The following is a 105,646-nucleotide window of genomic DNA, read 5'->3' as shown; positions in this document are numbered from 1 at the left end:
GATAGCCTGCCCTTTATTGACCATACTTATTAAACTTTAGTAGGGCTAAATGTAGGTCATCATTCTAGATCCCACTCCTGTACCACTGAGACGGAGATCGACATAGCTGAGGTTCAAAAATATACCTTCACATTCTAAAATTATGAATTGAATCCAGGTGTGTAACGTTATCATTAGTGATCCATCACTCTATCAAATCTCAAAGGAATCCAAGCAGGTATAAAGCATCATTAGTATTAAAAAGCCACCAGAAGGTTTTGAAAGGTAAGGGGAAATAGGAAATTTCAATTATGCTCAGGAAACTCCATCCTTGGGCCCTGTAAAGTGGCCCTTGCCTAGTTAAGGACATGGATGAACCTCCCACCCCTTTTCTTAGATTAGGTTAGGCAGATTTCCAGAAATGACTGAATAAAAAAAAGTGTCTTCCTTACCTCAAAACGCCAAACACTCCCCTCAACCCGAGACTCTAACCTTAAAATAAATGACTAACCTAATTAGCTTATCACAAAAATTAGACCAGTGTAAATAACAAACATTTATTGGTGTCACTTATGGTAGAAAAAAGTTCCTACACCAGATGCACATGACCCAATTGTTAAATAGAACATTTTCAAGGTGAACACACATCCTTAACCCAGCTTTTTTACCCACTTTTGATGATAGCCAATTCTTCCTTGCCCCCCACCCCGAGACATGTGAGCAACTGCTAATGAAAAGCAGTAAACAGCCACTTGGGCTATATAGCATTTTCAACTCCACTCCAAGGTGAAGATTCCAATTACATTCGAGACTTAAGTTCTCTCAATTTTCTCCTAACGAAAGTTCCTGAGTCCAGTTATTTACAATATTACAGCACTAGCAGAGCAGTGTCTACAACTCGTCTTTGTCTGCTGGTTCCTCATCACCAGTTGGGGGAGGGCCTGCACTTCCATAGAGTTTGCTGATAATTGGCTGAACAATTTCTTCCAGCTCCTTCTTTTTAGCTTTGAAATCTTCAATGTCAGCATCTTGGTGACTTTCTAGCCACTCAATCTTTTCTTCTACAGCTTTTTCCATGGTCTCCTTATCTTCAGAGGAAAGTTTACCTCCCAGCTTTTCTTTATCTCCAATCTGATTCTTTAGAGAGTAGGCATAGCTTTCCAACTCATTTCTGGTGTCAATGCGCTCCTTGAGCTTTTTGTCTTCCTCAGCGAACTTCTCAGCATCATTGACCATCCTTTCAATTTCTTCAGGTGTCAGGCGATTTTGGTCATTTGTAATTGTGATTTTATTTTTGTTGCCTGTACCTTTGTCTTCAGCTGTCACTCGAAGAATGCCATTCACATCTATCTCAAAGGTGACTTCAATCTGTGGAACCCCACGGGGAGCAGGAGGAATTCCAGTCAGATCAAAAGTTCCCAGAAGGTGATTGTCTTTCGTCAGGGGTCGTTCACCTAGAAGTCACACACAAAAAACTTTGTTAGCTGTTACCGACAAACTTTAGTACATCTGGATCCCTACGTTTCATTCTGTTAGAGCCTGTAGTGTCAAGGGCACTCTATCAGCCAAGAAGTGGGTCAGTGTTGGGAAAGGAACAGTGAGTTAAGCTACTAGTAACTCTTAATTGAATTTCATCTACTTTATAGCAGTATGAACCCTTTACTTGTTCTTGTATTTTTTTTTTTTTTTTGCGGTACGCGGGCCTCTCACTGTTGTGGCCTCTCCCGTTGCGGAGCACAGGCTCCAGACACACAGGCTCAGCGGCCATGGCTCACGGGCCCAGCAGCTCCGCGGCATGTGGGATCCTCCCAGACCGGGGCACGAACCCGTGTCCCCTGCATCAGGAGGCAGACTCTCAACCACTGCGCCACCAGGGAAGCCCTGGTCTTGTATTTTAATATTTATCTTTTTAATTTATTTGGCTGTACCAGCTCTTAGCTGTGGCATGAGGGATCTTTTAGTTGTGGCATGAGAACTCTTAGTTTCAGCATGAGGGATCTAGTTCCCCGACCAGGGATTGAAACCAGGACCCCTGCACTGGGAGTGCAGAGTCTTAGCCACTGGACAACCAGGGAAGTCCTTCTTCTTGTATTTTTGAATTTACTTATTTTGGCCATACCGCGCAGCATGTGGGATCTTAGTTCCCCGACCAGGGATCGAATCTGTGCCCCCTGCAGTAGAAGCGTGGAGTCCTAACCATTGGACAGCCAGGGAATTCCCCCAGAAGGTATTTTTAATGGGAAAGAGTGCTAGATAGCTAGATAAGAAATAGATTTTAGTACTGGCTCTACCAAACTCAACGCTAGTTAAATTAGGGCCCTCCCACCTGAAAATAGCAGATATTTCTTTCCCTAGACATTTCAATAGAGTATGTTAAAAGAAGTCAAGCTCTTCAAAAACATACCATGGTATTAACAAATGTAAGCAATTACCTTCATAGACCTTGATGGTAACAGTTGGCTGATTATCAGAGGCTGTAGAAAAGATCTGAGACTTCTTGGTGGGCACCACAGTGTTCCTTGGAATCAGTTTGGTCATGACACCTCCCACGGTTTCAATACCAAGTGTAAGGGGACATACATCAAGCAATACCAGATCACCTGAAAAGGTAAGTTAATCAAGCTAAGTTCTAATTCAGGAGTCACAGGAGCAATTCCAAGCAGACCCCACAAACAATACAACTTCATCTTCTCCATCTTGCCACTTGATTCGGTTCCATCATTTCAGAAGCAATGAATTAAATATAGTTGCTAAGGATCTTGAGACTGTGCCAGGTCTTGACCTCACTGTACCCTTTACTAGTTGTGTGAGCTTGCTGCTCATAATCTATTGCTTTCTAAAGCAACAGCTAATTATACTCTGAAGCACTATGGAAGATGCTGTGACACTGGCTTACCTGTATCTTGATCCCCAGAGAGTACACCAGCCTGGACAGCAGCACCATACGCTACAGCCTCATCTGGGTTTATGCCACGGGATGGCTCCTTGCCATTGAAAAACTCTTTAACCAGTTGTTGAATCTTTGGGATTCTAGTAGAGCCACCAACAAGAACAATTTCATCAATATCAGACTTCTTTAAATCAGAATCTTCCAGCACTTTCTGGACAGGCTTCATGGTAGAACGGAACAGGTCCTAGAATAAGTGACAAATTACTGTGATGATGCCTGTCGTACCCAGGTATAGTCAAAATACCTAAATGCATTGTCCCAAACTCAGACAGTCTAACTAGATCTCATTAGCAAAGCAAAAAACAGGAACATACCATGTTTAGCTCTTCAAATTTGGCCCGAGTCAGGGTCTCAGAGAAGTCTTCTCCTTCATAGAAGGACTCAATTTCAATTCTTGCTTGATGTTGAGAAGACAGGGCCCGTTTGGCCTTTTCAACCTCACGCCGGAGTTTCTGCACAGCTCTGTTGTCTTTCCGAACATCTTTGCCAGTTTTCTTTTTGTAGAGCTTGATGAAGTGTTCCATGACACGCTGGTCAAAGTCTTCTCCACCCAAATGAGTATCTCCATTAGTGGCCACGACTTCAAAGACACCATTATCAATGGTGAGAAGAGACACATCAAAGGTTCCACCACCCAAGTCAAACACCAGGATGTTCTTCTCCCCTTCCCTCTTATCCAGGCCATAAGCAATAGCAGCTGCTGTACTGTTAGGAGAATGAGAAAGAAAAAAAATAAATGACTTAGTTAAGTCTACCTTTCCCCATTTGGCAAATATGCCATATTTTTTAATTTAACACTTACGGCTCATTGATGATCCTCATAACATTCAACCCAGCAATAGTTCCAGCATCTTTGGTTGCCTGGCGTTGGGCATCATTGAAATAGGCTGGTACAGTAACAACTGCATGAGTAACCTAAAATGATAACAAAAGATAATTAAACATATTTTATCACACGGCTTAACCTTTATTTAAGTTACAGCCAAACCATCGCTTTATTAAGATGGGTATAATATATAATTTTATACCCATGGATTTGCAAGCATTAAGTGATAACACATGAAAGGCGCTAGTATTTTGTTTGGCCTACAGTAAGGCACACAAGTAATTAAAACTGATGCATGGATGTCATTCAGATTTTTAAAACGATGAAAGCATCAACACAACACAATCAATTAAGAATAGTAATAATAAAACTGCTCGACATTGTTCTAGAAATACTTACCTTCTTTCCCAAATAAGCCTCGGCAGTTTCCTTCATTTTAGTGAGAACCATGGCAGAAATTTCTTCAGGAGCAAATGTCTTTGTTTGCCCACCTCCAACATCAACTTGAATGTACGGTTTAGTTTTCTTTTCAACCACCTATTATAAAGAATAACTATTTTCAGACGTAGAAGCAATGACATTTTAAACTTTAAAAAGAGGAATGTCTGAGACCCACTTCTTCCCCCACAGTTTGGTTTACTTTGGTCCTTTGGAGCTGAATATTGAACAGAAATACTTTAAGGAGTAGAGGTGCCTGATAATTACAAGCCTCTTCAGTTTTAACCAGTCTCTTAATGCTAAACTATTGCGGACAGAGTAGTTACGCATGAAATTTCTTTGCCAACCTAACTTTCGTAAGTTCTGTAACACACTGAAACTATTAAATAAAAATTATAGATACACCATGTCTGTATCCTTTTTGCTCGTCTCTGCACTGTTTTTCGGTAACTTCTTAATCCTAAATACTCCCACCACCACCCCCACTTTCTTTTTTTTTTTTCTCTCCCTTTCTATTTAGAAGTGAAAAACCAGGTCGAACCTTGAAAGGCAAGAACTTGATGTCCTGCTGCACAGACGGATCGTTCCATGTACGGCCGATGAGCCGCTTGGCGTCGAAGACCGTGTTCTCAGGATTGGAGGTGAGCTGGTTCTTGGCTGCATCGCCGATCAGACGCTCCCCTTCAGGAGTGAAGGCCACATAAGACGGCGTGATGCGGTTGCCCTGATCGTTGGCGATGATCTCCACGCGGCCGTTCTTGAACACCCCGACGCTGACGGAAAAACCGAACAGAAGAAATCAGCGACGCTCACGGCAGCCCAGGAAGCCACTCCCCATTCTCCCCTTTTCTACAAACCCCACTTACCAGGAGTACGTGGTGCCCAGGTCGATACCGACCACCGTGCCCACGTCCTCCTTCTTGTCCTCCTCCTCCGGCCGCGCCGCGCCGAGCATCAGCAGCAGCACCGCAGCCACCAGGGAGGGCTTCATCTTGCCGGCACCGTCGTCCACTCACTCAGCAGGCAGGCAGGGCTTCGCAGGCAAACCAGCCACAGGCCGCAACACAAGAGCGCACCGAGGTGCCCGAGCTGAGGACGACACAGCCCGGGGTCAGGAGGAGCAGCGTACAAGGCGAAGGGCAGGTACGGAACTGCAGGCCGCGGCACCTACCTCTCACACGCACGAAAACCCCAATTCGACGCGCCTGTGAGAGCTCAGTCAGCGTCGACCGCGCCGTTGCCTACTCCGCTTATATAACCTCCCTCCAGCCCCGTCGTGGAGGCTGCCGATTGGCGAAGGCCCTGCTCGTTGGAGGCCGCTGATTGGTCCAGGCCACCAAGCTGGCCGCTGCGGATTCGAAGCGGCCTCCTCCGCAGCTAACGTCACCGCGACGCCCCCTGGGCTGACTCATTGGCTGCTGGGCGCGCCCAACAGCCACCAATGGGAGGCAACATCCGCCCCATGCTCCGGCTCCATTGGTTTAGCAGCTGCCTGTCCGTGACGCGACCTCCCACTCCGAGGCGGTTTCCGTCGGTAACCGCTGAGGTCCCGCCTCCACGCTGGGCCCTAAGGATGCCGGAGCCAGTCCAGCGTGCCTGATTCCCCCGAGGCAGTGGGACCTGGGTCCCTTGCTTCTCCACTGCCCGCCCGCCTGCCCTTCCTCCATCCCTCCCGATGGAAGCGGCTCTTCTTCCTCCTCGCCTCCATCCCGTCCCAGGCAGGCAGGTATCAGCGTAGATGCTGTGATCACCTCAGAACAAATTTCTCTGCCCTTCATAGCTACTACAGGTACTAGAGTGTACAAGCCCCAGGGCCTTCTGTTGCTCACCGGGCTGCAGCCCTCGACTGGGGCCTGGTCTGGGCACTGCCCGGTCGCGAGTCATGGCTCCTACTAGCCAGTTATTTTTCCCCGGCACCCCCTGCCCCGCTATCTTTGTCTATACCAGGCCTCTCCACATTGCCTTGCCCCACGGTAAGTTCCAGGGCTGGCCTGGCCAAAGTAATTGACTCCGCAGTCCCCTCCCCATGTGGCAGCTCTCCCCTGAAGAGCTTACTAATGCCATCACTCCCACCCTGGGATGTATCATTTTCCTAGCTTGTCACCCCCTGTCTTTCCTCTTCCTGCCCATCATTTCCCATTGTGGATCAGATTATCATTTACAAGGCCTTCCTCATCCTTTTTGGATATGTTTTTACCTTCACTCCTGGAAAAGGTCTGATCTGTGCTTAAACGCATTTGATAGACAAAGACGTCTTGATAAAGCCTTACTCTTGTAGCAAAAAGTATAAAGGCTGCTATTTACTTCAGGCTTACTATGTGCCAAGCATTAATCTGTCTCCTGTGCCTTTTGGTCCTTACAGTTCAATACTTGGCATTTCACATTTTACAGATGAGAAAATTGAAACCAAAAGAGATTAGTTAACTAGCTTGAAGTCATAGGGCTGATAAGTGATGGAGTTAGGATATCCAAGTCAGCTTGACTCTGTAGCCAATGCTCTTAACAATTTTTAAAAATGAAGTTCATTTATTCAACAAATCTTTTTGGGGGACCTACTAGAGACGGGCCAGAGGCCTGACAAAATATTTTTGAGATGATTACAGAAAATTCATGGGACTTATCATAGTCAGGAGCTAATGACTCTAGTATTTTTTGCACTAAATGTTTTCTTGAGATTCACTTGTATGAACAATACTGTGTCCAAATAGCACTGAAACGTCTTACACACAGTTGACTAAGATGCTGAGCCTAGGAGTCAGTACTCAAGAATTTTCCTATCTCCTTTAGTGCTCCTCAAGGTTATACTGGTGACTCAGAGTTGACTGCATTCTTACTACAGAAGTTGCATCATCCATCTCTTTCAACGGATTGTATACAAGGATTGTATTGTATACAGTATACAAGGATTTGTATACTGCTGTAACACTGACCCTTCTTTAGGTTACCTTAGTCCATTATAAAGATAGAAATCACCTTTCCACCACATTACAGCTATGTGTAATTTCAAGCAAATTTTCTGTATATACCATTGTCCATATCCATTAAAAACAGAGCTCTTAGCTTCAGCCTCACCCTTGATTGATGGAGTAATCTTTGCAACTCTACTTTTTCGGAGATTTAGAAAAGTGATATCTGGCTAACTGCTAAAGGGAATTGAGTATATTGGTGGTTGTAGTATCTTTTAAACATCAAGTATATTAGGTATGTTATATATTACAATATATTGCAAAGTGCAGTCATTTATGGATTGAATAGGAAAGTGCATAGATAAATCTAGTTTGCTGAATCGTAAATGCCAATAATAGTGTCAGTGCCAAGTTATCAATATTTAAATAAGTGCTAGACACTATGCTAAATGTTTTAAGTGCATTATCTCTTTTAATCCTTATGAAAACATTTTTTTAAACCCCTAATTTTAGGGCTAAGGAATCCAAACCTCCAAGAGGCAAAGAAACTTGCCCAGGAGATCACACAGCTGAGAAGATAGGGAGCCAGGATTTGAGCTTTGGCAGTTTAATTTTTAATTTCTATAGTCTAGGTTGTCATCCTGAGCTTCAGGTTTAGAACACTTACATATCGTTTTTAGGATATATAGTTACATAGTTTACAAGTATTTTGATACTGGGCGATAGACAAATGTAGAGTTTATCCAGTAATTTAAACCAGCTCATTTCACTTGTGCTCTTATGGGTAAGAAAATAGATTTCTATTTCCCATCTGATCTCAGAAAACTAAGCAGAGTCAGGACTGATTAGGATTGAATATTATTTAGTCCCCAAATCTTCCTTTCTGAAAGGGCATTAAAGGCATAGAGCAAGAAGGAAAAGGAAAAGTCCTATGTAATTGACAAGTTGAATGTTGACTGACAAGTTGAAGTTCTGATAATTAAGAATTTTTCACATGCTTTGTTGGAGAAAATATTCAACTAAGAGATAGGACACATGACCGTAGGAAAAAACAACCTCCCAGAGCCTCAGTTTCTTCATCTATTGAATGTCAGGGATTTCTGTCCCTGCCTGTCTTAGTGGCTTGTTTCAAGGATCAAATGAGATACTGTATGGGAAAGTTGTAGAATAGTGGTAATGCTATTATTTATCATGTAAATATACTATGAGAATAAATTTTAGAAGCTCTTCAAGAAAACCACTTCTTGAGAGTGAATTTTCAAGATTACTTTCAATGGGAAATAATAAGTTTGGTGATTACACTGAATTTGACAAAGATTTTTGGAAATGCTTTGAAAAGTGCTACATCTAATTACTCTCTTGGGGACTTCCCTGGTGGTCCAGTGGGTGAGACTTTGCGCTCCCAATGCAAGGGGCCTGGGTTCCATCCCTGGTCAGAGAACTAGATCCCACATGCATGTCTCAACTAAAGATCCCGCGGCGAATATCCCACGGTGTAGATCCTGAATGCCGCAGCTAAGACCCAGTGCAGCCAAACTTTAAAAAAAAAAAAAAACTCTCTTATATTGGCCACAAAGATGTCTTTTTTATTAAGAGACTGGGAATAATTCCTTAGCCTTCATTAAATAGGGGAGTGAAAGAAAAGTATCTCCCTAATACCTGAGCTGGGAGTAATAGGAGGTATGAATCATGTTAAGACTTTTTAGTACTTCTGAAGGTGCAATGTGCTATTCAATAAGTTTTGTCTTTACTTTTAGAAAATGAATTTAATCATTAATAGAGAAACTTTCCCGCCCTTCCCCACACACAAAAGTAACAAACAGGGCTTCCGTGGTGGCGCAATGGTTAAGAATCCGCCTGCCAATGCAGGGGACACGGGTTCGAGCCCTAGTCCGGGAAGATCCCACATGCCGCAGAGCAAGTAAGCCCGTGTGCCACAACTACTGAGCCCACGTGCTGCAGCTGCTGAAGCCCGCACACCTAGAGCCCGTGCTCCACAACAAGAGAGGCCACCACAATGAGAAGCCTGCGCACCGCAACGAGGAGTAAGCCCCACTCGCTGCAACTAGAGAAAGCCTGCGCGCAGCAACAAAGACCCAGTGCAGCCAAAAATAAATAAATTAAATAAATAAATTTTTAAAAGTAACAAAGCATTTTCTGTTTGTTATTCACGTGTTTTTTTGGAGAAAGGTATTTAGGAGGGCATGTTGTGTCAGTGTGATGGGAAAGATCATAGGGTTTGCAAGCATTAAAAACTGAGTTCCAGTTCTGGCACTAACTAGCTGTGTGACTTAGGGCAAGTCACTGAATCTCTCTGAGGCTCTGTTTACTAGTATGTAAAATGGATATAATTCTGCCTCCTCACAAAACTATTTATGATTAAGGTACTTGATTAATTGTAAAGCATTTTAATTTTATACATAAAATGTTAGTTTTAATTTTCTTCTATCTTAAGTTTTCCTTTGAAGTAAAATAAGCTACTGAGGATAAAGAGCTACCTCTGTAGCTTCTGAGTGATAATATTTGATATATGTCTTAAATTTCTAAATTTTTAAAATAGGAAATATATATACATGGTGTAAAATTCAATGGGTGCAATATACAATATACAGTGAAAATAAGTTGGCCTGCCACCCAGTCCCCAGCCCTGTTACCCTACACTAATGAAGGTTACCACTGTCACTATGTTGCCTTCTAGAGATGTTTTCTTCATATGCAATGTGTATGTGTGTATCGCTGTTTTATTTTTTAATTTTTTTATAGCCTCCCTGCTTATTTTAATTAATTAATTAATTAATATATTTTTGGCTGTGTTGGGTCTTTGTCGCTGTGCGGGCTTTCTCTAGTTGAGGTGAGCGGGAGCTACTCTTCATTGCCGTGTGTGGGCTTCTCATTGCGGTGGCTTCTCTTGTTGCAGAGCACGGGCTCTAGGCCCGGGGGCTTCAGTAGCTGTGGCTTGCGGGCTCTAGGGCACGGGCTCAGTAGTTGTGGCACACGGGCTTAGTTGCTCCGCGGCATGTGGGATCTTCCCGGATCAGGGCTCGAACCCGTGGTCCCCTGCATTGGCAGGTGGATTCTTAACCACCGCACCACCAGGGAAGTCCAAGAAGACATTGTTCTTAATTATCTGCTAAAAATTTATTTTTTAAAACCTGTCTCTTTTATATCTATATAATTCAATTGGATTTATTTATTTATTTATTTATTTTGCGGTATGCGGGCCTCTCACTGCTGTGGCCTCTCCCATTGCGGAGCACAGGCTCCAGACGCGCAGTCTCAGCGGCCATGGCTCACGGGCCCAGCCGCTCCGCGGCATGTAGGATCTTCCCGGACCGGGGCACGAACCCGTGTCCCCTGCATCGGCAGGCGGACTCTCAACTACTGCGCCACCAGGGAAGCCCTGGAATTTATTTTTTTTAATGTGTGAGTTGTATATATCGTGAGTACAATTAATTTTTTTTCCACATGGATACGCAAATATCCCAGCACCATTTTTCATAGTATTTTGTTAGCCTCTGTCTTAATTTCTATAGCTATAGAGAGCTGGCCCTTGAACAACACAGGTTTGAACTGCATGGGTCCACACATGTTTTCAATAGGAAATACTACAGTACTACACAATCTGAGGTTGGTTGAATCTGTGGATGCAGAACTGTGGATACAGAGGAACAACTGTAAGTTACATTCAGATTTTCTGCTATGCAGAGGGTTGGTGCCCCTAACCCCACACACTGGTCAAGGGTCAACTGTAATAAATTTTGATACCTGGTAGGACAAGTCCTTCCTTCCACACTACTCTTCTTCAGGAGTGTTGTTGGCTAATCTTGGTGCTTTGTATTTCCATATAAATTTTAGAATTAGCTTATAAAGTTAGCAAAACAAATTTTATTAAGTAAAAAAAGCAGGTTACTCAATAGTATGAGAGTATTACACCATTTACTTTTAAAATAAGCTTTACAAAGTATTAAGTTTCTATTTAACTTATTTCTGTATTCTAGAATTTCTTTAATTTGCATGAATTTGGCATTTAAAAATTTGTTATCAGGAGTAAACAATTTCCATTTTGAAATGACAATTTATGATTTGTCAGTATGATGAAATATGTTGCCATTAAAATTGTTGATATCTGATTTTCAAAGAGTATATAAATTGTAAGCATGTTACTTTTTTGTCTATACTTTTTGTTATTAAAAAAAATCTCTGTTTATCAGGAGCTTAACAAGCTTGAGAAACTTTGAGAACTTAACTAAATAATACAAGACTTGTCCCTGGCCTGGGTAGAGTGGCGCCTGGTTGGTGGTGCCTGTCTTATATCAGCCAGGGACAAAGTAACTCCTTGTTTATATCCCAGCTTGGCTTTTGGTTTGTGCCCATGTCTGGTTCATGCCCTGGAAACATGGAAAAAAAAAAAAAAAAAATACAAGACAATGAAAAAAATTGTCAGTGAAAGATGTAAAATGTGATTACATTAAAGATATTTCATATAATTAGTCATGGGTTAAATTCAAATACAGATAATACACAAAAGCTTTATGATCCATTAACATTACAGCTCCTATCAGTCTGGACATCCCTTGCACTGGTAGAAAAATAAGTTTTATAGTAGATTTCATTGGGCTGAAGTGTGAGTAGCATGATTTATGATCCTGTTCTACAGGAAATGATCCTCATTTCCAGTATTCTCAAGTTTTAGGCTTTTATCTGTTGTCCTCGATTTAGCCAATAATTTAAAATTCCTTGGCAAGTGTTACAAAACCATATGACTATGTGAATACACTGCCTTAAATCATAAGCTCCATCAGCTTCATAGTAAATCGACCTCTGAGTATCACTATTTCTGAACCTGCCAGTGGGGGCCAGTGCAGGACAACCAAGGGCCCAGAGCATGGAGTAGGGCTGTGACTGGAATCTTGTCCTTTACTTTCAATTGGATAGTTTAAGCGCAAAAAGGACTTTATGAAGGATATTTTGTGCCACCTGTGTATAGGACAGCTTTCATGTCTGTCTCTCTGGATTTTCCAGAGATTTAGAAAAATTTTCCCATTAAGAAATAACATATAGGGGCTTCCCTGGTGGCGCAGTGGTTGAGAGTCCGCCTGCCGATGCAGGGGTCACGGGTTCGTGTCCTGGTCCGGGAAGATCCCACATGCCGCAGAGCGGCTGGGCCCGTGAGTCATGGCCGCTGAGCCTGTGCGTCCGGAGCCTGTGCTCCACAACGGGAGAGGCCACAACAGTGAGAGGCCCGCGTAAAGCAAAAAAAAAAAAAAAAAGAAATAACATATAGTTAATTCACATGTATTTTTTGTTATTCAAAATGTGATGAGTCAACCTAAATGTCCATCAACAGGGGATGCTAAATTAACTAGGGTAGATTGTACTATGGAAATATTGTGCAAGGTTCAAAACAATGAGGTAGATTTTTATGTATCTATATGGAAAGATGCCAGGATTTACTCTTACATGAAAAAAGCGTTATAGAACATGGAACAGTATGTACAGTGTGATTCTATTTGGGTTAAACAACCCACCACCAAATCTGGGCAGATACCTATCAAATTGACAAGAGTAGCTACTGGATGGAATTGGGGGGGAATCAAGAGGAACTTTTGACTTATTTGTATTGTATACATTTTTTAAACTTTATTATTTATTTATTTTTTCTTAAAATTTTTGTATTGGAGTATAGTTGATTTACAATATTGTGTTAGACTCAGATGTACAGCAAAGTGATTTTGTTATATGTATACATACATCTATTTTTTTTCAGATTCTTTTCCCATATAGGTTATTACAGAGTATTGAATAGAGTTCCCTGTGCTATACAGTAGGTCCTTGTTGATTATCTGTTTTATATATAACACTGTGTATATGTTAATCCCCACCTCCTAGTTTATCCCTCCCCCCACCTTTCCCCTTTGGTAACTGTATGTTTTCTAAGTCTGTTTCTGTTTTGTAAATAAGTTCATTTGTATCATTTTTTAGATTCCACATTAAGTGATATCATGATATTTGTCTTTCTCTGTATGACTTACTTCACTTTGTATGACATCTCTAGGTCCATCCATGTTGTGTATTGTATACATTTTCAAGAACAAGAATTAATATATTACTTGTCAGATTGAAAATAAATTTTATAAAAGAAATTAAGAAACAAAAAACGACTAAGTTAGCCTTTAGCATTGAATGTTTGCCTGCTGTTTGAGTTTGAACTATGTCAAAGCATAACACTTGTGTTTTGCTTTATGGTAAAAAGCTTTGACCTACGGGATAGATAGGGTTGGTGACGTTTCTGTTTTACAGTTGAAAATATAGTCTCAGGGACTTCCCTGGTGGTCCAGTAGGTAAGACTCCGAGCTCCCAGTGCAGGGGGCCCAGGTTCCATCCCTGGTTGGGGAACTAGATCCTGCATGCATGCCGCAGCTAAAGAGCCAGATGCACCATGTGCCGCAGCTAAGACCCGGCGCAGCCAAAACAAACAAATAATTATTTTTTAAATTTTAAAAAATAAAAAAGAAAATACAGTCTCAGAGTTCATTCTCTGCTGTATTGGTTTCTATCCATGTTATTGCTATATTTACATATCACCTAGTTTATAATTTAATTGACTCAGATTAGACACTAAGATTAATCTTTGCACAAGCTGTAGCTATCTACACCTAAGTATGTACTGGTTCAAATTAATTCATTTCCCAAACTGTGTGCCAAATAGATTAAAAAAATTGCACATAGATGAAGTCCTTGTTTTTCTCCCTTTCATCTTGCTCTCCCTCTTCCTAATCTTTATTTTTTTCTGGATATGGCCCTGCTTTTCTTTCTGGTATGGTTTGCTCTCAATTAACTGTCATATTTCTTTCCTAAGTATAGATGCATAATAACTTAAATGTTACTTTTCCCAGGGGCATGTGCTTTTTAATTAGGATCTCTTGAGGACAGGCTCCAAATTCAAACGAATGCAGGTATTGGACTAGATGATCTCTGATACTCAGCTCTAACATCCAGGATTCAATGTTTCTAACACTAAGGATGACATTTCAGGGGGCTTTCATGGATGTGAGGAAAAAATATTTTTGTCCAGAAATACTTGCCAAAGACCCCGAAATCACTTGGCATAGCACCTGCTTTCTTTTCTTACCTCCAAGACTGGCTGTGCACAAATGAAGGAAAGAACATTAAAAAAAATTCTGAGTATGTCACTGCTCTCTGCTTCTGTGGCAGAGTGGTCTGCAGAGTATGAGGTTGAGCGTGTGAAGAACTGAGCTCTGATCAAGATCTGGTACGAATTCTGTGACTATGGACAAGCAATTTCATATCCCTGTATGTCAAGGAAGGCTGAATGATATAGTGGAAGGAAAAAGGCTTTGGCCATGGTTTACTGTTTATTCATCCCATTCATTTTTTTTTAAAGAAGATATATATTACATCCTAGGTAGTATGGCAGGTTCCAGAGAGACAGTGGTGAATAAGACAGGGTTCTCTGCCCTCAAGGAGTACTATTTATTGAGTGTCCTTTCACCTCTTGAGTTCACTTTCCCCTGTGTAAAAGGCGTTGAGAAAAATACTTCATATTCTACAAGATTTACTGTTGTTGTGATCATTGTTCTAATGTGCAGGTTGTGTTCCTTGGATGCGCTGGCTGGAAAAAAAGATTGAGAACAACTTACCTAGTTCAAGCTCTTCATTTGTAGGTTGACAGAGAAGGGCTCAGAACAACTAATTGACCATCCCAGTGCCCTTTTTACTTACTACATACAGTGCGGTTTTTTCACAACCCTCAAGAGCTTTTTGCAACTTTGGGGGCCCTTTCCTTTCCCCTTAACCTGGCCTGTGTGGTCCAGCCCATTTATAGTACTGTACTCAGTGTTAAGTGAGAGCAAACTGCTCAGGCTGGGTTCTTCCTTAGCAATCGTCACATGCCATTTCTTTCTTCAAATCCAACCATTCAGTAACTCCCAAGTGTTAACTTCCTTCTTAAAGTCTTGGCCACTCAATTTGATGAAGACTTTCGCCAGGAATCTGGAGTACTTTGCACCTTAGCTTATTATTATGATCCTTAATCTGTGTTAATTATCCTTTTACCCTAAATTGTAAACCATATCCTGTTGCTTTTTTCATTCCCTTGTTGCTTTGGACAATGTTTTATAACAGAGCTGAGGAATAATCTTTGATCTGGTGGAATTCTTGATTCAGTTGAATGGCAATATGATAGCAATAATACCTGACCAGTTTACCATAGAATGCTCTTGTGGTAATAAAACAAGGCTATAAATCTGAGGCAAATTTTGACAATTTTTAAAGATAATACATCAAGGAGGATGACTGAATGGAAAGCAGTCTGGGAGCTGAATCAAATCTGAACTTGTTGCAAAACTGACGCCTTTTTTTTTTTTTTTTTTGGTCTGGAGACTCCTAGTGTTGGACGATATAATCATTGTGTTCAATTTTTTGAAAGACTATCAAGTGCAAAACATTCTATATTGCTCCAGGCAGCATAACAACTAGCAATGGAAGAAAGTAAAAGGGAAGTAGATTTTGTTCAGCAGAAGAACTTTCTAACATTTAATGCTGCCCAACAGTTGACCAGGCCTCCTTATTTAAGGAAGTGAGCACCCTGAAATTTGAACTGTTTGAAAGAGAAGTTGGATGACTATCTGGCTGGAGTTCCTGCCTGGGCCGGAGGTGGACTAATGACCTTTAAGCTGTCTTCCAATTCTAAGGTTTCTAGGACTGTTCAGCTCAGTTAACTTTATATTTGAATATATATGAATTGTTTTTATAAAAAATTTTGTATTAGATAAATTGTCAATCGACCTAAAAAACTGTATGGTCAAGTAAAATTTGATAAAAGGAGTGGGAAATCAGATTTAAGACTGAAAATCCAGATAACACAAAGGCAATTAATGACCCTTTTGACAGAAAGGAAGAAGAGTGGTGTATGGGTGTGTGTGTTTCAAATGATGTGTTCTGGCCAAGTGACACTTGTTATCTAAAACATAAATGCTCTAAATTGTTTTACTTTACACATACTTGCTCAGCCGGATTATTCACATCCAGCAGTACCGTACGCGGAAGCAAGGGCGAGTGTTTGGTGAACAATTTTCCGGAAGCCGTTTCGCGGTACCCCAGTAGCTCAAGACGGCTCCAGCCTGCAGCGGACTTGGGTGGTAAAAGCGGAAGAGGCACCGCTGGCTGCCGGCCTGAACTACTAGTCCCAGGGGCCCCCGCGGCGCCGCGCCGCGCACGCGCCATGGCGTGGCGGCAGCGCCGCCGCAGGACGCAGGGAAGCCAACTAGCGAGTGGCGGCGGTGGTGGCGGTGGCGGCGGCGGCGGCGGCGGCGGCGGTGGCGGTGGCAGTTCGCCGCGAGGGCAACGGCTCCGAGGCCAAGTGGCGGTCCTGCGCAGACATCGGTGCCCTCCTCCGCATGATCTTGGTGAGTGCACGTCCCCGATCCAGCTGCGCGGAGTGCGCGGCTCCTTGCCTGGCGGCCGTGCTGCTTCGGCCTAGGGCCGCAGCCTGCGCTGACGGTGGGCCGCCGGGTCCAGCTGACCCCTGGGCCCTTCTCTGCAGTGAGGGGAGAAGTGGGGGTGGGGGCACACGGTTAGGTCCAGGGAGAGATGTGGCGGCGCTCAGGGGCCAGGGCAGCCTGGGGCGGACTGGAGGGAGGGACGCGTGGGGGATGGGATGGGAAGGGACAGGAGGACCGCGGGGTGGCTTCGGGTGAGAGCCAGAGGCGAGCGACCTGGCAGCCAGGGAACTGAGTATGGGAGGCGAGGAGGAGGTGGAATGTCTTCTGAGTGCCGCTGGTGAAGATGTCTTGCTTCGGAGACTCTTGACAAGCTGGACTCACGGGTCGGGCAGCCCACCTACCAAAAACGTACACACCATACTTGGCATCTTTATACTTCCTGTTGGAGGTCTGTAAGTGAGGAGCTGTTGGTTGCTTCCATCTCCTTTCCTTCAATTTCGCCTTTTATTGACTGGCAAAATTTAAATGGGTGCTGGATAGGCAAGTCATAGAAATAAACAGGGTTCTGTGTATACATCTGCGTGAAAACAGGGAGGCATGGTGGTATGTTCAGATGAGAGCTAGATCAAAGGAGAAATCAGTGTTTTTATTTTAAAATTTGTGGCAAAAATCAGTTTGAGCAAGGTTTTGAACTAGAAAGGATTTTTAACCTGGGATTCACCAGTCGGTGGATAGAAATCAGGGGCTCCTTGAACTAGAATGGGGATAAAATCATGTTTTTATTTTTATTATCTGATAACTGTATTATCATTTCCTTCAATAATGAATGTAAGCAACAAACCGCAGTAGAATTAGCAATGCCTGTGACTTTGTCACCAATAAAAATTACAGATATTTTTGTGTCATGTTTACAGTTGTTGCAGATATCTTAAAATATCATTTGTGATACACTCCAATAAACATTTTAAAAATATCATTTATGCTTATAATTTTTTTGAATTATGGTATTACTGAATCCACTGTTAGATCTTGTTACTTAATGTGATAATAAAGGTGTACATATATTGCAATATCAGGGTTTTTTCATTGTTTTGCTAATATTCAGTATAATTAGTTGTTTTTGTAATCGCATATATTTAATTATGCATTTAAAAGCAATCTGAGAAGGGGTCCATAGGCTTTACCAGACCACCAAAGAAACCCATGGCACAAAAAGATTAAGAATTCCTGAAGTAGAAATAAGTTTTGGGGATCTGTACGCCTGCCTGGAAGAATATGTTTCTCATTAGATAAGAAAAAAGTCAAGGCAGATAGGACGATAGTGTCGATGAAAGAGGGAATTTTGTAATCAGGGAAGTAAGAGAAAAGATTTGACTGGGATCAGAGTAATAGTTTTCAAAGATAGAATAGACCACAGATATTTCTTTCAGGGTACTGGGGAATCAGCAAAATAATCTGAGGAAGAAAGGGAAGTGAGTACTTTGGCCCTTAGACTTTTGTGTTAAGGCATCTCCTAGTTCCAAGTGATTGAAGGGGTTGAGCCCTCCAAGCTCTTGTATAAGCCTGTGAAAGAAAATTTTAGCATGTGCTGGTTTTCTTTAAGTCATGTAGATAGTGTGGCTTTTAAAGGGGTGAGGATATTCTAATTTTTCTGTCTTTTTTTTTTTTTGGCTGTGCCGTGTGTGGATTGTGGGATCTTAGTTCCCCAACTAGGGATCGAACCCCCGGCCTTGGCAATGAAAGCTCTGGACTGTCAGGGAAATCCCCATCTATCCTTTAGTGAAAAACTGCAGGATCTCTCTTCAAGTATATTTTCCTGTTGCCATTCTTCTTTTCATATATGATAGAAAGTAAACTTGCAGATTATAGAGTTGAAGAGTTGATACGTCATTTTCTTGAAATTCCATTTTAAATTCTTGTAGTTCAGCTTCATTTTGGCATCAGACTTCTCACTGACAAATCACTTTTAACATTTTTTCAGAATATTCGTGATTTGAAATTTGCACCTGTTTGTAAAGCACCTGTCAACATCTTGTGTGAGATTTTTTTTTCCTCTAAAAGAATAGCAGTAATGAAAAACCACTACGGCAGACTATTTGTGGAAAAGATTAAGGGGAGGGTATGGAGAATTGAAGAAGAGTATTTTGTGAAACAAATATTGGTGCCGAAATAGTTTGTGTTGAATTAAACACACCGTATTACAAATCACTGCCTTGGAGAGGTCTTGCCTGATAAACCTTCTGGGTCCTTACACTGCCCCCTTGGCCATTCTTTCTCCCCTGCCCCTTTATTTTATTTATAGCATATATCTATCTGGCATCATATTATTTGTATATTTATTTTATACATAAAGGGTCAGGAAAATTTAGATTGGAGATACTACTACTGAATGAGAGAGTGGGAGACTGGGGAGTGCTGTGTGGAGATGGCATTTGAACTGGACCTTCAGTCATAGATGTGGTTAGCTATAGGGATATTGGAGAAGGGCTTCAGGTGCAGGGAACAACTTGAACAAAGACAAGGATAGAGGAGTTTGTAAATCAAATAAACATCTAAGTCAGCTTGCCTCCCTCCCTCCATCCCTCCCTTCCTCTCTCCTTCCATCCATCCATCCAGTGTGTTAGGGCTGTAAAAGGGAAAACGGGAGAAAAGATTATGTATAAAGGTGGCTTGGGACGAACAAAGGCTGAAAACTCTAGGCTCCCCAGGTGATAGCATGTGACCGTTTGCCTCCAGGTGGATCTCTCCCTCCTAGAGCCCACAACAGTGCTCACAGGGAGCCTGAATTCTATATACTGAAGAACCAGAGAGGCAGCCTGGGGAAATGAAGAGAGTCTGGGCTCTGGAGTCAAATAAATCTAGTTTTGAATTCCTTGTTTGCTTCATGATAGGTGAATGATTATGCAGTAAGTTATTTGACTTTTCTAATCCTGTTTCCTCAGCTGTAAAATGGAGGTGATAAATAGCTATCACACAGGATTAACTTCAAAAATAATAATGTATGTAAAACCTCAGGAACATGGCTTTCACTCAGTAATTGGTAGTTACCTTTTGGTGTTCCAGCTTTCAACCTGGTTTCGTCCTTTTCTACCTTCATACCACATCCCTGACTTTAAAACAAGTGCTACTCTTCTGGTGCCTTCCTGGCCACTGTCACAGCGTTGTCACTTCCCACTTCACCCAGTTGGCTCCACTGTGAGTTTGTGAGCAGCTTTCCAGTGATGGCACTTAGCAATTTACCAGGTGATGCTGCCTGATAATGGTATTCTGGAAACAGCAACAATATGTATTAACTCTTATTTGGTGAAACTAACAATACAAAATTTGCCACTCTTTAAACATGATGCGCTTTAGTTTAAATTGGTTTATTTGGGAAAAGTACCCCTGATATTTGCAGAAAACTGAAGCAGGGAAGTGGATATATTCCCAATTGTAAGATGTTTCACTTTTATTTATTATTATTTTTTTTTAGGAGTGAGAGTATTGGGGAGTTGGTTATACATTACAGTTCTCCAAGATAAAGTATGATTTTTTTGGGGGGGGGTGGCGGGTAAAAGTCTGATGTAAGTAGAATCCTTCTTACTTGCTTTGGAAAGACCAAAAAAAATTGAAAAAAATTTTTTCTTAAATGATTAAATTTTCCCCTTCAACTTTATGGTTTTTTCACCCACACATTTCCTTCTCTGGAGTTAATTTTCTCTTAGGTAAGAAGGATTTCAGTTATGTGTTTTTTTACATTTGAACTACCTAAACTTGTGTTTGTATAGAATTATTTGTGGCCTAAACTCTTTAATCCTAATCAAGATATTTTCATTTGTAAAGGAACTAGGATCAATACTTTCTGTATTGTGTACACATTTTAGATGAAGCTTTAGACACTAAATTGTTTGATTTCTGGTTTTTAGAACTATAGATAATTAACGTTTCCTTCTTTATGGTTACCTATATTTCTTTATTTTTTTAAGTATGTTTCAATATGTATTATGATTTTTTTTTTTTTTTTTTCCCGGTACGCGGGCCTCTCACTGTTGTGGCCTCTCCCATTGCGGAGCACAGGCTCCGGACGCGCAGGCTCCGCGGCCATGGCTCACGGGCCCAGCCGCTCCGCGGCATGTGGGATCTTCCCAGACTGGGGCACGAACCCGTATCCCCTGCATCGGCAGGCGGACTCTCAACCACTGCGCCACCAGGGAAGCCCTGTATTACGATTTTGTAAAAACATTTTCAGAAGGGAAGTTCTTCATTGCTTCTAAGCTGAAACCCAGTTTTGAACTCTGCAATGCAAAGATCAGAAGAAGTGGTGAACATCTGTTGATACTTAAAGTTCTCATATTTAATATATATAAATGAACAGTTGAGCAAATGTTTTAAAAAAAAATACAGACTTCTGAAGGGTCTCTATAATGTATATTTTCTTTTTTTTTAAGTTTGAAGATGAACCAGGTAATTGATAAGTATTTATACCTGAAAGGAAAATATAACTTAATACTAACGCTGTAATTAAATTATGTATATTAAGCCAAAATTATCTTCATATTCACCTTTTTTGTCAGCCATTTTAAAAAGATAAGGTTCTACATAAAACAAATGAAATATTGTCATTTGTACCAGCATGAGTGGACATAGAGAATATTGTACTTAGTGAAGTAAGTCAGAGAAAGACAAATATATCACTTATATGTGGAATCTAAAAATAATGCAAATGACTCTATTTTCAAAACAGAAGCAGACTTACAAATATAGAAAACAAACCTATGCTGACCAAAGGGGAAAGGGGGTGGGGGGATAAATTAGGAGTATGGGATTAACAGATACAAACTACTATACATAAAATAGATAAGCAACAAGGATTTACTGTATAGCACAGGGAATTATAGTCAATATCTTATAATAACCTATAAGGGAAAATAATCTGAAAAAAAGATCTGTATATCTAAATCACTTTGCTGTACACCTGAAACTAACACAATATTGTAAATCAACTATACTTCAATAAAAAGAAAAGAAAAAAATATAAGGCTTTAAGCATACTTTAACTGTAAAAACAGGCAAGATGTCTGTTCATTAATCTAAGATGTCTGTCTGAAAAGATGCTTGCTTGGGCTTGCACCCATGTAATGCCTGTACACCCACGCTGGAGACTAGTGGGAAGCGTGTCATCAAACATGTTCAGTTCTTCTTTTTTTTTCCCTTACCTAATTGATGTTTTTAGTTTATTTTCTATGAATTTTTGAAAGGATTAATATTGGAAAATTTAAAAGACAGAAATTTAGTTGGGATATTAGCCTGTTTCCTTTTTTTCAGAATCAGAACCAAATTATCTTCCCAAGCAATCTAAATTTTATCCAAATACATCTATTTTAAAAGTTTTTAGGACTTAGGCTAAAGTCATCTATTTTCAACCCACTCTGAGCTGTGTCCTTTCATTTTCGGATGCAGAACTCTGACCCATTTCTTGATTTTACTTTCACTGTTTATAAATCCTGACTACCTGACAAAAATACATTAGGCCTAAAAGTCATAGCACTTAAGGCGGAAATGCAAAAAGTTTACAAATGTGGATTTCTATGTCAGAAAAGCTTAGGAAAGAATAGATTAATTCTTTTCACAGACTTTATTTCATCTTTACCTCCTTTAGAACCAAGGAATCTAACTTCGATTTCTCTAAAATAAAGTGCCTTTTAATATCTAATTATTCAGGGGTGTGGTGGGCCAACTTGGATTCTGATGGACCGTAACTTATTAAGTAAGTCTCCCTCTGAGTAAGTTTCTATTCCATCATTCCAAAACATCATAATAACAGTAATGACAGTAATTGCTAACATTTATTGACTTCTATTTATTTACTTTTTATTTATTTTTATTTTTATTTTTTTTGCGGTACGCGGGCCTCTCACTGCTGTGGCCTCTCCCGTTGCGAAGCACAGGCTCCGGACGCGCAGGCTCAGCGGCCATGGCTCACGGGCCCAGCCGCTCCGCGGCATGTGGGATCTTCCCAGACCGGGTCACGAACCTGTGTCCCCTGCATCAGCAGGCGGACTCCCAACCACTGCGCCACCAGGGAAGCCCAGACTTCTATTTATTTTTGAAAAGCTGTTTAACTAACAAGATTTTCTTCCTTTTTTTTTTGTTCTGGAAGTTTCCTTGTAGGTAGAACACAGTGATAATAATGCTATTTGAAGTTCGATAATAAATAGTTGTAATTTTATGAAGTACCATTCTGGTAAATGTGATGACATAGACATGTCAGTCTGCTGTTTACATGCTTTCCTTAAATTTGAGGGTGTACCCTTGGATCTTGAAACAGGCTTTACCAGTATTACAGCTCAGCAAAAATGCAGCTGAAGCTCAAAGTCCTCTTTCTGCTCTTATGTTTGGTAGTTTTGTACACCCACTGTATTTATGGAAGAAGCTAAGTTTATGCTGGGGACCAAAGCTTCCCCAAAGCATGTGGGTGGTGAAATCTTCCTCTCAAGAGTTCTAAGGGTTTTAGGTTTTTTTTTAACTATTTGGTTTATCTTGATCTCCAGATTTATATATGTCTTAGTGAGATGTCATTAGAGATTGTTGAATAAGAGGGAATTAGATTTGGTGGTATATAACTTCAGACTAATAAAACTAATGAAGGTTTAAATAATTGTGAAAGTTCCTGATATGCATTCCAGATTAGGTGGATATTTTTGTGTTACTTATTGCCTTTGGGGAAAAAAAAGGGATATAATTTTAATACCATTGCAGTTCTCCTTGTTGGTGTGTAGCATGTTATTGTTGAATTATACCGAGAGATTAAGTATTGTGTCCTTTTTGTTGGACTGGAAAATTTCACATTTTTTATCATTCACAGAATTTGTCTGGTCTTGAGTGTTTAAGTAATTGTACTAGCAGATCTTTCATCAGGGGAGCTCTTAGTGCCAAATTTTTATTATGTTTTCCTTTTTTAAAAAATTTAAATTACTACAGTAATAAATGTTCTTTGTTAAAAAAAAAAAAGAACAACTAAAAGCAATGCAAAAATGAAAGCTTTTTTCCCCTGCATGTATATGCATATGCTATATGATTTGGATTTTTTTCTTTTTTCCCCCCCAAATTATAGTTAACACTTGTTCTTGCTAAGTGTTTCACATATGTTAACCTGTTAAACCCTCACAAACTTATGAACATACCCTACGAAGTAAGCTTCAATTTTACATCCATTTGCAGATGAAGAAACCGAGGCAAGGAGAAGTAATTAGCCAAAGGTTGCTTAGCTAGTGAGCAGCAAAACCGAGATTTGAGCTCAAGTAGTCTTACTGTGGGGTTTGTGGGTTTTTTTTGGGGGGGAGGGGTTTTGTGTTTTAACGCCTGTACTGCCTCTGGGATCTTACCATGCATATCGTTCTGAAGTTTGCTTTCTTCACTTAGTGGTACGTGATAGATACCTTTCCATGTACCTCTACCTCCTTCTTAATAATTATGTAGTATTCCATGGTAGGGGTGTACCATAACTTACTTAATGTCTTTCAAACTTAATCTTGTTTAAGAGTCCCATTAGTAATGATTTCAAGTAATATTTTAAAAAGCCAAGGTTTTATAATGGAATAGTGAGGATGCATTAGTATTTACTAAGTAATGCATATTAGCTGTCCAAGTGTTTTGATATTCTGTCAGTTGTGTGGTCTAATAAAATCTGAGCTTAATCCACAAGCCATTTATTATGCATGAATTTCATTATTTTTGTGGTTTGTCTTTTTTAGTTCTGGAAAATTAATTAATGTATTGGGGGTAAAATTGACATCTGTGTTTTATTCACTTTTGGTAGGGTCTGGAGTTTTCTGTAATAACAAGAAGTCTTATACTGTTAATTTGAATTTTGGATACTATCTAGCTTTATATTATATACTTATAATCTTCAAAGTAGTGTGCCTTTCAGTTCCCTGTACTTGTGCCAGGAATAGTTGATACTAAGTCCATTCTTTTTTCTACAATGTTTTACTTTTGTTTCAAAAATACCAACTAAAGATATTAAAGTATCACTTGTTTCCATTTTTTTCCCCCTCTCATGATACACGTTTCTTGATTGTGAGGAAATATCTTTTTGGTACATTAATAATTATTTCAAACATGCTCATTGGGAAGTTAGTAGATGTTTTCAACTTAAATTTAGTTACTGTTCTTCAGTCATTTTGCAGCTGAGTTAGCAGCAGCTTGGCTGATTCCTAACTGGAGTATTGCTCTTCATCATTCAGTCACTTATTAATTTTTTAATAAATTCAGACATTGATTCAGCACCTGCTAAATGCCAGTTCCTCTGCCAAGTAATGGGGATACCAAGATGACTATGTCCCTACTTTAGGGAACTTGGAGTTTTGTTGAGAAAACAACATTTTGTTGCAAATAGTCTATGAGAAAGTATCTGAGTCAAGAGATTGGTAAAGGCTCCTCAGTTTGAGCTGGGCCCTGCTGCCTACCTGGGACTCAACTGACCACTAAAAGGAGTAGGCAAAGGATTCTAAATAGAGGGTATGCAGAAATCCAGTCTGTGACAACGACTCAAAAGTGTCATTAGAATGTCATGTATCCCTATGAGAATGTGGGTCCCTCAAGAGCAGACCTTAAACTGTCCTGTTCATCAGTGCCTAGCACTTTGTAGGTGTTTAATAAACATTTTTTGAATGCATGAGTGAAGGATGTATGTTAAATAAAGCTTACTGTGCTTGTCTGTCCATTTTTTGGAAAAAGATGAGTTCATTATTTTTAATACCTAATGATTTTTAGAGTATGTAATTTAGCAAAACATAAAATGAATAAGAAACTATTCCTGCATTGGAGGAGGTAAGTCTTGTAAGGGGAAACACATTTAGACAAACCATTGTAATTCAACATGATTATATTTATAAAAAAATATTTGCAAAGGACACCCATCTCTGGTATGAATTGGTTAGGTCCCTTAAAAGTGGTGGGTAATTAAAATAAATCTTCAAATTATTTGATTGATAAAATACAGCTAACATTGTAGTATGTCATTAAAAAATGGCAGTTAGGTCCTTTTTTGCCCTATCACGTTAGTATAAATAGTACATAAATACTATGATGAAATGTACCTGTTTAATGAACAAAAAAAGTAACTGACAGTTCTGTCAAGGTGTAGGCATCAGTATATAACAATGTTAACCATGCTTAATCCTTGAGTAACATCATGATTTTTCCCAAATCTGCAAACTACTTATACTATTGTTTATTTAAAATGTCTTTTTTTTAAAATTTGGACACCTTTAAAAATTTTTTTAAAGAAGCTTTATGTTATTACCATAATGAAAGGCTACCATCTCTTGCCCTAAATAGAAAGCAACTTGAATATAATAAAAACAAAGCAATGTTATAAAACCTAGCTTGCTACTGTTTGCAGAAGGTGCTGAGTTTGAGACCTCTGTCTTTAATTAAAAGAAGAGTTTAGCAAGTGTTAGGGAAGTGTTGAAGACAAATTGGCACCTTGCTTGGATTTTCTGCATGATGTAAACAGAAAAACTGAAAGAGACTTTAAAATGGGGTAACTTTCCCACTCAGTGTCATAAGGGAGGAAGGATGCGCCCTGTTTGTTGTCAGGAGCAGTTCTCCTAGAGCTTCACAGAGGGAAGAGATTTGGGGGCTGGGCCTTAAAGGAAAAATCTGAGTTCACTTGAAGATAAGGAAGATTTGATCCCTTTAAGCCTAGATAATAGCATCTGCAAATGTTGGAGACTTTAGGATATAGTATGGCAGCAAAATCCGATTTTGGGGAAGTGGAGAGATGGTGGGAGATGAGATAGGAGTTATAAAAAGGGGGATTTATGGTTGAGAGCTTGATACCCTGTAGCATATTGTAGACATTATCCTGTAAGCAGTGGAGAGTAGCATGACAAGGTTTGTGCTTTAGGAAGATTGCTTCAACAGTAGGAAGGAGAGACCAGGAAGGAAACTATTGAGATGATGAGACTCTAAATAGTTTGAAGGATTGGGAGGAAGATGATAATCTTGAATTTTCCGAACCTTTTCCAATAAAGGGCCATTTTGATCTTATGCGCTCCCACATTGGAAGAAGGCAGATGATACGCTAAGAGTATAGATCACTTTGACAATATTGGTTACTATCTGAGGTTACCTGCTCACAGAAAATCCCTGTTAGCTCATAGAGAAAGAGAGTGAGGTGACCAAGAAGTTCTGGAACCAGTTAGGGAACTTGGATCTATTTGGAGATTCGTAGAGTGTAAATTATGGGAAAGGAATGGTACCCATAATTCCTTGTTTTTCCATTGAAAAACTGAATTCCAGAAAGATTATATTAATCACTAGAGATTATATAGCTAGTTTTGAGCTCATTGTATTTTACTTTAGAGTGCTATACCCAGAACTGTTAGTACATTTACATATTTTTTAAAATGTGTATTTATTTATATATATATATATATATATATATATATGTATTTTTTTTTGGCTGCGTTGCGTTGGGTCTTCGTTGCTGTGTGCGGGCTTTCTCTAGTTGTGGCGAGCAGGGGCTCCTCTTTGTCGCGGTGCGCAGGCTTCTCGTTGCAGTGGCTTCTGTGTTGTTGTGGAGCACGGGCTCTAGGTGCACAGGCTTCAGTAGCTGTGGCTCACAGGCTCTAGAGCACAGGCTCAGTAGTTGTGGCGCACGGGCTTAGTTGCTATGTGGCATGTGGGATCTTCCTGGACCAGGGCTGGAACCCGTGTCCCCTGCATTGTCAGGCAGATTCTTAACCACTGCACCACCAGGGAAATCCCACATTTAAGTCTTAAAAGATACTTTAGATAGGAACTTCCCTCCTGGTCGGGGAACTAGATTCCGCACGCATGCCACAACAAAGACCCAGTGCAGCCAAAATAAATAAATAAATACTAAAAAAAATTTTTAAAAAAAGATACTTTAGATAGCACCTGCTATGTGTGTGTGTGTTTAATTATCAGGGTAATAATCTAGATTAGTCCCTAGTAACTTTTTCTAAACTTTCATATACCATTTCTTTAGTAGAATTTAGGTTATTTAGTCCTGAAGTCCAACTAAACCTGATTTTGCCAGGCAGTTTGAAACTTTCCAAGAAAGGGGGAGTTGTTCAGCTACTGACTGACATATTAATAGTTGTTGAAAGAGTGGGGTGATTAGAAGAAGTAACCTTGACTGTAAATTAAAGCACTCACTCTTGGGAGGCAAGTGGCTTGGTGGGTAAAAGCTGGGTGAACCAGATACACCTGGATTCTAGTCGCAGCTTTGCTAGTTATTAACTTGACCTTGGGAAAATAATTTAATTTCCTCAGTTTCCTCATCTGTAAAAAGTGGCTAAGAATACTTACCTTTCACGAGTGTTACACAGGTTAATGAGAACGTCCATGTAAAGCACCTGGTTGGTGCCTAGTACATGACGAGCCTGAAATGCATGGTAGTTATTATTGTTTTTATTTCCTAAGCACCTGTATGCTTTACTACCACCAGTCAAAACTCTCGTCTTCAGGCTCAACCATTACTGCTTATAATGGCTTTTTTAAAAGTTTGATATTAAACGGAAATTAATATAAAAACTGGCTTTTCTTAAACAATTCTGGCTAGGAAATATATTTGCCTTGCTTCAGTTGACAAGGATTTAGTGCAAAATGTAACATAGCTGTGGAAATTTTGTGTTAGGAAGTTTCTGTATTTCGTTTCTGATCACAGTGAACTGAAAGATAAAATATTCTTAGTGTGATAGTTTAAACATCGCAATGTGTTACCAGATGTAAATGGGTTCTGGGACATCATGGGATACCTGCTAATCCTTCTAGATGGTGGTTGTTGGAGACTGCTAAATTACAGTGTTCACATGCATTTCTCAAATTTGTATATCTTTTTCATACTGAAAAAAGTTGCTAAATTGGATGCTTGGTTTTAGAATTATGTTATTTATGTAATTTATTTATTTATTTTTTGGCTGTGTTGGGTCTTCATTGCTGTGCGAGCGGGGGCTACTCTTTGTTGCGGTGCATGAGCTTTTCATTGCAGTGGCTTCTCTTGTTGTGGAGCACAGGCTCTAGACGTGCAGGCTTCAGTAGTTGTGGCACATGGGCTCAGTATTTGTGGCTCGTGGGCTCTAGTGTTGGGGTGCACGAGCTTAGTTGCTCTGCGGCATGTGGGATCTTCCTGGACTAGGGATCAAACCTGTGTCCCCCGCATTGGCAGGCAGATTCTTAACCACTGCGCCACCAGGGAAGTCCCTGTTTATGTAATTTTTTAAAAAAATATTTATTTATTTTTGGCTGTGTTGGGTCTTCGTTTCTGTGCGAGGGCTTTCTCCAGTTGCGACGAGAGGGGGCCACTCTTCATCGCGGTGGGCGGGCCTCTCACTATCGTGGCCTCTCTTGTTGTGGAGCACAGGCTCCAGACGCGCAGGCTCAGTAGTTGTGGCTCACGGGGCTAGTTACTCGGCGGCATGTGGTATCCTCCCAGAGCCGGGCTCGAACCCATGTCCCCTGCATTAGCAGGCAGATTCTCAACCACTGTGCCACCAGGGAAGCCCCTGTGTATGTAATTTAAAAAATTTAAATAGACTTTACTTTTTAGAACAGTTTAAATTACAGAAAAACTGAGATGATAGAACAGGGAGTTACCGTATACCCAGAATCAAGTTCCTGTTATTATTAACATCTCATATTAATGGTGCATTTGCTACAATTAGTGAGCCAGTATTGATAATTATTATTAACTAAAGTTCATGCTTTATTCAGGTTTCCTTAGGGTTTTTTTTAATGTTTTTATTTTATTTTTTAATTTATTTTTGTCTGCGTTGGGTCTTTGGTGCTGCGTGCGGGCTTTCTTCTAGTACAGCGAGTGGGGGCAACTCTTCATTGCGGTGCGTGGGCTTCTCATTGCGGTGGCTTCTCTTGTTGTGGAGCATGGGCTTTAGGAGCGTGGGCTTCAGTAGTTGTGGCGCGCAGGCTCAGTAGTTTTGGCTCACAGGCCTAGTTGCTCTGCGGCATGTGGGATTTTCCCGGCCCAGGGCTTGAACCCGTGTCCCCTGCATTGGCAGGTGGATTCTTAACCACTGCACCACCAGGGAAGCCCTCAGATTTCCTTAGTTTTTACCTGATGTCCTTTTTCTGTTCCAGGACCTCATTCAGGATACCACGTTACATTTAGTTGTCATCATCTCTGTAATTTTTAACTGGATCATCTTACACACATTAATTTATTTGCAAAGCATGCTTTATTCTCACATTTCAAAGCCATACCTGTGTGTGGCATATTATGTTACTAAAAACGCTCTTCGATTGAAGATAGTTGGCCTTTAATTTCACTTTTAATAAGCCTTTTACAAGTGTAGGTTTCATCATGTTAGCAAGTTGTCTGTCTCACCTCTTTAGTTATGACTCTGATATTTACCACTTATTTTCATGGGAAAGTTCGTTTTGGTCACTTCTGTCATGTGATGGACGTGGAGTATGTCTCATTGTGTCCTAGTGAAATGATAAAAATTACCCCACCTCTTTTTTTGGGTGGGTGGTGCCTGCGCCGCACAGCTTGTGGGATCTTAGTTCCCCGATCAGGGATTGAAGCTCGGCCCTCTGCAGTGAAAGAACCGAGTCCTAACCACTGGACTGCCAGGGAATTCCCTACCTTACTTCTTTTAAAAAAAAAAAAATTATTTATTTTTATTTTATCTTTGGCTGCGTCGGGTCTTAGTTGCGGCACGTGAGATCTTTTTTTAAAAATTAACTAATTAATTAATTAATTCTTGGCTGCTTTGGGTCTTCATTGCTGCGTGTGGGCTTTCTCTAGTTGCAGCGAGCAGGGTCTACTCTTCGTTGCAGTGCACGGGCTTCTCATTGCGGTGGCTTCTTTTGTTGTGGAGCTCGGGCTCTGGGCACGAGGGCTTCAGTAGTTGTGGCTTGCAGGCTGTAGAGCGCAGGCTCAGTAGTTGTGGCGCATGGGGTTAGTTGCTCCACAGCATGTGGGATCTTCCCGGACCAGGGATCAAACCCATGTCCCCAGCATTGGCAGGCGGATTCTTAACCACTGCCCAGGGAAGTCCCTTGGGATGCTTTTAATTAGAAATTTTCATCAAAGAAAATATGAAACATGATTCTCATTCCATAAAACATTTGAAATAATTTCCCCCTACTTTAGAGTCCTTCTTTTGAGTCACAGGGGTTGGTTCAGGCATAGTTGCTAACATTTATAATATGTGCATCCTCCTTGGAACTTTTAATGTACTTTCTAATTCACGCATTTCACCTTATCAGGTTGTGCCTCCTCTCCATGCTCTGTATTACCGTAGGTATGCTTGCTTATCAGCACTTGACAGGCTTTTTCTGTAAAAGGCCAGCTAGTAAATATGTTAGGCTTTGGGGGCCATATGGACTCTGGAGGACGATGGCGACTATCTAGCCATGCAGCATGAGAACAGCCACAGATAATACATAAACAAAGAGGCATGACTGTGTTCCAGTAAAACTTTATTTATACACGTAGGCAACTGGTCAAGTTTGGCCCACAGGCTGTAGTTTTCCAGCCTCTATACTGGTGTTGGAAGGATACAAAAACTCCATGCGCTTCACTACTTCAACTAAAATATCCCTGCTGGGCTCTCAGTGATAAGTCTTCATGAGTTGAAAAGCTTAAAATCTGACTTGACATGTATGGGTATAATTGCTTTTATTTTTGTAGAAAATGTGGCAAGTGCAAGTGAGCTTTTATAGAATTTCAAAGTCCAATTTTTGACCACTCCAAAAAGAAATTATCTAACTTGGAAAATGCTGGCAAATTTCAGGGAAAAAAAAATTCTATTATTGTGAAATGTGCCTAATGTTAATTTAAAAATCCTTTGATTTTACTTATGTTCTTTTTCTCAGAGCACCTTGTGACAATGCAGTTAGCAAAGATATGTGAGAACTTCTTGTGTTTGGCCATGGTATTGGGGGTTGGGGATGCATAGGTCTAAGAGATGTTCTCATCCTTTGAGGGGACCCTTCATTCTTGCTGGAAGGACAAGATATAGACACTAAAAATGAAAATAGGGAATTCCCTGGCGGTCCAGTGGTTAGGACTCGGTGCTTTCACTGCTGAGGGCCTGGGTTCAGTCTCTGGTTGGGGAACTAAGATCCTGCAAGCCGAACACCTCGGCCAAAAAAAAAAAAAAGATGAAAATAAAAATTAACAGTTGCAATTTAATGGTATGGATAAGCACTGCTTTAAGAGTTCAGAGTTGGGATTTATCACAGGGGCAGACTATATGGTTGGGAAGGAAGGTTTTATTGAGCCAGGCCTTGGAAATTAGAAGGAGCAAATAAGGTGATGTAAATGTAAACATGAAGGTCAATTAAAAATAAAAATGAAAAGGCAGATTTGCTGGGACAGGAGGGTTCATATAGGGAAATAGTGTGAGATAGGACTGGAGGTGAGGGTTAAGGCAAGGCTGGCCCTTAAACATTAGGTTAAGGAGTTTGGAAATTATCCGCTAAGAAGTAAGGAATAAATGTAAATTTTGAGCACTTTTGTTTTTCCTTTAAGTCTTTCATGAAACTTCCACATAGTATATTTAATGTTTTCAGTATGGTGTGCTTATTTTATTTAGCATCTATTGATAATTTCATAGTGTTTACCTCTTCTTTTCCTGTCCATCAAAGACTACACCTCTGTTCCTCCTGTGTTATTTCTACCTCTGCTTATGATGTTTCTAACGTGAATAGGTTATTGAAATACCTCTTTTTCGTTCATATATTTATTCAGCAAATGTGTACTACTGAATGCTCATGATGTGACGGGTTCTATTCTAGTCAGTGTGAATAGAGCAGGGAAGAAATTAGGCAAATATCCCTCTTCTTAGGGAGTTTACATTTTCTTGGGGAGATGGACAGTACACAAGATAAATAAGTGAAATGTATAAGAAAAACTAAAGCAGGGAGAGGTAGTATGTGTGTGTGGCAGGGCAGGGGTTGGAATTTTAGGTAGGGTGACCAAGAAAGACCTCACTGAAGAAGATGACTCTTGATAAGACCCAAAGGAAGTGAGAGACCTGGGTGGTGAGCAAGTACAAGGGTACTAGGGTGCAAGTATACCTGGCATGTTGGAGAATATGGCTGGAGCAGAGTGAATGAGGGATCTGGTAAGAGAGTGGTCGTATGTCCTTGTTTATGTCTCTTGTCTCAATGAAATTATTAATAGTGTCCACTTTCACTCCCAGTAGTGTCCTAGTTTGGATGGTAAGTTGTATGGTCTTCTGGTAATAGGAGGTGAGGTCAGAGAGGTGGGGGGGATGGAGGCAGACCATGGAAAGCCAAGAAAAGAAGATTTTGGAGGATTTTGAGCACAGGAGTGATGTGATTTGACTTAGGATTTCACAGGCTCACTCTGGCTGCTGTGTTGAGAGTAGGCTGAGAGCAAAGACTGAAGCAGGGAGCCTGAGGAAAATCTCTTCTGATGCTTCAATTTCCTCAGTGAAGTAGGAAGCAAGGAGCTGAGAATAAGGAGAGGGGAAGAGGCTGGAGATTTGAGGAGAGATGGTGGTATGAATTAGTTGCCTGGGAGAGTGGGGGAGTGATGGATGGACGGGGGAAGTAATAGTGTGCGTGTCATGCATCAGTAAGGGCTTGTATAGGGTTTGTGATCATGAGTTTAAAGTGATATTTAGCATGGTTGTGTGTGTTGGTTTTCTCATACACGGGTATAAATTAGGAGTAGGCAGAACATTTTCTTTTTTCTTTAAGATTTTTGGATATGGACCATTTTTTTTTAAGTCTTTATTGAATTTGTTACAATATTGCTTCTGTTTTATGTTTTGGTTCTTTGGCCCTGATGCCTGTGGGATTTAGGTTCCCTGACCAGGGATCGAACCCACACCCCCTGCATTGGAAGGCAAAGTTAACCACTGGATCGCCAGGGAAGTCCCGCGTTGGATTTAACTGGGATTGAGGTTTAGACGAGTGAGGGGGCAAATTGAGAGTACATTCAGCCAGTGATCATAATGATTGACCATGGGGTTTATGCTATCTGGGTAAGGAGGGAAGCAGAGACAGGAGGAGAGTGAAGGTTAGCAAAAAAGGTGGTAGGATTAATGGCTTGAAAGTCTTGGTAGGGTCAAATGATCTTTGGAGTTTGGGGGTATTGAAGGAAGGAGAGAGACTACAGTATATGATGGCAACAGGGGTGGGTAGTAGGTCATATAGTCTGATGAACTTGATTAAAGAAAGAAAATTTAGCAAGTTATCTAGTGTTCTGGGTTTATTTAAAATATCTTTTTTAAAAAATATTTATTTATTTTGGCTGTGCCGGGCCTCAGTTGTAGCACATGGGATCTTCATTGCGGCATTTGGACTTCTTAGTTGTGGCATGCATGCGGGATCTAGTTCCCCCACCAGGGATCAAACCCAGGCCCCCTGCAGTGAGAGTGCAGAGTCTTACCCACTGGACCACTAGGGAAGTCCCCTTATGTAAAACATCTTTATGAAAATGTCTTTGAAGACATTTGGGACCACTGAAGGGTTTAGAAGGTGAGTTCTTATGAAGATCAGGTGGAGCATTGCTTTCATGTGTTAATTTTTTAAAGTGAAGCTATATTTGAAGATTTTACTTTCTGAATTGCATAAATTGATTCATATTTTGCTATGTCATTGGAAACATTTTATGCATCCTATCTTGAACAGCATTTTGGTTGTAATTAGACTGTGAACTCCTTGAGATTAGGGGACCTGGCTAGGTTCCAACAAGTTAATAACGTATTTGTTGAATTAAATTGTATTAAGGTAGCAAGAAGGATATGGCTTGAGAATTTCTAAAGGATTTTCCTCTATCATTTTATAATGAAAAAATTCTAACCTACAGAAACTGTTGAAGGGTGGCACCATGATCACCATATACCCACCAACCAGATTCAACAGTGCTTTACATTTTGCTGCATTTAAAAAATCTTTTAGTTTTTTTGAGCCATGTACAAGTGAGTTCCAGACATCCTAACAATTTACTTCTATGTACTTGAATGTGCATCTCTCAAAAATAATTCACCTGTGTAACCACACGATTTCTGAGTCATTCTTGTAGAGATCAGGACTATAATAATAGTGTACTGGCTCTATCACCTCTCACCCCTGTGGCCTTATGTAAGTTACGTAATATCCCTGAGCCTCAGTTTCTTTTGTGGCAAAGTACCTGTCTCAGAGGGATGTTATGAAGATTAAGTGTGTAAAGTTCTTAGAACCATACCAGGCACAATTTTCAGTTTATAAAGTGTTTTCTCATATGATACGAAATTGTGGTGAATAACACCACCCCCAACCCTTGTCACCAGAGTTGGAAACTTCTACCTCGCCTTCTCCTAGTGTAGGTGTCAGCAAGTCTATTTTCTATCTCCAGTATCTCTCAGATTTGTCCTGTTCTTTCCATTGCCACTGCAACATTTCTTTTTTTGTTTGTTGGTTGGTTTTTAACACCTTTATTGGAGTATAATTGCTTTACAATGGTGTGTTAGTTTCTGCTTTATAACAAAGTGAATCAGTTATACATATACATATATCCCCATATTTCTTCCCTCTTGCGTCTCCCTCCCTCCCACCCTCCCTATCCCACCCCTCCAGGCGGTCACAAAGCACGGAGCTGATCTCCCTGTGCTATGCGGCTGCTTCCCACTAGCTATCTGTTTTACATTTGGTAGTGTATATATGTCCATGCCACTCTCTCACTTTGTCCCAGCTTACCCTTCCCCCTCCCCGTGTCCTCAAGTCCATTCTCTAGTAGATCTGCGTCTTTATTCCCATCTTGTCCCTAGGTTCTTCATGACCTTCTTTTTTTCTTTTTAGATTCCATATATATGTGTTAGCATACGGTATTTGTTTTTCTCTTTCTGACTTACTTCACTCTGTATGACAGACTCATAGTGGCCTTACATTTAGGTCTTTTTTGTGTGTGTGTGGTACGCGGGCCTCTCACTGTTGTGGCCTCTCCCGTTGCGGAGCACAGGCTCTGGACACGCAGGCTCAGCGGCCATGGCTCACGGGCCCAGCCACTCCGCGGCGTGTGGGATCTTCCCGGTCCGGGGCACGAACGCGTGTCCCCTGCATTGGCAGGCGGACTCTCAACCACTGCGCCACCAGGGAAGCCCCCAGATCTTTTTTTAAAAGATTTTTGATGTGGACCATTTTTAAAGTCTTTATTGAATTTGTTACAGTATTGCTTCTGTTTTATGTTTTGGGGTTTTGGCTGTGAGGCATGAGATCTTAGCTCCCTGACCAGGGATCGAACCTGCACGCCCTGCACTGGACCACCAGGGAAGTCCCCAAAGCATACAGATCTTTAAGAGCCCATTTCAGTACTATTTTCATTAACTATAATATTTCTCATAGTTACAACCATTTGTTCAGTAATTCTGTTCTTAGTCTGTGGATTTAGAGCCCCCTAGAGGATGTTAGAATTCCCTCATGAAAGTCTGCAAAGTCATGTGTTTTCTTTCGGCTGAGTTAGTGAGATTATATATGTATGTATGGCACGAATTTTTTTGAATGTACTCGGATGCTTTTGTGAGTTAATAGTGAATCATCTTGGTGAAGTAGACATATTTAAACCTTTTGAGAGGAAAGCACTCTGAGGGTTTTAATACAGGAGACTTGGAATAATAGCTTTGTATAGTTTGCTAGGGAATTGATAAGGTACAAGAAAGTTTTTAAAGCAGTTAAATTCAAGTTAGATGATAATATCTGAAACTTTTCCAGTCATCAGTAGTTCATTAAAATAATTTCTGTAATCAAACTTAATTAAAAATTGTTGAATCTATTTCTTTAAATAAGGTGGCTTTAAATATATTTCCATCTGCTACCATATGCTTAACTCTTTCTTTTAGTCTTAGCACCAAAAAAATTTATTTCATATATATGAACATATTTTCATTGGATCTGTAAATATATTGAGAGTTCTGTGAGCTAGGTTGTCACCTCTTTCAGAATCTGAATTCACTGCAAATTGTATTTTATCAATTCCAAATAAATCCACTATGAATCCGATTGGCTGGGACAACTTCTTTTTTTTCTAACTTTATTGAACTATAATTGACATATAACATTGTGTAAGTTTAAGTCATATAATAATGATTTGGTACACATATTGCAAAATGTTTACCACAATAAGGTTTGTTAACACATCCTTCACCTCATGTAATTACCATTTTCTTGTTACTATGGTGAGAACACTTAAAGCTTTACTCTCATAGCAGTTTTTAAGTATATAATCGTGTTTAATTCTTTTTAAAAAATTTTTATTGAAGTATAGTTGATTTACAATGTTGTGTTTAATTTCTGCTGTACAGCAAAGTGACTCAGTTATACATATATATATCCCTTTTCATATTCTTTTCCATTATGGTTTATCACAGGATATTGAATATGGTTCCCTGTGCTATACAGTAGGACCTGTTTATCCATCCTATATGTAATAGTTTGCATCTGCTAATCCCAAACTCCCAGTCCTTTCCTTCTCCACCCCTAATGTTTAATTCTTAATGAGAAGCATTTTTCTAACTTAGTGACTGCTGCCTCGACACAATGTTGTATTCTGCTCTTTGGCCCACAAGCACTTCTGTTGCTGAGATAAAATGTTTGTGGTCTGGCAGGCATTCTAGCTTCAAGGGTATAGCTTAAATAATAATGCTTTAAAATATGTGTGCTATTTTTATCAGTTTGTTTAGCTACTAGATAAACGAGAATTGTGTGATTTCATTCATTCATTTGGCAAATACTTATTCAACTCCTGCTGTGAACCAAGCCCTCTCCTCAGCCCTGAAATTACAGCAGTAAGTCGACAAAACAGACAAATCTTGGCCTTGGCGGCCCTTGCCTTTCAGTGGGGCAGCCATACTCTAAGCATGATGAACATGCATGTAACAACAACCCATGCTGGGTTGGGGCAAGTGCTTTTTTTAAAAAAAAAAGGCCAGAAGAGGGAATAGAAAGTGATATTTTCTGTTTTAGAATGATTTGTCTCAGAAGGCCTTTCTAAATAGACATTTGAGCAGAGACCTGAATGAATTAAAGGCACCAGCCTTGCAAAGCCATCTGGAGGAATAGCCTTCCAGGGAGAGGGTTCAGCAAATGCAGAGGCTTTGAGGAAGGGGCATGCTTGATCTGTTCAAGAGGAGGCCAGCGTGTCTGGAGCTGTGTGAGCAGGAGTTAGAATGGCAGGAGATGAGGTTGGAGGAATAGCAGTGTTAGATCATGTGGGACTTTCAGATTTCATTCTAAGTGTAAAATAAGCCTTTGGACAGCTTCTAGTGGGGGAATGAAGTGGTCTGACTTAAATTTAAAGGATGTTCTATGCTATGTAGATACTCCAGTAGTACAAGAAATGAAGCAGGAGTTCAGTTAGGAAGTGGTGGTTAGAGACCTTTGGGTGAGAGATGATGATGGAGGTGGTGAGATGTGTTTTGAAGAAAGAGTCAACAGGCTATGTTGATTGATTGCAGTGTGAAAGAGAGCAGGCAAGGAAAGTCCAGTGTTGATAAATAGACACGGGACTTTTTTTTCTTTTTTTTTTGCAATTGACAAGGAAATTTAGTTATTTCTGAGATATACATTTTAAAGTAATAACTAGAATTATGACTTATAACATTATACCAGAACATATAAGATTTTTAGAAATTTCATGTAATGTCTGAAACATTTATATTAACATATTTCCATACAAATAACCCAAAGAAGGGTTAGTATTAGTTTTTGTTTGATTTTTTTTTTATACTGCAGGTTCTTATTAGTCATCAATTTCATACACATCAGTGTATACATGTCAATCCCAATCGCCCAATTCAGCACACCACCATCCCCACCCCACCGCGGTTTTACCCCCTTGGCATCCACACGTTTGTTCTCTACATCTGTGTCTCAACTTCTGCCCTGCAAACATTCATCTGTACCATTTTTCTAGGTTCCACATACATGCGTTAATATACGATATTTGTTTTTCTCTTTCTGACTTACTTCACTCTGTATGACAGTCTTTAGATCCATCCATGTCTCAACAAATGACGCAATTTCGTTCCTTTTTATGGCTGAGTAATATTCCATTGTATATATGTACCACAACTTCTTTATCCGTTCGTCTGTCAATGGGCATTTAGGTTGCTTCCATGACCTGGCTGTTGTAAATAGTGCTGCAGTGAACATTGTGGTGCATGTGTCTTTTTGAATTATGGTTTTCTCTGGGTATATGCACAGTAGTGGGATTGCTGGATCATATGGTAATTCTATTTTTAGTTTTTTAAGGAATGTCCATACTGGTCTCCATAGTGGCTGTATCAATTTACATTCCCACCAACAGTGCAAGAGGGTTCCCTTTTCTCCACACCCTCTCCAGCATTTGTTGTTTGTAGATTTTCTGATGATGCCCATTCTAACTGGTGCGAGGTGATACCTCATTGTAGTTTTGATTTGCATTTCTCTAATAATTAGTGATGTTGAGCAGCTTTTCATTGCTTCTTGGCCATCTGTATGTCTTCTTTGGAGAAATGTCTATTTAGGTCTTCTGCCCATTTTTGGATTGGGTTGTTTGTTTCTTTAATATTGAGCTGCCTGAGCTCGTTGTATATTTTGGAGATTAATCCTTTGTCCATTGATTCGTTTGCAAATATTTTCTCCCATTCTGAGGGCTGTCTTTTTGTCTTGTTTACGGTTTCCTTTGCTGTGCAAAAGCTTTGAAATTTCATTAGGTCCCATTTGTTTATTTTTGTTTTTATTTCCATTACTCTAGCAGGTGGATCAAAAAAGATCTTGCTGTGATTTATGTCAGAGTGTTCTTCCTGTGTTTTCCTCTAAGAGTTTTATAGTATCCAGTCTTACATTTAGGTCTCGAATCCATTTTGAGTTTATTTTTGTGTATGGTATTAGGGAGTGTTCTAATTTCATTCTTTTACGTGTAGCTGTCCAGTTTTCCCAGCACCACTTATCGAAGAGACTGTCTTTTCTCCATTGTATATCCTTGCCTCCTTTGTCATAGATTAGTTGACCATAGGTGCGTGGGTTTATCTCTGGGCTTTCTATCTTGTTCCATTGATCTATGTTTCTGTTTTTGTAGACACGGGACTTGAAGGATACATGCAAGGTATTTACAGTGGCTGCCTCTGAGCACTGGCCTTATTAAGAGCTTTTCTCTTTTTCTTCCTTTTTTTTTTTTTTTTTTTTTGCTTATCTGTATTTACCAGTTTTTCTGTACTGAACCTATAATGATTCTGTTGTAAAATATATAGAGAGATAGATTATTTTAAAACTAGAGCTAACCATGATACTAAATGTAGCCTAATATTTAATGTGTTCTCCTACCCTGTTTGGTTTTTGGAAAACAATTTAAGTGACATAAAAATTTTTTCTTTTTACTCTTAGTGATCAGCCTTTGTACCTTCTCCACATTTGAAGATGGTGAAGCTAGATATTCATACTCTGGCCCATCACCTCAAGCAGGAACGCTTATATGTAAACTCTGAGAAACAGCTCATTCAGAGGCTCAATGCAGATGTACTTAAGACAGCTGAAAAGTTGTATCGCACAGCATGGATCGCTAAGCAGCAGAGAATTAATTTGGATCGGCTTATTATAACCAGGTAAAGAAAAGGTTTTGAGGTCTTAATTGTTACAAACCACCATAATTCTGCTTATAGCATTTAATAATTGCTAACTGCAAATAAACAAATCTATTTCCAACAAAGTGCATGGTTTAAGATATTTTAAATCAGCATCTCAATGGTGAGTCTTTGCTTATTTTGCTTAATTAACCTATTAACCTAAGCACAGTTGTAGAGAATTATAACTTAAGCATTAATATTTTATACCCTACCAGTTAATTTTGTATCTTGGCATTATATAAAATTTTATTATTGTAGAGAGTAAATTATCTTGTGTCTGCTTTTCTCCTAATATTATTTAATATATACATTTGCATGTTTTGCTATCGTATATCTACTTTTCAGTTTTAGAAACCTCATTTTTCACTGTGTTAATACCTGATTGTTCTGTTGTTCCAAGAAGCAGTTTTTAAGTCTAGAAATAGTGGTGCTGTGGTATACTGTCAAGAAAAGAAGTCAGACATAGAAGAGTACATACTGTATGAGTCCATGTATATGAAGTTCAAAAAGAGGCAGGACTGATCTTCAATGATACAAGTCAGAATAATGGTTATTTCTCAACACTTTTCATTGAACCTGACTTAATATGAAGAATTTGTCCTACTTTTTGGTTATGACTTTCTTTACACATTTAGATGCTGGTGGTCTAAAAGATTTTAGCAATTCTGAGTGATCTCATTGCCATGACTATCATCAACTCACATTTCCATGTTTTAGTATAGTATATTATTATTGTTGTTGACTTTATTATTTTGCTTCTTTGCTTGTTTTTTAGTGCTGAAGCTTCCCCTGCTGAATGTTGCCAACATGCCAAGATATTGGAAGATACACAGTTTGTTGATGGGTATAAGCAGTTGGGATTTCAGGAGACTGCTTATGGAGAATTCTTAAGTCGATTAAGGGAAAATCCTCGTCTTATTGCCTCCTCTTTGGTTGCCGGAGAGAAACTTAATCAGGAGAACACACAAAGTGTTATTTACACAGTTTTTACCTCTCTCTATGGCAACTGCATTATGCAAGAAGATGAAAGCTACCTCCTTCAGGTGTTGAGATACTTGATTGAATTTGAACTTAAAGAAAGTGACAACCCCAGGCGACTTTTGAGGAGAGGAACTTGTGCCTTCAGCATCTTATTTAAACTTTTTTCTGAAGGACTGTTTTCTGCCAAACTTTTCCTCACAGCAACTTTACATGAGCCAATCATGCAGCTGCTTGTTGAAGATGAGGATCACCTGGAAACAGACCCAAACAAGCTAATTGAGAGGTTCTCCCCGTCTCAACAGGAAAAACTCTTTGGAGAGAAGGGCTCAGATAGATTCAGGCAAAAGGTTCAAGAGATGGTGGATTCGAACGAGGCCAAACTAGTGGCTTTGGTGAACAAATTTATTGGTTATCTCAAACAGAACACATACTGCTTTCCACATAGTTTGAGATGGATTGTGTCACAGATGTACAAAACTCTCTCCTGTGTAGATAGACTGGAAGTTGGGGAGGTCAGAGCAATGTGTACTGACCTCCTGTTGGCCTGCTTCATTTGTCCTGCGGTTGTCAATCCAGAACAGTATGGAATAATTTCTGATGCTCCAATTAATGAGGTGGCAAGATTTAATCTGATGCAGGTATGCCTTTGCTAGGCATTCAGTTTAAAGTCAGTCGATTGGGCAGTGGGAGTGGGAACAGAAAATATGATGACATTATTCATATATTCTTACCATTCCTTTTCCCCAAACTGTCCTAAATATTTGCTTCTTACATTGTGTTGGTTTTTAAAGGGAGTCCTCATACACTTGAATGCATAGTTGAATTTGATTATCTAGAACAAGCCCTTACCCCTTTCCCATGATTTCAAACTCCAGAATGATTGAAAATTGAGTGTCTTTTATACTTCACTTGGTAACAAAACCTAACCTGAACTAATATGAGGCTATTTATAATTGTTAGTTATTCCATTTCATGTTCATGAATATTCATGTTTTGCTGAAGGAATGTTAATATATCTGATTATAGGAAGCCAGCCTAAGTACTAGACATGTTACATGTATGCAGTAACCAACCTTTCTAAAATCTCCAAATTTTGAAATCTGAAACTCCTCTGGAACTAAAAGTTTCAGAAAGAGGATTTTTGGATCTATGTTAGTGCTTTTTTCCCTAATCATCTGAACTACTGAAATCATGTTATTATTTCTTAAGGGATTCTTTTAATTATATCTTATCCCTAGAAATACTGTGAGGAAGAGACAGTTTATTTGGAATAGAATATGTCTTGTCTTTGGATGACTTTTTTTTTTAATGATAAGCTTTTTTTCATGATCAGTTCTGTCATATTGGGGTGTTTAGAAATTAACTATATAGACATCCCTGAAATAAAATTTTTTTATCATCTCTGAAACACTAAATTTATTCTTATGATAATGTTGTTATAGTTTTATTTTTGTCATTCCATTGGAGGTTGAATCACATCTTTTCAAAATGAGTGAAAGGGGGATTGTCCTAGGTATGAAGATGATGCTGTATGATAATAACTTTCAGCAAAGTGTCTTTAGAGAGAGTGGATTAACAGTTCACTTTTGGCAGTAAGGAACTGGCTCTGTAAATTAATATTTACTTTCAAAACAGCTTATGTTCTGAAGGAATTCTTTGCTTTTAAGTCTAGAAAAAAAATTTGCCTTGAGTACTTTATGAACTATAGGGAAAAGTACTTAATAACTTGAGATAGTTTGAGTCAGCTTTTACAAATTAATTAAATTTCTAAACACATGAAAAGTACAGCAGCAGAAACAAAGGTGTGTACCTTCATTTCCTAATGTTGTAATAATATGAATTAAAGACAAAGCAAAATTTTCTACTTATTCTTTATAACTCAGTCTAAATGTAATAAAATATAGTAAAAGCTGACATAGACAAGATGCACATTTTTTTTGGGATCCTATTTTGTATGCCTGGTCAGGTGGTGTGAATATTCTTTTTTTTTTAATTTAATTTAATTTATTTTTTTTATACAGCAGGTTCTTATTAGTTACCCATTTAGTGTGTTAATATTCTTATGAAATAGATTTATAGAATGGAATGGAAGTGCTTTCACAGTGAGGACTGTGTAAGTGTCTACAGCCTATGTCTTCCCACCTCTGCTCTGGGTTGCAGGTTGGCCGCCTTTTGCAGCAATTAGCAATGACTGGCTCTGAAGAGGGAGATCCCCGGACAAAGAGCAGCCTTGGAAAATTTGACAAAGTAAGAGTGAATACTATGTCGTGTGAAGTACTGTTTATAGAAGATTCTGCTGAAGTATCAGTGAACCTAACTATTCTCCTTATTAAATCTTGTCCCTAGGTGATGTGTAAACTAAATATTCTTTTCAATTACCCTTGGTTTGGCTATAGAGGATACAGTGTTGGATCAGCAGCATTTAAAGGAAGATGTCATCTGTATAGCAGATTCACTTTGCTGTACAGCAGAAACTAACAAAGCATTGTAAAGCAACTATACTCCAATAAAAATTAATTAAGAAAATAAAGGAAGATGTCATCAAAGATTACTAATTCTCAAAATATATATATATAAATACCAATTATACTTCAATTAAAAAAAAAAGATTACTAATTCTCACTTATAGAAATGTTGAGGAGATGCCGTTGTAATGAGAGCCAAAGAGCTATTAAGATTATTTTTAAAAGTTTGATTTAGGGCCTTCCCTGGTGTTGCAGTGGTTAAGAATCCACCTGCCAATGCAGGGGACATGGGTTCGAGCCCTGGTCCGGGAAGATCCCACATGCTGCGGAGCAACTAAGCCCGTGCGCCACACCTACTGAAGCCTGCGCACCTGGAGCCCATGCTCCACAGCAGGGGAAGCCACCGCAATGAGAAGCCTGCGCACTGCAACGAAGAGTAGCCCCCGCTCACCGCAACTAGAGAAAGCCTGCGCGCAGCAACGAAGACCCAACGTAGCCAAAAAATAAATAAAATTAAAAAAAAAAGTTTGATTTAAAAAAATTGTCCCTAAATCAAGTCTGTGAATATATGAATCAGCAATAAATGTATAATTTTAAGTGTATTTCATAAGTTAACATAGCACTGTTCAGTTGGTATAACTGCATAAAAATTTAAGGGACTTCCCTGGTGGTCCGGTGGTTAAGACTCCACGCTCCCAATGCAGGGGGCCTGGGTTTGATCCCTGGTGGGGGAACTAGATCCTGCATGCATGCCACAACTAAAGATCTCACATGCTGCAACTAAAAGATCCCACACGCCACAGTGAAGATTCTGCGTGCCGCAACTAAAGACCTGGCGCAGCCAAATAAATAAATATTTAAAAAAATAAAAAAATTTAATTTATCACACATTGAGTAGGCTGTACATTCAACCTAAAATTCAAAGGTTAGATAGTGAAGTTTCCCTTCCACCTCTGATCTCTAACCTTCATTTCCTCCCTAAATGTTCTTCATGTTATCAATCTTTTGTCTGTCCTTCAAGAAGTCTGTATGTATACGGGCAAATTCCTAATATATTTTCCTAATTACGAATGGTAGGACTGTGTGCACTGTCTGCCTCGTGTTTGTTTCATATACCAGAATATCTTGGAGATTATTTTACATCAGTTCATAGAGAGTTTAATTTTTTTAAATGTTGGGTTTAATATAATTTTCAAGAAGAAAAACTTTCTACATGCTTGTCCACCTCAATCAGAAATTTTATTCCCTTTATTTATTTATTTTTAATAAATTTATTTATTTATTTATTTTTGGCTGCGTTGGGTCTTGGTTGCTGCTCCCGGGCTTTCTCTAGTTGTGGCGAGCAGGGGCTACTCTTCATTGTGGTGCGTGGGCTTCTCATTGTGGTGGCTTCTCTTGTTGCGGAGCATGGGCTCTAGGCACACGGGCTTCAGTAGTTGTGACACGTGGGCTCAGTAGTTGTGGCCTGCAGGCTCTAGAGCGCAGGCTCAGTAGTTGTGGCGCACGGGCTTAGTTGCTCCATGGCGTGTGGGACCTTCCCAGACCAGGGCTCAAACCCATGTCCCCTGCATTGGCAGGTGGATTCTTAACCACTGCGCCACCAGGGAAGTCCCTGTTCCCTTACTTTAAAGAGGAAGTATTTCACTGTGATTTTTTTCTCCTGTTTGGACAGAGCTGTGTTGCTGCTTTCCTTGATGTGGTGATTGGAGGCCGTGCAGTGGAGACCCCGCCAATGTCCTCTGTTAATCTTCTGGAAGGGTTGAGCAGAACTGTAGTTTATATAACCTACAGTCAGCTTATTACTCTGGTAATGGCTTTATTCTTTAATAGGACTTTCTCAAAAGTCATTTATCTGAACATGGGCAGAGTCCTAGATGAGTACATTGTGTGAGAAATATATATTGTGTTTGAAAAATTGATTTCATAAGCTAAATGCCCTTTTACTTTTGCCAGGTGAATTTTATGAAGAGTGTGATGTCTGGAGATCAACTGAGAGAAGATAGAATGGCTCTTGACAATTTATTGGCAAACCTACCCCAGGCAAAGCCAGGAAAAAGCAGCAGTTTGGAAATGACTCCCTACAGTACTCCTCAGCTGTCTCCAGCAACCACTCCAGCAAATAAAAAGAATCGATTGCCTATAGGTAAAGAGAATTTCTCATATTGAGGCTTTCCTTTAAATTTAATATTTCTTTCTTAGCCTTTGTTATTGCTTAGCATTTGGGAATATAGTTTTAAATAATTTGGAGAAGTTCTTCTCTTCATTTTTACTGGTGGTATTTCAATTTTATTTTGGCTGCCTCGGGTCTTTGTTGCTGCGTGAGGGCTTTCTCTAGTTGCGGTGAGCGGGGGCCGCTCTTCAATGGGGTGGCTTCTTTTGTTGCGGAGCACGGGCTCTAGGTGCGTGGGCTTCAGTAGTTGTGCTATGCAGGCTCAGTAGTTGTGGCTCGCAGGCCCTAGAGCGCAGGCTCAGTAGTTGTGGCGCACAGGCTTAGTTGCTCTGCGGCATGTGGGATCTTCCCGGACTAGGGCTTGAACCCGTGTCCCCTCTATTGGCAGGTGGATTCTTAACCACTGTGCTACCCTGGAAGCCCTAATTCAACTTTTAAAATTAAAAAAAAAAAAATTGCACCAGATTAGTTAAGGTTCATCCGTAGGCTTAAGCTTTTTTTTTTTTTTTTTAAATAAATTGATTTTTGGCTGAGTTGGGTCTCCGTTGCTGCACGCAGGCTTTCTCTATTTGCAGCGAGTGGGGGCTATTCTTCGTTGCGGTGCGCGGGCTTCTAATTGCGGTGGCTTCTCGTTGTGGAGCACGGGCTCTAGGCACGTGGGCTTCAGTAGTTGTGGCTCGCGGGCTCTAGAGCGCAGGCTCAGTAGTTGTGGCGCGTGGGCTTAGTTGCTCCACGGCATGTGGGAGCTTCCCAGACCAGGGATCGAACCTGTGTCCCCTGCGTTGGCAGGTGGATTCTTAACCACTGTGCCACCAGGGAAGCCCAGGCTTTAGCTTTATCTAGACATACTTGTCATAATTAATTGGAATCATGCCACTTGCAGTATACTTTGTTTACTTTAAGTCATCATTTGAATTATGTACTGTCATCATTTGAATTATGTAGCCCTGTTCTTTCCACAGAGTTCTAAATAATATAATAAAATAATAATATTTTAGAAATTTCTATCAGTAAAGTTGAAAATATATAGTTACTATTTTTTCATTATTATTAATAGCCAGTCTTTTATTGACTGAGTTAAGATCTTTGTTATTTTATAAAATAAGGCAAAACTTCTGTTTTATCAACTTTAAGAAATAGGTTTAATTAAGCCTTATTTCCTTAGTAAACATTTATCCATAATAAATCTATATAATCTGTAATAATATCTATTAAATCCACAAACAAATTGAGCATATGTATACTATGTACCAGGCACAGGGTAAGCATTTTCTAAATGTTCTTTCACATTTAATTCATGCAAAAAATCGACACAAAAAGTGGTCTGATCACTGTCCTGCAGGCGGGGCACTGTGTTCAACACTGGTGATACAAAGACCCGTAAGTCAGGCCCTTACACTTAGGTTAGTTGCTGATAGTCCAGTTGGGGAGAATGAGAAGAGACCAGTACCCTTCAGTGTACTGAGTGTCTGATGGAGATAAGCATAGAGGGTTATGGGGACACCTAACTTAGTGGTGTGGTGATGCTGTCAGGAGAAGATCCGGGAGCAGGTGAAGGCTGCACTTTCTCTTGGAGGATGAATGGAAGTTAGACAAAGTAAACAAGACACAGAGAGAGTGTTTAGACCAAGGGAGCAGAGTATTTTAGTGCCAACTTTTTAACGGTCATGAGGAGCTCAGCAGCAGTTAGTGAGCGTGAATAGTTATTATATTTTATACATTCTTTTTTTTTTTTTTTTTTTTGCTGTATGCGGGCCTCTCACTGTTGTGGCCTATCCCGTTGTGGAGCACAGGCTCCGGACGCGCAGGCTCAGCGGCCATGGCTCACGGGCCTAGCCGCTCCACAGCATGTGGGATCCTCCCGGACCAGGGCATGAACCCGTGTCCCCTGCATCGGCAGGTGGACTCTCAACCACTGCGCCACCAGGGAAAGCCCTATATTTTATACATTCTGAATAATGGGATTTCATTTTTAAACTCCCATGACCTGATTTGTTAAGAATTGTCAGTTTCTTAAAATTAATCTACCTTACTTTTGACATAATATGGAATAATATTATCAACAGGAATGTGGCATCATATTCTTCAAGTCTTTGGCTTTCATCATCTCAAAACATCAATTTTCAGAATTATAAATAGAAAAAAAAATAAACTTGACATTGAATGATTTTTAATATTATAGGCTATTAGCACTTTTTTAACATGAAGAAATAAATGATTTTTGGTAAACCAGAGATTCTTTTTTCCATGATTCACTCGTGTTCTTTCGTTTCTTTTCATCCAGAGTGTCATTCATTAAATAAGAGTATAATGCAAAGTAAATTTCAAATGTTTGCCCAGTATTATTTTGTATAGTCATGTGACCAGGTCATTGAACTTATTTCATATTTTAAAAGATGTGTCCATTATTCAGAGGGTTGATTTTCTTTCTGTTTAATGCTTTCACAACCCAGGACAACAGTTCGCAGCCATAACTGTCTGGGATTCCTTAGCCACCAATCTTACTGCTCATATTATTACTCTAGTAACCCCTTTTGGTGGGTAATAGGCTGTTCCTTTTCTTATGTAACTTTTATTTAAGAAATAGTTTATGAACTTTTGCTCCATGTGCATGTTGCTTTTGCTTTATGTAAACTGGTACATAAATTTTGATTACTTGCATTTTTATAAATTATGAAGTTTGTTCTTTTAGATTCACGTAGTTGTTCATAAAGTTGAAGTTAAGTTTACAATTCAAGAGAAGACAGTGAGGGTCAGCAAAGAAAGGTGTAGGTGAACCTATTTTAGACTTTTGGAAGTTGATGTGTGCTTTGAGTTTTGAAAGTAAGAGTGATTGATGAACTGATCTACAGCATTGTGGAGAGAACATGATTGTTTATAGCTCTGTCTTCAAGTAGGTCAGCTTTCACCGAAACTGAAGTTGAAAGACTTTTATTATAATTGAGTGTTTGTGCTTGATGTCTGCACTTTTGTTTGCCCTGAAGGAGTATCTGTTTAGTATTCTGGTTGTACTGAATCTTATTGTCCTCTGAAAACAACCTGACACTTATCACAGAAGACTAAAGTTCATAGAGAAATTGTCACAAACTATCTAAATCTTTCAGTTTCCAAAAGTTCTTGTAAGGGAATTCCCTGGCAGTCTAGTGGTTGGGACTCTGTGCTTTTACTACCGAGGGCCCGGGTTCGATCCTTGGTTGGGAAACTAAGATCCCACAGGCCGCTCAGTGCAGCCAGAAAACAAAACAAACAAACAAACAAACACAAAAACCCACCAAAAACAAAAGTTCTTGTAAGATCTATAGGATGGATTACTTTAGAAAAAGGTATTACTTCTTTACTTATAAGTAGGGGAAAAACACCCCAAAGTAATTAGATCCTTCATTAATTTAGCATGTTCCCATAAAGCAGAAAGGAAACTTATATTCAAACAAAGAGAACTCTTCTGCATCATTAGGAAGAGGTTAATACATTTCAGGAAAAACTGTGTTTTCAAAAACTGATTCTGGTTTTGTCAGCAGTTGCCGATGTGTATAACTTTTTATGGCTATCAGATTTCTATATGAAATTTTCTAATGCTTTTAAGTTTAGTTATTAGTAAGGGAGACCTGTGGCAGCTAAATCATTTTGTTGAGAGATAGTTGAAGTTATTATACCTTGAAAAGATAAGGAATAAAGTAATGCTTTTCTTGTCACTCCCGAGTCTTAAGTTGATTGGGACGTGTTTGCTGTTCTGCACGTGTAAACTGTGTCACTCCCTGTCAGGTGAACATGGATCATTGTTTCTGTTGATCAGTTTTGAAGGAGAATTTATATTAGTCATTAGTAGAGTAGCTGGGAAGATTTGGGTTTTTTTTTTTTTTTTTAAATTCATATTCTCACCACTCTTTGTGCATGTGCAAATGTTCTACATTAATAGAAAATATATTTTTGTATTAATGTGCCATTTTCTTCATTTTGTCTTTTTCTCTAAATTATCTTACTTGAAATTGTTTTATTAGCAACTCGGAGCAGAAGCCGCACCAATGTTCTGATGGACTTACATATGGACCATGAAGGATCAGCTCAAGAAACCATCCAGGAAGTGCAGCCAGAAGAGGTGTTGGTCATTTCCTTAGGAACAGGTCCCCAGCTTACTCCAGGGATGATGTCAGAAAATGAGGTATGACTGTACTGTTACCCTTAACTTGTAGCTATTAATGTTAAGAACTTCAGATTCTTTTCTTCTCAGTAAAGGTCACTTGCTTCTATAAATCAGTATACATTTAACAAATATTTTTCATTATCTTCAGTGGGTCTGCCATGATACCCCATCAAATGCTCAACTCCCTGTGAACAGTTCTGGAGGTCCTTCACATTAATAAACCTGTGGCACTGTAGTTGATAACCAGGTCCATACCAAAAGGAATTTTCCTAATAGTAGTAGAAGAGGCAGGAAGCCAGGAAATTGTGTTATGGAAATTGAAGAGACTTTTCTAGTGACCTGTAGGAAATATTTTATGTTTCTTTTCTTTTTAATGATATAGTAGTGGTATTCCTGCTTTAAAGAGCCAAACAGTATATAGAAATAATTTCTGTTCTTTGGCTGGTTGGGAAGAAATGGAAGAGATAATTGAAAGGAAAACTAAGTAAAATATTTTAAGGAAATGGGGGTGGGGGTATGAGAATCAGTTTTAAGATATTTGTAAACAGAAGAACTTGGGACAGAAGCAAGAGGAAAGAAGTCTTGACTCTCTAAACATAGGAGCCTCTTGTCATAGATTGTGACCTCTTGAGAAAGAAGCATTTTCTTACCTTCAGCAGTGCCTGCTTATTATTCAACAAAGCCTATTCCTGGCCTGGGAAGAAGGGACCAGTTATAGTGGTTGATACAGTGATGATGGTGGTTGATTAAGTGGCGTGACTTGTAGGAAAGAGGACCATCAAAATCCACAACCCTGTCCCCCCACACACATTCAAAGTGAATAAGCTGGCAAAAACTGTCAGAATCAACTTTTTGGGAACTCTAGAATGTAATAAACTTGTGGCAACCAGGGGAAATGCTTAATGAAGAAAAGAACTGCTGCGTTTCAGGAAGAGAGTCTGTGGCATTTTACTCCCCCTGTTACCGTCCCCCGACCCCCCCACCCCAATGGCAGCCTTGAAGACAGCCGCCAGCATTCCTGTGCAGGGAAATATCTAGATTGTGGTATGATCCTTTTGTTTTTCGTTAATTCATACCACTCTCAAGGCCTTTAGATGGATTTTTCCTGAAGATTCATTGCACATTGCTCACTCTGATGAGTGGGAAGGCTCAAGTTATTTTACAAATACAAAATGTAAAATCTTTATGTCTGCATTTAATTTCAAGCAAACAGGGAAAAGATTCTATTTTTAAATGACCTTTTAAAAGCATCACATGAATAAATAGATGGAACCATTAGAAAACCTTTAATTTACTGATTTAAATGCAGGGTCAAAACAGCGACTTAAGGGTTTTCTTTCTTTTTTTTTGGCTTTGTGTTGTTTTTTCTTTTTAATTGAGGACACTCTTCTTCACATTCCAGCAGCAGCCTAGGAACCCAGTGGTTGTGAGTTCAAGTTCCAGGTGTGCTTAATACATGCTGTGACATCCAGCAAAGCACACAGTTCTTCATTAAGTTGGAGATACACATACAGAGCTGAGTTATGAGGTTTGTGGGGAGTGAGAAGTAATTGTTATTCGGAAATCATCTAACAGATAGAAAGCTCTGTAAAAAGGCAATCAGCTCTAAGCTAGATGTGGCATAGAAGTCATACTTCGGCTTCTGGTATGGACTTTGTGGCCGTGTGTATGGTGATCAAGTGGAGGTTCTAACTAGACTGATTAATTCTGGTGCCTACAAAATAATTTGTTTACATGTTTTTTTCCTATTAATTAGTTTATTAACTTTTAGAAAAATGCACACAAAATTAATATGTCACTTTACTGTGCCAAATGCTTTATGTGCATCTTTTTATTTAATCCTCAACAACTCCATGGCATATATACTGTTACTATCACCATTTTATAGATGAAGAAGATGAGGCTCAGAGAGCTTAAAATACTTATCCAAGTTTACATAGTTGGCCCATGGCAGAACTGGGAGGGCCGGACTGCTGAGTCTGAAGCCTCTGACACCTGCAAACCTAATCACTGCTCATCGATGTCCAGTTGCCTGTTCAGTTGCTGAAACTGGTAGGGTGATGGAAAGACATAGGCTCAGTTCTTCTAACTGGTACACTTTTATCCCAGGGGTACTTAAAAACTTGATTGGAGCCCTATAAATGGGTTTTCAGTTAAAAATGATAATTTAATATTAAGACGAACTTAAACATGCATTTGCCATGGTTTGTTTTCTTATCAGTAATCTCTCAGTTGTGATAAACTAATGGCATTTTATTTTTTAGGTCCTAAACATGCAGCTTTCGGATGGAGGACAAGGAGATGTCCCTGTCGATGAAAACAAACTCCACGGTAAACCTGATAAAACCTTGCGCTTTTCCCTCTGCAGTGATAATCTGGAAGGAATATCTGAAGGTGAAGGGTTACTTCATTCAAGGAGTTGTGTGATTCAAGTAATATTTTGTTTTGTGTTCTTTAAAGGAGCCTTAAAAATTACAATTATGCCACCTGTGCCTCTCACTGAGGAGCGTAATGAAGTTTTCCTCTAATGATCTTGAACAGTTGGCTGTAAAGATTGTTTCTTTGAATAAAATTGACATTGCAAGAGACCTTTGGTCATATAAAATGGAGACGATCTAAGTCTGCTTTGAGACTTGAATAATACCAAGTTTTATTTCACTAGTATTAACATATACCAAAGCTTGTAGAGCTCCTTTAGAGGGATATAATGCATGTCTAAATGGAAAAAAATTGACTCACTAGTATTTCAGGGTGTTGTGTATACTGCTAATGTGTTAATGAAGCAGAAAGATACAATGGAAGTAGGATAGGAATATAAAAAATTAAAAGGCAAGATTGTAAAGTGAGAATATGTCACTCCATGCGCTAGAACAAGCTTTTTTAATGAAAAAGTTTCAATTTGACTAACATTTTAAAATAAACATAGATGGTAATAACTTTTCCTTTTTTTCTCACTTTTGAAAACATAAGTGGTGTACATTCATTCTAGAAAATGAAGGAAAAATTGAACCATCTGTGGCCCTACCATTCTGTTAATAGCAGTTAACATTTTGGTTTATTTATAGCAAAATTAGGCTTAGGCTGTTTTGTAACCTTTTTTTGTTTAACAATATAACAGTAACATTTCCCTTTGTAATTTAGCGTTCTTAAATAACATGGTTTTTAATGTCTGTTTTCTTTAACTTCAGTTGGGCATTTATCATAATTTAAACATTCTTCTGTGATTACACGTGTAGATTGCTTTCACTTTTCAGACATTGTAAGAAGCACTGCAACAAGCGACCTTAGGTGAATTTTTGATTAGTTCCTTAGGATAAATTTCTAAAAGCAGAAATTCTGGCTTAAAGGGCGTGTTTATTTACAGGGCTTAACAGTATTAAAAGCACTTTAATCAGTCTTTTTAGTCTCTTATCAAGGCATGAAAAATTACATGGTGGCTCATGACTGTCAAAAAAAGCTCACTCACAGTATAAACGTTTCTCTAGGTCCTTCAAATCGTTCTAATTCAGTATCCTCACTAGACCTGGAAGGGGAATCTGTATCAGAACTTGGAGCAGGACCTTCTGGGAGTAATGGAGTTGAAGCTCTACAGCTGTTAGAGCATGAGCAAGGTAAAGTGAGGTTGAATTCAGCTGTTCAAGCAGCAAAAGAATTTACCTGGTTGCAGAATAAACAATCTGTTTCCATGTAAGTTGGCTGTGTTCAGTTGATTATATAATGACCATTAAACTTGCATTTACTCATAGTTCCTTCAGGTCTTAAAAATGTGTTTAGTTGGCAATTCCCTGGCGATCCAGTGGTTAGGACTCAGCAGTTTCACTGCGGTGGCCCAGCATCAGTCCCTGGTTGGGGAACTAAGATCCTGCAAGCCTCGCGGCTTGGCCAAAAAAAAAAAAAAAAAAGTGTGTTTAGTTGCTAAGTGGATTATTCAGGCTAAAATTACATAGAATAATTAAAATGAATTGCTTGAATTCTGTAATATTTGGTGTTTCAATTCTGTAATATTAAATTTTTAAGGGATACTAAGATAAATACGCAGAGCTCAAGGAACTTAGAATAGGGAGAGAATGGTACACAAATGATTAAAATTATCATAAAAGTGCTTTGGCAGTTCTGAGTGAGAAATACATGTGGTTGAAAGTGTAGGGAAAAGCTTATTGGGAGAAAATAATAACCTCAAAGCCTGGCTGGCATTGCATTGGCTGAAACTAGAGATATTCTAGGTGAAGGAATAGTAGTATAAGCAAGTCAGGGAGGTGGGAAGCCATAGTACTTACTCAGGAACTGTCAAGTAGGGTAATAGGGTGAGGTAAGGCTGAAAAGTAGATGGATCCCTTTTGTGCTTTAGGAAGATTAACATGAAAAAGTCCTTTGGATTTGTCCATTTACAGATCAGTGGTGGCTTTCAGAGGAATGTTGAGGGCAGATGCCCTCAACTGGATTTGAGGCAGTGACTTTAGTGTGTGTAAAAATCACCTGGGGAGTTAGGGGGGAAAAAAAGGCATTTCCCATGTCTCATTTCTAGAAATCCTGGATCAGTCTATTTTTGGAAAGGAAAAGAGTATTGCCAACTGGGTTATGTGTGGGGTGAATAAAAGTAATGCTATGTTTTTGCTGGATCAGTTTGTCACTGTATTATTTAGGATTAAAATTTCTGCAGATAACAGAAACCTAAAATAATATTAGCTTAAGATAGAGAGAATATCACCTCTTTAACAAGCCGTCTAGGTGATTCTGATATGGGTGGTTGGCAGTTTACACTCGTGAATACTAGGTTAAGAAGTGAGTGGGGACTTCCCTGGTGGTCCAGTGGTTAAGGCTTCACGTTTTTTTTTGTTTTTTTTGTTTTGGTGTGGGTTTATCTGTTAATTATTGCCACAATAATGCTGCATAACAAAGCACCCCAAAACTTGGTGCCTTAAAACAATAAACACTTACTTTTGCTCTCAAGTCTGTGGGTCTGCCAGGTGGTGGTTCTGATTTGGACCGGGCTCATTCATGCATCTCTCGTCGTCATGGTTGAGTAGGGAGCTCTGCTAATCTTAGCTGGGGGTCCGTTGGTCACTGGGGAGCTGGCTCATCTAGGATGACCTTTGCTTTGTTCCATGTGGTTCCTCATCCTCCAGCAGACTGGTTTCAGCTTGTCCTCATGAGAGAACAAGGATGAGAAAGAGCAGAGGTTTCTAAGTTCTCTCTTGAGGCCTAAACTCACAACTGGCACACTTCCTCCTTACCTTTTGGACAAAGCAAGGAACCAGGCCTGTGCAAATTCAGAGAAAGGGGAATATATCCCAATTCTTGACCAAAGTCACACTCTAGAGGACAGGGAGACAACTGATTGCATGGATGGCCCCAGTTAATTTACTGGAAGGGGGAGGACATATGCAGAACTCAATTCAGAGAGGGAAAGAGTACATCCGTGAGGGAATAATTCAGTGTTTTAGTACTATGTGCTGAGTGTTAATGTTAAAATATGTAACTTGAAGTTCAAAGACAAAAAGGTCTTTAAAGTTGATATAAAAAATGATAGCTGTGCTACCATTTTTTAAGTGCTTAATTTTGTTTTTGATAGCTACAACCCAGGATAATCTCGATGATAAGCTAAGGAAGTTTGAAATTCGTGACATGATGGGACTGACAGATGATAGGGATATATCAGAAACAGTGAGTGAGACGTGGAGTACAGATGTCTTGGGAAGTGATTTTGACCCTAACATTGATGAAGATCGCTTGCAAGAAATCGCAGGTAACTGCTATTTAATGTCTCTGGAAGATTGCTGTTTATTCATATCCACCCACCCCTCATGGGAGGGAACTTCAGTGCTCTGACAAACATGGTGTGTATGTTAGCAGTAACTGGGAAACTGAGGTAATTGTATGTGACAAGGCATTTGTGTATTTCTTTTTTCTTTACTTAAATATAGGTAGTATTTTCCCCTGTCTACATTTAAGTGCCCCTCCCCCTGCAAAAAAAGAAAAAACAGTCTTTTGAATCAACTTCTTGTCAATTCTTGTTTGCAGGGCATAGTATATGTTCTTAGTCTATGATTAACATATTCTTCTTTTGAGACTAAACACCTTGCCCTAACATGAAAATTCTTAACAGGTTATAGCCATAAAATCTTTCAGAATAATATGATACTGAGATTCTCTAAAAACCGGATTTACTTCTGGAAGGTTTAATTCAGTTCCAAAGAATGACCAGTGTTTTCTTTTTTTCTTTTTTTTATATCAAGTTTATCGAGGTACAATTTACATACGTTAAAAGTTACCCTTTTTAGGATATTGTTCTGTCTGTTCTGAAAGATTCATACAGTCTTGTAATCACCATCTTTATTTTCTTTTTAAATCATGGAACATTTCAAACAAATACAAGAGAGAGCAGTATAATGAACACCATGTACCCATCACTCAGCTTCACCAATTACACATACATACATGGCCAGTTTTGTTTCATCTCTTCTCCCACCTTGTTATCCCCTCCCCCGATTATGTAATCACAGGTTAATCAGGCAGGTTCCAGACATTATTTTATTTGTAATTATTTCATGATGCATCTTTATTTTCTAAATTTTTAAATTTAACTTTTATTTTATATTGGAGTATAGTTGATTTATCAATACAGTGTTGTCTTAGTTGCAGGGGTATAGCAAAGCGATTCAGTTATATATATATCCATTCTTTTTCAGATTCGTTACCCATATAGGTTATTACAGAGCATTGAGCAGAGTTTCCTCTGCCGTACAGTAGGTCCCTGTTGACCATCTATTCCATATATGGCAGTGTGCATATGCCAATCCCAAACTCCTAATTTATCCCTCCCCCCATCTTTCCCCCTTGGTAACCATGACGTATCTTTAAAAGGTACCTTTTACCAGTTTTTCCAAAGGTTCTTCATCTACTGAAATAAGATTGTTCTTTTATTAGGTTTAATCAGAAGTAGTGGAGCATTCTGAACTTGAGTATTTTTAACACAGGTTTACAATAGTGTTTAATCTTTCTATTTGTATTTTTAAGCAGTGTAAATAGATTTCTCAATTGGTTTTGCATTATTTTGTTCCAGGTGTCAAAGTACAATAGTATTTTTCCTGGCAGTGAGCTGTATTTGGGCAATAAGCTGTATTTGCAGTTGAATGAGTGCTACAGAGGAGATGTGTGTTTTCCTGCAAATATATTTTATTGCTCTGAATATGTGGCTAATGTGCCAGAAGAAAACATATTTGGCCAGTATAACTTTCTATGGTTAAAAGTCTCTGTTTGAGTGTTTTTAATCCCTGAAGGACTAAAATATTAGAGAGATGTTAGGGACACATAAAATTTGCTAAAAAATCAAGGTGAAAACTAGTTGAAATGACTTGTCCTAATGATCTGTGTTTTCTCGATGGAGACTAAGGTGAACAGTAGGAAACTGATGAAAAGGAGCTTGTGTTATTGTGACCAAAGTGGGAAATTTATGTTTTTAGTGGTATTATTGATTGAAATTACTCTTTCCTTGGCTTCTTTCTTGTGAGTAGAGAGAACGTCCCTGAGGACGTTTGTTAACCCTTTACTCCCCACTGGTTATACAGGTGCAGCAGCAGAGAACATGTTAGGCAGTTTACTGTGCCTGCCAGGTTCAGGGTCAGTGCTTCTTGACCCCTGCACTGGTTCTACCATATCAGAGACAACAAGCGAAGCTTGGAGTGTAGAGGTATTGCCAAGTGACTCAGGTTAGTATGCTGTCATTGTTTGCTTTTTGATTTGCACAGAAGTTTTAAATGTAAGGTATCCTAACTTCTATATTATGTACATTTTGTCAGATATACATTTGACAAGTATGAGGCCATCACATTGCTAAGAATTTCAAATGGAAAATTAGTTTAGGGTATTTTCTGTCCATCAAGAAAAAATGCAGTGTTGGATGGCATAGGCTAAGATGGCAGGTGCTTTCTGACTCTGTTCAGTTATCTTGGAAGCAATCGTTAGTAACTCATCAGGATTCTATGTGGGACATTGAGTTCAGTATCTCCCACTAACTTATCACAACCACTCTGAGTGGTTGGATGCCTGGTAAGCATGTTTAGATTTGGAGAACTTGACCCAAAGATACCTAATGTATTTTTGAAATGCATTGACATTGAGGCTCTGGAATCCTGAGAATTATTTTGTGCAAGATTATTATAAACATATATAAAGTATTTTGTACTTTCTCTTATGTATTGCATTTCTGCTTTTTTTCTGATTATGAATATAAATCCTTGTCTTCAACTAAATGTCAACTACCAGAATGCAAATATAAGTAACTATATATCTGAACTACCTTCTTTTTGATCGCTTGGCTCAAGAATAATGAAGCAACCTTGATATGTGTTTTTTAATGTTACCACATTCAGACATGCTAACCTTTACATAAGGAGACAGTAGGATTAGCTCAGTATTGAACATCCATAGGAGTTATTTTTTAGAAAGTGGTTGATTTAATGCTAAGCTGTTCTGTATTCTCTTGTTTAGTTTACTTGTTAACCAATAGAATACTGTATGAGATTAGTGATCTGGAAGCAGAGTTTTCATCTGCGCACAGTGAACTGGCCTGTATTAGGATGAAAATCACAACCTAGACCTCTTTAACACTTGATCTAACTAACTTTGCTAACTGGCCCAGACTTAAAAGTCTGTTTACACTGATTTCATTCATGCCCTTGGTAGCTTTCTTCATCTGGGTTGCAAAAGTTGAAACTGTGATGTGCTAGTAGAATCACTAATGTGATACCTCACTTTTTCTGTTTAGAGGCCCCAGATCTAAAGCAGGAGGAGCGACTGCAAGAACTGGAGAGCTGTTCAGGACTGGGTAGCACATCTGATGATACGGATGTCAGGGAGGTCAGTTCCCGCCCCAGCACACCAGGCCTCAGTGTTGTGTCGGGTATGTCTGGCTTGTTTTAAGGAATAAGGATTTGAAGGTGTGTTCCCACCTCCCCATTTATAAAGTTGATAGCAAAGAGATGTATTTTATTTAAGATCTGAGTAATTTCCAGTAAACTTATTACTGTGGGACCTGACATCTATGAGAAGTTCATGTGTGCCGTTATAGAGCCTGTCAAAGTAGTTGACAAATGGTCTGTGTGTGTTCCCTCTATAACTCTATCTGTTCTTGGCAATCTCTGCTACTGTATTTAGACATCACATGATAATTCTGATTATGTTGTACAAATCAAGGTAAATATATTTAAGCAATTGTACAATGAAGGATATAATACCAAACAACTCACATGTAAAGAACTGAGATACAAAAAATGTGAGAATGTATACATTTCTCCAAACTTCGTATACTTTTTGTGTGGTTATTTTGTTCTTGCTGTTTATTTTTTACCATTTTTTTTTAAAGGCATAAGTGCAACCTCTGAGGATATTCCCAATAAGATTGAAGACCTGAGATCTGAGTGCAGCTCTGATTTTGGGGGTAAAGATTCTGTCACTAGTCCAGACATGGATGAAGTAACTCATGGTAAGAAGGGGAAATGAGAATGACTTTTAGAAATGATCACATCCATGGCTGAAACTGGCAGCCTTTGACACATTGCTGGTGATAGTATCAACTGTTGCAGCACTTCAGGGTGTAGTTTGGCAATATGTGTGTAAGGCCTTAAAATAAGGTTCACATGCTAACTTTGGTTCAGTTAGCCCACTTCAGGAATCAGTCATAAGGAAACAGTTCATGTGTGGAGAAAGTCTTATGCACAAAGATGTTCTTCATAATATTTATATTGGCAGAAAATTAGAACCAACCTAAGAACTGAAAAATAGAATGGCTAAGTGCATTTTGATGTAACCACTTATTTGAACTTATACAGCTATTTTTAAAATGCTTTAAAGAATATGAAATAATTTGGAGAAATACCTAGAACATAATACCACTTGGAAATTTTATTTTTAAAGAATTTTATATATAAGATAATAAAATGTTAAAAAAACCTATCCTAAAGAAAGCACTGGGAAGAAATACCAGAGTGCTAGTAAGTAGTGGTTTTATATACTGGGCACTGGGTTTGAAGTACTTTTTTTGTTTTGTTTCGTTTTTTACATTTTTGTTTATTCTAAACCAAAGTTTTTTATCCTCAACACTATGGACATTTTGGACCAGGTAATTCTTTGTTGTGGGGGCCTGTCCTGTGCATTGTAGGATGTTTAGCAGCCTCTCTGGCCTCTGTCAGAAGCACACCATCACCCTCCCTCTCGTGCAGTGATGAAAACTAAAAATGTCCCCAGACATTGCCAAATGATCCCTTAGGGGGCAAAACAGCCCCAGCTGAGAACCATTGTTCTAAACCAGCAGTTTTCAAGTGTAGTGTCCATGGACCACTGAGGGCCCTTAAGACATTTCTGGGGGCTGGGGAGGTATGAGGTCAAAACTGTTTTCACGGTAATAAAAGGTTATTGTCCCTTCTACCATATTGACGTTGCAAAGGTGGGTAAATTTGCTGAGACCTTAGCATGAAGCAAGGCAATGGCACCAGACCAGACTAGCAGTCACTGTATTCTTCTCTCACAGTTTAAAAAAGAAAAACGAACTTTACTTACGAATGTCTTTGATGAAGCGGTAAAAATTATTTAATGCTATATCTCAACCCTTGAGTACACATCTATCTAATATTGTGAAGGAATAGGAAGTACCCCTAATGCATTTCTGCTGCATTCTGAAATACGATGAAGTGTCTCAAGGAAAAGCACTTATCTGATTGAGTTGAGAGCTAACTAAGTAGCTGCCTTTTTTTCTTGTTTGTTTTTCATGAAATACCATTTTTACTTGAAAGAATGACAAACTGTAGTTATTCATACTTGGATATTTGGCAGGCATTTCTTGAAAATTAACAAAATGAGCCTGTCATTTCAAGGAAGACAACTGACAGGACAGAGTTTGATGCCAATGATAAAATCCAAGCTTACAGGTAAAAATTAGAATTTTGGAAAACTCGTGTCTACCTCCACGAGCTTGACAACTTCCTGCTAGTTAAAAACTTTTCTGGTGAGATGGGTGGTGATATCAAGAATGTCATTTTTTTTGATGTTATATGATGAAATGTGTCAACATTTGGAAGATCTGCATATCTAATGGAGCCAGTATTTTCCAGATGATCAATGTATGATGTTACAGAATCACGCTTGGGTAAAAGATCCATTCAAAGTGCAAGACAGACCAATTAAATTTTAATGTAACAGAGTACATTAGAGTGATTTGGTTTCAGATTCCAAATGGTAGCTAATCTTTAAAAAACTACTACTTAGCAAGATTTGGTAGAGTAGGAAAGAATAATATCCACAGTTTTCTGAAAAGGCTGTTAAAATATTGTCTCTTTTCTACCTGCATGTCTTTGTGAGATCAGCTTTTCTTTATATATACTTTAACCAAAACAACATGTGCAACAGATTGAAAGCAGAAGCAGGTATGAGAATCTAGCTGTGTTCTATAAAGTTATACATAGAAGGAACTTGCAAGAATGTAGAAGTGTCACTCTTCTGGTTTATTATTTTGGAAAATATAATTATTTTTCATTTAAAAGGGTTATTTGTGTTACCATTTAATAAGTATATTTAAATGAATTAACATAAAATTTTAATATAAAATTTATTTAAAGTTTAAAATTTTTATTTATATATTCTTTGCAGTTTTAATTTCTAATATGGTAATTATCATTAGATATAACCAACATAAGTAAGCTTTTAGGGTCAACAAATTTTAAGAATGTAAAAGTGTCCTAAGACCAAAATTTTGAGCACTGATATTCTAAGCTATCTTTCATAATGATACACTATTTCTAATTTTTTAAAATGAAGGTAATTATAAGACACAGAACAAAAGGAAAATCAAATGGCAAAATAGTACTATTATTCATTATCAAAAAAGAGCTCAGACTCAAAAAGTTTAGAGGAATGGTTTCTTTTATATATTTGTAAGTTTCAGTCTCTGCATATTTTAATATCTCTGATTTTGGTTGTTTATAGACATATGCTTAGAGGAGTCATCTTTTACTCTGTAGTTTTAAAATATTGTACTTTAGAAGTTCAAGTTTGTTTTGTAGTATAATGTAGTATTACTCATTTTTTAAATAAATTTATTTATTAATTAATTTATTTATTGGCTGCGTTGGGTCTTCGTTGCTGCGCGAGGGCTTTCTCTAGTTGCGGCGAGCAGGGGCTACTCTTCGATGCGTTGTGCGGGCTTCTCGTTGCGGTGGCTTCTCTTGTTGCAGAACACAGGCTCTAGGCGCGCAGGCTTCAGTACTTGTGGCACGCGGGCTCAGTAGTTGTGGCACATGGGCTTAGTTGCTCCACAGCGTGTGGGATCTTCCCGGACCAGGGCTCGAACCCTTGTCCCCTGCATTGGTAGGGGGATGCTTAACCACTGCACCACCAGGGAAGTCCCGTATTACTCATTTTTGTTACGAGTTATCTTATAAATTGTGTTTTGCTGAAAGCAATATTAGAATTTCAAATTTTACAACTTTTTATTTATACTCCTTTTATAGGTAGTATTGCCCCTAGTTTTATAGGTGGAGGGAAGGTGAGATTCAGGGAACTTGTGACATTCTGAAAATTTTGATGATTTACATCTTCTGGCTCTGCTCTTTGCATTAACCATAGTACAGTTTGGCCATTAGAAGTAATAGGCAGTGGATGCTAGACTACTTAAATGTAATTAAAATCCATGTAAATATGTAGACAAAAACATAAAATGAATTTGAGGTAAGCAGAATATGCTATTTATTAGATCATGTTTTTTCTGATATGCCCCTCAAGTTGTAATTGGTCAAAAAGGAAGACTGTGGAAGAGAACCTTTTTCACAGTGTTGTAACTCCTACTGAGTCATGAGTTCTGACTTGGTCACACAGTTTGCCCATCTCTTTTAGGTGCCCACCAGCTGACCTCTCCTCCTTCTCAGTCAGAGTCTCTCCTTGCCATGTTTGATCCACTGTCTTCACATGAAGGTAAAGTAGCCAAATGAACTTTTTGACTCTTGTTTTATCATGGACAGAAGAACAAAACCAAAACCCTTTGTTCATGCCTTTGTTGGACTTTGTTGTATCTCAGCTGCAGACTTTTTTTCTGTGTTCCAGGGGCTTCTGCTGTAGTAAGGCCAAAGGTTCACTATGCCAGGCCATCGCATCCACCACCAGATCCCCCAATCCTGGAAGGAGCTGCAGGAGGAAACGAGGCCAGGTTGCCAAACTTCAGTTCCCATGTCTTAACTCCAGCTGAGATGGAGGCATATAAGCAAAGGCATTCTTACCCTGAGAGATTAGTTCGCAGCAGGAGCTCTGATATAGTGTCTTCTGTCCGGCGACCTATGAGTGACCCCAGCTGGAACCGACGTCCAGGGAATGAAGAGCGAGAACTCCCCCAAGCCGCAGCCATTGGTGCTACTTCTTTGGTGGCTGCACCTCATTCATCATCTTCATCCCCGAGTAAGGACTCCTCAAGAGGAGAGGTATGGGACGCAGGCCTTGTAGAAGAACTTGCTAATTATGGTCAGCTTTAGTGTACCATCTGCCTAGTTCTCTTGATACCTGAAATTAGTGTGGAATATATAAATCTACGATGAAGGGTGGACAGTAGTCATGATTAAAGGTGATCTGTCAATCCTATATGTCCACGACCGTAACCCATAAACAGCCTTTACTTTGGTTTTGTAATAATGTATCTTGCATTTTTATAATACTTTTAACTTTCCTCCAAGCAATTTTGTATCTCATTTAAACCTCACAGTTTCCTTCAGAAATGGTTAGAGGAAGTACTTTTTTTCTTTTTTTTCCAGTGCGTTATTATTTTTAATTTTGAAACAATCACAGAGTTACTAAAAAGTTGGAAGTAGATACAAAGACCCTCCCCCGCAACCATGTGAGAGTAAGTTGCCAACCTAATGCTCCAACGCTCCATCACCTATGAATACTTTAGTGTAAGTTTCCTACAAGCAAGCACCTTCCCCTACACATCATAGTACAACCATCAACATCAGGAAATTAAAATTCATACATTAATAATAATGTATCAGCGCTTCCCTGGTGGCACAGTGGTTGAGAGTCCGCCTGCCGCTGCAGGGGACACGGGTTCGTGCCCCAGTCCAGGAGGATTCCACATGCTGTGGAGCGGCTGGGCCCGTGAGCCATGGCCGCTGAGCCTGCGTGTCCGGAGCCTGTGCTCCGCAGCAGGAGGGGCCGCAGCAGTGAGAGGCCTGCGTACCGCAAAAAAAAAATAAAATTAAATTAAAAAAAAAATATATCAATATATTAATGATAATTTTCATACCCCATTCATGTGTCTCCTGTTGTCCCAGTAACATTCTTTATAGTGAAAGGATCCCATTCAAAATCACATCTTGTATTTAGTTGTTATGTCTTTTTAGGCTCTTTTTCTTTCTTTTTGGCTGCGTTGGGTCTTCGTTGTCGCGCGCAGGCTTTCTCTAGTTGCAGCGAGTGGGGGCTTCTCTTTGTTGTGGAGCACGGGCTCTAGGCGTGCAGGCTTCAGTAGTTGTGGCACACGGCCTCAGTAGTTGTGGCTCGCGGGCCCTAGAGCGCAGGCTCGGTAGTTGTGGCTCATGGGTTTAGTTGCTCCGTGGCATGTGGGATCTTCTTGGACCAGGGCTCGAACCCATGTCTCCTGCATTGGCAGGAGGATTCTTAACCACTGCACCACCAGGGAAGTCCCTTTAGTCTCTTTCAGTCTAGGACATTTCCTCAGTTTCTCCTTGGCTTTCACGACATTTATACTCTTTTTTAAAAATTAATTAATTAATTTATTTATTTATTTTTGGCTGCATTGGGTCTTTGTTGCTTTGCGCGGGCTTTCTCTAGTTGTAATGAGTGGGGGCTACTCTTCATTGTGGTGCACAGGCTTCTCGTTGTGGTGGCTTCTCTTGTCGTGGAGCACGGGTCTAGGCGCGCAGGCTTCAGTAGTTGCAGCATGCAGGCTCAGTCGTTGTGGTGCACGGGCTTAGTTGCTCTGCAGCATGTGGGATCTTCCCGGATCAGGGCTCGAACCCGTGTCCCCTGCATTGGTAGGCAGATTCTTAACCACTGCGCCACCAGGGAAGTTCCTATACTCTTGAAAGTTACAGGCGTTATGTTCTAGAATGTCCCTCAATTTGGGTCTGCTTGTTATTTTCTCATGATTAGATTCAGGTTATTCATCTTAGGCAGGAATATCACTAAAGTGACACTGTGTTCATTTCACTGCATGCTACCAGGTAGCACACAATTTAAATTTGTCCCACTACTCTGGTGTTCACTTGGATCATTTGATGAAGGTGTTGTCTGCCAGGCTTCACTACTGTAAGTTATTCTTTTCCCCTTTGTAATTAATAAGTATTTCTGGGAAGAGAGAGGCCGTTGAAAATATGTAAATATCCTGTTCTTTCTCAAATTTTAAATTTATCCACTTATTAATCGTATCTATGGTCTCATGATTTTCTATTTTTAGTCAATGCGTTTGTTACGGCCATTTATTTTGAAGCCCAGTTGTCCCTGATTTGGCCAAATCAAGCTGGCTCCTGTGTTCTTTTGACATTTGGGTATCTTTCTTTGAGTATCTCTCTGCTTTCTGGAACAAAACGTTATAAGCTTGTATTGTATTGTGTCTGCTTTAGTCCTGGAATCAGCCATTTCTCCAAGGAGCCCTTGTTCCTTTTAGTAGAAAATGGTTTTTAGAAATCAGGATCTGGCTATTAGGTGTGCTCTTTGCTGTAGGGGTGTAGCTGCTCCCAGGACCTCTCAGTTGACAGAGCTAGGGAGGGAGTGTGTGTGTGTGTGTGTATGTGTGTGTGTGTGTACATGCACATTAACATGTGTATTTATTTCTATATCTTTCTCTTTATATGTATAGAACCATTTCCAGTCTAAAAACAATAGAATTCATTTCATCTTCCTTCCATTCCATATTTGCAGTTCCCTTGTCCAGCAGTGAGAAAACTGCTTTCATTATTCTTCATGTATGTACTCATTTGATCAGTCCCCCTGTATGTAATCAATATCCCATCCCCACCACTAAACCCTCCCTGGATGCCGTTCCTCTGCTTAGGTTCTGATATCCCATTCACATGGATGCCCTTAGAGAAGGTATTTTTAGTTCCAGTTTTGTAGATGAAAAAACAGAAATAAAATGATTTATCTAAAGTCACATGATAGGTTAGTACAGGAATTACAGTTCTGCCTTTTGACATGTGTCTTAATAATAACTCATTATAATTGGTGATCAAAACATGAACTTTGAAGTTGGTCAGATCTAGGTTTGAGTCCTGGCTGTGCCCCATATGGTCTGTATAACTTTGGGAAGATGAGGAGATAACCTTCTTTAGCCTCATATTTCTCATCTATAAAAAGGGCTTAATAACAGTATTTATCTCTTAAGGCTACTGTGAAGTTTAAATGAGATAATATATGTCCTCACATTCAGTGTTTGGCACACAGTACATACATAGTTTTATTATTAATATTACTGCTACCATCTCTACTACCCCTCTAGATTTTATGTGCATTGCATTTATTCATCCCATATGAGTATGAGTATTTATTGAGTGCCTACTCTATGCTAGACTCTGTATTAAGCTTTTGGTTTACTGACAGTAATGAGATAGTGCCTACCCTCAAGTGATCCATCATAGTCTGGTGCTTGAAAGGTATACATCCCTATTCCAGAAGTTGCCTGTACAACAATAAGAACAGTTTTGCTTTGAAGAAAAACTAGTGGTTTTTGTATTTCACAGACTAACTAAAATCCTTTTCATAGTAATTTATCCTGCTGTCCAACTCCAAATAAAGCATCAAACTTTTTCTACAGACTGAAGAACGCAAAGATAGCGATGATGAGAAATCAGACAGGAACAGACCTTGGTGGAGAAAGCGTTTTGTTTCTGCCATGCCCAAAGGTAATTTTATAAAATATCAGAATGTGATATCAGCAACGAGAAGTAAAGCCCCAAAATCTCTTTCAGAGAGCCAAAATCTGACCTCCTCCGTGAGGCCTGTGGGGCCCTCAGTTTCTTGCTGTTTTGAGGGTATGGAAAATGATCTCACTCAGGTGAATGCCAAGGTACAGCTTTGGAAGTGACAGTTCCTGTTCTTTGCAGGAAGTGGCAGCGGTTTCATAAATGAAAGGCAGGCAGGTCACGGTTGTTTAAATATCATATACCATTGAAGTGAAATATACAGGACTTTTGACATACGTATTGCTAATAATTATTTCAGGAAAAAAGGATGCTTTTAGTAAACAAACATTGAAAATTTATCCTTTACATTCCTGGAATAAACTGAAGCTTCTTATGTTTATGTTCATTGAGAATGATAATACCCTGAATATTAGTGTTTATTCTGGAATGCAGTTGTGTAGAATTGTTTGCTTTTCTTGTGAATAGCCTGACATCATACCAGTAGGTATTGAAATTTGAGTTGGCAAAAGCATCTCTTCCAGGAAGGAGAGATCATGCAGGATTAGAGGGAAGGGCTTCTTCCAAAGGCCTCTTCTCGGCTCTGTGATGCTCAGGAGCCGCGGAGCACCGCTTTCACGCCAGACTCAGCCCACTTTAGGAGGAGAGACTGAGGCTCAGAGCTTTGAATGTGTCGTGTTTTGAGCAGAGGTTAAGAGGCAGTGGTTTTGATTCAGTCCCAAGAGATTCCTGTTAAATCATTCTTCCTGTGGCAGATGACCCCAAAGCAGATTCTGGAAGCTTCTTTAAGCACCTTCAATGCTATTTTAAGAATGATTATCAGTTGACACTCGGGATTTCTTAGCTTTTAAACTTTTCACCTTCCTTCCACTTAGAAATGTTGGCACACCAGTTAACTCCAGAATGACTGCTGTCTTCCGAGTAGTGCAGTATGTTATATGTCACACTACTGACTTTATTTAATTTCCAGCTCCTATACCATTTAGAAAGAAAGAAAAACAAGAAAAAGACAAAGATGATCTGGGGCCTGACAGATTCTCAACACTCACAGGTTTGTAGACCCATGGACTTCCTGGCTCCTTCATTCCCAGAGCACATATTTCATAACACTTTTTCTTGGGTGCCATAAGCGTTGCCTTCTTAGAAGAGTGTGTCTGTGTGTGTACAGTGGGGAGTATGTTCTTCATAGCTCTGTGGTTTCCAGTTGGCGGCCACAGTGAATCTCAGTGCGCTCTTCCTGCAGACCGCCACCACCATCATCATCCTCATTACCATAACTTCCGTGTATGATGAGGCCCCTGATCCTGAGCCTCTAGGCCTACCCTAGAACCCGACATTTTAGTGGGATGATGACACACAGTGCCTTTCAGGAAAGTGTGGTGATGGTTTTAGTGCTATGCATGCCATATCTTTGGATCATTGACTGAATAGTTTTCTTTAACGTTGATTGTAGAATTCTAAATTTACTTCCATCTGTAGTTCTTGATTATTCAGGATCATTGTGAAATTCTATTTTACCTAATCATTTCCTTTTTTCGTGATAAGTGTTCAAACAATATCGTAAATTTATAAACTTTACCAATTTTTTACAGCTTGAATCATTTTAACATTGCTATCTGACCCAAGGAAAATACAACTAGGGGTTGGGTTCTTACCTCATTCAGCATTTGTATTTTTGCAGCTTCTTTTTGGCATATTATGAATGATCACCCTGAAAGGAAAAAGTATGAGAGGTAGTGTTGATGACCCAACCTTGAGTTTGATAGCTGTATACTGTCTCCAGTGACTGAAGAACGTCTAGAGGGAAATTAATTTCTCACCTCTCTTTTTTCTTGTCTTGATTTTAAATTATGTTACCCTGCTAAGGTAAAATGAAGACTTTTATTTAAAAATGGGATAGGTTTCAAAAGAACATCCTCCTCAAAGAGCTCAGTGTAGTACAGGTAGAATCCCATTTCAGTGCATAGTTATTGTCATGTCTAGTTCTAAAATAAATGTAGACGTTTCCATGTCCTAGTGTACATCCCTGTTTATTGGATGAGGTGACTTGCCTGGAATAAAGGGTTTTAAACAGCAGGAGCTGTGCTTTGAGGCCAGGTTCCCTGCTGAAAGCAGTCAAACCTATCTCATTCAGTCAACAAATGCTTGTTGAACATCTGACTCATGCCAGGCACTGTGCTAAGTGTGGTAGGTGTTCAGTCAAATCACACATGACTCTTGTTCTTTAGGGACTTACAGCCTTATTGAGAAGCAGTGGAAAGGCATCCTTTCGGCAAGATTTTTATGTTTTCTTACCATGCTCCTGGCTCTAGAACACCACCACCATTCACAGAGTAGAATGCTCTTAATAAAATCTCAGGTTTTCAAAATGTTGAATTAATAACTTTGGAGAAGTTATAAATTATTTTTTTACTCGTGTCTTTAGGCAATACATTTTTCTTAGTCCTTGGTGCCTAAACTGTAAGCTAGGTAGAGTAAGTTTTTTTCCATAAAATATTTCATTTTGTTTGTGTTTGATTCAAGCAGTTTAGCTTCCCTACTGGTGCAGAAATTTCTACCCACTCCTAATTAATGACCCAAAGAAAAGTATCATTAAGTCAATTTTTTTAAATGTTATGAGAGGGAATTTCTTAACAGTCTGTCCATAATCTCGCCGCCTTAATTTTCTTTTTTCCATGTTCTCTCCCAATCTTTCCTTATCTATACGTGGCTTTTCATGATGAAATCAGAGTGTGTATGTAACTTTGTATTCTTTTACCACATGTTATTTCATAAACCCTGTCCCAGTTTCTGCTTGACGTAGTTGGTTTTTTAATAATTTTTATTGGCTCTGAGATCATCTGTCATCATTTTATTGCGGTGTGAACATTCTCTTGCTTTTCGATATTTAAATTGTATCCATTTTTTTTACTATGAAAATACTGCTCACAGCTTTGTATATATAGCATTTTTTGTCTATTTTAATTGTCCTCAGATAAAAATTTTAAGAACGGTGTTACAGAAATAAAAGTTATAAGCAACGTTATTGCTTTCACTATGTTTAACCAGTTTTTAGAGCCCTCAACAGCACTCAAAACCAACAGCAAAAAAAAGATTTTGTAATGATAAAGGTTTTATCAGTTTACATTTTGAAGAAGATCAGATTTTATTAGGACTCTATTATCATGCATTCAAACATCATTGTAGCAGAAAGATTATATTATTTTGGAAATCGTTTCTCCCTACGGTTTACCACAATTTTACGGAGACATGAACACTAAATATTTTTTTCATGGAAACAAAAGAAGAGCCTATGAGCATACTACTTAACCTCTTTCTGCCTTGATTTCTTCTTCTTAAAAATGGGGGTGATAGTAGTACCTCCATGTAGGGTTGTTGCGATGATTAATTGAGATCATTCATATAAGGTGTTTAGCACAGTTCCTGGCACGTGGTACATGCTCAATAAATGTTAGCTGCTGTTAATATTAGCTGCTATTAACACGTACACATATATAAATTCTAGTGATTTTTATCTGTTTTAAGACTTTTTAACAAATGGGATTCTACCAGAATGTAGACATTACCTGCTTGGCCTAGATCTGTCTCAGGAGTTTGCATTTCACTATGGAACTGTATTTTGTCCCATAGATCTGTAGCACTTCTTTGCTTTGTTAACTGTTAATTAGTGACTCTGCCATCTGACTCCAAGAAAACATTTTGATGTGCTGATTTTGCTGACCGGATAGTGGGCCAGTCAGTAACCAGTGCTGCACCTGTGATCATGATAAACTTTTTCTCTGTGCACCCCAGGTACAATTCCAGCACTCCCCAACAGTGTCTAGATTCTCTAGGAGTGCCTCTGACACCATTGCACGCACAGAAGTGCTCTAAATCCAGCAGCTGTACTGTCATAGTGAGATTTAGTAAGATAGAATGTGAATATCTGAAGTTTCCAAATGTGGTGTAGTGAGAGAAATTCATGAAGGAAGAGTGGAGGAAGACATTTTAAAAGTATTATTTAAAAGGCTTTAATTTGAATTTGGAGTACTTTTTTTCCTCCTTCAGCATAGAGATGTCTGAATAAATGAAGTCTACATATAAAAGTGCAGTGTTGGAAGTTCTGGTAGCATGAATTGATAATAACAGTGATTTGAGTGTAAACACTTTAGAAACCCATCATCCATTCAGTCTGCACTGAACTTTTTGACACTGTCATGCAGAATTCTGACAATGATGAGAAAGTGGAGTAATCCTCCCAATTTCGTGCTTTGGCAAGGCTCTCAGACCTAGAAATGGGATGAGTAGGCAGCTGCATGGTGCCTCTTATAACATTGAGATATGTGCTCTTTTTAAGTCTTACCTCCTAATCCGCCTTTGGGATTATGCTACTGGTGTCGTACTAACATCAGAGTGGGTGAAAACCAAGGGGAGCTAATTCTCTCCCTCTCCTTTCCCCTTCAGATGACCCGAGCCCTAGACTCAGTGCACAAACTCAGGTTGCTGAGGATATTCTGGACAAATACAGGAATGCCATTAAACGAACCAGTCCCAGTGAAGGAGCACTGGCAAACTACGAAAGTGCAGGTGATAATCATGATAAAGAATGGAATAGTAACCTTCGTATCACAGTGATAAAGGTGGTCCGAATTAAAAGTAACCTTGTAATAACTACTTTTGAACAGTTATCAGAAAAATATGGTACAATTCCCAAGATAAATTAGAGTATCTCTGGAAGAATCTCTGATAAACTGATAACGTGAGTTGACTCAGGGGGGGACTCATAGGGAGCTTGAGAGGAGAACTTCCTACATTTTTTTTTAATTTATATTTATTTTGGTTGTGCCGGGTCTTAGTCGCGGCACAAGGGATCTTTGTTGCAGCAGGTGGACTTCTTAGATGCGGCATACGGTCTCTTAGTTGCAGCATGCGGGATCTAGTTCCCCAACCAGGGATCGAATCTGGCCTCCCGGAGTCTTACGCACCGGACGACCAGGGAAGTCCCATCCTACATCTTTTTTTTGTTTTTGAAAAGTTTTAAAATAACAAAGAAGTTGAAGGAATAGTACAGTGAAGGTCTATATTCCATCTACCTAGACTTATCAATTGTTGACATTTTGCCACATTTTCTATATATTTTTTTTTCCTGAGGCATTTGAAACTATCTCCTAAGAATAAAGGTATTTTTTCTACGTAGGCACAGTATCTTTATTACACTAAGGAACTTTTATTTCTTTTGATTTTATACATGCATGTATTAACTAAATTGATTCATTAAAAACATGAAAACAACTGTGGGAACCACAGGTCTGTCCTGGCTGCATTTGTGAGTTCGTTCCCAGCTCATTCTCAGGCAGTGGGAGCAGCCCTGGTAATGAGGACCGGAGACCTCAGTGCAGCCTGGCCAAGGGGTTCACAGCCAGCTGTTTTCTGACTGGGCAGGATTCCATGTCTGTAAAATGAGGGTGTCATGTGAAATGATTTTTTTTTTTTTTTTTTTTTGCGGTACACGGGCCTCTCACTGTTGTGGCCTCTCCCGTTGCGGAGCACAGGCTCCGGACGTGCAGGCTTAGCGGCCACGGCTCACGGGCCCAGCCGCTCCGCGACATGTGGGATCCTCCCGGACCGGGGCACGAACCTGTGTCCCCCGCATCGGCAGGCAGACTCTCAACCACTGCGCCACCAGGGAAGCCCTGAAATGATTTTTGAGGCCCCTTTTAGTTCTGTGGTTCCGTGATCGTGATTACAGAGTACTATCCTTATTAAGTTAATGAAGACTTTCATTGTTTTAGATTAGGATTCAGATAAGAAGTAAAACTATTTTCAACAACTGCTCTCTTGATATATTATCATTGCTATCAATAATTTAGTTAAGTGTTTGAAGTTCCTTTTTTCCTTTTTCTTTCAAAGAACTCTTGTTGGAAGGCACAAGTTAATTTATTGTTGAGTTGTTCTGAATACCTACCAGTGCCAGAATGTTCCAGATTAACCTGCTTATCCTTTTGGGGGGCTGGGTTTTGTTTAGAAGTTATGGGTGACGGTGAAAGTGCGCACGATTCGCCTCGTGACGAAACCCTGCAAAACATCTCAGCTGACGATCTCCCAGATTCCGCGAGCCAAGCCGCCCACCCTCAGGATTCAGCTTTCTCTTACAGGTATTTCTTTTATAGGATTTAGGACCTTTGGGTTCGAACTTTTCATCACCATTGCAGTCACTTCAAGTCAGGTGTTTCATTGAGTCACTTAATAAGTGTGTAAAGCAGAGAGATAAGAATGAAATACTATTCACTGAGAAGACTTTGCTTCCCTTGTGGATGTCATACATCAAAGGCTTTAATTCAGGGATTGAAAACAAAAACAAGAAAACCTCATATGCTCACAGGGGCCACATAAGTAATTTATTTAATTTATTTATTTATTTATGGCTGCGTTGGGTCTTTGTTGCTGCGTGTGTGCTTTCTCTAGTTACGGCGAGCGGGGGCTACTCTTCGTTGCGGTGCGCGGGCTTCTCATTGCGGTGGCTTCTCTTGTTGCAGAGCACGGGCTCTAGGCACACGGGCTTCAAGTAGTGGTGGCATGTGGGCTTCAGTAGTTGTGGCTCGAGGGCTCTAGAGTGCAGGCTCAGTAGTTGTGGCACGTGGGCTTAGTTGCTCCACAGCATGTGGGATCTTCCCGGACCAGGGCTTGAACCCGTGTCTCCTGCATTGGCAGGCGGATTCTTAACCGCTGTGCCACCAGGGAAGCCCCACATGAGTAATTTAAATGGAACAGTGGCAGTGCCTGTGCCTGTGCAGAATTCCCAGCTCTGTGTGTGAGAGGTGCTAGGGCAGGACTGAAGTAGAAGGAGGGTCCGCTGCAGAGTTGTTGAATGACCCACTGTCCCCAGTAAGCCTCCCAGTTTGTCATTCTCCTCATTACCTGTGCAGGTCTCTCCATTTCTAACAGGGCTTGAGAAAGAAAATGACTTTAGGAACCTGAAAAATTTGCTTTCGTTTCACAGGGAACCTGTGTTTTTCCAGACATGGATTATCACTTTTAAAGCACTAATCATCCGTCCATCTCTTTGTTTGTATCTATGACTTTGCCTCTGTCTTTCTTTCTCTGTTTTTAAACTTTTTATTTTAGAAATATTCAAGTATGTACAAAAATGGAAGAGTACAGTGATGTGCCTGTTACCCAGATTTAACAGTTACTAATACGTGGCCCATATTGTTTCATGTTTACCTCCTCCCCCAATTAATTTAAAGCAGACTCTAAGCAGCATATCATTTTATTTTATTTATTTACTTTTATTGAGATATAGTTGATATATAATATTATATAAGTTTCAGGGGTACAACACAGTGATTCACAATTTTTAAAGATTTAAATTTTTATTTTCCAGCCATGACTTTACTGTTATATAGATTCGGAGTCTCTGCAAAGTAGGCAAATATTACATTTGTTTGGGTTGATTTGTAAGTTACTCGTTTTAGAGGAAGCAAACCAATAAGGAAGGACTCAGAACTAGTCAGATGAGGTGGACAAGTGATAATCCCGCAGGAGGAGCAAACTCTGGCTTGTTCTCGGAGGTGTTTCGACTCCTTTTTTTGGATGGCAGCCTTGGATGCTTTGAAGAAGCTCTGGTCCACGCCCTACATTCCCCTCCCAGTATGAAGGGCTGCCCTGCTGTGGAGGGTGACGCCTTACTGAAGGGTGCTCTGCCTGGTGGTGGCAGGTGGTTCAGTGGCAGAAGCTGAAAAGAAGCAGGTTTTGGCTCAACACAAAGTTTCAAGCAGCAAGGCAACAGAAAGGGCTTCTTGTCGGGCGTCAGCTTGTCTTGTGGCAGGATCAACATTCCTCAAGAGATGTGGTAGAAGGCTTCCTAAATGTGGGTGGTGAGATGGATCTGATGACGTCTGCGGACTCCCTCCCAGCCTGGGCGTAATCCAGCCTTGACTCTCCTCGTAGTGCTTAGCATAGAACTCAGCATATGTTAGAAGGTCAAAAAGGATTTGTTTGATTCTGGTGACTTTACCGAATGGTCCTTGCCCAGAGCACTTTTGCAGCCTTGCTTCTCAGGTAACTAGAAAGCCCACTCCTTAAGTGAGGTGTCAGTAAGTTGAAAATTATCTTTTATTTATGACCACTTGAAACATTTGAGTCCTGACGTGGTAGCCTATTGATTTGTATAGTAAATATGATAATAGTTCATAAAATATGACCATATGTGAACAAAGAAATTAATGTATCTTCAACTCATTCTTCAGAGATGCAAAAAAGAAACTGAGGCTCGCTCTTTGTTCTGCGGATTCTGTTGCTTTCCCAGTGCTAAGCCATTCAGCAAGGAATGGTTTACCAGACCATACAGACCCAGAAGGTAAGTTGCTGCCTGATAGCTTATTTTTTCCTATATTTATACGTTGAACCATATGAATTGCCAGTATTCAACTGTATTTAAACTATACAGCAGGGCTTCCCTGGTGGCGCAGTGGTTAGGAATCTGCCTGCCAATGCAGGGGACAGGGGTTCAAGCCCTGGTCCGGGAAGATCCCTCATGCCACAGAGCAACTAAGCCCGTGTGCCACAACTACTGAGCCTGCGCTCTAGAGCCCACGAGCCACAACTACTGAGTCCGTGAGCCACAACTACTGAAGCCCACACACCTAGAGCCCATGCTCCACAATAAGAGAAGCCACCACAATGAGAAGCCCTAGCACCGCAATGAAGAGTAACCCCCGCTCACCACAACTAGAGAGAGCCCGCATGCAGCAACGAAGACCCAACATAGTCAAAAATAAATAAATAAAGTAATAAATTTATTAAGAAAATAAAAATAAAAAAATAAACTCTACAGCAGTTCTGTACAGTTCAATGTAATACATTTATATTAGCTATCAGTTAAGGGCACTTTGATTATTGATGGCTCATTAAAATGTTCTCTGATTGATACTGCTTAGTTCTACTGATAAAAGCGTAATTGACATCCCAAAGGCTGAGGGATGACCTTCAGCTTATGAAAAGCCTATGGAAATTCTCAACAATAACAGAATTTTTATTTTTTTATTTAGACAATGAAATTGTCTGCTTCCTAAAAGTTCAAATAGCAGAAGCAATTAATTTACAAGATAAAAACTTAATGGCTCAACTTCAAGAAACAATGCGTTGTGTGTGCCGCTTTGATAACAGGACTTGTAGGAAACTACTGGCTTCTATCGCCGAGGACTATAGGTAATTATACCCCACGTGTTTCACTTATACACCTCTTTCCAGCTGCAGGTATTTTCTTCTCGGTCCTTATTTCGGAAATGAATCTAGGCTCACCACAAAGTGCTTGGCTATGTTAACCTGGATGTAGATTTCCAAGGACTACATTTGGATATTTAGTCTGGAAATGTAGTTATAAATGAGCAGCTCTTCCTAACACAGAGTGCAGTTTACTTCAGCTTTGCCCCACCTTTAGTGGAGGGGACACCAGGATAACTAGGATATCATTTCCCTGTTTTAGAGGGATAGAAAAGACTGCTTCCTTGGACCAGGGAAGCAGGTGTAGGTCTTGGAATCACTGCCCTTTGTCTGTTGCCAGTCCCTTGCTGACATTAAAATGTAGTTGAGAAGCTTAGGAAGTAAAGAGACTTAGGGAATGGGTGCTCTAATGATTGCTACGTTTAGACTATAAGCAAATAATTAGTGGTATGTTTAATGATCTAGCAGTATATTAACCTGTATTTTGTTGTCATTTTAGTCATTGTAGCAGTCAACTTCCTGTTAAGTATGAGGTTCTACCAGCATGGAGACTGCTCCAAAATAGCAGACCAACGATGCAAAGGGACTTAGCGATGTTTAGGGAATTAAGGGGCTAAGTGTTCAGCCCAGTAGATGATGTTCTTGACACACATGCAGAAGAGTTCTGTTTCTTTCTTTTTTTTTTTTAATTGTAGTTGATTTACAATGTTATATTAGTTTCAGGTGTACAACATAGTGATTCGCTTTTTTTTTACAGATTATACTCCATTTAAAGTTGTTATAAAACATTGGTTCTATTCCCTGTGCTGTACATTACATCCTTGCATCTGGTTCTGTTTCTTGATCTGGAGCATAATTAGTCCTCAGGATGGTTGTCTGCAGCCTGACATGCTAATTTGTAAAACCAAAGTCTTCGGAGTAGTTTTTTCATTTAAGGAAAAATCAGGACTCTTAGTCTCCGAAGAAAGTGTGCACTGTGTATGTCTGATGTCCTGCAGAGCATATTTCCTTTTAGGAAAAGGGCCCCCTATATTGCTTACCTCACTCGTTGTCGACAAGGACTGCAGACCACGCAGGCTCACCTGGAAAGGCTACTGCAAAGGGTTTTGCGGGACAAAGAGGTGGCCAATCGATACTTCACCACTGTCTGTGTGAGGTTGCTGCTTGAGAGCAAAGAAAAGAAGATCAGGGAATTCATTCAAGGTAACTAGAGACCTTTAGGTTAAGCTATATGTTATTGGGAAGATTTGGGAATTTTTCTTTTGCTGCTTTTTTTGAGTACCTACCTGTCTAAGAGAAGTTCCTTAAATTTGCAATTATTTCTTAGTTATTAAACCTTGATGTCAAACCAATAAATTCCATGTTTATCCTGGATTGAATATCTATAGGTTATTAAAAAGTTGGGAGAGGGCTTCCCTGGTGGCGCAGTGGTTGAGAGTCCGCCTGCCGATGCAGGGGACACGGGCTCGTGCCCCGGTCTGGGAAGATCCCACATGCCGCGGAGTGGCTGGGCCTGTGAGCCATGGCCACTGAGCCTGCGCGTCCGGAGGCTGTGCTCCGCAACGGGAGAGGCCACAGCAGTGAGAGGCCCGCGTACCGCAAAAAAAAAGAATTCTAATAATTTCCTATTTGAAATTATTCAAATACTGTATTTTAAAAATTATTATTTTGCATTGGAGACTTTCAGAAACTCACGGCAGCTGATGATAAAACTGCTCAGGTGGAAGATTTTCTGCAGTTCCTGTATGGCGCCATGGCCCAGGATGTCATATGGCAGAATGCGAGTGAGGAGCAGCTTCAGGATGCCCAGCTCGCCATTGAGCGAAGTGTGATGAATCGGATCTTCAAACTTGCCTTCTACCCTAATCAGGACGGGGACATACTCCGTGACCAGTGAGTGCTTCTAAGTGTAACGGCCTGTGTTGGACTAACTAGGAATATACCAGCCAACCCCATTATTTTAGACAAGCTATACGTGAGACTTAGTGTCTGAGTAGTGAAGGAAAAAATACATGTTACCTTTTTTCACCTATCTGAGTTATCAGAAAGAATGAAAATACTCTGTTTTCAGAGATGTGGGGAATCAGGCTGGAGGGTGTATAAATTGGTACGGCCTTTGTGGAAGGCACTGCTGTTTACTGTGTCTCAGCTGTTCTTCCCTTCTTTCTTCTACCTACTCTTATCCTTCAGATCTTCACTCAGACATCACTTCCTCGGGGAAACGTTTCCTGGCCTTTCTGACTAGGTTAAACACCCTGTCAGCCCTCCCTCAGGCCTGGATACCTTCCTTTAGCACTTGCCACAGTTGCAGTTTTACATTTGTTGGAGGCATGGTTTCTCAAGCTGGCACTACTGACATTTTGGGCCAGATAATTCTTTGGAGTGGGAGGCTGTCCTGTGCATTGTAGGACATTTATCAGCGTCCCTGGCCTCTACATGCTACAGGCCAGTAGTACCCTGCCAGGTGTGAGAACCAAGGGTGTCTCCAGACATTGCCAGATGTCCCTTGGGGGCAGAATCGCCCCTGTTCCTGGCCACTGGTTTGTGTGATCGATTGATGAATGCCTGTATCCCCCACTGGATTGTTCCCTTTGTGAGAGCAGCAGCATAGTGCTTTTATCCATCACTCCATCAGGGCATCCAGCACAGTGCGTGACTTCTATTATAATATATGCTTATTATTTGTTTGGAATGAGAAGTTATATATTTGAAAATCAAAATATCTGGAATTGTATGGTATATGAATTATATCTCAATAAAGCCTATTCTTAAAAGTAAACCTAAAAAAATTAATCTTGAAAAAAAATCTGGAATGATAACAGTGGTTATTTTGGGGTAATGAGGCTATGGATGACTTAGCTTTTTTTTTTCCTCTTCTGCATTTTCTTGACCACTGCTTTACGATGCTGTTTCTGCCCCAAGCATGTTGAGATGGCCACCGTGCCCCCCAGCAGTGACATGGGCTCTCTCTGTGGGCGACTCTCAAGGGCCCATGTAATAGGGTGGGGCATTGGTTGTTTCCATAAGGTGTTTTTTTTCATGGAAATTTTACAATATTGTATGTACATTTGAGAAAGTTCACTTTCCTGTGGGTGGGTTAGGCTTATTCCAACCTGCCTCTCTCGCTTGTTCATAGTCTCAGAGGCTTTTTACCCCTCCCCAAGTTTCTGTGTGGAATTTGCCAAATGGGCCCTGTTTTCTTTCCAGAGCACCAGTTTTTGGCTTCCACAGTGGGATGAGGAATGGGGACATTCAAACTGTACTTACTGCAAAGAGCACCTTTGAAGCAGGTTCTTCCTACCCTCTCTTGCGTGGTGTTTCTGTGGGTTTGTAGAGTGGAGAGTTAATCCTGTTCTGGAAAGAACACTCAAAGTCAGGAAAGCTGGGTTTAGTCTCTGCTCCTAACCACTGTGTGGCCTTAGGCAAATCCTTCTCCTTTTTTTTTTTTTGCGGTATGCGGGCCTCTCCCACCGCGGAGCACAGGCTCTGGTCACACAGGCTCAGCGGCCATGGCTCACGGGCCCAGCCGCCCCGCGGCACGTGGGATCCTCCCAGACCGGGGCACGAACCCGCATCCCCTGCATCGGCAGGCGGACTCCCAACCACTGCGCCACCAGGGAAGCCCCCTTCTCCTTTTTAAGCCTAGTTATTGTCATCTCTGAAATGAGAGGTGGAGTGTCCTCAGAGTCCCTTGTCTAAGCATCTCTGATCTTTGGTTTCTGACCCCTGATCCCTCTACTTCCTCTTGGCCTATTTACCAATTAGTTGTCCAATTAGCTTCTAGACTAAGGGCTCCTCTGCTTTCTCCCTTGGAATGCTGTCCTAGTCCAGGAAAGGAGGGCTTCTCTACTCTTCTCCCTGCATCCCCTTGGCTTACTCAGCATTTCTAAGCAGATCCTAAATAGGAGATTTTTTTTTTGACAAGACAGAGTACTTACAGCTAAGAGATAGTCTCAACTGTATTTGTAATCTGTATCTAGAAGTAAGTTTAAAACGTTTTAAATGTTTTGAAAAACATCAATTATGACTATCGGTGTACCTTATTTTCTGAAATATATATTTACTTATGTATTTTTTGGGGTTTTCAGAGTTCTTCATGAACATATTCAGAGATTGTCTAAAGTAGTGACTGCAAATCACAGAGCTCTTCAGATACCAGAGGTAATACAGGTTTATATAGTGTGGGTGGTATTATTTAATTAAAAATTGCTTGGTATACCATGTGCATGTTACCAGTTTTTCAAGGAAGCAGAATGTAATAAGTTGTACAACACCACTTGCACTAGATGCAATTTGGTCTAACTGTAAAGTTCTCAAAGGTCCTTCCACGGATTAAAATTCCCTGGCATGGGAAGGGACCTTAGTAGTGGAGAGGAGGGAGGGCCAGCATGGAGGAGGCCCTGCCCTGACGCCAGCCCCTGCAGACGGGTCTTCCTGTCCATAGCTCTGCTCCTCCTGGGGCAGCAGTGCTCTGCACTGATGCTTTTATAGTCACGTTTCTGCAGGAAAGTCCCATATGAAGAAGGGATCCGGTGGTACTTCAAAGAGTGTGAAAACTACTGTCCAGGAGAGGGAATTGAATCTGAATGTGACCTCAAAATTACCTTTTAGTTATTTATATTAGCATTTTTATCTGTCATACAACTCTTACAAACTCTGAAAATAGGAACGTTTTAGGTATACGAGTTTTCTGGTTGTTTTATTAAAATCCAAACATGAAGGGGACTTCCCTGGCAGTCCAGTGGTTAAGACTCTGTGCTCCCAGTGCAGGGGGCACGGGTTCATCCCTGATCAGGAAACTAAAATCCTGCATGCCGCATGGTGTGGCCAAAAGATAATAATAATAAAATCCAAACATAAATTGGCATAAAATTTTTAATTGTCTTCGATTTCTAGAACTACTGCAACAAAGGTACATATTAATTTTTAAAGTATCTTAAAAGTAGCTTGTTTGTGCTTTTGGAATCAGCTACAATACAGAGATAAGTTCCATTCTAGCTCTTTAAGAAAGATAAACGTTTGAAATTTTATGAGTTCTGGTTCTGTGTTATCATATGCCTCTATTAATATGTATCTGGGTGGTTTTTTTGTGGGGGGCCACGCCCGGGGCTTGCGGGATCTTAGTTCCCCAACCAGGGATCAAACCCAGGCCCGTGGCAGTGAGAGCACAGAGTCCTAACCAATGGACTGCCAGGGAATTCCCTTGGGTGGTTTTATCTTAAAATGCAAAGCAAATAATTTAAAAGTTTAAAAGTTAAGCTTCGATCCTAAGCGGGAGGACTCCTAAGCGGGAGGACGGGGAGGAATCGCGATTTGGTTTTACTGGAAAAAGGGAAAGGCAACAGCCTTACCCTTCGGCCTCCTGATGTGGAGGTCGCTCTGTTCGCTGCACGAAGTTGCCATTTGATCCAAGATCTGTCTAACTGTCTCTGTGTTGTCTCACTTAGGTTTATCTTCGGGAGGCACCGTGGCCATCTGCACAGTCAGAAATCAGGACAATAAGTGCTTACAAGACGCCCCGGGACAAAGTGCAGTGCATCCTGAGAATGTGCTCCACGATCATGAACCTCCTGAGCCTGGCCAACGAGGACTCCGTCCCAGGAGCAGATGACTTCGTCCCTGTTTTGGTTTTTGTGTTGATAAAGGTGGGTCCCTCACTACCGTTAGTGAGAATAGTTTATTGGGTGTCCTGAGTCGGGTGGTGCAGATGTCACCAGATGTTAGAGACTTTGGCTCTTTTACAAGTTTCAAGCTCTGTGTTACCCAGAAAGGAAGTATCTAATGTCAAGTTTTGTTCTGTCCAGAAGTTAGGATTTTCAGAAGAAAGGAGGGGAGGACTAGATTGCTAGAACATTTTCAGCTTTTAAAGCAGTACCTGAAGGCCTTGGTTGGAACTCAGATAATTACTGAATGAAAGGATGAATGAGGGCAAGTTCTTTTTATCATGTTTGTTTTTTTAAGTAAATTTATTTATTTGTTTTTGGCTGCGTTGGGTTTTCGTTGCTGCACGTGGGCTTTCTCCGTTGTGTCGAGTGGGGACTACTCTTCGTTGCGGTGCGTGGGCTTCTCATTGCGGTGGCTTCTCTTGTTGCGGAGCACGGGCTATAGGCGTGCAGGCTTAGTTGCTCCAAGGCATGTGGGATCTTCCGGGACCAGGGCTTGAGCCCGTGTCCCCTGCTGGCAAGCAGATTCTTAACCACTGCGCCACCAGGGAAGCCCTTATCATGTTTTTACCATCTTCTTTCTCATTGAATTCTTCATAGTACTTATCACATAAACTACTACATTTACCAATCATCTTTCTCCTCTTTTAGCCTCATATTTTGTAATTGTACCTTTTTTTTTTTTTTTTTGCGGTACGCAGGCCTCTCACTGTTGTGGCCTCTCCTGTTGCGGAGCACAGGCTCCAGACGCACAGGCTCAGCGGCCATGGCTCACGGGCCCAGCCACTCTGCGGCATGTGAGATCTTCCCGGACCGGGGCACGAACCCGTGTCCCCTGCATCGGCAGGCGGACTCTCAACCACTGTGCCACCAGGGAAGCCCTACCATATTATTTTTAAAAGTACTGACATTTCTTTTCTTTTTTTGACTTTAAAGTTGCATCATTTAAACGGTTTATTTTGAACATTTTGGTCGGGGGGTGGGGAACCATACGGTTTGGGTGCACACAACCACCAAATAACTGCATCACCCATGTGCTCCAGTCAGCTCAGCCCTCTGTTGATGTCTAAAGTATATTTGACATATAGCTTACTAATTCTTAATGTTTGCAGTATTTCTGCAACCTGAACTCTTATCTCAGAGCCAGAACCTGTAGGATCAATGTGTGATCAGCCTTCATAACTTTTCCTGTTGCCCATTGCTCCTCTCTCTTCCACAGGTGATGTGTTTAGTCTCTAGGCAGAGCCAGTTTAAGCTCCTTTGAAGGAGCAGGGCTTAGCCTGTCCTCCTAACTTAATACACCTGTGTCCTTTCTCTCCACATGAAGGTGAAAAAGCAGGAAATGTTCTGTGTTACCTCTTGCAGCAGAGGACATACTCTCTTTTTTAGTTCCCCCCCCCCCCGCAGCTGATTCTAGCTGGACTTAACGAACCAGATATAACTCAATTTGCCTACAGCATTTCTTTCCTTATCTAACATTCTGAAATCCTGGGATGTTGAGTAAATCCACTGGGATTAGTTCAGCCTCTTTAAGGACCAAGGAGGTCAAGTGCTTTGTTAGGATAGAAAGCTCTAGATAGTTCAGCTAGGATTAGAACCTGAGTAGCCTTTCCAGTACTGTTGCTACTCATAGTAGCTAGGGTTTACAGATTAGTTCCAGAAAGGATTGGGGGGATTATTTTCAAAAAGACTGGTATCTCTCTCTCTTTTTCTTTTTTTTTTGGCTGCGCTGTGCAGCATGTGGGATGTGGGATCTTAGTTCCCTACCCAGGGATCGAACATGTGCCCCCTGCAGTGGAAACATGGAAAAAAGACTAGTATCTCTCTCCACAGAAAAACATTTGAAGATGTTACTGTAAACTATATTCGCAGAGCTATACAGCTGAGTAATTGACTCTTTTATTTTTCACTTCTCTAGGCAAATCCACCCTGTTTGCTGTCCACTGTTCAGTACATCAGTAGCTTTTATGCCAGCTGTCTGTCTGGAGAGGAGTCTTATTGGTGGATGCAGTTCACAGCAGCAGTTGAATTCATTAAGACTATCGATGACCGAAAGTAACCAAGACCAAGGCCCACCAAGGCAGCAGACTGTTAGGGGGGCACACGGATCTCTTAGAAAATGTACCAGCTGCTTTGAAGGCTGAAGATTGTTTTTGTATAATATTGTACAGTGTTGAGACCTTTTAAAACAGATCTTTACTAAACAGATTAATGAGCTAACAAGCAGGTTCTCTTTTCTTTGGGCTCTTTTCCTTTCTGAGTTGCATATTTCATTAATTTCTTGTCCCCAAGTAGAGACTAGTACTGCAAAAAGGGACCACATTTTTCAGGTATTTTGAAATACTGAAAAACAAAACAGAATCTCCTAGAAAATTCCTAGATTTCCGTTTATGGATACCCATTGTTTCTTTTCATTTAAAAAAAAAAGAGAGAGAGAGAATAGTACACCTCTTTTAAGGTGCTGTCTAATCTTATATGCATCTAATGGAAGGAAAATACCAGTTGCACTGAGGATTATAATAGTGGTGACATTAGTGGCATTATCTATAAATATACTCACCTAAATTGAAAAGCTAAGAAGTAAATGTAAATATAATATATATTTATATTTGATGTAATATGGACATCTTCAGATTCTAATAAACAAGGAATATTGCTGATAGTAGGTTGTCATGTACCCTCTTGTGAAATGGTTTCCTTGACAAAATTTAAGCTGAGCTTAAAAGCAAAAGGCGAACAAATACACAGAAGTATTTATTAAAGTGTAATACAGTTTATTGAACTTTCTAGGTGTGGAATTTGATGCACAGGGCTGCCTTTGATGAAGGGTGTAGAAATCACTGAGTACATCGCTTAGACATTTCTCACCATGGATGTCTTTGAGCCCGCAGTAGGAGATAGACTCTTTAATTGCCATACATTACATACAAAGGAACAGTAGATATCTAATACGTTCTTGTGGTACTTCTCATCTGAAATGCTAAATATAGTGTAGAAACCCCAAACAGAACTCCTTACAAACCTTTAACTGTAATATATTTTTGATGATGATTCACATTGAATGCACATACCAGGAATTCAGTGAATGTCATTTTATTAAAAACTAATTTGTATTGTCCGCTCTAGTGATACAAGTTTTACTAGTGATAAACTATTTTAATCAACCATACTATTCTTATGGGAAAAAAAATCTATTTTGGCAGGTTTCTGTGCCTTTGTTTCCCTCTTCTGAACAAAAGTATGTGTTTCTGTATTTTGGTTTGATTTTATGTTGATAATTAATCAGGAATGGGTTTTGGTGTCTGAGAAACTGGCCAAGGAAGCCCACCAAAGCTTCAAGCACAAGTCTTATACATAGGTCATCACTGACTGGTTACACTTTTTATGTTTCCTAAACATGTTTAGCTTCTTTTATAAAACTTGGTCCCCTACTTTGAGTCTCTTGTTGCTGGCAGCATTTCCAGGCATTTTTAAGGGAACTGTGGCCAACAGCCTTGAGCAGATGGGTACAGAGGCTGTCTCCTCCCTCTCTCCAGGAACCGTGTGCTCCATTGTTCCTAGAGAAGCTGGGTTTTCTTTATGCCTCGACCTCTTCTTGTTCCTTTATTCTAAAATGCCGAGATAACAAGTTGCATAGGAGTGTGGGATGTGGTTTCTGCCTTTTAGGGGGAGATCAAAATTAAAGTAGTACTAAAAAAATGTCCTGTGAATGTTGGATCAAAAAATCTGTGTTGAGTCATGTACTTCATGGGCTGTAACTGTCAAGCTTGTCTAGGTCTTAGAAGTCAAATCCCATCATAAATACTTGACAAGACAAACTGTCTACCACTATTTCTAAGGCCTAGGGGGAGTTTCGCATTTGACTCAATAAATGTTAAGTCAACAGAAGACTTGGAATAGTTGAAATTCACTGTTTTGGGATTTAACTCATAGGTCAATGAGAGATTTCTCTCCCCCATGATGATTACTAAATCTAGTCCATGTTGTCACTGTGGAAATAAATATGAAGATGTAGACATTGCACAGGGCTCTTTCCTGTGGCAGAGAAGGTGGTGAGTTTGGGGTGGTGGGTTTGTATTTTGTGGAGGCAGGAGATTGGACTCTGCAGTGGGCTGGAGATCGGGCTTGAGACAGTGTTGAGGGTAGGACCCCAGGGCTTTGGCATCAGAGTTACACCTGAGGCATGTGGTGGCAGAGAAGCACAGCCCAGCTGTCTAAGCTGTTTTCCTCTGGAAACCTGTCAGGAGTGAGGACCACTTCAGCATAGACCATCACTGGTTTAATTTCATGACAGCGTTTATTATAGTGTTGATTTCTGAGTTTAGGAATTGGTAACTTTCTGCATGGCAGTGGTGGGGTGTGAGATAGGGAGTAATTTGATTTTGCTCTTTCAGGAAAGAGGAATAGTTGTTCTTTAGATGTTTCTTATCACACTTCCTCCCGGTACATAGTTTATATGAAGGATTGTGCAAAAGTATAAAATCACATATAGGAAACATTCGGTAGCCACCAATTATTACATGGAATTTACAAAGGTAATAAATGTTAAATGTTCACTGAAATCTTGTGGAATTATGTAATGAAAAATCAGTTTATATTTTGTATTAATACTCTGCTTCTGGAGACAAGTAATAGAAATACAGATTGAAGATTGTCCTTGTAAAATTATTATTTTTTAAATCTAGTAAACATTTTGTTTTCTTTCTCTACTTTAGGTCAAATCTCAGCCACAGTTACTGATTTCTCCTGCTTTTTCTTTTTAAAAACCTGCTTAGGAAAGCCTTTTTTATACAGATATGAAATTGCTGTAAGAGGATTAGGCTTTGTGAAGGGTCGAAAATAGATGTGGATGTGATGCATGGTTTTTCTTTCCCTGTTGTGTCCTGGAAGCCTTTAATGTAGACTTTCAACATACATGTTCCTGAGATGCATAAGTGAGAGAACAAAAACCCACGCCAGACCGTGAGGAGGCCACGTTCTGGCCACGAGAAGCTGTAGCTGACTGCGTGCCAGTCGGCACCGTTTCCCCATTGCCTACCATGGGAATTCCATGGGCCAAGTGAAGGTCGATGTTGTGAAGTTGTAACACTTCCTCTCTCTGATGAGATTGAGTGTGAAAAAGGAAAGTAGGAAACACTTGCTCAAAATTGTTAATGGATTGCATAGCAGTGATAGAAACGTTAGTGGACTCAGCTTCCTCCATTTATGTGTGTCCTAGACTTTCTCTTCCCTCCCCATTCCTGCTTTATTTCTTAAGGAAAAGTCTGCCCTCTTTTTAGTTCTTTTGACTCTAGTAAGTTTATCCTATGTGTAATGGCCATACTTTGGGGGGCGGGAGGGTGGGAATCAGAAACAGTCTTGAAGCTCAAAGAATTTTCTGTGAGTAGATGAATAGTGATGAGCTATTTGAGATCCTTTGAATGCCAAAATGCTTGAGAATGTTGCCAGATTAATAGTCATTTAATATATTTTATAGTGTAGGTTACCCAAGGAGTAAGGGTGACCGGGAATAGCTTTATTACTCTTGAGAATACTTGGAGAAAGGAAGATGCAGTTTGCTTCAGCATCAAGGTGGGTGCAGTTGAGCTGTGGGGTCACCACGGAGCCGCGTGTCCTACAGGCCTGTGCTCAGCGCAGGTTAACTTCACGAGAGAGGAAGTCCTCTACACTTGGTTAATGGCAGACAGTGTGGGCAGGGGCCACACGCCTTAAGAATTCACCTCTGCTGAGTTGATATCCTGTCTTGTCTACTGTATTCTTGTGCTTCACCTGTATTCAATAGCTCTGTACTGCCTCCTCTCGAAACTGATAAAACCTTATATAAGCCTCAGTTAACGAGCTTGCACCATCTTGTATATGTACAGGAAACCCATCATGTCTCCTAATGTGATTACTCATGTATGATATCATTGTGTAAAATTGATTAAAAAAGGGAGAGCAGTTGAATTCATTGGGTTTTATGTTTCCATCATCTATTTTGTATTCAGAAGCGTTTCTGAAAATTTCTTTGACTTCTCAGATATTACTGATGTTCTCCATGAATTCACACCTGTCTTTTTCATCTGAACATCTAAGGGTATTTGTGAAGTGCAGTACAGGAAGGAATTAGAATCATCCAGCAGTTCCTAAAGAGATGGTGAACGTTTACTCTTTTAACCCGGTTCCCGTCTGACCCCTGTATCTGGTAGCTGTTCATCAGCCCTAGTTCTGAGCGCGGAAGTTTAAATCACGGTGGTCACCGAAGCCCATATTAATCTCAGCTGAGGGGAGTTTCTGTTAGCCAAGGAGCCCTCGTATCGGAGGCAAGCTCACTCCACTCGCTGGTGGAAAGGCGCTTTCCCCATATTGATTGCACTTCATTTGGAAGGGAACACTTAAAAATTGGATTAGGGCTCAGTTTTCATTCAGTCTGTTCAGTATTAAAATTAATACTGTGACTTGCCTAGAACTGAAAATAGAATTCAACGTTTCTTGCCAACTTGGAATTACCTATGTCACCTGGACTCTTGTTATATTTGTGCCCACTCAACACTCTAAGTAACTGTCTCTGCAGCTTTTCCCAGAGGATGCAGAGCTAGTGATGGTGTTTAGCTAGGCCTCCCTGCAGTGCTGCCTGGAATACGTGAAATCAGGACGGAAGCTCCTCCTGGCTGTAATGTGTCCTCTACCTAGAGATTTAAGTATTCATTGAAAAGCTTTTGCTTCAGTCGTTTCATTCCAGAAGAATCCTACTCCATCTTCTTAGGGTATCAAAATGCAGTACATAGACTTTTAAAAACATTGATCGAAGAGGCTGGAAAATCTCTGGTTGTGGGGATCCAGCAAACATCTTTCACATTTTGTGCTAAAATGGAAAAAGCTCTCAGTTCCCAGTCACCGAACCTGCTGTAGACAGTGCACATGAAAACCATGGTAATCTTATCTCTGTTAACTAGGAATTCAGCATATTGCTGGCCAAAAACATTAAATTTTATGCTCCTGTGAAAAAAAGTATCCAGTGTGATTTTTTAAAATAGAACATTTCATTTCAGCTCTCCTTAGCCCTCCTAGTTTGTAGTTTTGACAAAACTTTTGTTACCAAGGCTGTTGGTTAATATACATAACTGCTGATGTTTCATATCAATAATTCCTGGTGAATTCAGTCAAGGGATCTATCTGATCTGACTCACTCTGACCAAATGGATTATAACCTTTGGGGGTGGCACCCGAAACAGGTCCATTATTAAGTGCCCTAGGGAGTTCTAGAAACCAGTGTTTTCCAGACTTCACTGTTGAGAATCATCTGGTACTCTTGGTAAATCAGAACCCATAGGGGATGGGACAGGAATCTTTCAACAAATACTCCAGGTGACTTATTCTCACGGAAGTTTAAGGAGCACCGTGAGTCAGCATTTCACGAAGTATGGACCAGTGGACCACCTGCACCGTCCACCTGGGGATGATAAACTGCCAACTCATTATCCCACCCCAGGCCCATTGAATCAATTTTGGGAGAAAAGCCTGGGAAAAAAATCTGCAGGCCTAGCAAACTCCCCTTCCGACTCTGATGCTCACTAAAATTTGTGATCTGTGAAAAAGATGTTCAATTGCTAAAGACTTAGTTAGCTCCACGTCCCTAAGGGGTCTGAGGGAGGAAGTCCCTTTTAAAGGATAAAGGACCTGGCATCCAGTCCATATCCTTTAATGACAGTTTTTTTTTAATTTGCTTAAATCTAAGTATTACCTGTATTGATAATCTGTCTGGTTATGTAAAAACTTTCTTTCCCAAACCTCAAACTGCTAAACATCTGATGATCTTGGTGTTCAAATTTCTGTATGAAAACTTATTTGTCTAATCTTCCTCATTGTTTTAGCTTTTAACGTGGCTGTTTCATTTCTGTTGTGTTTAGTTTCCATTCATAAGTGGTGTCCCATGTAAAATAACAGCATTGGTTCCGGCAGCCTCTGGCCTCCAAGTGGACTTTTGCCCCCAAAGGGCAGCCTGGCCTGCCCCCTGCTGAAAGTGAGAGAACCTGTAAGCAGCGAGCTTCCCCTCCTATTTCTGGTCCCCTCAGTCACTATGTGGGTTCCAACTCCTCCCTCTTGCCTGCTCACTTTTTGATCAGTAACAATCCCTGTTTTCCTTGTTGTGGCTGTGATGGTGACAGTTGAGGCTGAGTCTGCTGCAGCTTAGGGGTAGCAAGCTGGGAGTGAGCCAGCCTGGTGGGGAGGAAAACTGGAAGGAGGTGCGTGCATAAGAAAATAACAGGCGATAGGAAGGGGGTGCTAAGGCCATCCTCCTAGCACAGTGTCACAGTGATGCCCAGAAACACCTCCTCCACAGCAAAACTGGGCCACACCAATGAGACTAGAGAAATGTTTTCCCTTTCTGGATCACTCTTGCCACTTACTGGAAAGCCACAGGTTTCAAGTGGTGTGTGGTTGTAATACCAGGTCCAGGGGCCTGAAGACGGTTCTAATCTTAGATCTGCCACTAACCAGGTCTAAGGCAAGTGAAAACCTCTTTGAAGGGCTTTTTCTGAGTTGGGCTTTATTACCTTAGTGATCCTGGACATCCAGTCTTGGTGAATATATATGTATATATGTACATATACATATGGATGTATGAATATGTATATATATGCATATGTGTACGTGTATACCTGTCTATATATACACACGTGTATATGTGTGTATATATACACACACACACATATATATGGTTTTGAAATATTTCTCCCATGCTAGCATTTAACTGAGGGATGTAGTAAACTGCAGTGACACTGCACAAGTTGCCAGAAGGACCATGGGTGTTTGGAAGCCCTGATGGGAGAGGCTGCCCAGTGAGCTGACTCAGGGAGGGACTTGAGACTCCAGCCAGTGAACACAAATTTAGGCACCAAGCTTCTTTCTAATCTGGTTTAATGAACTTGAATCAGGACTGATGTATTTTTTTTTACATCTTTATTAGAGTATAATTGCTTTACAATGGTGTGTTAGTTTCTACTTCATAACAAAGTGAATCAGTTATACATATACATATGTTCCCATATTTCTTCCCTCTTGCGTCTCCCTCCCTCCCACCCTCCCTATCCCACCCCCCCAGGCGGTCACAAAGCACCGAGCTGATCTCCCTGTGCTATGCGGCTGCTTCCCACTAGCTGTCTACCTTACATTTGGTAGTGTATATATGTCCATGCCTCTCTCTCGCTTTGTCACAGCTTACCCTTCCCCCTCCCCATATCCTCAAGTCCATTCTCTAGTAGGTCTGTGTCTTTATTCCTGTCTTACCCCTAGGTTCTTCATGACATTATACCCTGAGAAAGCCATAATTCAAAAAGAGTCATGTACCAAAATGTTCATTGCAGCTCTATTTACAATAGCCCGGAGATGGAAACAACCTAAGTGTCCATCATCGGATGAATGGATAAAGAAGATGTGGCACATATATACAATGGAATATTACTCAGCCATAAAAAGAAACGAAATTGAGCTATTTGTAGTGAGGTGGATAGACCTAGAGTCTGTCATACAGAGTGAAGTAAGTCAGAAAGAGAAAAACAAATACCATATGCTAACACATACATATAGAATTTAAGAAAAAGAAAAAGGACTGATGTATTACGGGTGACAAGACACAGGCCGGGTAACCCTGGAGTAGCACTCCTCCCCGACAGCAGCCAGCGGAGCACGGGGGCAGCACTGGCTCTGCCTCAAGATATCCCAGGAACACACGAAACACCTGTGAGCACAGAAACCACTCCACCTGTTTTTAACTAAAAGGTTCCCTTGTGCGCTTAAGTCTGTGCTGCTGTGATCATGAATGATAAAAACAGTGACACAGTTTCTGAAACTTCCCTTTATATTGTTGACTGAAAAACAAAAACCACAGCATGAGAGCTGTGAGTCCAGTTTTGTTTGGGGACTTACTAAGGAGACAGCTCTCAAATAGCTCTGAGGAACTGCTCTGAAGAGTAAGGGCAAGGTCAGTATGTATGATTTTGGTGGAGGGGGTCCGTGCAATCAAGCACACATCTCGGTAGAAGGTTGCCGCTAGTCAGGAAAAGCGAATGTCTCCATCAATGATTTTAGTGCTTTTCTAGGTACGAGAAGGTGCAAGAAATTGGGTTCATAAACTTTTCTCCTGAAACTACCTGAAGGCCTGTTCTGCCAGTTTTCCTAGAGCACAGAGTGCCTCATTCCTGATCTCCACCCTGAAATCCTTTCAGGGCTGTGTTGAAGGTCAGCGACTGCAGTGGCTAGTGAACTAATTATAGAACCAGATGGCGAGTGACTTTTTAGTTGTCAGTACCCTTCTGGATTTGGATATTTCAATCCTTAAGTGCCCTACCCCATCCCGCTTCTCCTGTTCCTCACTGCCCCCAATCCCTGGATCGCTCACGCCCCCTGGAGAGTCTACTGAGGAAGCATCTCCAGTGTGCTCACTACCACAGCTTTTTCTCACCTCCATTATCACAATGACCCCCCTGACTGGTTTCCATGCCTCCCTTCCCCCACCCCTTACCCCTTCCTCCTAGAGTTAGTCAAGTCTGATCAGATTCCTCTTCTGCCCAAAAGCTTTTCTTTCCTATTTTGTTTCCAATCTGGATTTTCATCCTTATGCCTCTGTCCCTTCTTTCCCTCCAGCTCCACTCTTACCCCTCAAACCTCTCATCTTTACCCCAAAGTAAATCATGCTTTGCCTGCATCAGCTACAAATTGGCACTTACCGTCTGCCTCTACAAGGATCAAATTACGAGCCGCTGCTGCTGCTGACCTTCAACACCACCTGAAAGGAGTTCAGGGTGGAGGTCAGAAATGAGGCACTCTGCGCTCTGGGAAAAAACTGGCAGAACAGGTCTTCAGCTAGTTAGATATTTTCAGGAGATGATTTTATGAGCCCAATTCTTGTATCTCCTCGTATCTAGAAAAGCACTAAAATCCTTCCTGGTGACGTCTGCTCATGACTAGTAGTAACCTTCACTAGAGACTAGCAGAAACCTGCAAAAAATATGTGCCTGACTGCATTCACTCCCCCTTCACCAAAATCACATATATACTGACCTTCCCCAATACATCTTTGGAGCAGTTTCTCAGAGCTATCTGAAATGCTGTCTCCCGGGCCATGGTCCTCATTTTGCCCCAAATAAAACTTAACTCACAACTCTCACGTTGTGCTTTTTTTTTTTTTTCCGTTTGACACCTGCCTCTGAGCCTCCGCCTTTGCTGACTCCTCTGGTTCCAACACTCTCCCTAACTACCTTCTCCTCCAGCCTCCAATGGCTCCCTGGGGAGGAAGACTCCCCAGATTCCGCCATCCTTCCCGTTCTCTCCAAGTAGGCTCATCCCCTCTACACTTCTCTACAACGTAGTGCTCTCTCTGGAGCCTGCGCTCTCTTTGGGGACGTCCTACTCCAAATGGCAGGTGTCCCCAAATGTCTGCAGACGGGGGTGGGTGAGAAGCCAGACAGTAGCCCTTGGATCAAGGATTCCGCTCTCTTTTCCTCCCCAGTTCGGCCCCTGCCGGGACAGGGGCTCTCCCTCCCCTACCTTCATGTGGTCCGGGGCCGGGAGCTCTTCATGTCCTCAGGGAAGAAGACACTGCACCCCAAGGCCTCCATCTCCACCGGGGAGTTGGAGGTGGGTGCAGCCTCGCGGCAGCCCCTCCCCGCCGCTCGCGCGTGTGTCCAGCCCGGGCTCCCTCCCGCGGGCCGCCGCCCGTCTGGGACCACGCACCCCCCCGTGGGAGAGGACGGGTCACCGAGGTGGTCCCTGCCCAGACCCGAGCTGGATAAGGAGCGCGGCACCCAGCGAAGTGCGGGCACAGCGGCGCCAAGTCCCTGGCGGCGGGGAGCTGGGGGTGGGGGTGGGGTCAGGCTGGCCGCCCAGGATGCCCGGGTTGTCCAGCTCCAGCCGGCCCGCAGGTCTGGAGACTGCAGGACCCTTGGCGGGGCCTCGGCGGCTCCTTCTGCGTCCTGTGTTGCGCTCGGAGCCGCAGGCTGCCCCCGGGGAGCCGGGGCTGGGGTCATGCCCTTCCTACCCCTCTTAGCAGTCCAGATCCCGGCGCCAGGTGGGGACCGAGGATATGCCACACTGTCGCCTGTCCGGTGTCTGCTCCCCGCCCCTTATGAAGCACGGGGCTGGGATGGAGGATCCCAGGTGCCCTGTGGAGCCTGGCTGCAGCAGCCCTGAATCAGGCCACGTGCGGTTGTCTGTTTACACTGCCTCCCCATCCTCTTTGTTCCGCAGGCGGGGGTTAATCCTACTCTGTGGAGAAGTAGGATTAATTATTATCCCTATTTATTTATTACTTTAGGTGGAGTCTACAAACTGGTGTCCTCTGGGGGCAACAGTACCATGTTCAGTAGGAAATCCTGGGATTTGAACCCAGGGCAGCATGGGTTCTTCCCCAGGGGCATCCCAGAGGTTCCAGTGGTGGTGAGAGAGGGCTGTGGCCGGACCTTGCTGTTCCCTGAGTTGACGTCTGGACTGGCCGGTTTCGAGGCCCCTGCTTTGCCGTTGCTTGGGTGACATCTTGTGGACAAGGACGGGTACAAACCATTGGTGGCAAAGGCTGTGGCGTGAAGGCCCCTCTCAGGCCTCTCTGGACGAGGCGTCAGACTCCTGGACCCAGCAGCCCCAACCAGCCCCCCTGAATCGGGCCTTTCACTGAACTCTTTACTAGGACAGCTCTAGGTGGACCCCAAGACTCACCTGTGTCCCCTGCTCTAGATACACAAATATACCAGGTTTGTCTTGGCCCACCCCTTGTTGGGGCGAATAATAACCATTATTATAACAACCTAATGACAAGGTTATTATTCCCATTTTACAGATGAGACATCAGCCCCGAGTCACATAGTCAATGAGTCACCAAGGCAGGACTTGAGCCCAGCTCTGTCAGGCTCCAGCGCCTCGCCGGACACAGGGCTGAGAACTGCGGGGGTCCTTGCACCCCACTCTCCAGGTGGGTGCTGCTGAGGGGGAACGTATTATTGGTCACAGGAATGCCTTGAGTTTGGGGACCGTTTTCAGGTGCCAGGCACAGAGCCGTGTGATTTACACGTCTCCTCACAGAACCCTCACCTGTGAGCCCCATGTTACCGATGAGGAATCTGAGGCTCAGAGAGGTGAAGTGGCTCTTCCAAAGCCACACAGAAAATAAATGGCAGAGTCAGGGTCTGATTCAGGTCTAGAGGATTCCTGAGTCCTTATTGTTAGCTACTGTGCTTCTTTGCAACATAGCATCCTCATAGGACTATGGGAGAATCATATAAAGCGGGAGTGGACGGAGCTTTGCAAACGGTGCCCCTGATGGTGCATTACTATCCTGATCCTGGTGTGCACTTCCCCTTGTGTGTGTGAGCCCCTTGAGGGCAGGGCTGGACACCTATGGCATCCCGGTACCCAGCATGGAGCCTGGCACCCAGTGGGCACCAGCAGTTGGACAGAATTTGAATCTTGGGAGCAGGGAAGGCCCACTTCCCCACCCACCCCTACATGGCCCAGGTCCACTTCCTAGTGTTCAAGGCCAAGGCAAGGATAGTCAGTCTCTACCTCCTGATTCACTTCATCCAGAGGAAGGGGTGACCTTGTCTTCCTCCTTTGTTGTAATAGGCTGGCACCTGGACTCCCATGCAGGGCCCAGAGGGAGAGGGCTTTGTTGCCGGAGATCCCTCGCGGCCCCGGAGAAAGCAGCAGGGCAGGCGGAATATGAATGTGCCTGTGAACGCAGAGGAACAGATGAGAGAGAGCCTCCAGGTGACTGGGTGGAGAGGACCCACCGGGGCAGCCGCCTCCTCTCTGCGCACAGATTGAGCCCATGATGAAGATGAATGGAAACCCCTTTGCTGGAAAATGTGGAGGCAATCAAGACGGCTACCTGTGCCGAAGGGCCCTCCCACCAGCTCCGCGCAGGGAAATGTTAGGATTTGGAATTTCAGCTCCAGCCACGTGGTTAGCACAGAAAGCCGGCAGAACTCATGATAAGCAGCCCCAATTACAGGCTAGATGATACAGGATGCCCGTTAGCTTGGCAGGAGTGTGTGGACTCAAACAGTGGCTGCAGGTGGGTGTCAGGCAGCCCCTGCAAACAGACGACACCTTACACAAAGAAAGGCAGCCCGCATGGGTGAGGACCCTGGCCCCCGCGTGGACCCCTCAACGAGGCGGTCATCACGACCAGAAGCCTTTCCTGAGAGCAGCTTTGGGGTTTTAAAGTCTGGATGAGGGTGAAGCGGGGAGATGATTTTGTGGGTTATCTAGCATTTGCTGATGAAAACAAACCGAACTTGTAGCTTCCAAATTCCACACTGGGAGGCAGGGCTGATGAGGACACTGTGTCTTCATCTTTCCGTGCTGAAAAATCCCAATTTTTCTCAATTTGTCCACTGCAGAGCAATGTGTGATCATTCGGTCTCATGCACCTTGGACCAGGAAGAAAGGTTTGCCTGGTGTATTAATATCGTCGACCAGATTGCAGGGGGCATGTTTAACTCACTTCAGGTGCTCTAGAAGCATTGGCACAATGGATCAGCTAATTACAAATCATGCCTATTTATTCATTAAACAGGGCCTGGGGGAAATTCAAAGAGGCAACACTGTCTTCACTTCATTCAATTTGCAGTCTGTGATTAAACGGAACACAGCTGCAAGACTCCAGAAATGCTGCCTAATATCCACCTTTTTCCTGGTTCAGACGGACCCCTTCTCTGGGGGCCATTTCCACCCTCAAGTGGGGCCTTGTCATCATTCCTCAGCTCTTCAGACGCTCACCGGCTGCTTGTGACTCCGGGCAAGTCCCAGCACAAGCCCATGACTCAGTTTCCTCATCTGTAAAGTGGGTTCGTGATCTTCTGGCTGTCGGGATGGGTGTTCAGTGGCTCTTCCAGGCCCCAGCCAGTAGCTGGATGGTGAGGGTTCCTTCCCTGCCCTCCTCCTCTGCCCCCTACACTCCTGGGCTGTCATTAAGAAGCAGGCCCCAGGGTCACCCAGACAGCCCTTGACAAGGAAAATCTGTCTGCTGCTACCCTGGGGACCCAGCACAGAGCCCAGCACCCAGGGACTGCTTGTTCAGCGCTGGATGGGACTGGCCTGATGTCTCCCGTCCATGACCCTGGGCATCCAGGTGTCCCTCTGGACCGTCTCAGTTTGCCCAGGGCTGTGGGCTTTCCTGGGATGTGGGGTTTTTGAACTAAAACAGGGACAGTCAGTCACTTTGCTCTCAGAGCCCCCATGAAACTCTCCTTTTCCAAGTTCCCTAAAATAAACAAAAACTTGAGCTAACTTTACCTTTGAGCCTTGCAAACGTCTGGGAGGCCCAAGAGTTATTTACTATCATCCATAAATTATAAGAACCAAACAGCCAACATTTGCTTAGCATTTTCTAATCCACAGACTGCTTTTAATTTACAGGATGAGAGTTTCAGGGCTTCCTTTCCATTTACTCAGTGTCTGTGGACTGAGCCCCCAGGGCTGATATGGGAGATAGGACTTCAGGAGCTGAGGCAGAAGCACGCTGGTCCTCTGTGAGGCTGCGGAGCCAGCAGCTTCTTGGATTCTGTGACCCTCAGCTCAGGTCACGTTTCTGTCCCTCCCTCCTGCCTCCGTTAGAGGCTTCCACATCTAGAAAGTATCCCTAGCCAGGAAGTAGAATATTAGCCTGAACCCTATGAAAGTACCCTTTTAGTGGAGCCCAAAAAGTCAAATATTAGCATTTTCATATGGTTCAGCCTAAGAGAGTAGTGGTGAAGTTCAGGCCATGATGCAACTTGAGACAACTTACTTAATTTTTCTGAGCTTCAGTTTCTCATCTGAAAAGTGGGGCTCTTAAGAAGTTCCTACATCCCAGTGTTGCTGTTGGAATTACACAAGATCATCCATGTATGGCATTTCAGTAATGCCTGGCACATAGTAGGTGCCCTCTGAATTAGAGCTTTTATTTTCAGACTGTATCTGTCGTGTCGTTCATCTTTCTGAGTTGCCTGTGGTCAACCACGCAGCAGGCGCCTGACAAATGTTGATTGAATGAAGGAGTGGAAGTAAATGCGGCTCCCTCCGCTGGTGTTTCCCAAATGACCTTGAACTCAGATAGGCTGCTTCCCCCTCCGCCAAGCAAGGGGCTCTTCCTCTGCCCTCCCCCTTCTCTTGTGGCCTCTCTGTAGAGCACCCTGTTTCCCCGCCCCCCCCCACCGCCCCATGGCTCCCAGCGGGGGGTACTGATGGGTTGCAAGACATGTTTCCATCCCCCCTATGGTTTCTAAAACATACAAATCATTCTGGCTGCACTTCTGTGTTTCATTACAAGGAATGCACATTTGAAAACAACAGAGGGTGAGGTTTAAAAGCAACATGAAATTTTTATTACATATATCTCCAAATCTGCCATTAGGCCTGTCCCCGCAGTGTTATTGACCTTGATTCTTTCTCATTTGCATCCTGCATTTTTCATCCTTTGGAATATGGTGTTTTGGGACTTCTCCATCATTAAGTGGATTTACAGCAATTTCCCTGTGTGTTTTCTCCAAGGGATTCTGTTATGAGATGCACATTAAATCTCCATTAATACCTCATTATCCGACTGATAAGATTACCATGATAATGAGGCAGAAATTCTAATTGTTTCACATCTTATTGTGCCTTCCATTTAATCCTTTACTCTACCTGGAAGTTGGTCACGAGCTGGTGAGCACCAGGCAGAAAAAGACTTCCCAAATGGAGGACCGGAGGCTGGGATCATCGTGATCTATAGTGATGAGAGAAAGAAAGGAGGTAGAATAGTGTTTAAATGAAGTTCCTGGGCCAAAAGTTTGGCGGTGGAAAAGCCATCTGGGGTGGACCTAGTTGGATTTGCAGAGCTCCTCTGCTCCAGGTCCAATACACACTCACACACATGCACATGGATGCACACGGACACATGTGCACATACAGACATGTGCTTAGACATACGTGCATGCACTCACACACACATAACCACTCACACGTGTGCACGTAGGACACACACACACACACACACACACACACACACACACACGGGCCCATACTCCGAGTTCAAAAGAGCCCAGCCTCTTGACCTCACGTTCCATTTTCCTACTGGCCTGGACCCCCTTCCAGTCCATCCCTTACTCTGGAGCTTTCCGTGAGCCTGCCTTCCAGACAGATGAGCTAATTTGACAGAGTCAGAAGCACGAGGCCAGAAGACACTGGGGGAGGAGGAGGGAGGGACAGAGACAGGGGGAGAAGAGGCCTCTTCAAGGGAGAGCCTACCTAGGACCCCATGTGAGGGCTGCTCACCCCAGGGCATCTCCTGGCCCTCAAGTGTGCTCGTCATCAGCTCCCTCTGTCTCTTGGGGAGGGAGGTCCCCTGAGAATGGTCCTGGAACCATTCCTCCACGGCTGTTCTGCTCAGCGTGCATTGAGCTTTGCACAGTCACCAGGAAATCCCCAGAGCGGGGGTACTTGGGCCACAGAAGAGCCTCTCTCTTGGACTTTATCCTGCCTTTCTGCTTGGAGAGCAGGCTCTCAGCCCTGTGGGAGCCCTACCTTGAGGCAGAAAGAGCGCATCCAAGCCCCTCCAGAAGGATGATGGATGCCAGTGGCACAGTGTCTGAGACTGGAGAAACAGCGTGTCTGAGAGCCCAGTTCCTCAGGTGTCCTGAGGCCAGGCCTGGCCTGGAAGGCAGGAAGCTGAGCCACTTCCACAGATGGGAGCAGCGGTGTGACTGCTGGACAGGGACGAGCTCGGTGGTGCCAGACATTATAAACATCGCAATAAAAATGCAGTCTTTCTACAGTGATCTTAGGTTTAATGGCAAACTGGTGCTAGTATTCCGGTTTCCTTCTACATTAGTTTCCTAGGGCTGCCATAACTAAGTACCACAAACTGCGCGGCTTAAAACAACAGAAATGTATTCTCTCACAGTTCTGGAAGATACAAGTCTGAAATCAAGGTGTCAGCAGGGCTGTGCTCCCTCTGAGACTCTGGGTTGAATCCTTCCCGGCCTCTAAGCTTCTGGTGGTGGCTGGCAATCCTGGGCTTGTAGCTATATCTCTCCCGTCTGTGCCTCTGTTGTCACATGGCCTTCTTCTCTCCGTGTGTCTCTCTCCTTTTCTTATAACGCACAAGTCATATTGGATTAGTGGTTCCACACTAACGACCTCATCTTAACTTGATTACATCTGCAAAGACTCTATTTCCAGATAAGGCCACATTCACAGGTACTGAGGGTTAGGACTTCATTGTATCTTTTTAGGGGACACAATTCAACCCATAACACCTTCTGAAATATATCCATGTAATTAAAATGTTAATATTAGGTAAATACTAGTACAATTGGCAGAATTTATGAATGGGTTCTCAGATGTCGAGGTCAAGGTCTGGCCCAGATCTGATGACCCTCGCTATCTCACTTTCCATGGCAGTTGGAGAACCACAGACTGGTGGAACTGGAAAGGCTTCCTGAGACCAACCAGTTCAGCCTTATCATCTTCTTCATTGTACTTTAATTATTTCAACCCCCCCCAAATTACATAAGTACATAGTTTACAAAAGTCAAATAGTACTAACAGCTCCTAACAAAAGCCAGCTGTCCCTTGACCCGTCCCTACCTCCTTCCTGAGTCCCTTTCCCCAAAGCCAATTACTTTAAAACAATTTATAGGCACGTAGTTCATATTTGTCAATAATATGTTTATACCACTATTTCACAGCTCATCAACTTTAGACATTATCTACTCACTTCCTGTAATGGAACATGAATATTTAGTTCTCTTATTAGCCTGCCTTCAACTTTCTTTTCTCCATGCTCACAATGTAGGTATATAACAATATTTTTTACATCAGTACTCAGCATCTGTGTAAGTGTTGTGCACATCTGAGCCATGTAGGAAATTCTGATCACGTTTCCTTCCATGGGTAGCTCTTTGGATCCTCATGTTTTCATTTGATTAGTTTTTTTAATGTCCCAATTGTTAATTCTTCCCCAACTTTCCAACTCCTCTGAAGTCTGCTTTCCATGTGATCTAATAGAAATCTTGCAAGTCTGAAAATGGCTTTATTCCGTGCTCATGTGTGATGGACAGTTTGGCTGGGTATGGTATTCTAGGTGGGAAGTCATGTCACCAGATAATTTTGAGGTTTATTCCATTGTCTCCTACTTTCCACTATCACTGTTGATCTGGTAAATGGTATTTAAACCTGGAAATGAACACACTTCTTTTGCTAGGCCTTTCCTCTGGGGATTTGAGTCAGTCTATCCAGGAGCTGAGCTGAGTTTGGATCGTGTTGTTATGGTTACCCTCAGTGCTTCACAGTCCTGAGCATTACCTGGCTCCACTAAGCATCATTGCATGTGCTTATTTGCCATACTCGTATCTTCTTTGATGAAATGTCTATTCAAATCTTTTGCCCATTTAAAAAACATTTATTTATTTATTTGGCTGCACCAGTCTTAGCTGTGACAGGTGGGATCCTTAGTTGCAGCACATGGGCTCCTTAGTTGTGGCACACGAACTCTTAGTTGCAGCATGCGAACTCTTAGTTGCGGCATGCATGTGGGATCTAGTTCCCTGACCAGGGATAGAACCCCGGCCCCCTGCATTGGGAGCGCAGAGTCTTAACCACTGTGCCACAAGGGAAGTCCCTGTCCATTTTTTTCATTGAGTCACTTTATATTCCTCCAGCGTTTTTGTGTTTTTAGGGTTGGGTTTGATTTGCCAGAGGATTTTTCTCAGTGTCTGTTCCACCCTCAGCTTTCGGTCTTCCCTCTGCTCTTGGCTCTGCAGCCCTGCGTGGTCTTGCCCCTCCTCCAGCGGCAGCTCCTCAGCCTGGCTGGGGGAGGGGCATTCTCTCTCCGTTCTTTGGTTCTGCCTCAGTGTTAGGCAGGAGCTGGGTCTCAGCGATCCTGCCCCTCCCACAGTGGCAGGTGCGGTCTAAGGGTGTCAGCCCAGGATGTATTTCCACCCCTCACCCAGAGTTTGAGGGTTTTTGTTTGAATACCCCAACTGCGATGGGTCTTCACCTGTACCCTGAGGGCTTTTCCTGCCCTGCTCTCTGATGCTTAAGGCTCTGCTCTCTAGGGGAGAGAGTGAAAAAGGAGATAGTGCACGGGGCTTCATGACTTTCCTACAGTGACTGCCTTCTAGGACCTTCTAGGGCCTCTTGCCCTGCCCTCAGTCTTTCTTATGTGCACTGGGTGAGATCCTTGGGGAAGAGCCTGCGAGTGGGTGGGAATTCCCGTGTCTGCAGCTCCTGGCAATTCTATACCTCACACTAACTCACACTTCGCCTTTAGCAAGTTGCCCAAATTTCTAGCTAAATTCATCCCATCAACTTGTATGGTGTCTGTACCATGGGATCCCATCTCTCCTTGGAGGCTGTGATTTTTGCTAATTATTCAGGTTTACGGAAACCACAAGTCTGGTATTGTGCTTTTTCAGTGACGTCAGCATGCCACTCTCCCCTGGGCCCAGAAGGAGACGACACAGAGCAGGTGCCCTCATGGGACACAAAGCTGTCCTGGTGGATCTCACTGGAGGCTCCCAGCAGCCTGAGCCATTAGGAATTGCTATCTCTACTGTACAGTAGCAAACCTGAGGCTTGGGACTTCCCTGGTGGCACAGTGGTTAAGAATCCGCCTGCCAATGCAGGGGACACGGGTTCGAGCCCTGGTCCAGGAAGATCCCACAGGCCACACAGCAACTAAGCCCGTGCGCCACAACTACTGAGCCTGTGCGCCACAGTTACTGAAGTCTGCGCGCCGAGAGCCCGTGCTCCACAACAAGAGAAGCCACCACAATGAGAAGCCCACGCACCGCAACGAAGAGTAGCCCATGTTCAACGCAACTAGAGAAAGCCCACGCGCAGCAATGAGGACCCAACGCAGCCTAAATAAATAAACAAACAAATAAATTTATTTATTTAAGAAAACCAAAAAAACCTGAGGCTTGGAGGAGAGGACCAGCCCATCAGAGCTGGGGAGGCACTTCCAGCCTTGGCCCAACTCCTTGCCAGGTGCAGCTGGGAGCTGAGCCCTGCCTGGGGCTGGTGACTGGGGCTGCAGTCACTGGACCTCCTCTTCCCTCCGCCTTACCCGCCACTGTGTGCTCTCAGCCCCACAGGAGGTAGACTGGGCCCTGTAGTCCCTTTGTGCAGCTGAGTGTGAAAGTTCAGGCTCAGGGGCCAGGTTGCCAGGCTTTGAATCCTGGCCCTGACACTTATCAGCTGGGACACCGTGGGCAGGTGAATTCCCTCCTCTGAGTCTCAGTTTTCTCACCTGTAAAATGGGAATAGTTTATACTTATCTTGCGGGTGGTTGTGAGGGTCAAATGAGGGGATATGTGAGGTACCCACAGGGCCAGGCCCCTAGCAAGGGCAGAGCTGGGTGGAGAGGAGTCCGCTTTGCCCAGAAGCTGCTGTGCTGGTCTGTCAGGCTCCCCTGGGGGTGCCAATGGCTGTCCACCAGACTTCATCCAGACAGGGCAGCCTGGTCCTCTGCCTCCTGAAGGAACTGAAAGCAGCCTGCTGTGAATTTAACAGGGGAACCATCCAGGGAAGATTTGGAGCAGAGCAGGGCCAGGTTAGCAAATCGGTCCCTCAGTCACTGTTATAGGTTGAATTCTATCCCGTACGAAATTCAAATGTTGAAATCCTGACTCCCAGGACCTCAGAATGTGACCTTTTTGGAGACAAGGTCTTTACAGTGGTAGTCAAGTTAAAACACTTATTCTGTGTGTGTGTGGGGGGGAGAAGTAAGTGGGGGTCCTGGTGGAGGGGTGGGGAGAGGCTGGGCTGGGATGAGTTGAGCACGAGGGGTGGCTCAGAGAAGGGCAGAAGCAGGCCTGAGGCTCTGCAAATGTGACCACTCTTCCCAGAGGAAGCCTGGTCTTGTGGGATCTCGGATGATCTAAGGGGCCAGAGCAGGGGAGTCCAGGGATGGGAAACACCTGGGTGCCCCGGTGCCGGAGACCCCCTCATCCCTGACTCATCAATAAGGAGTCCGGCTCACACCACCCATCACGCAAACCCCAACGCTCATGGACGCCTCCCCTCAGAGGCACAATGTGACGGTACCTCATCCCAAGTTAAAATACTTGATTGCCTCTGTAAAGTTAAAAAACCTGATTCCCTCTATAAAGAGCTTGTCTTCAAATAAGGAAGTCATTAGTGTGGACCCTATTCCAGTCTGAGTGGTGGGGACTGGTGTCCGATAAAAAGGAGAAATTTGGATGCAGAGAGCATACCAGGAGAAAGGCATGTGAAGAAGGAGACAGAGATTGGGGCGATGCTCCTACAAGCCAAGGGACACAAAGATTGTCCCCAAACCACCATAAGCTGGGAACGGATTCTCCCTCAAACCCTCAAAGGGAGCCAACCCTCCTGACACCTTGATCTCAGGCTTTTGGCCCTCAGAACTGTGAGACAGTACATTTCAGTTTTAAGCCACCCACTGTGTGATACCTGGTTACAAGGATCACGGCTGATACGGAAGCCCTAGGAAACAGAGCCTCTAAGCCACACTGCCTTCACTGGGAAGGGCTGGGGAGCCGGGCCCCAAAGTCACTGGGCCATGTGCCTGGAAGTTTGGAGGGGAAGGGTCCCCCCTTCTGCTCAGCCTGGGTCTGCTGCCCACCAGCCACCTTCCAGGCCTCAGACATGGCCCAGGGCCTGGGGCCCACTGTGGGGCTGCCCAGGGCCAGGTGCCTGCCCCCAAGACTTGAGTGAGGTGTGGTTGGGTGGGAACACCTGTTTTGTTGTTGTTTTCCTGTAAGGGTCTCTCATCTCCCAAACCTGCTACTTTTCATAAGAGACTCAGCAAGTTTGGAAGCTGGAAAAGCTCCTGTGGATGAGTCTTCCCTGCTTGTGTACAGTGGGAAAACAGACGCAAAGATTGGCAGGGCCTGGCCCAAGGCCGCACAGAGAGGCAACGGCCAGCCTGGGACCCGGGCAGGGGGCGGCCTCTGTACCCACTGTGGGTGCCAGGCGGACCTCACAGGTGTTGGGCCATGTCTCACTTGTTCCCTCCTGCAGCAAGTGCTGGCTGGCGTGGGCCTGGAGGCCTGGGGGGACAAAGACCCTCCTTTCCACAGCCTCTCCTAGAGCTGCTCCCTCCTGCCCCCCCCCACTCCAGGACACAGACAGAACGCCCCCCCCCCCCCACTATTGCCTCCAAGCCTTTGCACAGGTGTCCCTTGCATCAGTCAGTCCATCCAGGGCCACTGGGTCCTGTGGGATAAGGGGTTTGTTTAGGGTTAGGCCTGATGTGGTCGTGGAAGGACCTGGGATAGTGACAATCCAGAGGAGAAATTGGGGGATCAGGGGAAGAATCACCAACCAGCCAACCTGGTAGGTGGGCTCAAGGCCCACCTAGCCATCCAGCTGCTGACTGTGAAGGGGGTGCTTGGTGGGGCGGGGGCGGGGTCTACGAGGTGTTGCCAGTATGTAGCTCCCGCCTCTGTGGCTCTGCAGCCACGGGATACACAGGGCACACAAGGGTCCCTCCATCCATCTCAGGGGATGTTTACTCCTCTCCCAGCTGTGTCACACTTGCCCTTTGATACACTAGAACTAGAGCAGTGATGCAAGTTTAACTGCTATTAGTGCATTCTGTGTTACATAATAGAGGGATGCGAGAGGGAGAAAAAGGAAAAGGAAAAGAATTGATCATATACATAGGTATACTCATAGGTAAACAAGGAAATAATATTAGTGACTACGGCAGTCCTTGTTTCTGCAACAGGCCACATGGCTAGAGCTGGAATTAATTCCTCTTCCATCACCATTCTGCATTAGGCACCCAGCTGGTTGTTGTTCCATGCCTGCTGGGGAGAGCCAGACCTTCCCTCCTGAAGGTCTCTGTCAATGTTCCTGCCTATGTTAAGTTATCATAATTTCCATTCCAGATATATATATATATATATACACATATATATATGTGTATATATATATATATATATATATATATATATATATATATATATATAT

At 41.5% G+C, this 105,646-nt stretch overlaps 2 protein-coding genes and 1 non-coding gene across 8 annotated transcripts; 2 read left to right on the top strand and 1 right to left on the bottom strand.

Moving 5' to 3' along the window:
• Nucleotides 1-520: 520 nt before the first annotated feature.
• On the bottom strand, nucleotides 521-5,458 carry HSPA5 (heat shock protein family A (Hsp70) member 5). 2 transcript variants are annotated; one of them, XM_027104875.1, is made up of 9 exons: nucleotides 5,365-5,458; nucleotides 5,060-5,282; nucleotides 4,735-4,966; nucleotides 4,155-4,292; nucleotides 3,732-3,844; nucleotides 3,244-3,634; nucleotides 2,876-3,113; nucleotides 2,412-2,579; nucleotides 521-1,433 (listed from the first exon to the last, which is right to left on the bottom strand). In XM_027104875.1, exons 2-9 carry the CDS (start codon nucleotides 5,182-5,184, stop codon nucleotides 871-873), a joined length of 1,968 nt encoding a protein of 655 aa, XP_026960676.1. In that variant the 5' UTR covers nucleotides 5,185-5,282; nucleotides 5,365-5,458; the 3' UTR covers nucleotides 521-870. The 2 variants fall into 2 exon arrangements, with proteins under 2 accessions (XP_026960676.1, XP_026960675.1); XM_027104874.1 differs by lacking the exon at nucleotides 5,365-5,458 and having other exon boundaries at nucleotides 5,060-5,328.
• A 5,904-nt stretch (nucleotides 5,459-11,362) lies between these two features.
• On the top strand, nucleotides 11,363-11,499 carry LOC113620311 (small nucleolar RNA SNORA48). The gene has a single exon (XR_003432755.1). It is a non-coding gene; the product is annotated as a small nucleolar RNA SNORA48 (small nucleolar RNA).
• Nucleotides 11,500-16,406: 4,907 nt separating this feature from the next.
• GAPVD1 (GTPase activating protein and VPS9 domains 1) lies at nucleotides 16,407-87,638 on the top strand. 5 transcript variants are annotated; one of them, XM_027104870.1, is made up of 26 exons: nucleotides 16,409-16,527; nucleotides 39,913-40,130; nucleotides 40,927-41,770; nucleotides 43,293-43,379; nucleotides 45,270-45,404; nucleotides 45,551-45,740; nucleotides 49,766-49,926; nucleotides 52,173-52,239; nucleotides 53,394-53,519; nucleotides 55,481-55,654; nucleotides 57,477-57,617; nucleotides 58,676-58,810; nucleotides 59,273-59,392; nucleotides 62,794-62,871; nucleotides 63,001-63,371; nucleotides 66,716-66,803; nucleotides 67,792-67,872; nucleotides 71,265-71,387; nucleotides 72,826-72,955; nucleotides 75,050-75,159; nucleotides 75,851-76,010; nucleotides 77,041-77,228; nucleotides 77,705-77,918; nucleotides 80,114-80,186; nucleotides 81,473-81,670; nucleotides 83,607-87,638. In XM_027104870.1, exons 2-26 carry the CDS (start codon nucleotides 39,946-39,948, stop codon nucleotides 83,745-83,747), a joined length of 4,320 nt encoding a protein of 1,439 aa, XP_026960671.1. In that variant the 5' UTR covers nucleotides 16,409-16,527; nucleotides 39,913-39,945; the 3' UTR covers nucleotides 83,748-87,638. The 5 variants fall into 5 exon arrangements, with proteins under 5 accessions (XP_026960674.1, XP_026960671.1, XP_026960670.1 ...); XM_027104869.1 differs by having other exon boundaries at nucleotides 52,173-52,302; XM_027104872.1 differs by lacking the exon at nucleotides 67,792-67,872.
• Nucleotides 87,639-105,646: the final 18,008 nt, after the last annotated feature.

Source organism: Aethalodelphis obliquidens, unplaced genomic scaffold (assembly GCF_003676395.1).
Source record: "Aethalodelphis obliquidens isolate GAN/ISIS:26980383/991018 unplaced genomic scaffold, ASM367639v1 scaffold7, whole genome shotgun sequence".
Lineage (NCBI taxonomy): Eukaryota > Metazoa > Chordata > Mammalia > Artiodactyla > Delphinidae > Aethalodelphis > Aethalodelphis obliquidens.
Note: the sequence above shows the minus strand (reverse complement) of the source record. Positions and strands in the feature narration are given on the sequence as shown.

Coding starts and splice junctions, on each gene's coding strand:
- HSPA5 (XM_027104875.1), bottom strand. CDS start 5,184: ATGAAGCCCTCCCTGGTGGCTGCGGTGCTGCTGCTGATGCTCGGCGCG. Junction 4,967..5,059: donor CTGGGCACCACGTACTCCTG/GTAAGTGGGGTT, acceptor TTTTTCCGTCAG/CGTCGGGGTGTTCAAGAACG. Junction 2,580..2,875: donor CTCTGGGGATCAAGATACAG/GTAAGCCAGTGT, acceptor TTACCTTTTCAG/GTGATCTGGTATTGCTTGAT.
- GAPVD1 (XM_027104869.1), top strand. CDS start 39,946: ATGGTGAAGCTAGATATTCATACTCTGGCCCATCACCTCAAGCAGGAA. Junction 63,372..66,715: donor AGGACTCCTCAAGAGGAGAG/GTATGGGACGCA, acceptor CTTTTTCTACAG/ACTGAAGAACGCAAAGATAG. Junction 76,011..77,040: donor TCTATCGCCGAGGACTATAG/GTAATTATACCC, acceptor ATTTCCTTTTAG/GAAAAGGGCCCCCTATATTG.